General features: G+C 29.8%; 12 protein-coding genes, 2 long non-coding RNA genes, 1 other non-coding gene and 1 pseudogene across 16 annotated transcripts; 11 read left to right on the top strand and 5 right to left on the bottom strand.

The window, feature by feature from the left end:
- The first annotated feature begins 11,394 nt into the window (after nt 1-11,394).
- Nucleotides 11,395-15,444, top strand: LOC101254610 (probable beta-1,3-galactosyltransferase 2). The gene is made up of 11 exons (XM_004243425.5): nt 11,395-11,860; nt 12,422-12,521; nt 12,629-12,702; nt 13,013-13,224; nt 13,331-13,394; nt 13,532-13,604; nt 13,829-13,949; nt 14,175-14,262; nt 14,339-14,464; nt 14,581-14,690; nt 14,838-15,444. The coding sequence occupies exons 1-11, from the start codon at nt 11,751-11,753 to the stop codon at nt 14,984-14,986; spliced, it is 1,227 nt and encodes a 408-aa protein (XP_004243473.1). The 5' UTR covers nt 11,395-11,750; the 3' UTR covers nt 14,987-15,444.
- A 16,052-nt stretch (nt 15,445-31,496) lies between these two features.
- Nucleotides 31,497-36,840, bottom strand: LOC101254917 (transcription factor MYB101). Its single transcript, XM_004243426.5, has 4 exons — nt 35,307-36,840; nt 34,742-35,059; nt 33,255-34,122; nt 31,497-32,219 (listed from the first exon to the last, which is right to left on the bottom strand). The coding sequence occupies exons 2-4, from the start codon at nt 35,042-35,044 to the stop codon at nt 31,930-31,932; spliced, it is 1,461 nt and encodes a 486-aa protein (XP_004243474.1). The 5' UTR covers nt 35,045-35,059; nt 35,307-36,840; the 3' UTR covers nt 31,497-31,929.
- Nucleotides 36,841-48,257: 11,417 nt separating this feature from the next.
- Nucleotides 48,258-50,410, bottom strand: LOC101255215 (probable membrane metalloprotease ARASP2, chloroplastic). Its single transcript, XM_004243427.5, has one exon. It carries the CDS (start codon nt 50,205-50,207, stop codon nt 48,873-48,875), a length of 1,335 nt encoding a protein of 444 aa, XP_004243475.1. The 5' UTR covers nt 50,208-50,410; the 3' UTR covers nt 48,258-48,872.
- A 10,349-nt stretch (nt 50,411-60,759) lies between these two features.
- Nucleotides 60,760-65,116, top strand: LOC101249837 (11-beta-hydroxysteroid dehydrogenase A-like). Its single transcript, XM_010325530.4, has 6 exons — nt 60,760-61,012; nt 63,731-63,923; nt 64,017-64,102; nt 64,184-64,315; nt 64,404-64,568; nt 64,702-65,116. Exons 1-6 carry the CDS (start codon nt 60,818-60,820, stop codon nt 64,990-64,992), a joined length of 1,062 nt encoding a protein of 353 aa, XP_010323832.1. The 5' UTR covers nt 60,760-60,817; the 3' UTR covers nt 64,993-65,116.
- A 2,292-nt stretch (nt 65,117-67,408) lies between these two features.
- Nucleotides 67,409-67,515, bottom strand: MIR171e (microRNA MIR171e). Its single transcript, NR_130104.1, has one exon. It is a non-coding gene; the product is annotated as a microRNA MIR171e (primary transcript).
- Nucleotides 67,516-75,594: 8,079 nt separating this feature from the next.
- On the top strand, nt 75,595-76,201 carry LOC104648400 (uncharacterized). The gene is made up of 2 exons (XR_742401.4): nt 75,595-75,789; nt 75,891-76,201. It is a non-coding gene; the product is annotated as an uncharacterized lncRNA (long non-coding RNA).
- Nucleotides 76,202-92,672: 16,471 nt separating this feature from the next.
- Nucleotides 92,673-94,104, top strand: LOC101255808 (uncharacterized). The gene is made up of 2 exons (XR_182944.5): nt 92,673-92,827; nt 93,632-94,104. It is a non-coding gene; the product is annotated as an uncharacterized lncRNA (long non-coding RNA).
- Nucleotides 94,105-100,591: 6,487 nt separating this feature from the next.
- LOC101256015 (L-ascorbate oxidase homolog) lies at nt 100,592-104,197 on the top strand. 2 transcript variants are annotated; one of them, XM_069287033.1, is made up of 9 exons: nt 100,592-100,690; nt 100,846-101,018; nt 101,107-101,216; nt 102,003-102,273; nt 102,356-102,458; nt 102,567-102,912; nt 102,995-103,360; nt 103,583-103,661; nt 103,739-104,197. In XM_069287033.1, exons 2-9 carry the CDS (start codon nt 100,875-100,877, stop codon nt 103,949-103,951), a joined length of 1,632 nt encoding a protein of 543 aa, XP_069143134.1. In that variant the 5' UTR covers nt 100,592-100,690; nt 100,846-100,874; the 3' UTR covers nt 103,952-104,197. The 2 variants fall into 2 exon arrangements, with proteins under 2 accessions (XP_069143134.1, XP_069143133.1); XM_069287032.1 differs by having other exon boundaries at nt 100,619-100,755.
- Nucleotides 104,198-104,913: 716 nt separating this feature from the next.
- On the top strand, nt 104,914-107,847 carry LOC101256306 (L-ascorbate oxidase homolog). The gene is made up of 8 exons (XM_004243429.5): nt 104,914-105,262; nt 105,472-105,581; nt 105,800-106,070; nt 106,194-106,296; nt 106,392-106,737; nt 106,820-107,185; nt 107,276-107,354; nt 107,455-107,847. The coding sequence occupies exons 1-8, from the start codon at nt 105,113-105,115 to the stop codon at nt 107,641-107,643; spliced, it is 1,614 nt and encodes a 537-aa protein (XP_004243477.1). The 5' UTR covers nt 104,914-105,112; the 3' UTR covers nt 107,644-107,847.
- A 1,869-nt stretch (nt 107,848-109,716) lies between these two features.
- LOC138337553 (secreted RxLR effector protein 161-like) lies at nt 109,717-110,082 on the top strand. The gene has a single exon (XM_069287475.1). It carries the CDS (start codon nt 109,717-109,719, stop codon nt 110,080-110,082), a length of 366 nt encoding a protein of 121 aa, XP_069143576.1.
- Nucleotides 110,083-112,726: 2,644 nt separating this feature from the next.
- Nucleotides 112,727-113,908, top strand: LOC104648402 (glycine-rich cell wall structural protein 1-like). Its single transcript, XM_069287474.1, has 2 exons — nt 112,727-113,153; nt 113,199-113,908. The coding sequence occupies exons 1-2, from the start codon at nt 112,727-112,729 to the stop codon at nt 113,906-113,908; spliced, it is 1,137 nt and encodes a 378-aa protein (XP_069143575.1).
- Nucleotides 113,909-118,246: 4,338 nt separating this feature from the next.
- LOC101250135 (glycine-rich cell wall structural protein 1-like) lies at nt 118,247-119,747 on the top strand. Its single transcript, XM_069287030.1, has one exon. It carries the CDS (start codon nt 118,426-118,428, stop codon nt 119,557-119,559), a length of 1,134 nt encoding a protein of 377 aa, XP_069143131.1. The 5' UTR covers nt 118,247-118,425; the 3' UTR covers nt 119,560-119,747.
- Nucleotides 119,484-120,858, bottom strand: LOC101250425 (uncharacterized). The gene has a single exon (XM_004243793.5). The coding sequence runs from the start codon at nt 120,856-120,858 to the stop codon at nt 120,268-120,270; it is 591 nt and encodes a 196-aa protein (XP_004243841.1). The 3' UTR covers nt 119,484-120,267.
- A 495-nt stretch (nt 120,859-121,353) lies between these two features.
- On the top strand, nt 121,354-122,503 carry LOC101250710 (uncharacterized; annotated as a pseudogene).
- Nucleotides 122,504-131,440: 8,937 nt separating this feature from the next.
- Nucleotides 131,441-132,013, top strand: LOC104648481 (glycine-rich cell wall structural protein 1-like). Its single transcript, XM_010325793.2, has one exon. It carries the CDS (start codon nt 131,441-131,443, stop codon nt 132,011-132,013), a length of 573 nt encoding a protein of 190 aa, XP_010324095.2.
- A 762-nt stretch (nt 132,014-132,775) lies between these two features.
- On the bottom strand, nt 132,776-133,213 carry LOC101251008 (dirigent protein 1-like). The gene has a single exon (XM_004243794.5). It carries the CDS (start codon nt 133,211-133,213, stop codon nt 132,776-132,778), a length of 438 nt encoding a protein of 145 aa, XP_004243842.3.
- Between the last annotated feature and the right edge of the window lie 10,966 nt (nt 133,214-144,179).

The raw sequence follows: 144,179 nt of genomic DNA, 5'->3' as shown, positions 1-144,179 counted from the left end.
TTATAGTATTGTCTAAGGAAAAATAAAATCATAAATACAAATTTGAGCCTCGAAATTTGAGAAAAATTAATAAATAACCATTTTTGAACAACTACGAGTTTTAGCCATGGTCTCAAAAATATTAAGTGTTCAATTAATTTGTATAAAATGTCCTTACTTAAAACACGAAATATCCTTATCTAAAATACGAAATATTTTTATCTAAAACGCGAAATATGCCACCCCATTGTATTTTTCATATAGTCTGTTTTTGTGTATATGGATTTTAATTGAGTAATTAATTAATTTTATTCAATTTAAGTAAAGTTGGTAAAAACTAATCTTGGAGAAGCAAAACGTTTAAGGAGAATAGCGGTGAAGTCAAAATTTAGAGTTTGTTAGTTTTGGGGATTTTAATTTTATTCATTTTTAATCATTGAGTTCTAGAATACAAGATAACTTGAATGTATTCATTAAGTATTTGTAATATAAATACATGATTAAAATTAAAAGTATTGAAATTTACAACTCGTATCCTAGCTCCACAAAATGCCAAATCTAAAAAGCATACTTATATTTCTCTTGACTCAACTAAAATTTATCAGGTAGTATATCAGTAAATTTATTCAATCATGTGAATCTACATGAACTGTTTTTAATAAACTTTTGACTTAAGTAAAATATATCAAAAACAAATTGTAAAAAATAAAAAATGAAAAACTAATAAATAAACAGTAAAACTAACAAATAATTATTTACGATCCGGAAGGATTAGATTATAGTTCCCTCCTCTTGGTCCAAATGATTTTGATTAGATTTCATGTGCTTTTTCTTATTTAAAAAACTTAGGTTACGAGGTCACATCTCATTAATAATAAGTACAAATGCTCACTCTCAAATAATTCCTTCTCACTTTTTCATACAAAAATTCACATGCATAGCATTTGTTTTTTCCCAAAATATATCATTTTAAAACATCCCTTCCAACTAAATGTACGTGAAAATGTCCTTGAGATTAGAGATCTAAGTTTGAATTAATAATATAATTAATAAGGTCAGTTATCTTAATCATAAACTATAACACTGAATATTTGAATAAACTAGAGAATTTTTTGAAATTAGAGAAAAATACAAAAAACTTTTTAACATTATAAGTACACCAGGATGAATAATTTAAGCCATGAATAATTGTAATAATTGAATTCTTTTTGCCGACACCTGAGGACTCTGTTTAGCTATTAACCGACATTTTTCGTGGTTATTGCTGGCCAATTTTATCCATTGAATTTTTTAATAATTTGTTCACAAATTTATAGAGTGGAACTCACTGCTCCATTGGTGTACGAATAAGTGCCAAGGGGTCATTGGTAGTTGGTCACAATTCGGAGTTATACATATATTAGTAATGCATATATTAACTATAAGAAAATTTACATATTATTCGGAGTTATACGTATATTAATAATGCATATATTAACTATAAGAAGATTTACATATTATTTTATATAGAGATTAATTATGCGGAGGATAGTTATTTATATAGTAGCTATTCATGTATTAATTATTTAGTTCTCTGTTATCACACATAAAATAATATCTTGATTCTCTTGGCTAATACATATATTAATTATAATAAACTAAATATGATATTAGTTTTATACATAATAAAAAAAGGGAAAAGGGTCAAATATGCCCCTAAACTATTCAAAAAGGTCTACATATACCCTCCGTTTAAAGTTTGGTTCACTGATGCCCTCGCCATCTAACTTTTGGTCCAAATATGCCCTTATGGGCGTTAGTTGCCATGTTGGACATATCCAACTCATTTTTCCTTTCTTTAAATGCCACATATTCGGACTGATAAACACCTAATTCGACCCATAAATCAACCTCCTTTTAAATAAATTATCCGATCAATTGTCAACAATTTTATTTAATTTTTATTTTTTTCAATAAATTTCAAAAATGAGTAATTGATTAATAAAATAATAGGAAAATATGAAAAAAAAGTATAAAATTAATGCCAAAAAATTATAAATAATTATAGTAACCTTAAATTCAATTTAAACACTTTTTTGAAAAAAATTATTCTTTTTTATAAATCTTGAAATGAGTAATTGCTTAATAAAAAGTATAAAAAAATATAAAATTAACGCCAAAAATTAAAAAATAAATACATTAAATTCAACAATTTCAACATTTTTTTAATTTTTTAATTTTTTCGACAAATCCCAAAAATGAGTTTATTAACAAAAAATATGAAAAAATATAGAAATTACGCAAAAAACTCACAAATAAAAAATAGGAAAATATGAAAAAAAATATAAATTATAAAATTGTTGAAATTATTGAATTGAAGTTTACTATATTTATTTGTGAATTTTGACGTATATTTTTTTATTTTGTTTTCATATTTTTCCCTTTTATTAATAAATTACTCATTTTCGAGATTTGCTGAAAAATATAAAAAAATTTAAAAAATTGTAGATTGAAATGTTACTATATTTATTTGTGAACTTTTGGCATTAATTTATATATTTTTTTCATACTTTTCATATTTTTTATTAATCAATTACTCATTTTTGAGATTTATCGAAAAATAAAAAAATTTAAAAAAATTGAAATGTTAGATTTAAGGTAACTATATTTATTTGTGAATTTTTAGCATTAATTTTATATTTTTTTTCATATTTTTCATATTTTTTATTAATCAATTACTCATATTCGGAATTTATCGCAATAATAAAAATTAAACAAAATTGTTAAAAATGGGTCAGATAATAAATTTAAAAGAAGCTGATTTATGGGTCGGATTAGGTGTTTATTAGTCCGATTATCTTTTCATTTTCATATAAATGTTATGTGGTAAGGTTAAAATGACATGACAATTCCATATGACATTTAAAGAAATGAAAAATGAGTTGGATATGTCCAACATGACAATTAACGCCCATAAGGGCATATTTGGACCAAAAGTTGGACGGCGAGGACATCAGTGAACCAAACTTTAAACGGAGGACATATGTAGACCTTTTCGAATAGCTTAGGGGCATATTTGACCCTTTTCCTATAAAAAAATAATTTCAAAAAAGATATTATCTATATAAAAGGTAAAGAGTCTGAAAAATATTTTAACTTTGATCGAAATTATTATTGTGATATCAAACTTTATGGAGGATATTTTACCCCCTAAACTATTTAATATGTTATTTTAAAGGTATATATGTGTCCACGTGGACACGTTGCTATTTATAATTATGTAATTTTTTTTATGTCCACGTGAAAATATATATACCTTTAAAATACACTATTAAATAGAGTTGAGATAAAATATTCTTTCCAAAATTTGATATTATAATAATAATTTCAATTAAAATTCAAATATATTTCAAACCTTTTTTCCTATAAAAAATTTAACATATGAATAATTTATCTCCTAATCAGCTACCTATTCACAAATATAAGTGAATTAATGAGTATTTTGTTACTACGAACATTTAAGGAGATGACTCCTAGATGCAAGTTCCCGAGGTCTTTAACTTATCCTAGGAAGATTTAATTTGATTTTAACGGTTCCTTAAGTTAAGTGGACTTAAAAGTGCTTTATTTGTTAAAATAATAATAATAATTATTTTTTAAAAGAAATCTCTTTTTTAAATATGATTTCTAAAATCGACTTAAGTGATGTTATAACGAGAATTCCTCTTATTGTATATGCTTTCACAAACCTTCATAAACAGTGAAGTTATATTCATAAAGCGATGCACATTTGGAGCTTTTTACTTAATCTCTATTTAGTTGTCTACTTTAGAAAAGACACACATAGTGAAGTTATAATTTTACCCTTATTAAATATAGTTTCAAAAAGAATGAATTAAAACTTAGAAATTTTCAAGAAATTTAAATGAGGGTATAATAGAAAAAAAATTGTCCTTTCTTGATTTGTCAAAATGGACAAATAAATAGGAATATCTAAAAGAGGAAATATGAACAAGTAAATAGGAACAGAGGGAGTATGAAAATGTCAATAATTATTTTAGGCCATAAAATTTAAATAGTTTTTTAAATATTTGTAATAAGTCAAATGAATACTAATGATAGCCGGATAAGATTTGATATATGCAATACTTTTCTGATTTGAAGATAACATTTCTATATTAAGAACAAACATGAAATGTATTTTTTTTCCATTCATGTTAAACAATGACAGCATATTTATCAGAAAATTAGTGATTTTGGACAACAAGTTGATATTTGGCTCGATAATGATTGATGTCAAGTAGGGGATTGATGTCAGTTTTCTACCACTAAAGATGTGTTGGGATCAATTTTTTTTTATGTATTTGATATTATTGTAGTTCGATTACAATGTCAATTCATAAAGTGATGATAATAATTTGAGGATATACTTAAAATTACATATCAAAAAATATCATTGTATATAAATTAGTAGATAATAGTGTGAAAATTAGTAGATAAATATTACATATTTTTGACATATAAGTTCAAATATATTGAAAATGTCAAGTTATAAACAGTGATGTTATTAATTTTAAGTGGAACCTCAATAAATCAAGTCCGCAAGAAGAAATGAGAACGTACGTTATTCGTTTGGTAAGTGTCTCATAAATACGAGACATCTGGATTAATTACACACAACCCATTACACTTCATATGGTATTTTCTTTACTCGATCAATAGGTTATTTTTAATTATAAAGTTATTAATTTTACATTCTACCTTATGCTCATAACTTTTTCTTTTAACACATTCTAGTATATGTATTTTTTAGTTTTTTATTCAATATCTGGTACTCAATTTGAATTGGACTAGTTTGAAATTATGTCATGTAGGATTTCATTTAACGATGAAAGACACTTTCTACTATAAAAAGGAATCATACCTAAAATTTGACACTGAGACCTCTTGACTAGTTGCTCCTCCTATCCAAAATGCATTCTAAGGGAAGGGCACAACCTCACCTTGCAGTAGGACGGTGTACGTTGTTGGGACAGGTTCAAACTAAATTGAAGGGAAGAGAAAAAAAAAGAAGAAAATCTATCGAACCAGAAATTGAATACCTAAAAATAGTTAAGGCTTTCGAAACAAACATGAACATGGGCTATTAAAAAGGTGCAACAAAATAATCAATAGAAGGAAAAACAACATCATCCGATCCGATGCACCGCATGCACGTGGTTAAATATTTCAGATAAATTGAACGAAAATATTACTATATCACATTGAAGGCTATAAATTTTAAAATTTCGTAGCAAGTTAAACTAGGTTACGGAAATATAAGAGGAAAAGACGATATTAGGCCTCGAGAGCGCAAATAAGGCGGGGTTGGCCCGTTGCGGTTGTTGTCCACAGAATAATCATTTGAAGGCAAAGCTACTGAGGTAAGAACTACAACATAATGACACGTGTCAGGGAGCTCGTGAGGTGGGCCCAACAATCCACGTGGGACAGAATGGAAGCTGTTACCTGATTAATTAACAAGGTAAGGTCCACTGAGGTAATGTAGGCTCCAATAATTATGGGCCACGTGTCCATACTCACGTGCTAAATGCTTTTTTTAAAAATCTTTTGTGACCATTTTTTTTTGTTCAAAATATTTTCTTTTTAATTTTATCTTTGAGGATTTTATGAAGAACTTGGTACAATTGAATCCAATTATGTATAAGAAAATGAAAAACTTTTTTAAGAAAATAAGAAAAACTAATCGCCTAAATATACGCTTGAGTCTTAACCCACTAATTATATTTAAAAATAATCGATGGATATATAATTCGTATATAATAATATGGATATGATCATGTATAATTAATGTATAAATTATTTATACGGCTAGAAAAAATAAAGTGTAAATCTCCTCGGTTATTTAGATAAGGAACCTATTGAGATTGTAAACTATTTGTTTTAGATATTTTCAATAAAAGCTTAGAAATAACATATTCCCGCGTTTAAAAAAGAATAATATAGTTTGATTTGAAATTGAGTTTAAAAAAAAGTAGACTTTTAATTTTGTAGTTTAAAATTAAAGTTATGTCAAACGTATCACAATGTTCTTGTGAAAAGTTAAAGTTAAAATATTGCCAAAAAAAATGAATCATTCTTTTTGAAATAGTTGTAAAAGATTTTTTTTTTTTTAAACATTAAGATCGTTTTTAGTGTTTGACAAGTATCCACTTATTAGGAGTATTTTTTGTCATTAACTTCACATTATTGATCTTACATTGAAAACGATTTAAGTTAAGTAGTATTAGTCTACATATATAGTCAAATTATGACAAATCATAAGGGCCTAATAATGAGTAAATTGGAGGATTTTTATTTTATTTTTACTTTTTTTTAATAAAAGAAAGAAAGTTGTTGAGTTAGATTACCAAATAGAGCACCACATGTTGTCATATGAAGAAGACTTCTTTTTTTCCCCTTTTCTTTTTCCATTTTATAATGAAAAATTTGAAGTTTATTGATTATAGCTTCTTAATTCTTTTTCTTTCGAGACTCTATGTTTATATTGATAATTAATATATAGTATTATCCTTTTAAAAAAATACAAAATTTAAGTCGAAGGTACTCACTCGGTCCATAACTATTTATCATAATTTAATACAGTGTGTAATTTGACTAATATAACCCTATCAAGAATATCAAAAGTCTATCTAATTTTCCAATTGAACTACATTATTATTAAGGGTAAATTTAAAAAAAAATGAATAATTGTTTCTTAATTATTTAAATTGACAATTAATCCTTGAACATTTATTTTTAATATATTTTTCAAACAATTATGAACGAAGGGAGTATACTGTACCTTCTACTTTATTTCGCCCTTTTTTTTCCGTTGTTTATTTTCAAAGTCAATTAAAAAGTATATGTAGTAATGCAGTCATTGGAATTATTTTAAATTTTTTATAGATGAACAAACCAGCTAGCTAAACCACATGTACCAAAAATAAAAAAATCAAAATTTGGTAGACTACATTGACCTTAAAAATGTAACGCGGTATAACTTCATTGAATTTTTCAACCAAAAAGTAGATAATAATCACTTAATACTACTATATAGTATATTTTTTTTCTTACCATATTTTGGTCAAAGTGGATAATAATCACTTAATATTACTTACTATATAGTACACTTTTTTCTTAACATATTTTGGTCAAAGTGGTTTAATACATGATCAACACTCAAAATTTTTCATATATCAAATATATTTTATTTAGACACTTAAATTATAAGTCTATTATATTTAGATACTCAAATTATGATCTGTTCTAATTTAATATCTTAATTTTTAATAAAATATAAAATATTCGTTAAACACTTTCATTTCATTCTCAATAATATTTATTGCGTGTGAGTATCCTCATTAGTCTATTAGGTAGTTAAGTAACCACATAAAATATGTTATTTTCAATTAACTATACATATCACCTCAAATAAATATTAAAAAACCTAGATATTTTTCACTTAAGGTTGATGCATATAAGAAAAAAATGACATATTTTATGTACGGTTCACTTAATTATCTATTAGATGAATGAAAAATGTGAAGAAAAAATAATTCAAAATTTATATTAGAAGTATCTAATTATTGAGAACATTTTATTAGAAATCGAAGTATTCAATTAGAACAAAACTTAATTTGAGTGTCTAAATAAATTACGTTGGACTAACTATATATAAAGCCTTAATATATACGAATTTACTTTGAATGTTATGTTGTCATTACAAAACTCTCATTCAGGTAAAGGTTACGGACATGAATTTTCACATATTATCTGTACGAAATTTAATCGAGACAATTTTATATAATGAAATTCGTATTTGAAACATGTGATTAAACTATTTTGACTAAATTAAATTAAAAGGAATATAATTGATGCATGTATCTATCAACGTCATGTATATAATTTCCCTTTTTAATTTTTTCTCGTAAAATACTAGAATATTTTCTTTATTATCATAAAAAGAAAAATAATTACTTCTTCTATACGTACTCCAATTATTGTGACCAGACTCACATTCATAGCTTCATAATAAGTTTTTTCTACTAAAAGGACCACAAGTAGTCAACCTTTTAATTTCTATTTTTGAAGCATATTTGAAGAGAAGAAAAAAAAGAACTTTTTATTTTTTTTGTTGGTAAATAGGGGTTACATTGTTTAAGTAAAAATTAGGCATACTGTAAATGATAAATTACATTTTATCCCTATAATATCAATATTTACCAAAAATCCCTTATTTTTAAAAATTTCGGATATTTTATAAAATACAAATGATACTAAAATATAAATGATCGAATATTTTTTTTCTGTAACTGTTATAGCTAAATCAAGGGTAACTGATTTCCCTTCACTTGATTTAAGTTAATCTTGTATCTAATTTCACTCCTAGGAATTTGGGCAAATCAACTCCATGAAAAAAATAAAAATAGCAACAATAATAGTACATGTGAAGGGGATATATTAATAGACAATTTTTTCCGGATATATAATAACGATGCCCTTCCGGATATATAATAACGATGCCTTTTGATAAGTATTTGTCGCCGGAGCTCCGATGAGATGATATATTGTAACTAAAATTTAAGTCTCAAATTTAGATTCTGAATTTGAGTATCTTTTTATTTGTTGGACATGAAATTTAATGTATCTAAGAAACATATTTAAATTTAATTTTTCGTTTATATATAGATTCAAATAGTATTTTGTAAGTATCACGTGATAGAATGATTCTTTGTTTCTTTTTTACTTATATTTCATATATATTAAGGTATCAAATAATAGTATATGTGTATAAAAATTTAAGTATCTAATTTAAATTGTGAATTTGAGTATCTTTTCATGTGTTGGACATGAAATTTAATGTATCAAAGAAATATATTTTAAATTTAATATTTCGTTTATATATAGAGTTTCAATTAGTATTTTGTAAGTACCATGTTAACCTGTTTTTTTATATGTTAGTATAAGATGAATTGTATTAAGTATCTTTTTAATCTTATCATGATTTTTGAATATATTTGTTAGTATGTTCAATTAATTTTATTAAGTATCATTTTTTGGTGATCATGATAAAATGATTCTTTGTTTTATTTTTACTTATATTTCGTATATATTAAGGTATCAAATAATAGTATATGCATATCATACTGTCATACATCTGTTATTTAAGTATCATATTTATATGAAATATTGATAAGTATATAAAAATTTAAGTATCTAATTTAAATTGTGAATTTGAGTATCTTTTTATGTGTTGGACATGAAATTTAATGTATAAAATTTAATTAGTATCATTTGGGATGAAAAAAAGGATTTTTGTAATTTAATACATCAGTAGGGAATTAATGAAATTAAATAAATTAAAGTAGTGTATTTTAGTAATTTTTCCATTGTTTAATTAAATTTCGTTTTTTTTTTAAGCTTGAAACGGAAATCATCCCAATAAATGTATATAAAGTGCCTTTAAAATAATTTAATGACGAGAATTATACGGCAAGTCCAATTGGTAGATACAGAAAAAAAATTTATTTATTAATTAATTAAATAGTGAGTTTTATGTTGCTATCAAAGTAGGTACTTTCTGTTTCTTAAATATTTAAAATAATAATTTTTAATATAAAATAGAATAATCGCGATGACAAGGAAATCTACATTTGTTGTATATCATTCATTATTAAAAGAATGCTTTTAAAATTTATTTAAAAATATACTACACATGACCAAAAATAGACTTAAAAATAAAAATAAAAATAAAATTGGATCCTTTTTGAGAAATTAGACCATACAAGAGTATTTACTAATCTTTTATTCTAATTCTAATTTTGATATTTTCATATTAAAAGTCATACCTTCAATAAATTACAAAAAAATACATCATAATTTAATTATATTTTCCTCATACTTGTTTAATTTAAATAATTATTTTAGAAAACTAGTGGGTGGGTGGTGTGAAATAAGGCACAAGACTTTTATTTTCCACTTCAAAATAATAACTATAGCTTGTTTGAAAACAATTTATTAAATCCATATCGAAACATTCACAAAAAGAGAAGAAGAAAAAAACAAGTTAAATCAAAGTAACTATTTTTCTAGTCTGAGCACCATCAATGTTGTATTTTATAAAATTAAGTTAAAATATAATGTAATGTAATATGTTAAGAGTAATCATTTTTTTAAGAAATTAAGGTAACTAAAGTACAAAAAAGGAAGTTTACTCAAAGACCCACAAGAAAAATAAAGTTGAAACTATATAATCTTGTACCCCTTTAAGAAAAAAACAGTAGATACTCGACATAAAATTAGATAAAGTTTTAAAGAGTAATTAATTTAGACACTTCAATTTAATTTGTACTTTTTTAAATTTATTTTTATTGTTTAAAACCGCTTGAAAAAATAATTCATCGAAATGTCGTTACACATGTCAAGATATTAATATGTATTCCATTAATCTCACATATTAATCACTGTCCCTGTATTGATTCCCCTGTCTCTGAAACTAAACTGTCAAGCATATATTCACATTCAACAAAAGTTAAAAAAGGAAGGAAAGGGACCAACATAGTGTTTGAAATGTTTCACCATTAATTAGAGATATTAAATATAATTTTTGAATAAATCTAATGTATAAATATGACTTTTAACTTGACGTTAGTTAATAATTATGGTTTTTAATTTTGAGTGTGTGCAAGTAGACGTTTAAACTTGTATAAAATTGAGCAACTGGACACACTAGTCCTACACAACAATTTTGTGTCCTACATCATGTATTGTGTCATGTAGGGGACTTGTGTCTACTCGTTCAATTTTATATAAGTTTAAGTGCTTATTTGTGCACATGTTTATGTATTATGTCTTTTGAATACTATGGATATTAGACACGATGATGGTTAGAGTTCGTAAAGATATAATATTTGAATCTAGCTCTACCCTTATGCAATTTTTTGAATAATATTAATATCAAACACCGACAACAGTTTGAGTTCGTGAAAATATAATATCTGAACCTAACTCTACCCCAAAAGCTAGCTCACGAGGGGGAGATTTGCTCAAGTCCATAGAAGGAGGCTAAATTCCATCTCTCTACCGATGCAAGACTTCTTAACACTCCCCACATGCCCAGTCTTGAAGCTTGAACACTTTTAAATGGGGGTCCACATCGATGAATAACAAAAATTGAAATGAACTATCTTAAATACCATGTAAATATATGAAGCCTGGACTTAACTCAACTCCAAAAGTTAACTTATAAGAAAGATTTTCCTAGGTGCATATAACGAGATCAAATTCCTATTTCTATCGTAGTCCGAGTTTTTAACAGAGTTATTGTGAATGTGATCCCAATTTAAATAAAAATTGATGATATTAATGGTCCATATTACTGACAAGGGACCGTTTGGTAAATTTGGTGGTAATATGAAATGAACCTAGGGAGGGGGGCAGTTAGTAAGTCTTCTCTCACTTGTATTCCAAGTCCCTTGCCTGCAAAGTGTAGCACTATATATATATATATTGATTTATAGAGAGAGAAGAAAGCAAAAGATAAAAGAAAGGAACAAATTAGAAGTGAGAACAAGGCATCCTTTTTTTAACCATCTTTTCCTTATAGCTCTATAGCTATAGGTCTCAAATCTTCCTCAAAGTTTGTTCCAACAATACAAATTTTGGGATTATTGCTTCTTTTTTGCTTTCTGGGTGTTTTTGATTTGGCTCAGTTTTTGCACATGGGTTTTTGATCAAATAGGGTGTCAAGAATGACTTTCAAGAACAGAGTAGAAGGAACTTCAAGAAGTGTTGCTTCTCAAAAATGGACTCTTTTTCTTTGTATTAGTAGTTTTTGTGCTGGAATGTTCTTCACTGCCAGGTAAAATCATTGGAATTTTTTACATTCGATTCTTTGTGAATTCAACCAATTTCTTTTATTTCAAGAATGATGGTGTATAGTTTTGGTTACTATTGGAATTATGAGTTGATTTCTCGAATGGTGCTCTATTATCGAGAAGGAAAAAATGAATTTTTTGAGATAATAACTATTGGTAGTTGAGTCAACCCTGGAATTTTCTGAGATATATCCTTTTTTGTATATTGACAATTTGAAAAAAAGGAAATGGAAAAAGCAGGTATAGATCTGTATTGAGATTTTCACAGAACTGTATATTTTAGGCCTTTAATAATCTTTGATCACCAGTTGTTCTTTCCTCTCATTACAGAATTAATGAAAGCTTCAGATTTTGGACCATGTATAAAAAATAAATATGTTGAATGTGATGTGGGAATAAGATTTTAGGTACTTTTGAGAAAAAGGAACTGGACCATTACTCTTTTGGTATTGCAAAATATTATATGAAATGATCTTTGTTTGTGCATTTTAACTTTTGGAAAAAATGATACTATTCCACAATAGCTAAAGTTTTTGTTGTTGCAGAATGTGGACGATTCCTGAAGCAAAAGGCGGTATTACAAGAACAACTGGTGTAGAAGCTGAAAGACTGAACTTAGTTTCAGAAGGTTGCAATACAAAATTTGTGAGTATTTTCGGTCTAGTATTCGAAGGCAAATATCTGAGTTAAGCCTCAATCTTGTTTAGTCTCCTTAGACTCGATGTCTTAAATTCGATCTTGTGTTGTTTTAGTTGCAGCAGAAAGATGTAAAGCTCGTATCCAAAGATGTATTCGGAGAAGTTTCTAAGACACATAATGCTCTTCAGTGAGTTCTGTTCAACACTCTTTTTTTTTTCCAATTATTGTTCAGTACTCCCTTCGTTTCAATTTGGTTGTCTGGTTTTGACTTAATATGAAGTTTAAGAAAGTAAAGACGACTTTTGAATCTTGTGTTCTTAAACTAAAAATATGTATAATGAACCAAAATATTCTTTAATCTTGACATGTCATGTGGAAAGTTGAGACATACTTTTTGGAGCGGACTAAAAAGGAAAGTGAGTTTTAGTTTAACTTGCATAGAGATCCGATAATTGCAGCCCTGAATGCTCACTTAACAACTGCACATCTTATATCAGGACGTTAGACAAAACAATTTCAAGTTTGGAGATGGAATTGGCAGCTGCAAAGTCAGCTCAGGAGTCCATTCTTAGTGGTGCTCCTATTTCAGGAGACAGTGGGAAGGGTGATTCAACTAAAAAGAGAAAATATTTTATGGTGGTAGGGATAAATACCGCGTTTAGTAGTAGAAAACGAAGGGATTCAGTTCGTGCTACATGGATGCCACAAGGTATAGACTGTTTCCGTGTCATTTTTCGCTCCTAGATTAAAAACACATCTCATGGTGGCCATTACTTCTGTCTGATGTCTGACCTTGTTAAAAATATCTCGCACAGGTGAGAAAAGAAAGAAGCTGGAAGAAGAGAAAGGAATCATCATGCGTTTTGTCATTGGTCACGGGTAGGTGTTTGCGTACTCATTCCGTCTGTTGGTAATTACTTAAGAAGCTGCAAATGTTTAGTGGTTTTCTCTACAGATGTATAAACAACATGGACTTTTAATGCACTTACTAACAAAACTATAAACTTGTTTTGCAGTGCCACATTAGGAGGTATACTGGACAGAGCTATTGAAGCCGAGGACAGAAATCATGGTGATTTCTTGCGCTTGGTAATCCTCTATCTATACTTGCTCAATATGCTAAGTTGTGCGGACTCTTCACATTCGATGCCACACACATGTGAAATTCTCCAAAAATACTCTACTTTTGGGGAATCCGACAAGCACCTGTTGACTTTTTTGAAGAGTCCGAGCAATATAGCCAATATGTAGTTAGTTTATGACATTGTCTTCATAAATAAAAATTGGTCCACCACTCTACTGCCTTTAAACAGGATCACGTCGAGGGTTATCTAGAATTGTCCGCCAAGACAAAGACTTACTTTGCTACTGCTGTTAAGCTATGGGATGCAGAGTATTATGTCAAAGTTGATGATGATGTCCATGTAAATATAGGTAACAGAACTTTTGCCAATTTCTTTCCACGTTGGGCGTTGACAATACTGTACTCATCTCATAGTATATCTTACTTTCCCCTAATAAAATTAGCAGATAATTTTGTATGGCATAAAATTTGTCAAAATTTACTAACTCGTTAGTGCATATAAAAGTGGAACTAGAGTCTCCTGACTAGTTTGTTTTGTTTGCTATATCAAACTCATTTGGTATTCCTATTGTCAGGTACACTGGCAGAAACACTGACAAGGCACCGTAAGAAGTCTCGTGTGTACATAGGGTGCATGAAATCTGGTCCTGTTTTAGCTCAGAAGTAAGCAGTTTATTTTCTCAGTGAATTGAATTGTAATTTACATTACTTTAGCATCTTATTCTATTCTACTGAACAGGGGAGTAAGATACCATGAACCAGAATACTGGAAATTCGGAGAGACGGGAAACAAGTACTTCCGTCACGCTACTGGCCAAATATATGCCATTTCAAAGGACCTGGCTTCCTACATATCAGTAAACCAGTTCAGTATTTTGTTCTTTACTTTTTTTCCAATTATATGGACTGAAGACATCCAAATAGAGTTATTCATCCCCTTATATTTTGAAATTCTGATCACAATATTTTCGATGCTTGCAGGCATGTACTACACAAGTATGCCAATGAGGATGTGTCACTCGGAGCTTGGTTCATCGGACTTGACGTGCAGCACATAGATGATCGCCGATTATGTTGTGGAACTCCACCAGGTAAAACATTTTTCCTTTTCTTGAGTTCTAATTATGTCGATTGTGATTGTGCACATATCTGACTTAGTTAATTCCAGCATCGTAAAGACATTCAGTTTTGTCCCCCTATTATCAAATTTTATGTAAGGCATTATACTATTGCTGCAGATTGTGAATGGAAGGCTCAGGCAGGCAATGTCTGTGTTGCTTCGTTTGACTGGACCTGCAGCGGTATATGCAGGTCCGTTGACAGGTTAAAGGAGGTACACAAGCGGTGTGGGGAGGGGGAGAAGGCTTTATGGAAAGCCGCAATCTGAACACATGCATTGACTTCTTCCAAACTCAGGAAAGAAATTGCATCAATGCCTTAAGTCAAACTTTCTCATTTTAATGCTAGTGAGTATAGATATACATATGATATACACGAAGGGAGAAGTGGATTTCGAGCAATACATAGCAGGGAAGAGAGGGAAGGAAAACACTAAAGAAAGAGTAACGAGGGCTAGCTGGGAAACGTTCTCCGTTTTTGTAGAGAAGAACGACTTCCAAACCGCTTGCATAAGAAGCAAGCAATGGCTCTCTCACCACTCTTTCTTGTGTTACCACTAGGCTAAAATGTAAGTCAATAGTTCATCATTGGATTATGAAATTTCTTAATAAATGCTAGTCATTTTTTTTGGTGGACCTGCTTGCCCTTCCACCAACTTATGTACTCTCTTTAATAGCTGAAATGTGATTTCACTCCAATAATGAAATTGAGAAATGGTTACTACCACTTAGAGATCGCCGTTTTAGTATTCATAATCTTTTAAAGTTCAAATCTTGAATCCGCTCCTGTTGTTGTCATTGTTGCTACTTGGTAAAGCATATTTTTATTTAGTAGTTGAACAAGATACATTAAGGAATGATATTTGCCAATAGTTCACTCAAAGTATATGTGGTAAAGGATCCATTTATTAAATAGTAGACAATATTAGGTGATATCTCAACTACTAACAAGTATTAGGTGATGTTACAACTAATAGTTCAGAAGAGTCTTTTTTTTTATTTTGCAGGTTTCTCTTAAATGTATTATTTGACACATTGTCAAATCAATGAGAATGATGTCTAAATTCTTTAACAATGGCATTAATTGCTTTCATATTATAGCTAGAATGGAAGTAGGGGAATTAGTGGCACCAATGAGAGGGAAATTTTTCTGATTTCTTCAAGAACACTATGGATATTCAAATAAAATCTCAAGGTCAAATCAAATCGATGCGTTGAGTCAACTCGATTTAATATGATAATATTTGGATCGAGTTTCTTATTAAAAAAAAGAAAAGTCAAACCAAGCGGATAAATATACACATCTATAAATTATAATTCTCAAATTGTAGATGTTTTAAGATCATAATTCATGTGTATTCCTACAACATAATATTTGGACATGCCTTCCATTAGAAAAATGTTGAAGCAAAATTAGAGCAAATAATTGACTAAAGCAAAACCAACCAACTTATTTTTAAAAATGAAAAATGAAAAAAAAATAATATAAAAATTGCATATCCTATGGGAAGAAAAAAACAGAATTTTTCCCAATCATTGACATGGTTTTACTCTTTCTATAGTTACACGAAAACTACCACAATAAGAAATTTATGAACAAAAGTTATATGGACATATAAAGCAGAACAAATCTTCCTGTTTATATGTTATTTTGGTTAGGGCAAAAGAAGAGAAACAACAATAGTATAACCGCTCAAAAATCTATCAAGGTTGTCGTGAGATAGATAAAATTTCTCCGTCTTTAATTAGAAGTTTCGAGTTTAAATTCTGAAAAATGAGAAAGATTTTGTTGGGAGTGCTACCTCTAAAAGTGGGTTTGACACTTAATCCAACTCTAATACAAATATCCAACACGTAGTAAAAAACATATAAAGCTCATTACCCCTGCATTTTATATATATCCACCAATTTGATATTTCCTCCGTCCATTATTAATTGTCATGTTACGCTTTTCGAAAGTCAATTTGTTCCGAAATTAGATTATATTAATTCGATATTTTAAACAAAAAAAAAATTAGATATTCAAAAACTATACAAAAAATACTATAAATTGTAAATTTTTTTCATATTAATACAATAATAAAATAAATAAAATATTAGTCAAAGTACTTATCGTTGACTCTAAAAATAAAAACCATGACAATTAAAAGTTAACGGAGGTAGTACATACATACTCCCAAAATAAGTGTGCTTTTTTAGAGTGAATTTGACAAATTTTAAAATTAATATTAGATTAATCTAAATATTCAAAAAACATATTATAAATTAAAAATAAAATTTAAAAATATTAATCAAAGCTCACAATTTGTATATCGAAGAGCCAAACAACATAATAATGGGACCAAGGGAGTATAAGAAAATGTTTATATGCGAGGTTTTAATGAGTAAACAGTAAAATTAACTACTCTATATAAGCACATCAACACCACATTCTAATGAACTCAAGGTTGCTAAAAAAAGAACTTTTTATTTAACTTTGTACCTATACTATTTTAATTTATTTGTCTTTTTTTTCTTTATAATTCGTATCAAAAGAATATATCTTTCCTTTATTTATAACTCTTTAATTTTAATTTCTTACGTGACATATTTAAGATAATAAAAGCAAAAGACATTTTGATATATTATCTTACTTTTAACATGACTACAAAACTCAAATATTTACTTTACTTTCTTTTCTTAAATTGTATGTCAAGTCAAAACAAGAAAAACAAATAAGAAATAACTATTATAATTGAAGTTAAAAAAAATACTCACATATAATATTTACATTAAATCAATAAATACAATATAATATGTCTAGCATGTATACATTGGTCATTTAACCATGATTATTATATGTATTCAATCTTAAGATTAAAAAGAAAGATATGTGCTTGTATCTACAGAAACATACATATCATTCAAAACAATATAACATCAGGCTACTGACTCAACCATAAATTTTGAATCCAACAACATCAAGATTTGAGGTTTATAAATAACGTTTCAATCTAATATATGATACCGAACTAAGAAATGAGCATTGAATATTTAGAAGTTATTGGATTCGTCTGATATTCCATGTGTCTATGTAGCTCCGCTCCTGCAACCCATTATTTTAGAAGCTCTTGCTAGATAAGGCAACCAAATAAAAGACTCTTTACTAGCTTTTAATTTTAACCAGACAGAAGTGGTACTAAGAAATAAAATATTGTCCTAAACAATATTCATTTTCTCCCTCTTTCATCAAAAGACGTGGTATATGAAAAAATATTCTTGTAGTTTAATTTTTAATAAACAGAATTCATAAACTATGCAAAGAATCTTAATATTAAAAAGTAACCAAAAGAAAATCAGGTTAATCACATGAGTTTCAAACAGAAATTTGAATAATAATATGTTCATTTAGTTTTACCATTTTTTCTAGTAAAAATAACAAAAAAAGGTCTCAACGCCCTTATAGGATAATAATGTTATAAATAATAGAAACAATGAACTAATGAAATAAAGATAATAATAATATCATAGGTAAAATAACAAAAATATTTTCCAACGCCTTTATGAGGTAATAATATTATGAACAATAGAAAAAACAAACTAATGCAATAACTAAATAATAATAATAATAATAACAACAACATCGGAGGCGAAAATGCCAACCTACCAAAAGAAAAATACTTAGACAAGGCAACATTATACAGCAACTAAAGGAAAGCTAAAAGGTATTGACTTCCTTCACTCTACGTTTTTATTATACATACAAAAAAAAAAAAGGAAGAGAATTTACAGAATAGTGACACGTGATATTGGCACGGCTCAATCAAAAAGTAGGGTCAAAAACTTATTCAACAACTTCTTTCTCATTGAACCGCACCAACATCTCGTATGATATACCTTTGCAACTTCAAACATATCCTTTTTGACTTCAAATTTCATTAGTAATTACTATACTAAAGATTTTTGAAATATAAAAGAGAAAGAGAAAGGGGGGGGGGGGAAATTGTGAAAATAATGAGGGGGAAGAATTGAACTTAAGGAGAAAAGAGGGGGAAATGGTAATGGTAGTAGCATTAAATTGGAGTTGGCATTAAATAGAGCCAACTACTCAACTAGAAAAGAAGTTGGAAAATTAAGTAAAGGAGGTGAAAGAATTGTAAAAAGAGGACTCAAATAGGAGACAAATCTGAAAATAGTTAATGCCATTTCATTTAATGAGCATGGACTAGTAGGCCAGAGGATGTTTGGTTCTGTTTCAATTTTTTCTTTTTTAAAAAAACTTTGCATTCAAAATCATCTTTTTTTATTCACGCTTATCTCCGTTTATTTTACTTGATCCATATTGACTTAGTATTTATAATTTCTAATAAAGATTTTAGTAAATATTTATTTTACTAAATTAATTTTACTACTGATGTTTTGAAGTTCTAACATTAGGATAGTATGATGAAATTATCTTGATTTATTGAATGGATAGGTAAAGAGAGAAAAAAGAAATAATCTATTTTTACTCTTTTAGTAGAGGGATCAAATATTCGCTCCGTTTTTTTTTACTTATCTATTATTTCAAAAATGAACATTTATTTTTACTTGGACTTTTAACATATAAAACAGATCCCTTCATCATGTTTTACACTTAATGTTAATTATTTATTCCTTTAACAATTTTTTAAAGCTTAATACTAAATATCAATATTAGTGTGATAAAATAGTTATATCAATCATTATTTTTTAAACGAATGTGTTAAGTCTAAATTTAGCAAGTACAAGTGAACAAATGAAGTAGATAGTACTTGAAATCCATATGTATTATGTTTTTATAATAAATGTATCCGAATCGCCTTGAGCGTATTGACTAATTTTTGGAATACTTGTTACATCCATAACATATAAATATTGGATAATTTTGTCTTTCAAAGCTTGAATGTGAATATATAAGAATCAATTAATTAAAATTTTAAACATGAAATCTGATAGTTTTCGATGAATTTTATTGATCATTATGATGGATGCAAATCCATGTGTACTATGTTGTGGTGGGGAATTCTTGTCCAACCAAAGACTAGACATACAAAATCTCTTTATTTTTTTTTTCAAGGGCAGAAAAAATCATGACAATTTTAAGCACGCCTTCTTTTGGTTTTTGCTCAGGAGAATGGTGAGTTTGAAGTAAATGCAGCTCAACAATTTGGTGTTCAAGTAAAGGACAAAATTATCAAATGATACCTCATTAAAGCCTTATTTGTCTAGCTTTCTACTAACAAAATACCCAACTCAAGTGTTCATTATATCTATCTTCAACAACATCAAAATTTTAAGAGCTGTTAAATTATATTATTACCAACATAATAAATGTATAGTGATTTTGTCATGTTGATTTAATTTACCGACAAACACTTCAAGTGTAGGGACTAAGGAGTGAGACAAGCTGGCTTGGACACAATAATATGGGCTGGACCAGTTACATTCTAAGGTGTAAGGGTACAAATAGTCGATTTCGAGACTAACTCTATTTAAGACATATTTGAAGTTTATGAATTTTTGTAAGTTTAGCTAAGTCGAGATCAAATTAAGAGATACACGTTTGAAACTTGGCTTGGTAATCTAGAATATTATAGTCATATATCTATTATTTGAACTATCAAACCTAACTTTAGACCCAAATTTTACATGAAAAAGCATTTACACGTACCTGAAAAAACCCTTTGTTTAACTGAGAAAGGTTTTATTTCAAAGTTTGTCAATACTGATTAAAAATTAAATAATTTCAAAAATAGATATAACTTAAATAATATGGTGAAAATTGGCTAGAAATTAAATAATTTCAAAAATAGATATAACTTAAATAATATGGTGAAAATTGGCTATAAGTGCAATTCTTTACCTTCCCAACCAAGTCAAGCCCACAAACCCAAAGGAAACAAAAAGTTTGTGCTTGAATAATTTGATGGTAAATTTCATTTAGATATTTGAGTTACGATTTAATTAAATATTTAAACATATGATAAATATTTTGGTTCAGTTTTAAAATACTCTTTTTGGATGTATTCTCAAAACTCAATAGATAAAAAACAACTAAAAATATGTGAAATCGTTTTTTTTTTTCAAAATTCGAATTGGGTCTAATCGAATCACTTTGTTATATGTTCAAATAATCAATTGAAATGAATAATAAAAATGCTAATAATTATTGATACGTTAAGCCAAACAAGTAAATAAAAAAGAATAACAATTGTGCAGAAAGAAATGCATTAAAATTGAAACCCATAAACGAAAATGAGTACAAATAATAAATAATGTCCTAATTTAAACAAATTATTTAGCTGAACTCCTCTTCTGCCATTTCTCCTTAATCCACTTAAATCCAGTAGTGGTACCACTCTTCACCTTGCTAGCACCGACCACAGCCGCCGCCTTAGCTTTCACTGCTCCGACAGCCGCCGCCGCCTTTGCCTTATCGTACCCCGCCGACGCTACCGCCGTCACTTTCTCCATCTTTTTGTTACCATTCTTGTTGCCCCATTTATCAGTCCAACTAATTTGATTTTCGTTCTTCATCGTAGGAGGAGGAGATAAGAGTGTAGCAGAGAAAAAGGATGACAGGAACTTTAGGGTGTTCAAGAGGTTATGGACCCAATAAAAGGCCCAATTGCAAATTAATAAGAACTCGGCCTGCTAATTTAGGCCCATTTCTTTTAAGAGTTTTGTTATCTGAAATATTAAATGTTGGTGTTTTCTATATAAATTATTTATCAAAACATGCCTCCATTAGAATATAGTAGTGTGTGGTGGTGTTAACATTCTTTCTTTGTTTAAAGATTCTGTCAAATATCAATGATTTTTTTGTGTGAATATCCCACCTAAACTGTTATGTTTGTTGTTTGTATATTTTTTATTTGAACTACCACTAATTATTTTTTAAATACGGTTTAAAATTAATAAATCATCAATCAAAGGGATGAAATTATTATGAGCATATTAAGTAGTGAGGCTGTTTTGGCGATTATATTCAAATATTTGGTGTAAACGATTCAAAAGTGTATTTTAATAAATAGTCAAATGGTAGTAAAGATGGAAATCACGAAAAACACATAATAATCCATGTATACTGACAATAAAGTGATATTTTCTAATACAATATCAAAATACATTAATTCAAAGTATAATACTAAAAATAATATATTTAGATGCCAAAATGATATCAATAGATATACCCTAAACCCAAAGTTCTCTTCTCCCTCTCTCACAATCAAAACAATGTTAGACGATTACTCTTGGGGAATCGAATGTTATCCTTAATTCCTCAAGCTGAAGGGTTTTCATGAATAAAAATTTACTTTTTCCTATCAAAAACGCTATAATTCATCTGATCGTGAATCCAATGATGCGTAATTTGCGCAACGAGAATAAAAAGAGAATGAAGTTGTTGAAAATTCAAGTACGAGGCAAGGTGATAAGCATACTCCTGAGAAACTTCACGATGCTAAAATCTGATGCTCAACTTGAGAATTTGACAATTGATGGACAAAAAAAAAATCAAAGGATCAAAATGTGGTGATTTGCAACCTTAGGAACATATCGATAAACACGTTTGAATTTCTGATCGTGATGAGAATGCAACTGGAAATAACAACAAAATTGCACAAAAAACATCAATTTTTATGTGTATTGGTTTCTTGGCAAGTTAAAGTAAATCTCAACGTCTTGAAAATAAGCAAATGCTATTCAGCGATCAAGTCACCCATGGTCACATCGAATACCTCAGCTCATGAGGTCTTGAAAGAAAATTAAAGAGAGATAATTACTCCTAGGTGGGCTGCTTTGGTTGATGAAGAACAACATGTTTCACCTCCTCTTTTGAATAGAAAATTAAGTCCACAAACTTTGAAATTTGTACCAAAGGATCGTTTGGTTACTGTATAAAAGACATCTTATTCATGTATAAAAAATTGTATTGACTTTACGATGTTTGGTAGAAGTTTTGAATTAGGTATACACGTCAACATAACATATGCCATGTTTGATTGCATTTTTGTACTCCTACATAATTAATACTAGCATTACTTATGAGGTAATCTATGTATAAAGTTATGTAGGGTAAAAAGTGGAATAGGTTATGTGATATTAGTTATACATGTATTAAAATGATAAATTACATATTTATTCTATTAATTTATTTTATTTTATTTTATTTTAATTGGAAACTTTATTGTTTTCCTATATGTACATTTGTTGTTTTTATTTCTTTTTATATATAGACCATTTTTTTTTCAATTGGAAACTTTACTGTTTTCTATATATCGACATTGTTATTTTTGTCTAGATCATTTTCATTTCTTTTTATATACTTACAGTTTTCATTGATTATGCAAATATAAATATTTTTTTAATATTAGAAATTGACTGTATATTTTTTAACGATACATATGCTAATCAAATATTAGCATTATATATTATTTAATATATTCCACATTTTATTAGCATGCATTATTATTTTGTAAATAATATATATTAATAATTGACAACAAGTTTAATATTCAATACTAGTTAATATTCATCTATTGTAACTAAATAATACCTACATAACAAATAATCACATAGCTAATACCCGCATAACTAAACCTTGCATAATTAATTCCTGTATAACTAATACCAACATAATTAAACCCTGCATAAATAGTACATGCATAAGTAATACTTGCAAAACTAAACCCTGCATAACTCTAACCAGTAACTTCAACGACCCCTAAAAGTATAATTGCAAAGAAGAATGAACAAGAGGCCTTATCATTAGAATTTAATCCAAAGTATTCTCATTTGTAATATCATCATAGATCAGAGTGTATTGCAAATTGTGTGATAATCATAGATAGCTAGTTTCCTCTAGCTCTTATTTTTTTCATGCTTGTTAATTAGTAGAGGTTCGTTGTCTCATTAGGATTGACAAGGTAAGACCTAACTCCCCTTGCTTATACTTATTTCTATTAATAATTTTTATTTTAATAAAAAATACTGATAGACACTCTATCTAGTGGTATAAATTAAAAAAAAATATTATCAATAGAAATAATAATTATATGAAATTTAACTTTCTTTTAGGGATCCTAATTCTTCCTTTGGTGATATTGAACTGATATATAATATATTATATATCACATATAATTTCGATGAACATAAAGTTGAGCTATATTTTATTTTTTAAATAAAATAGGTCTATCTAGGGCCTATGGGCACTAAGGGAGTAATATTTTGGGTAAGACAACGTCCTTAAAATAATAAATAAAGTAAATTCATACGTCCATTGACACGATAAAATGTATATACGTATTAAGTGTAAAAAATACACAAATTGTATGTGAACATTTGCTTTATCCCTTGCTAGTTGCAAAGGATATCATCAACTATTAAAAGGAAATATCTTTTGGTCCCAAAATAAATATTATCTTAATAAAATAATCAAAATGTATAATTTATTAAACTATTCGTATTCAATAAATGTCTTTTTAAAATTGAACACTATAAAAAAATGGCATAATACATATATTAGGTCCTAAACTTAGTTTTAAATTTTAACTTTAACCTTCAATTTTCATGGTACACAAACAGACACTTTAACTATCCAACCTTTTAATAAATAAATACGCGAGTCCTACGTGGCAAAATGCATGATATGCACGTATTTTGCGCGAGTTAGGAGTAATTTTTGAGGCCCACAACCGAAAAAAATGTTGAAATGACAACTCTACCCTTAACGAATCCCTTTTTTATATATATTTTTTATATTTTCAAATCAAAATCTCAATTTAATTATTTTTTTAATTCTAAAATGCACGTGTAAAATATTTAATAGTTGACAATCATTGAGTAGCTCACTAATACACGTGGAAGCTTTTGTATTTCACTCTCTTGGGCTTCAAACATCGCGTGTTTATTTATTTAAAGGTAGGATAATTAAAGTGCATGTTTGTGCACTATAAAAATTGGAGATCAAAATTAAAATTTAAAGCCAAATTTAAAATCCATTATGCCTAAAAAAATAGAATACATAAATATAGTTAAAAAAACCATACTTGTATTATTTCTTGTCTTGAGTTTCTACCATAACACCTATTTCTGATATCTTTTATTGCTAAAATAACACTTATTTTGAGATTGAGATGATTGTATCCAAAGGCGCCATCATTGTATTTTCAGACTTTCTAAATTTTTTTCCAGGTATATATGAGGTAATCTTCAGATTCTAAATTTAGTAAAAGTTGCATCACTGTATTTTGTGCGTGATCTTGGATAAATTATTTATTGGAAATTTCAGACTATTTGTTCAAATGTAATTAAAAGTAACGTACTATGATAAATATCGCATAAAGCTTAGAAACTAAAGGAACAAAAACCGCAAAGAACCAAGAATCTGAAGCAACTTATTTCTTTCTTATTTGGGCAACTTTCATATATAATAAACATAAAATTCATATTTGTATGCTATAATAAAATTTGCATAATTGAGCTTCATAGTAAATATATATATCTATAATTCGCTATACATATACAATTGAAGCGAATTGTATAAAACGAAGTGTATAACACGAGAAAGAGAAAGAAACTTGGACAGAGAATTGTATAAAACGAATTGTATAATTATAAGTGTATAGGACGATAACATACAATTTGAATTTATATAAAATGAGAAAGCGAGAAACGCAAAAGAGACTTTGGCAGGGGAGTACTTTTATTCAGGGGCGGACCCACATGGTGTCCGCCGGGTGCTCGAGCACCCATTAACTTCGTTACAAAAAATATATATCTATATAGAAATCGATAGATATTTGTATAAAATTAACATAGAGCACCCAATGAATAAATTATATAGTTGGCCCAATGGTTTTAGGATGGGTACTTAAAACTCTTTTAGTGTTTGTTGTACCAAGATTCGAATCTCATTGTTAACACATAGTTTGCATGTCTTTATATAGTTTTCTCTCGTTTTATACAATTAGAAACACAATTTATACAATTCTACTATATTTATTTTATATTATTAATTTGTCATTCTATACAATTATCCCTTCTTATTTTAAGTTGGGAAAAAAAGGCCCAAATATATTTTTACACTATACCATTTAGATCTAATACTTCTATTCGTATTTTTATCATCAAACGTATCGTTTAATTGCTCAATTATATTTCTTAAGTCCAATTCATATATTATAGAAAATAAGTGTTGTTGGTAGCGCTATTTCTGAATAGTCCCAGCAATGCATGATCTGAATTTTATTGAGGCTCCAATATAGACTTCGAACGAGAAAAAAAATTGGATGAAGAATTCCTAATTAGAAGTACAACAGGAGGAAATTAAGCAAGTCATCACTGCATGAGTTGCATGGCCTGTTTAATTTTATTTTTTAAAATTAATAAAATTGTTGCGTATGGAGCAATATAATTTCAACATAGCTTTATTTGAAAGAATTCGGCACATTTTTGAAGCTGCGTGATGATAATTAATTCATATCGCCCATGATTTCTCGATTTAATTTATATCGACTTAATCGTGCTTTTCAAATGACGCACACAAAGTCAAAAAATTAAGGTCTATGTTCCGAAGATAATGAATTAAATTAATATCGTCAATATATCCTATGGGATTATGGGCATAACGTTAACAAAACTTTGACGTATGGTACACTTATCCCCTAAACCCTAAAAAGCATATATCATATATATAACATCAAAGTTGTATTGGTAAAGTTTCAATTTAAAATTACGAAAACATATTGACATCGAACATCAAATATGACAATTTCCGTCAACAAGTTGTTAAATTATTTTTCTTGATTTTATAAGGTTGGCTAATTGACTTTATTTGAAAAAATAAAATAAAGGAGAAATAAAAGTGACCTATGGCTTAAGAATTGATGGTATGTATAAACATTTATTAATAGGGGAATGAAATGATAAAAACAGAGACGTCTTTTTATTTTATGGAAAATGACAAATATACTCCTAAATTATAATAGTAAATGGTATGCGGATATTCTTTATCATACTTTTCGGATATTGCTGCAACACTGTTCAAAATCTAGAGCATATATAGTTATATACCCTTTTTGCGACGGACATACATGTATAGTAGTCTTATCCACTGACTCGACATTTATTAAATATCGAATCGACAAATAAGATTGTGCCTCGTATCCCTATATAGTCTTCCATTAAAGTGAGGAGTATATATGTTCTAGTTTTTGAATAACAGTGGCACTAGGGGTGTACAAAATTGAATCGATAACCGAAACAAACCACAAATCGAGTCAAACAGAAAAAAGACCGACTAGTGGTTTGGTGTTGGAAAAAAACCCGACTACATTTGGGTTGGTTTGGTTTCAACTAAAAGAAAAACAATCCAAGACCAAACCAACCTAACATTATATATATAATTTTAAAATTTTATTTTATACGTAAAATATTTATTTTGATATAATTTTTAAATAGCTCTTATACTTTTTCATACTTTTTATCTTTCAATATAATTATTTCATATTCGGAAGTTAGAATTCTTAATGATCTAATAAGATTATAGTATATACATGGTAATTATAATAAAGTTTGAATAAAAATCAAATTAATATTAATGCAAAAAGAAATCAATTCAACACTAAGAATGATAATAATATTGAATATTTGTTTTTTAGTTTTATATATATTTAGACAATTAAAATACATGATCTAATTTTACTTTCTCTTAATATTTAGTCATGTAACTAATACTTAATAAACTTATTTTAGCATGATTTAATACTTTAAATTATGATCAATTTCATTATGACTTATTAATTTGCAATATTTGTTTTACATGATTTTATTACTATTGTTTGGATATTTTAGTGTCATTAATTATATCATATTTTTTGTTATTTTCTTGAGAAATAACTTAGATAGTAGCATTTTGGTAGGACTAGAGAAATATTTGAAGAAAAAGTATATGTTTTTATGAATACTTTATCGAAAAAACTCAATAATTCAAAAAATCCAAAGTTGAAAACCCCAAGTTTTATGGTTTGGTTTGGTTTATATATTCAAAAATCCGACACAAATGATTTGGTTTGATATATGAAAAACCTGAACCAATCCGCTCATATACACCCCTAAGTAGCACCAATTACCCGAAATTATGACAGATGATCTCTGCATACAATTTATAATAGTGTGGAGATATATTTATCTTTTTTCCCTATTATTTATTTTGTTCGTACATTGTAATTTCACTAAAAGTAATTAGTGATATAAAAAATATCAGAAATGAATAAATAAAAATAAACGGAAAAAAAATATTCCCTCTGTCTCTATTTAGTTGTCCACTTTAGAATTGAAATACATATTAAGGTACTAATTATTAGGTTAGTTACAATTTTATCCATAACTTAAAAGACTATGCAACTCACCAAATATAATAAATGTATTTTCTGGTTCCAAACGCATGCATTACAACTTAGTAGTACTAGAAATTTTCTAGAATTAAATAAGGGCATATTAGAAAAAAAAAATATCATCCTTTCTTGATTTATTAAAATGGACAAGTAAAAAGAAACAAATATAAAAGAAAATATAGACAAATAAATAGAGGCAGAGGGAGTACTTAATGGGAAATTTTTTAAAATGTCAATATTATAACAGAGGGCTTATTAACAATACTTTCAATATTTACTAAAAATATCAAAATTTTAATTTGCTATTTATCTTATTTATGTTTTTATTATTTATTTTTATTAAAGAATAAAATTATTTAATAACAAAAGGGAGAAAATCAAGGGAGATAATATTTTTAAAAAAAAAAAGTAAATATCACTTAATTTTCTCATTAGTTACATTTTCAAATAAAACTCAAATTTTTTTCTTTTTTTTTCTCCGTAATCTTAATCTTTTTTTTATTAGTCATTCCAATAGTTATGTTAAATAAATTTATAGTTATTTAAGAAACATATTTGTATAATTGTATTCATATATTTTTTCATGTGTATTTATTTGTTTCTTCGAAAATTTTGTTATTCGTATTTATTTCAATATGTATTTTATTCGTATTTCTATTTATCCTAGTTTTTATTTAGAATATTGTATAATCATATATAAAATACAAAAAAGTAGTATGATGAAAGTGAAATAATAGTTTTTAGAGAAGGAACATATCACTGAAAATTCTCATCATTAACAATTTAAAGAAAAAACTCATTTTTCATTCTATTAGATCAACTTTCCTTTGTTATGTTTTCATTTTAATTGTATATCAATATTTTTTATATTTTATGTGCTCACTTTACCATTCAAATTAAAATTAATTTTTTTATTTCAAACTACGAATTGTATTCCGGTGATCAAAAATTGTATTACTTGATTACCGCGCGCGCGCGCGCGCGCACACACACTCACGTATCTCAATATGTATGAATATGATTTATGAAAGGGTAGAAGATTTTTGCGGAAAAATAGCATACTTGGTGGAAATAATAAATTTGTTGAGGAAGGATATAATATTCTAAAAAATAAATACAAATTGACTATGAAAGAAATAAGAATACAAGATTTTGGAAAACATATAACATACATAGTAAAATAATATAATCAATATACAATATTCTAAAAAAATATAAATTAACTGTTGAAAAACAGGATACATATATGTTTAAGAAATACAAATTCATATGAGATAGCATGCATAGTGAAAATGATATAATCAGAATACAATATTCTAAAAAAATATAAATTGACTGTTAAAAAATAGGATACATTTATGCTTAAGAAATACAAATTCAAATAAGATATGTATTTGAATGACTACAAATAAAAAATAAATACAATATTCTTCATAAAAATACAAATGATGAGTAAAAGAAAAATATTTGACAAATAAAAATTAATATAAAAATTATTCTGATACGAATACAATTTCGCAACCTTCTTCTTTGACTCTGTCTTTCTTCTTCGTTTGCTATGTTTCTTTTTTCAAATTCTTTTCACCAAATTCAAATCTGAATCTGTGTTTATTTGTGAATTAATAACCCTATAAACAAAATTCGAAATTATTAAATATGAATATATATAAAAAAATCAAACAATATATTATGTGTATGATGCTTATATGACTTACTACAAATTACAATCTACTAAACTTCAAATATGAAAATAAAATCAAAAAAATAGTGTTTCAAATACTAAAATTCTGAAATGCATAAATATTTGATGAGTATGTTAACAAACTCATATAAAAATAAAAAAAATGACGAAAAAATTGTAATACATACAATCCAAAATTCAACATAATTTTTATTTCAAAAATAAAATCTTATGAAATCTCGCAAAATAAAAGATGATTACGAAAATACCTTTATGTATTGAGAGATTTCTTGAATTAATCGATAATTCTGAACAAATTGATATGAACTTAAATAATTAGTTCTTCTTCGACAATGAGAGACAATAATGGTGAAAATGGTAAAAGAGAAAAAAAATTGAAAATCTTAAAGATGGAAATAAATTAAATGGTATTAAACTCAAAAAGAAGTCTTAATGGATAGTTAATATATTTAATGTTGGACTGTTTTGAAAAATAAAAGGAAATATAAATAATAGTATTTACAAATTATTTTTAAAATATTGACATTTTGACATTTTGACTAAATATTTTAAAATATAAATAATTTTACTCATTAAATTAGGAATTATGAATACTTTACTAATTTTTCCGTACTTATTGAAGCAATTGACATTTGATAATGGGCTTCTTAATTATGACTTATGGCATCATTAAAATTTCTAAATTTAGTAAAGACATACATCACCATATTTTTGCGAGATTCCGGAAAAGGATGTGATCCAAGTCTAGCTCTCTTATTGGGCTATAATGGATAATAAAAATAACGTTGCATTTATTTTTATTAGTTCATGTAAATATAATTATTTTATTTTAGAATAATGGTTATTTGTATTTTTCTAGTTTGAACGACCACTGTTTCATATGTAATAATTAGTCTCTTCATTTACTTTGTGTCTATCATATTAAATATAGTTTTTTAATTTTTATTTTTATCGGTAATTTTAAGAATATATAGAGAAAATACATGATTTTTTCATTTATTTTCTACATAAATTACTTATTTTCAAAATCATTTATCAAGATATAAGACAATTAAACATCAATTAAGATTGGGTATTATGAAAAAATAATTATGTTAATTAATGTTATTTAAAGAACGAGCAAAATTTAAAGTGAACTTGTAAAAATTTACTGAGCAAGTATGATAAAATATGTACCCCATTTATTGTTTTCTTAAAGTAAGCATAAAGTCTATAATGAAAAACTAACCGTAAAATTGAGGAAATATTTAAAAAAGAGTTGAATTTATTTCTCCATTCTTTTCGTTTTAATTGACCTTTATAAAATAAATAATTTTTCTCTTACTTGTCCAATTTATGTATTAAAAGACGATATATCAAATTAATACGAGTCAAGTAAAATGAAGCGGTAAAGTAGTAAAAAGTACTTGTAGTTAACCACATGTTACAACTAATTAGTTAATGAATGGACAATACTTAATTACTTGTAACAATTATACGATTACTTTAATTTGTGAGAGTGAGATAAATTTTATTTGGAATGAGAGGCGCGATAAATAAGTGAGTTAAATGGATCGAAATTGATCTAAAAAATATTTTTCGCCATACCATACACATATTTCAAAGTGTGACATCCAACTCTTTGACACTAGATCGTGCAAAAAAGATAAATCAACAATTTTAGTCTCAAATAGACATAAATAACTTTCAATTTCCCAGAGACCTAGTTTATAACACACCAATATATAAAACAAGCTTAACAAGATAAATCTTGATTGTCGTTCATATAGAACAACTGCTTAGACTGACTTCACTAAAACCTATATTGCTCGGGTCTCCAAAACTATCACCAAACTATGTGCGAGAACCTCCAACAGGCACTCGACAACATTTCTAAAAAATTCGAGCAAACATACCCTAGAAACCAACAACATACCCTAAAACTAGACAACTCTAACTCAACGAAAACAGCAAATAATCTAGGACAATCCCAAATGATCGATCATCAATCAAACATACCTAAAAATATATCTCAACCAAAGGTTTTCTAAAAAAAAGGAAAGAGAGGTATCCCTCAATCTTTTCCAATTTTTTTAACCTAATCATCAATGTTCTTTTTGCCTTCCAATTTACTCTAACAAAAAGGAGGCATGTTATTCCAACAACACCCTCCAAGTTCCCAATCATGCTGTTTTAGCCCTGATGTTGTTGTTATTGCCACTTGTGACTTGGAAGAATCTTCACCCAAACTTTCAGCTTTGTGATCATCAGCACCAATTTCAGAATTCATTTTTTTGTCATCAGTTTCATCATACCAATTTGGAACTGGTTCTTGATCTAGAGGAAAATTATTGAGAAGACTCATTATATGCTCATCCACTTGATTAATTCCTTGTAATGAACCTTCCTTCCTCAAGAATATCCCTATAACAAGCAAAAAAATTCAAAAGTTGCTTCAAAATACAACATAAGAAAGAAAAAAACATGTATTTTTGTTGTAGAGTTTGTCTATGGTATGAGCTGGAATTAGCGACGAACAACTTCTATTGATAAACGACAAAAACGATTGTAAAAATCTTATTTACCAAAGGATTTTATGAATCATGTTGGTGACGGACTTCAAAAAGATATACATTCTGAATATAAAAAAATAAGATGAATTGAGACAATATCTTGTAAATATATATTCTCTCCATTCAGTTTTACTTATTCATATTGTATTTAACATTTTCCTTTTTTTTTTTAAAAAAAAGGTATTTTTACAATTATACTCATGAATAATAGCATTTCAAAAAATCTTGGGAAATGATTTTAAAAAAATATTAATAAGTGCTAGGGGTACGATCGTAAAAATATAAAAATTGTCGAACATATAATATGGAATTATCAACAAATAGTTTTTGTCGATAAATGACAAAAACGGTTGTTAATCATATTTTAAAGATTGGATGGTAAGAATTCTATTAATTATTTATTTCCAAATCATATCACATCCTGAATCTAATGAAATAAGATAAAAATGAGGCAATATTTGGTAAATATTCCATTTGCTCACTTTTATTTATTTGTCAGTAATATACTTTGCACTTTCTTTTAAAGAAAATAATTAAATAAATAAAATATTTTTACGAAAATACCCATGACTATTAGCATTTCAAAAGAATCTTTGTAAAATTATTTGTGAAATTAATATCTAATAACAAGGATAAACCAGGAAAATCAAATTATTTAACATTATGATATATTAAAAAAGACGAGTAAAAGTAAAAATCAATTTTAACATGACAGACAACTAAACTAAAAGAGAAAAATCTGAAGGAGTATATAATTACCTTAGAATATATTAACTAGTTCATATATTTCATTTATTTTCTAATCATTTAAAAGGAATAAAAGAGAAAAACCAAAAATTTCCTAGATAATTTCTAATATTTCGTAAATCGTAATTTAAATATTTACCTGAAGATGCATTGGGATCAGTGCTTGAGCTTTCAGAGGAGTTGTTCAAGTTGACATCACCACCATGAGCAAAGCTGTAAACTGATTCTTCAGTTAAAAAGGCTTCATCTTGATGATCTCTTGCCTCTTCTCCCACTAAACCATAGTCTTGCCACAATGATTTTCCTTTTCCATTTAAATCAAGACTATTATTCTCTTCAATATTCGTAGATCGAGGAAAATTCTGAGTCCCCTTCAGTAAATCTTCTAATAATCCACTATTCCCTTGCGATAATTCAACATGTGCATAATTGTTAGCATCACTAGAACCAAAGTCACTACATGAAGACGCAGTCATTACCGATGGCCCTGAAGGGTAATTAATAGAACTAAGACCCATACCGGACATTAATTCATTTTGGTTCGAAGGAATCCCCATAAAAGGCCTTGTTGTGAAGCTAAAATTCGGATAATTTTGTTGAAATGATGACACCGGCATTAAATTGGACAAGGTAGGACCAAAATTGTTGTTAGGCATAGATGCGGACCCTGAAAAGAGAGGTGAATTTCTCAAAGTAGATGGTAATGTCAAGGGAAGGCCTTTAGGAGGATCGCGGAAAATGGCGTTACTACTGAGAGGGAATTGATGTGTAATGGAGGGTCTCATGGTTGAAGGATTGAAAACATTCAGAAGGGAAAGAGGGGGAGGATTGTTGTAAGTTGCTCTTTGGGGATCAAATGGTGAAGAGATAAGGCTTTGGGGTTGATTGTTTTCTTGTTGGTTTTGTGATTGTAGTTCTTGAGGGTATATAGGCAAACCAGCTCTTTGTCTTCTCTTTAGCCTCGTATTCCAGTAATTTTTGATCTCATTATCAGTCCTTCCAGGTAGCTGCAATCAATGAAATGAATATCATAAAAAAAAATAGACAATTTATCATTCATTAGATCAATCACAAAAAAAAAAAAACTTATAATTTCATGAGGTCAATAACCAGATTAAATTGAAGTTAAGATTCAACAGAGAAATTATAATGATAACGAGATAACCATTTATAAAACAAATTAAACCAGAACTCCACGCGCATGGCAATAAAATATGAATCTAACAAAAATCAAAACCAACAAAACTAATTGAATCAACAAGATAAATAAATGAGGTCCATATCCAAATTGAAGTTAAGATTCAATAGAGGAATAACCATCTATAACAAATCAGACCCAAAACTACACAAGCATGGCGATAAAATATGAATCGACTAAAAAACAAGATGAAAATTAAAAAGAAACTAATAAAACTAAATGAATCAAGAAGAAAATCAAAAACTCTCTGATCGAGAGATCCTTTTATGGAAAATGATTTGTTTGGTTTGTAAAATTAATTAAAGGCTAGAAAATAGAAATAACAAGATCCTATATATATGCAGAAAGGACATAGATGTAAGAACACCAATTATTTTGTTTTTTCGACATGAATGAAAAGACAGAGAAAAATAGAAATGAGATTTAACCTGAGCGGCCATGCGAGCCCATTTGTTGCCAAGTTTAGCATGAAGGTCGATAATAATCCTTTCTTCCTCTGGAGTAAACGCGCCTTTCTTAAGATGAGGTCTAAGATGATTAGCCCATCTTAACCTACAACTTTTTCCACACCTCATCAATCCTGAATTCCTTTGAACTGCGTTCCAATTCCCTTCTCCATGTTTCTTCACATAATCCATCAAAATTGCGTCCTCTCCTGCTGTCCATGGCCCTTTCTTAAGCGCTTGTCTTGTTCCTCCCCCGTTCCTTGTTCCTCTATCATCGGGGGCCATCAACCTTTCCTTTCTCTACAAAAAAAAAACACGATATAAGATATAAACACACATTTAGAACTCTTTTTTTTTCTGTGTATAAGGGTGATGCTAAAAATGAATTTTCCTAGAACAAAACCTTGAAAAAGAAGAAAACATTTAGAACTCATTTTTTTTTTGTGTATAAGGGTGATGCTAAAAATGAATTTTCCTAGTACAAAACCTTGAAAAGAAGAAAACATTTAGAACTCTTTTTTTTTTTTTGTTAATTTGGATTACTTACAATTCTATATGGAAGGAGGATATATCAAACAAGCTTCTTTTTCTCTTGCTTTTTTTTTTTTAATTTTATTTTATTCTACTTCTTTTTGTTGTTGATTTGTTGTTAAGATAAAGAAGTGAAGAAAAAATTAGATGAGAAAGAACAAATGACTAGAGAGGGTATGATATCTAAGTTCAAGAAGAGAAAATAAAAATATTCTTGGGTGATGAAAGAAACTAAATGGAGGTGAGGTAGGGGGTAATAGAGGTGGAGGTGGGGTATAAGAGAAAAACATACATGAAAAATAGTAGAGAATGAAGTGTTGTTTTTGTTGTGTGTGTGTGTGAAGACTAGTGAGAGGTGGTGATTATTTATAGGAGGTACTTCCCGGCTTGCAAGCTCTATGCTACAACATTTTGCTCTACCTTTTTGATCCATAATTTTATTTTATTACTTGCCTTCAAGGATATCTAAAAATATAACAATTTGCATTTTTAATCTTGCAAAATAATTATTTGATGGAAACTAATTTCGAATTATGGCAAGTATGGTATATCTTTTCCTCTACTTTTTTTTTCCTTTTTTTTTTTGGATGCGAGTTTTTTTCCTTTTTTCAGAGGCGAGATTAGCCGAGGGATGGATATGATATTATATTGAAAAATTTTATTTTGATATTTTTTGATATTTTAATATAATTTTGTCTTATATGGACTCTTACAATTGACAAATATAATATTGGCGTTTTTAAAAAAAATGCCTTATTATATCATATTATCACACTACATATAGAAATTTACAAAGGAAATTACAAATAATTTACTTTGTTAATTAAATAGATGAAAATGTCATTTGAATCAAAATAAAGTAGTCTAAACAATTAGTTTTGTACTCATACTAGTTTATATTATGATATTAATTTACTAATAATTGTATATATAATTATATAGTCAAATATTTCAGTTTTGTTATTTTATAAATATGAATATATATTTAACATCAAAATTGTAAAGCACATACCAACAACAAAAATATACCCAACATATATATAGTAGCACAAGTGGATGGACTACCATACGAGTTATTTTTATTTTCTTATTTTAATCCTTGATCCTACTTGAAATATATTTATTGTTTCATATTAAACTAAGAACAGGAATTGAGAGATATAATGTAAAACATAAAGAGTAAGATCACTCTTCATTAAAATGAAAGATAACTTTATCTCAACTTTTGTGCATAAAAAGTTTATTTTCAATAGATAATAACAAAATAAATTCATGATTTATAAAAATGCAAAAGTAATCAAATTATTATTTTTTTACTTTAATTTTTTGACACGAAAATTGTGGTAACAAAAAGATCAATTACTGATCAAATTGTGGTGGATTAATAAGATCCCTCCATTAGGGACGCTCAATACAGGTTGTTAATTCAATATTAACAAAAATCAATTACAGTTGTTAATTCAATATTTAATTTTAAATATATTTTAATCTCATAATTTTATTTTTTTTAAAAAGTGTAGTTGATTAAAATTTAATAATTAATTTTTTCTTTTCAATTGAGAGAATAGCACTTGTAATATTTTGTAAGATCATAATAAACATATATAAATTATTGTACTTTAAGTAATAATACAAATATTTAAATCTCTCTTATTGATAATAGATTCGAAAACTTTTTCAATAGAATCAATTGTTACATAAATTATCAAAATTATTTTAAAAATAAAATTAAGGTTTCACTTAATTGAATCTATATATCAGTTAGAATATGATTTTTACTAATATAATATTTCATAATATTTTTAATTACAAAATTCAATATCATATTAATTAAAATTAAGATAATATCTTTAAAATTTAATTATTTGATAATCTTATTACTTCTAAATTGAAATGTTTAATAAAACATCTCAAAAAATTGTAAAAAAATCTTAGAATGTGGAGTTGTTATTGATATTATATATGTTTGGTATATGCATGTTTATGATGTTGTAATTACTTGCTTAATTATGTTTTGCACTTCATGGAATAAGCGTGTGATCATACCAGTACACTATAACTATGTAATTTTAAGCTAGAATCTATAAACTTCACTCATACATATTTTCTCTAAAGTTTAATTTTGTGAAGCTTATCATAAAATATTGTATATCTGAAGTTGGGAATATGGACCCCAAAATACTTTTTAAGAATATGTATTGATTAAATAATTGGATCAAAATAGGTTGTCCTGTAATTATTATTTTTACGTAATACGTTTGTAATCGAAGTAAAAAAAAAGGTCTTTAAATACGGACATGAACCAGGACAACTTGCCCTAAAGAGAAGAGAAATCGCCATCGCTTTGCTTATTAACATAAAGTCGTACATTTTATATAATATTACTAGTATAATTGGATAACTATTTCTCATGTTTGGTTATTATTCAATTAAAAAAGATTGATCATTTGAGAATATTTCAATATCTTCAATTTTAGTAAAATATTTTGAAGATAAGGCTTTATTATATGATTAGAATTTGATTTCAATGTTTTCGATCTTCGTATTTATGATTGTCTAATTTGTGTTATCGACTTCAACTTCATATGTCAATCCCAATTATGTTATGTATATGTTTACATATATAATAACAATATCACAATATATCTAATTATCCTCAAGTATCATCAATCATGTATTTCTTTGTATGAAAAGTTGTGCGCACTGTGCACAATATACCCAACATACTTTTAAGGCAATGTAATATAGGAGAATGTGAGAAATCACGTACTTTTAAGGTAAAATTATCATTTGTTCCTTATGAGTTTATAATTAAGAAAATTTCTCAAACTGATATAATAATATAAGTGTTGATACATTAATCGTTAAATAAGATACATTACATTTTATACCTGATACACTAATTTGGTGTACATTTTATATATGATACATTACTCTGATGCGTGAGATACATTAATTTGATGTGAGAAATTCATTAATCTGATACGATCATACATTAATCTAATGCACAAAAATGAGAAATTTGAAAATTTATAAAACTAATAAGGGACAATGGTAATAACAGAACTTAAATGTGATATTTATGTCATTTATCTTTTTTTTAAATCTAATCATTTTCCTTTGAAATAAATCCATATAATTTGCAGTCTAAGTATATTAAAACTAATTTTAACCACAATCACTCACACATGTTCATCTAATAGAGAAGTATGAGCAGTAGTGTACGCAAGATTTTTTTAAAATAGTGTCGATATTTAAAAAATAAATAAATATTAAATAATTGATATAAAAATATCATATTAATATAAAAATAATTAAAAAAACTATTAATAAAATATAAATCAAGTAAACTACAATAATTCTCCTTAACAAATTTTCATATTTTGAAATATATTCATAATAGCCTTATTGAAGAAGGTAACTTAATATATCTTTCTCCATATATGACACCAAACAACCTCTCATCCATTCGATTTGGTAAATCAATCTTGACTTTGAAAGATTTAAAAATACTTTAGAATAATATCTATCCAATGAATTGATCTGAATTTAAATTTAAATAAATTAGGTAACTCTAAATAAATTCAAGAAATTAAATCTATAAAAAGTTCATGAATATTCGAGAAATTTCAACTAAAACTATAAAAGTGAAAGATAAAGGAAGTGAACTTAAAATTAAGAGAAAATCATATTATAACAAGTAATAAAATTTCCTTAATCGATAATAAGTTGTATTCTAGTTCAATTGGTTTATTTTAGCCTAATTTAAATAGGAACTAGGGGATTGGAGGTTCGAATCATTTTGATAAACTTTTCTAAAATCGCCATAAAATAAAAATAAGAGCCACTACCTACTGGGGATCGAACTTGTGCATTGGAACTGCAACAACAATTTTGCTCACGGTGCAATCCATCGAGCCAAGAAGTTGCCTTGCCCAAGGAATGTTATTAATAATTTTTGTATGCCTTTTAATATTTTTTCAGATTTTTGTATATATTTATATACTAAAAAATTTCAACAAAGCTGTGTCGGGTGAACCCTTGTTATAAGATGGGTCTGCGGTTGAGTATGAGAAGAAAAAAGGAGGAGGAGGTTGAAATTTGTTTAAATTTTCAAATTTGGATTCGATCTTGAATCGAATGATGACTTTGTTTGATAGTCTTTCAAAGGAAAAAAAACAGTACCATCTTAACTATTACAAAAAAAGAATGAGATGTAGGGAAATTTTATATGATCTATCCTTTGGAGTAAATTTTATATGATTTATCGTTCAGAGTTATTTGTATGAAGGATAAAAATAAAATAAACGTGAAATAAAAATAATAATGAAGTGTTATAAAATCAAACTCATAATAGAATAAGTAAGGAAGAAAATAAGAGAAGTAGATGTAGGAGAAGACTTTCTTTTTATTCAAATGTGTGTAAGTCCATATGTATATAATACAATAGTGAATGAATGTAACGACCTGTTTAGTCGTTTTGAGCATCAGATTTCAATTCTGGAAAAACTGGCAGAAGCGACGGACCCCACGACGGACCGTCATGGGCACGACGGACCGTCGCAGGGTCTCGTTTCAAAACACTTAGAAAATCTGAAATTGGGTACTGAAAATCGACTCTCTGAACTTCGTGACGGACTGGCAGGACGGACCGTCACAGACTCTTCAGAGAAATTGAGTCTCTGAACTCTGTGACGGGCAGCAGGACGGACCGTCGCAGACGCGACGGGCCGTCACAGACGCGACGGGCCGTCACAGACGCGACGGGCCGTCACAGACGCGACGGGCCGTCACAGACGCGACGGGCCGTCACAGACTGCGTAATCCCAGTCTGGGTCGGATTTCTTTCTACGTTTTAAGGGGCGTTTTTGACTATTCCTGCTTTAATTATAAAGTTAGTGGGTTAATGTTAATAAGTCTAATTACTTGGGGGTTAAAAGAGGTAACCTTAAATTAATTAGTGGGTTATTATTGCCATCTTTTATTCTTAATTATATACTAATTAGGGTAAAAGAAAGAGAGTTTGAATAAAGAAAATAGAAAGAACAAGAGAAAGAGAGAGAAAGTTGAACGAGAGAGAGGATCGAACGAGAGGAAAAACACAAAGCTTGGGAAATTGCTTGCTTGATCACGAATCTTCGGTGGAGGTAGGTTATGGTTTTCATGCTATTCGTAGTAAACTCTTAATAGCGAATGATATGTGTTAGTAGTATTGTGAACCTTCTATATGCTTAATTGTATGCTTGCATGAATGATGTGATTATGTAATTATGAATAAATAAGCATGATGAAGCTATTGAATCCCAAATCTTGAAAAGAAACCCTAATCTACTTTGTTAATGATGATGCCTTGATATAAAAGAAGGCTTGATGAATGAAAGTAGTGAGATTAGGGGATCGGGTGCCACGTTCCAGTACCAGGATAGTATATGAGGATCGGAGTGTCACGTTCCGACACCAGGATAGAATATGGATCGGGTGCCACGTTCCGGTATCAGGATAGAATATGGATCGGGTGTCACGTTCCGACACCAGGATAGAATATGGATCGGGTGCCACGTTCCGGTACCAGGATAGTATATGAGGATCGCAGTGTCACGTTCCGACACCAGGATAGAATATGGATCGGGTGCCACGTTCCGGTACCAGGATAAAATATGGATCGGGTGCCACGTTCCGGTACCAGGATAGTATATGAGGATCGGAGTGTCACGTACCGACACGAGGGGAATAAAGATAAAGAATCTTGAAAGATGTTAATATATTCAATCTAATGAACCTAATTCCCAAATGAGTATGATGAGGAGGCGTGAGTCCTCATTGATGAGCTTGGTGTTGTAACCAAGGGCTATGGTAATTGTAAATGCTGCATGCTAAGGATATTAGTTGATTTTATGATATTATCTAATATATACTGTTTTCTATTTTGAGTTGGCCGATGATATCTACTCAGTACCCGTGTTTTGTACTGACCCCTACTTTTATGTTTTCTTCTTGTTTATTTGTGGAGTGCAGCAAACGTGCCGTCGCCTTCGACTCAACAGTAATTCAAGCCAGTCTTACTACACCGGAAATTCAGGGTGAGCTAATGCTTATAGCTTGGACTGGATCTTCTTCTTCAAGTCTTGATGCCTTGAACTTCCGGCATGGACTAGCTTCTTATGTATTTTTAGCTTTTAGAATACTCTTAGTTTAGTCATTTGATCGTAGATGTTCTTGTGGTGATGACTTCCAGATTTTGGGGATAATAATAGTTATTGATTTTATTAATGAGTTTAAGTCTTCCGCATTACTTTATGTTTATATTATATTGAAATGTTAAGGTTTAGATTGGTTGGTTTGCTCACATAGGAGGGTAAGTGTGGGTGCCAGTCGCGGCTCGAATTTGGGTGGTGACAATGAATAACCCTATTTATAAGTTGAGAAATCACTCCTAAAGTCACCATATTAAGTATCATAATAATAGATAAATTCTTATCGAAAAAGGTTCATGAAACCTAGTGAATATGGATAGTGTTCATGTACTAACTTTATAAACTATCCACTCATTCAATAGATTTATAACACTCCCTCTTGGATGTTTATAGATATTGTGTCTCGTTAAAACCTTACTTGAAAAAATTCTGTATGAAAAATTTTCTTGTGAAGGAAAAAGAGTACACATATATTTTGATATGCAGTATTTGTTTCCACATTAAAAACCTTGCCAAGAAAACCAGTGGGACAAAACCTCGATCAAGAAAAAAAGAGTGCAACGCGTATTATACTCTCCCTGATTAAAACATCACTTAATTTCTTGCGATGATGTCTCCAATCTTCGTACATTGTGATTGGTATGTTCTTTTTCAAAGAAAAACCACACATTTTCTGAACATGGTATGACATTTATCTCAACCAGACGCACTCTCAACTTGCTTCATGGATGACTTTTATTTCCGCATATCAAGATTTGCTCCATTGATCTCCAGAATATTATTATGCCTCCATATACAAACAAATAGCATGTTTGAGATTGTGCTTTATGCGGATCAAATAAATATTCTGCATGTGCGTAACCAATCAGCTCTTACTTGAATTCTTCGAAATAGAGTGAACTCATATTTATGGTCCTTCAAAGATATTAAAGTATATACATAACACCATTTCAATGTCCTTTTTTTGGGGAGGAATCGAATCTTGCCAGTAAATTTACTATAAAACAGATATCTGGTCGAGTATTGTTAGCAAGATGCATTAATACCCTGATTGCACTAAGATATGGAGTTTCATCACCAAGAATCTCTTCATCCCTCTCTTGAGATCAAAATGAATCATCATTTATTTCAAGGGACCTCATTGGGGTACTCAATGAATGTGATTTATCCATATAAAAACGCATCAAAACATATTTGTGTATGTACACTGATAGACAAATATTTCATTTGTCAAATTATCAATCTGTAGGTCAAGATAAAATTATGTCTTACCAAGACCTTTTCATAACATACAAGGATAATTAGGGTCATTCTTTTGTACCATTTTCTTCCTTGACTATTACAAACCATATAAGGATTCTTGAAGCTTTATTGAAAAAGTTTCTTTCAAACTTTTATATGCTTCAGGCACCTCGATTACTTCAAGCATTTTTATACAACCTTCATTATATGTCCCAAGGCACAAATTGTAATTGACATATTACGATTATGCCATTACATAATAATTTATTGTACCCCATTGACATTATACCTTGATTTATGGACTATCAGTCCAAAACGTCACTTTTCTAAGTGAAACAAAATATACTTGAATTGTGCATTTTACTTGGCCAATCATTTATCTGTCCCACTCTATGATAAATTTGAATTCAAGATCCTCGTCAGAATTTATATCATTGAGTGATACCTCATATAAAAGACACCGTCGACGGTTGTTTGATATCGATTCCAACATGACATAACTTATCGAGATCTTTTCATTTTTCATTATTTTTCAGGAAACCTGAACCTTTTCCAAGGTTTTATGAAGTGTTATGTCAGTGTGCTCTTTTCACTTGCCTCATTATCATGACCATTGTGATCATTTGCTCCTTCATTCTTCAAGAAATTTTATATTTGGAACCGATTGGTCTATTACGCTTCCGGCGTATCATAGACTCCGTCCTTTAAAGACTTCATATTGGAGCATTTGCAGCTGAATTATATCATAGGATCAGGACATTTATCTGTCAATTAATTTGCAACATTATGCAAAAGAATTATCCGTTGAACTTTTAAGTTCACATATATATTTAATGAGGATCCAGATAATTTATAATTAACCTCACACATAATTTTCAGCTGTCAATCATCTCCCCCCTAATGTTAGCAAATTTAACATTCATCCCAACCTTATTTGGGAATTCATCTTTGTGTGTAGTGGAGCAATTAGACCATAACCGCACATTCAATCTTTTAGATGAAAATTATTTGGTTCTTGACCCTGAACCAATTTTAATGGGGAAACTTTGTTGGCTTGATGCATACATGTGTTGATGCATGTTACTTATCTCATACCAAATCTCATTTGGGAGTTCTGTTCTCATAACCGTGATTTAGCTATAATTGGAGGCATATAAATTCAGTTAAATCAACCAGCATTATTAATATAATTTCATAGTTTGAAACTGTGCTCTCAATTTTAACAATTCGAGCAAACAACCTTAAAAAAATCAATTGTAAGTTGACAACAAAAAAACATGTGACCATCGCATAGATGCATCGATCATATAGTTGCAAATGATCCACATGGCAGATGAACGGGCGGCCTATATTCACCTTTTTATATGTTCCAAAAATTTTAGGGGATTAAATCCCAACCTTAGTTGGTACGATGATCATTTTATCAAGAGAACAAGCAACACAGGAATTCTTGAAGAATCTTTATGTCTTCATCATATAAGTCACCTGAATTCTCAATTACGTTCGCATCACATTTAATAGAAATTGTCAACCAGTCATGCCAACTGATCTTTATTTTAATACACTTATAATTTATTTTTACATGTGATTGCATCAGCATGTACATGTTTGTATGCAACAAACAAGAGAAAAAAAATGGGTAATCTTTTACATAAATATTTATAACCCGCTTCGGTTGCAGTAATTTAAAGATATTAAATCTTCTCATAATTTATAGTCTTAATATTTCTTTTTAATTCATCCGAAACTTAAAAATTTTCTTTTGAGACTTACTACAACCCCATTATTATTTCTCTGGTAATAACACAACTCGTTAGAGCTTGCTATTAATTTTGTGTACTATCAAATATTGCATGACACCGTCCCTATGGTAAGTATTTCCTTCAAGGAGGAAATTATATTATTATTGTCATGGTCAAAATCATTACGAGCAAGACATGTTTCTTGCTTTACTTTTGTTATACCATAGGTACACAACCAACGACAATTTTGTATTGCCACACAATAATGACCACAACCCTTATAGGCAAGATCTATTTCTTTCTTTTGCCCTTTCGGTAGTTCACAATAAACATACCATAGTGACGTACAGTACGATTAATCATTTCTGTCAAATAAAATTTATTTCCTCTCAAAACTTTCCGTAGAGGTGATTTTTGGCTTATATCATTTTTTCCTCAAACCTCCCATAAGGTGAGTTGTGGCATATATTCAACCCATAATGATTTATCACATCTTTACCCATTCTCTTATAGAATGGTCGAGCATTCACGATACTCTTCATAAGTCACATTCTCTTCAAGGAATGGACTAATCATTTAAATGTACTTCATAAATTTGCATTACAAGTACATTTTCATGGTTTTAAAATTCGTCATATTCCATGACACACCTCAATATCACTTTAAAAGATCAAGTGTACCATCACTTTATCTTCTTGTCTCTTGATGGAGGATTTATAAACTTGTCAAATTATTGGGTTGACAATATTCACAAGTCCAATTTGATACCATTTTGATAATAAAAATTGTCTCCACATTTTGAAGGATTATTTGAAGAACCCATAGTGTTCTTCTTTTTATAATTACCACAACGATAAATTTTATAAAGCCGTCATTTCATGCTCTTTTTCATATCTTTAATCATTTGTCATCTTTTAGACTAATTATTTACTGCTACTACATTCATACGATAGAATGAAGCAAGTCAACATCGAATTTCAAAGTTATCATATATTGCTACCACATTCTTTTCAAGGAATGGAGCAAATTTAATAGGAAAAATTTCAAGGCTTTTCATCAAAGCCTTAGTCATCATTATATCATCACTATGGTGCATTGACTCAAACTCAATGTCTTATCCATATAAGGCGTGTTAGGCCAAATTCTATGGGACTTGAACACAATCCTTATCATCATGGTGCATCAAAACTCAAATTGATGTCTTACCCTCTTCGATAGAACTTGAATCTATTATCTTATCCTTAAATATTTTTTCATTATGTGCATCCGGACTTTAACCAAATGTCTTACCCTTTTGGTGCGAAGGGACTTGAATCCATCGTCTTACCCTCTAGCAACTATAAATATTAATAAGTTCCTCATAATTACCACTTAGAAAATCGACATGAAAATTTACTTCTCTATCCTTCAGTTCTTTTCTGTTCCTGCTCACAAGTGTTTCAACTAAAACATTTTTGCGAAGTGCTACAATCTTTAGAGCATACTCGTGCTGATAACGTGTTAGAAAATCAAACTCATAATAGAATAAGTATAAAGGAAGAAGATAAGAGAAGTAGATGTAGGAGAAGACTTTCTTCTTATTCAAGTGTGTGCAAGTCTCATATGTATATCACACAATAGTGAATAAACAACCCTATTTATAGGTTGAGAAATCACTTCAAAAGTCACCATATTAAGTATCATAATAAATAGATAAATTCTTATCCAAAAAGGTTTATGAAATCTAGTGAATATGGATAGTTGTTCATGTACTAACTTCATGGACTATCCACTCATTCAATGGATTTATAACATGAAGAGATTAAACTTTTGTATCTTTTCTCAAATTTGAAATAACTTATTCCACCATTTATACCTAATGAAATAAGTTATCCCATATACACGTAATCCACAATAATTAATTTTAAGATGACTTGTTCCCACCAAATGCCCCTTAAGGATAAAATTTATTTATTTAAAAAGGTTTATAGAAATGCAGAGTAACTTAGTTACTATTTATACTGCTAACATTTTTATAGAAAAATTGTGGTATCAAAAAATCTAATTATAATATGATTATTCGGTACCATATGTCTATCCATAGACAGGAGAATGATAGAGTGGTTCATAGTAAAAATTGATCATAACGGTGGTAGTGGCTCATGGTAGTAGTAGAAGTGGCAATGGTGATAGTAATGAATGAAGAATGTATGATGTTAGTTGATGACGATGCTAGTTGTGATGACACTAGTAGGAACTGACAGTACTGAGCAGTGGTGGAGGTGGTAAAGGCTACAAATGGATGACATAGATATCCATAATGATGAAGGAAGGAGGTAAGTGTGATAATTCTTTCTATTTGTCCCAACTTTGGTAGATCCATCGAAAAACTACGAGCGAAGAATATCACAATCAAGGGACACCAAAATTCAAACCCAAATATACATAGGCGTAGAAATTCGAAAATTTGAAAATAAAATAATGTTAGGTTATTAGCATTTTAATATTAATATTTAACATATTAAATTGCTTTATTTTGGAGTTATAAGAATGACCATTGGTAGGCATTTGTGTTTTAAATTACCAATTTAATCATGCTATTCATCTTTGACTTGGTAGCCATGTAATGCCATCACTTTATTTCATTCTTAATTCCTCCATTACTCTTTGTAACCTATGTAATTCCTATTGTAACTTATGTAACTTATGTAACTCCTATTGTAACCTATGTAACTCCTATTATAACTTATGTAACTCCTAAGACCATTATCTACACTATTTACTACCTCCATTATCTTCCTATTCATTGCTAGGAAGACTTCTTGTAGTATAAATAGTGGTGGTCTTTCATTTGGTTTATATACACAAAACACAAGAGAAAACAAAGAGTGAAAGAGTTAGTCTAAAAGAGAGTTCTTATTAGTTGAAGGGAGGTGTTCTTTTTTGTGGAGCTTTGGACTCAACTCTTGTCCAGAGTTGTTGAGTTATACTTTGTGAAGGTTGTTGTATCCTGGAAGGGACAAGTCAAAGAGGACTACTGCTGGACCGGTGAAAACATTTGTTGTAGTAAGCTTGAATCTCCTTAAAGAGAGCGAGATATCCGCGCCTTAGCCTAAAGAGATTAATTTCTTCATTTTATTTTCAATTGTAATCTTGCAATTTTATTATCTTGTAAGTTTTTCACTAACAAATAATGATATGATTTAAACATATATACTTATATTTTATAATAATATACTGCCACATATAAAATAACATAGAGATTTCCTGTATATACTGTGAAGCTATTAGTTATGCAGAATTCTATACCCAAAATCATACTCCTATACCATTTAAATTGCAAAAAAAGCACAAAACTCTATAGAGTAAAGATTTACCCAGTTATTGTGTGCTTGTTTTGTACACGAGCACAAAAGGGAGCTGAAGCTGCTTGACATAATAACTTTATGATGGATACCAGACCCAACAACCCCCTCTTAGCATAAGAACTATCCTAATATATGTTTCTGATCCGAATTAACAGCATCTTAAGCACAATAATTCTATCCAACTAACCTCGAAATTTAAAAAATAAACTCTATACTCAATCCTTCCCATCCTTAGTTCATGGTGACAACTTATATGTGTGTCGTTTGGTTGTGAGCCCCTGTATACAACTCCTTAGTTGTTTCCGAACTATGAGATGAACATGGCTGAACTTCAGTAACAACGTTGATTCCAGCTAACAACAATCAAACTTGACCATTAACGGAGAAAAAGACTCGTCATGCATCATCAGAATGTAGAAAGTACAGTAAAGAATACACAAACTACAAGAAAAGACAACATTTTTTCACAAAATGGACCTGCTTACATAATGACCAAGACCAATAGCACAGGAAGAAGCCAAATCTGTATCATCTATGATATTTTAGACATGAACACAATGCTGCAATACACAATTTAAGGAAGTAAAAACAGGAGAAGCCAAGTTCAACTTCGTGTTAAAATACGTTCTTTAGACAAAAGGAAACCTATAACCAGATTTAATCACTAATTTGCCAAGTTCTAGAACAGTTCCTTCTCTTGTTTTCTCAGCTTCTACGGCAACAGTAAGAATATGAAAGTAAAGCATTGTGCTTGTATAAACATTCATATACATGTAAGCAATGAAACGAGCAAAGGGTTTCTCTTTTAGGCCAGTGGTACCAACCCAACAGAAGACAATGTGGCAGTATTCAGGAATATCCATGTATGTGAAATGAATTGAAATCATGGAGAAGCCAGTACCTTGCAAACTGCAAAGTGTGTCTTGAATTAAGACCTATATGTTCAATGATCATCGGTGAATAATCTCCTTGAACCAATAGCTGCTTACTGTTCTTAATAGATGTCCGTAAAATTCTCTAATCAATTCGTCCGAATTATGAACTTATAGACAACTGTTTATAACAAATCCCTGATAAAATCAAGGTTCAAAGTATCACGGACAAGAAGGAACAGTCCAACAATTATCACAAACATGATTCCAGATGACATTATCCCTTGCTCTACTTCTAAAGGAAGTTTTTTTCCACCTCTAGCTGCTTCTACGAGAATCAATGCCAAAGTGCCCCCATCCAAAGCTGGCAAAGGAAGGAGATTTATCACAGCAAGGTTGATATTCAGAACAGCAGCAAATTGATAAAGACCATCAACGTTTGATTTCGCAACTTCTGCACCAACAGCTATGATGGCAACAGGACCTGATACCTTACTAGCCGTTTGTGAGAAGTTCATAAATGTCTGTTTCAAGCTGTCCAAAACACTATATGTGAGACCCCAAAACTCTCTCCCTGAGAAGCTAAATGCCTCAAGTATATTCTTTGGCTGAACTTTCGAAATCTTGAAATTCGGTGACAGTTGAACTCCAATCCTACCCGTACCATCCGAATTCTCATCAGGTGTAACTCTAACATCAACATTCCCTCCTCCTCTCCCTATCTTCAGCAAAACATTTCTCTTGGGACTTCTCTTGATGACATCAACAACCTCAGTAACCAAACTAGGCCCATTTTTCCCAAAATCAATTCCATTAACACCTAAAATTACATCACCAGGAAGCAATCCATCTCTAGATGCAGCTGAAAAAGGTCTAACATCAGGCACAAGAACCCCAGGGAAGGATTCTTGCACAGGCAATCCAACTAATAAGACTTGTGTAAATATTATCACATAAGCAAAGATTATATTAGCTATTACCCCAGCTGAAATAACAATAACCCTATCAAAAATAGGCCTATTTTTAAGCAAATTCTTGTCATCAGGAGGAATATCACTATCAGGATCATTATCAGGAAAACCCACAAACCCACCAAGAGGAAATGCTCTAAGTGAATACTCAACATTTTTAGCATTAAATTTAGCTAAAATTGGACCAAACCCAACAGCAAATTTACTTACATGAATACCCTGAAGATAAGCAGCAAGAAAATGACCACTTTCATGAACTACAATAATAGCTGTTAAAACACCAACTGCTTCCAAAACTGATTGTGTACTCTCAAAATTACTACCAAAATCAAATCCAGGAATTACCCAACTCCTAAAATCTCTCCTTCTACCAAATGGGTATCTGTTCTTTTCATGTAAAAACTGATTCTTGGAATGAAAAGTTGAAGAGGAAGAGGAAGAGAATGATTTTGAGAAGTGAGTTTTGGTCAATCTTGAAATATGTGATTTGGAATTAATGAATCTTGCGAGGGAGAGTGAACAAGAAGAAGGAGAAAGATTTATAATCATTTTGTTTTTGTGATGATTTCGGTGAGATTTGAAAGAGATTAATATGTAGTTTGAGGGGTTTTGGTTAATAAGGGGATAAAGAAGAAGATAGGGGGAAATGTGAGAATGGATAATTCACAAATTTGGATTTGTGGAGGGGAAGTGTGTGATATGCTTACACCACAATTTTATTTTCTTTGTTTTCTTCTTCTTGGGCACAAATTCTCATCTCAAAATAGACAAGGTTAAACGAATTTATAGTATTTAATTAATTATTATAGCTATAGTTTACTTATAATTATTACTCACGACTAATATTATACATTAATAATATAGATTGATTTTGAGTTTGTATAATTAACTATATTTATATATGTATAATTCGTCGAAATATATAAAAACATATGTATAATATACAATTATCTAATCAATATATATACATATATAATTCATCTTTCTCCCACTCTCTGTCCTCTATCGCTCGCCTCTCTCCTCTCTCTCCTAATCTCACTTGCTTTTTATACGAATGCATATGTATATAATGTACAATTATCTAACCAATATACATATACAATTCACCTCTCTCACACTCACTTCCCTCTCTCGCTCGCCTCTCTCCTCTCTCTCCCAATCTTTCTCGCCTCTCTCCTCTCTCCCAATCTTTCTCGCCTCTCTCCTCTCTCCCCCAATCTTTCTCGCCTCTCTCCTCCCTCTCTCAATCTCGCTCTCCTCTCTCACCCAATCTCACTTGTCATATATACAAATACATATGTATAATATACAATTTTCTAACCAATATACATATACAATCCACCTTTCTCCCACTTTTTGCCCTCTCTCTCCCAATCTCGCTCGTCTCTATCCTCCCTATAATATATAGCTACGAATTGTAATTATCAAACTATAGTTATCGAGAATAATTAGGCTATTTTTTAATGGATATATGTGAAAGTATCTCTTTTTAATTTGCTAAAAGCTTATAATACCAAGTCGCAAATAATTAATCATATTTGTGCCTAACTATTTTCGGTAGAGGCGTTCATCGTCGATTTAGATCGGCTATTATATAAGACAAAATCAAATCGATTTCAATCGGGTTTTAAATTTCTAAAACCAAATCAAACAAATTAAAAAAAAATAACCATTGGTTTGGTTAGGTTTTTTTCAAGTTTTTTTTGTTCGAAATAATAAGTTTATTGAGAACATATGTATCTCAATAGACACAAACACTTAATATATGAATAATTACAAATAAGCTATTACATGAACAAAGTGATTCATCCTATGTACCAAGTTTCAGAAACTAAAAAATCTCATTGTCAATACTCAATAGCATAAAGTTGATTTATTATTCTGGAGATCTTAACATCTTATCAATAGATTTTTCAATAAAATTACACCTTAAAATATTGAGGAATTACTTCTAAAAAGAAGTATTTCATAGTCAAAATTAATAAAATGTCATCTTCTTTAGTTTGAGCTTTAAATTATTCAATGCTACGTTAGAAAATTTAATAAAGAACAGAGAAAGTGTTATCTTTAAAGTAAATGAATATTGATGGATCTAGACTTAAGGTTTTAATAATTGAGCTAAAATTAAGAGGTAGCTCAAAGGAATGAGGATTGACCAAGCCTTATAAGAAATTCACCCATCTCATTAATCATCACTGATGTGGGACTTTTGTCATACTTTAACACCCCACCTCACGCCCAGTACTTAGCATCTGGTGCGTGGGCAATTTTGATTTGGGGGTCCCAACATCGGGTGAGACTGGCCCTACTCTGATTCAATGTGAAATTAGGTCTTAGGCCTAATTTTTATTTTTTTTAAGCCACAACATATGCATATTATTTCCCAATATTTCTATCATGCAAAGTAATATATATATATAGAGAGAGAGAGAGTTGCAATATATATATATATACACACACAGAATTGCAATAGCACTACAAATTATAATAGCTGAAATCTATGGACTCAAACTATGATGGACACGTTCTAATATAGAAAATAGTAAAATTAAAGACTTGAGTTAATTAAAATTTAATTAAATATTTTTATATATATTATATATATGTGTGTGTATATATATATATATATATATATATATATATATATTCTTAGTTCGGTTTGATTATTTTTACAGTTAAAATTTAGTAAAATCAAAATCAAATCAAATAATATTGGTTTTTCAAAATTTAAAATCAGATATAGGTCATTATTCAACTAAATATCAATTCTTTTAATCAATTTGATTTGAATTGCGATTCGATTAATTTTATAACCATAACCATGAACAACCCTATTTTTCAAAATGTGAATTCAGACATTTTTTATTTAAGATTTAAAATATTTATTCATTTAAAGAGTAACATACTTTTTTTACTACAGATTCATGTTTATTTATTGTTGGAGCGAATTTAATTAAACTACACCCATAGAATGTAATTAAGTAAATTATATGGAATGACAAACATTCCTAAGTAATTATACAATAGGGGTATAGTTTAATTAATTTACTTTCAATAATTATAATTTTTTTTGCTATAAATAATGGGGTCCACCACCTATTATATAACCAATAGTATAAAATACTTTTTTTTAATTTTGTATATAATTTTACAAAACGATATTCTATCTCCTATTCATATTCAAATTTTTTCTCCTACAATTAATTCTCCTATCCGATTTGAATTTCAAATTGTCCAAAATTCAATTACTCCCTCCCGAAGTTGAATTCAATTTTCGTAAGTACTCCTAATTTTTAGTCGTTTTCCTTTTTTTTTTTCCTTATTCAGTATTTGTATATGTATTGTGTTTCTTATGTTTTCCATATTTTTTTGATGAAATAATCGATTGTTTGTTCATATTAGATCTCAAATTGGTCACACAATGAATGAATCATCTTCATCTATGAGGATTACCAAAGGTATTCCATTGCATGTCAATTTTGTTGACAATACACCATCGTTTTCAATGGGTTTAACTCAAGATTGTAGGGTTGATGTAGGGTCTATGGTAAAATCAAAACAAGTTCAACATGAACAAACAATAGAAGAATTGAGATAAAAAAAAAGACCTTACGCCAGTTCAAGAAATTAATAACAATGCCGAAGCTAGAGGCATTAAAATTGTACAAGGAGGAAGAAAGAGGAAAGCTGTAAACATTGATTCAGAGGAAAATGCATCTGAAGTTGACGGATCTGAAGAACATCATAATCATGAGGTAGTGGCTTAAAACACAAATATAAATACAATTTTTTTTACCTAGATGTCAATATACGAAAAATTATTTGTTTAAGTATTGTATATAGTACGTTGCATGTTTAGAACACACATGTTTTAGTTATATATTTGTATATTTGTTTAATTATTATAGGTTTGTGTTTGTGGATTTGATTAATTTATGCATACTTTAAGTTATGCATAATGAATAATATAATGTCTTAATAGTGGTAGTAGCAGATTGTATATTAAAGGCTCATTATTATTTTTGTTTTTTGTAGATATATATACAAAAAGTATATGACTTAGTTATACAGATGGGAAAATTTCATATATGATTATAATTTGTATATTTTATTAGTTATATACAAATTATTGAAGTTAGTATATATTAAGTTTATATACATATACAAAAATTGATTTGTCCATGACTGTTTTCAAAATGGGAAAATTGACTATTTTTGTATACATATGTACTAAGTTTTAATAGTGGTAGTAGCGGATTCTATATTAAATGCTTATTATTATTTTTTATACATATATACACAAAGTAATTAGATTTAGTTATAAAGATGGAAATTTTTTATATATGATTGTAATTTTTATATTTTAGTAGTTATATACAAATTATTGAAGTTAGTATATATTAAATTTATATATTATTAGAGTATATAAAAAGTCATTTAGACACTTTTATATAATGTCATGTTTAACAAATATATTCATGTACACATATCAATGTACAAAAAAAGGAAAGTTTATATACATATACAAAAATTAATCTGTACATGACTTCTTTAAATTGATTTTGTTTGTATATATATTCCATGTTTATTTCATACCATATTTTGTTTTAAGGAAATCAGATTTATTTGCAAAAAACCGTGAAAAAAGGACAATTCACATACAATGTTATACGCAAATCAATACATTCAATGAGCTTCAGTATAAACTGCCTACAAAATCAATATAATCGTATATGTACATCATCGTGTTTTGTACAGATAACAACTAAGAGACGATGTCACGTGCAAGCACAATTGTTTAGATGCTTTATGTTGAGGGAGTTGGAAGGTCGTTCTGTCAATGAGCTACTTTTTTTTATATATATAAATGGCACAAAACTTCGATTCACAATAAGGAGTTTGCAATTATTTCTGGTTTGAATTGTTCTGATAATGGTGCTGACTTCTACTTTGATACTGATCAACCCAATAGAATCATCGCTGAGTATTTTTCAGGAAATTCTCCTGTCACTAAAGCTCGATTGGCTGAAGCTTTTAAAGCAAAGGTATGGGGTGACTATCAGGAAGATGCATACAAGTTTGGGATTCTATATTATATGCATGAATTTTTCATGTCCGCAGAACCTACTACAACAACAATAGATAGGTTGGACTTTGATCTGGTTGAAACAGATATATTTATGGATTATCCGTGGGGTTGGAAGACTTTTAATGAACTTGCCAAATCCATCAATAACAAGATAAAGCCAACTCGACAGTACTACAGAATTCAGGGCTTTCCCCTTCCAATGCAAGTTTTGTTCTATGAATGTTGCTCGTATGTTGATGACAAGATTGTTATCAAGGTTTCTAGTCACATTCCTCGGATTATCAATTGGGTGACTAAGAACGACCATCCTCGATTTGATTATTTCATGAAACAATCTTTAAAGATGCAGATAATCCGGTATGCATTTTCTTACTACAATTTGTATATTACATTTTAATTATATTGACTTATAATTTTTAATGATTAAGCAGGTTAAGTTCAGAAATATTGAACCAATAGCGATGGAAATTAAAATCCTCCAACTTCCACCATTGACTGACCAATCAATTCCTCAAGCCCCGCAAATTGAATGTTCTGATCACAATAAAGTTACAAATCCGGATGATGATTTCCTAAACCCGCCTGTTATAACAAGCAGAAAAGGAAAAGAAAAAGTTATTGAATGTTCTTCTCCGATTAGGAAAAAGGAAGAACAATCTGTTACAGTTATCTCGATCAATAAATCTTCAACAAAGGCAATTAAGACATATACACGAAGATTCCTAAGTAATTATACAATAGGGGTATAGTTTAATTAATTTACTTTCAATAATAATAGTTCTTTTTTTGGCTACAAATAATGGGGTCCACCACCTATTATATAACCAATAGTATAAAAACTTTTTTTTTTAATTTTGTATATAATTTTATAAAACAATACTCTCACCTATTCATATTCTACTTTTTTCTCCTACAATTAATACTCCTATCCGGTTTGAATTTCAAATTGTCAAAAATTCAATTACTCCCTCCCGAAGTTGAATTCAATTTTCGTACGTACTCCTAATTTTTAGTCGTTTCCCTTTTTTTTTTCTTATTCAACATTTGTATATATATTGTGTTTCTTATGTTTTTTCATATTTTTTTTGATGAAATAATCGATTGTTTGTTCATATTAGATCTCAAATTGGTCACACAATGAATGAATCATCTTCATCTATGAGGATTTCGAGAGGTATTCCATTGCATGTCAATTTTGTTGACAATACACCATCGTTTTCAATGGGTTTAACTCAAGATTTTGGGGTTGATGTAGGGTCTATGGTAAAACCAAAACAAGTTCAACATGAACAAACAATGGAAGAATTGAGATCAAAGAAAAAAAAAATCCTACGGCAGTTTAAGAAGTTATTAACAATGTCAAAGCTAGAGGCACTAAAATTGTACAAGGAGGAAGAAAGAGGAAAGCCGTAAACATTGATTCAGAGAAAAATGCATCTGAAGTTGACGGATCTGAAGAACATCATAATCATGAGGTAGTGGCTTAAAACATAAATTTAGATCCAATTTTTTTTTTACTTAGATGTCAATATACAAAAAATTATTTGTTTAACTATTGTATATAGTATATTGCATGTTTAGTACACACATGTTTTAGTTATAAATTTGTATATTTGTTTAAATATTATAGGTATGTGTTTGTGGATTTGATTAATTTATACATACTTTAAGTTATGTATAATGAATAATATAATAAGTCTTAATAATGGTAATAGCAGATTGTATATTAAAGGCTCATTATTATTTTTATTTTTTGTATATATATACAATACAAAAAGTAATATGACTTAGTTATACAGATTAGAAAATTTTATATATGATTATAATTTGTATATTTTATTAGTTATATACAAATTATTGAAGTTAGTATATATTAAGTTTATATACATATACAAAAATTGACCTGTCCATGACTGTTTTCAAAATGGGAAAATTGACTGTTTTTGAATACATATATACTAAGTTTTAATAGTGGTAGTAGCGGATTCTATATTAAATGCTTATTATTATTTTTTATACATATATACACAAAGTAATTAGATTTAGTTATAAAGATGGAAAATTTTTATATATGATTGTAATTTGTATATTTTAGTAGTTATATACAAATTATTGAAGTTAGTATATATTAAGTTTATATATTATTAGAGTATATAAAAAGTCATTTAGACACTTTTATATAATGCCATGTTTAACAAATATATTCATGTACACATATCAATGTACAAAAAAAGGAAAGTTTATATACATATACAAAAATTAATCTGCACATGACTTCTTTAAATTGATTTTGTTTGTATATATATTCCATGTTTATTTCATACCATATTTTGTTTTAAGGAAATCAGATTTATTTGCAAAAAATCGTGAAAAAAGGACAATTCACATACAATGTTATACGCAAATCAATACATTCAATGAGCTTCAGTATAAACTGCCTACAAAATCAATATAATCGTATATGTACATCATCGTGTTTTGTACAGTTAACAACTAAGAGACGATGTCACGTGCAAGCACAATTGTTTAGATGCTTTATGTTGAGGGAGTTGGAAGGTCGTTCTGTTAATGAGCTACTTTTTTTATATATATAAATGGCACAAAACTTCGATTCACAATAAGGAGTTTGCAATTATTTCTGGTTTGAATTGTTCTGATAATGGTGCTGACTTCTACTTTGATACTGATCAACCCAATAGAATCATCGCTGAGTATTTTTCAGGAAATTCTCCTGTCACTAAAGCTCGATTGGCTGAAGCTTTTAAAGCAAAGGTATGGGGTGACAATCAGGAAGATGCATACAAGTTTGGGATTCTATACTATATACATGAATTTTTCATGTCCGTAGAACCTACTACAACAACAATAGATAGGTTGGACTTTGATCTGGTTGAAACATATATATTTATGGATTATCCGTGGGATCGGAAGGCTTTTAATGAACTTGCCAATTCATCAAGAACAAGATAAAGCCAACTCGACAGTACTATAGAATTCAGGGCTTTCCCCTTCCAATGCAAGTTTGGTTCTATGAATGTTACTCGTATGTTGATGACAAGATTGTTGTCAAGGTTTCAGGTTACATTCCTTGGAATATCAATTAGGTGACTAAGAACGACCATCCTCGGTTTGATTCTTTCATGAAAACAATCTTTAAAGATGCAGATAATCCGATATGCATTTTCTTACTACAATCTGTATATTACATTTTAATTATATTGACTTATAATTTTAATGATTAAGCAGGTTAAGTTCAGAAATATTGAACCAACAGCGATGGAAATTAAAATCCTCCAACTTCCACCATCGACTGACCAATCAATTTCTCAGGCCCCGCAGATTGAGTGTTCTGATCACAATAAAGTTACAGATCCGGATGATGATTTCCTAAACCCGCCTATTATAACAAGCAGAAAAGGAAAAGAAAAACTTATTGAATGTTCTTCTCCGATTAGGAAAAAGAAAGAACAATCTGTTACAGTTATCTCCATCAATAAATCTTCAACAAAGGCAATTAAGACATATACACGAAGATTCCTAAGTAATTATACAATAGGGGTATAGTTTAATTAATTTACTTTCAATAATAATAGTTCTTTTTTTGCTACAAATAATGGGGTCCACCACCTATTATATAACCAATAGTATAAAAACTTTTTTTTTAATTTTGTATATAATTTTATAAAACAATACTCTCTCCTATTCATATTCTACCTTTTTCTCCTACAATGAATACTCCTATCCGATTTGAATTTCAAATTGTCAAAAATTCAATTACTCCCTCCCGAAGTTGAATTCAATTTTCGTAAGTACTCCTAATTTTTAGTCGTTTTCCTTTTTTTTTTCTTATTCAACATTTGTATATGTATTGTGTTTCTTATGTTTTTTCATATTTTTTTTGATGAAATAATCGATTGTTTGTTCATATTAGATCTCAAATTGGTCACACAATAAATGAATCATCTTCATCTATGAGGATTACCAAATGTATTCCATTGCATGTCAATTTTGTTGACAATACACCATCGTTTTCAATGGGTTTAACTCAAGATTTTGGGGTTGATGTAGGGTATATGGTAAAATCAAAACAAGTTCAACATGATCAAACAATGAAAGAATTGAGATCAAAGAAAAAAAATGACCCTCAGCAGTTTAAGAAGTTATTAACAATGTCAAAGCTAGAGGCATTAAAACTATACAAGAAGGAAGAAAGAGGAAAGTTGTAAACATTGATTCAGAGGAAAATGCATCTGAAGTTGACGGATTTGAAGAACATCATAATAATGAGGTAGTGGCTTAAAATACAAATTTAGATACAATTTTTTTTTACTTAGATGTTAATATACAAAAAATTATTTGTTTAAGTATTGTATATAGTATATTGCATGTTTAGTACACACATGTTTTAGTTATAAATTTGTATATTTGTTTAATTATTATAGGTATATGTTTGTGGATTTGATTAATTTATACATACTTTAAGTTATGTATAATGAATAATATAATAAGTCTTAATAGTGGTAATAGCATATTGTATATTAAAGGCTCATTATTATTTTTGTTTTTTGTATATATATATACAAAAAGTAATATGACTTAGTTATACAGATTAGAAAATTTCATATATGATTATAATTTGTATATTTTATTATATACAAATTATTGAAGTTAGTATGTATTAAGTTTATATACATATACGAAAATTGATTTGTCCATGACTGTTTTTTCAAAATGGGAAAATTGACTGTTTTTGTATACATATATACTAAGTTTTTATAGTGGTAGTAGCGGATTGTATATTAAATGCTCATTATTTTTTTCCGTATACATATATACACAAAGTAATTAGATTTAGTTATAAAGATGGGAAAATTTCATATATGATTGTAATTTGTATATTTTAGTAGTTATATACAAATTATTGAAGTTAGTATATATTAAGTTTATATATTATTAGAGTATATAAAAAATCATTTAGACACTTGTATATAATGTCATGTTTAACTAATATATTCATGTACATATATCAATGTACAAAAAAGGGAAGTTTATATACATATACAAAAATTAATCTGTACATGACTTCTTTAAATTAATTTTATTTGTATATATATACCCTGTTTATTTTATATCATATATATATTTTTTAGAAAATTAAATTTATTCGCGAGAACCCTGGAAAAAAGACAAGTCGCATGCAATGTTATACGCAAATCAATACATTAAATGAGCTTTAAAATAAACTGCCTCCAAATTAGGTTGAGGGCTACCTCTTTTTTCCCTCACTCTTTTTTTTTCTCTAATAATAATAATATGAATCTTGACAAATTGTTTTAACTTAACCGGAATATTATCCGATCCATTTTAAGCCTTAGTCACTACAATTCTTTCAAAAAATCTTTATATTATTAAAGATATTTCAAAAAAGCTTGTCAACTTTTTTAGCTATCAACATAAAAATTTTGTTCACGCAATACTTAAAACAAAGGTAGAACATGTTTCATGAGGGTTTGGGGAGCCTTTTCTGAGGAAAAAATCCAATAAAGACTCGTTATATTGTATATATGTAAGGTTCATTGATAATCATTTAAAAAGAAGAATGATATTTTTTCTTGTCTCATTTTATGTGAATTTTATATAATGTATTTTTAGTTAGTTTTAAAAAGGATAATGTGTTTTCATTTTATGTAATAATTTTAATTTTAAAATATTTTTTTAATAAAATAATTTAAAATAATATAAAGATCTATCGATATTTATTTCAGATCACAAATTTTCTTAGAAAAATCTGTTATAATTTTATATCAAGATATAAATGAGACGGATGAAATATTTTATAGGTAAACATAATTAATTTTTTTAATTTCATTTTGAGAACATGATTTTTGAATTTTGTTTTATGTAATGCTAAAAAGGAGGGTACGTGTCAGTTTCATTTCATGCAATGTTACCTATTTTTTCCTGCCACGTTCTATCCCCTTCTGAGCACCGTATCACGATATATGTCCTCCTTCCTACTCTTTACAAATTAAAATAAACAACCCTAAGCTTACTCTAATATTCTCTAGCCATGGAGTTTATCTTGAATTTAGTTCACAAATTATTAAATTCTTATTTACCACATATTGCAACAACAGCACTCATCCATTTCATGCCTCTATATCTCTTTATCAAGTTTCTTTACTTCATTTTCCGTTCTATATTTATCGAAAACGTTGCTGGTAAAGTTGTTGTCATCACAGGTGCCTCTTCCGGTATTGGTGAGGTTAGTAACCCAACATTAATTTCTACACTTCTTCTAAATGAGTTTTAAGATATATGCAAATTTTAGTTAGGTGACTAAAATAGTCCCATAAATAATTTTTTAAAAAAAATAGATCGGTTCTACCGTCCAAAATTATTATTTAATCAGTTTATTTTTGATTGTTTAGCCATCTTGACTCCAGTCCATTTCAATTCAAGTACTCTAATAATATTTGAATTGGTTAACTCAGTTTATTTTGACCCGACCCAATTTTTGTCCAATTCATTCATTTGACACTTCTCAAGTCTGATCTAGCTATATATATATTATTTATATAGAAGATCGAGTCTGATCTAGCTATATATATTATTTATATAGAAGATCGAAAGAGGAGGACGATCAGGGGCAAATTTGTAAATAAATAAAATTTACAGCTTAATAGCAATTGTACATGGTGCATAGGAAGTACTGAAATTCCAGAAAAACCACTCAAATTCTAACATATTCTTATGGCGGTAGGGCCCATTATTGGCTTCAAAGTTATCACTGTAGTTTTCTTATATTTTTTTAATATACTAATAAGTTAATAACATTAAAAAATTAAAGTACTTTTTTTTTTCTTTTTCTTAAAGTAGTGTAATATTCAATCTACTCAATTGTTGTATTTTGTTATTCCTTCTTAGATTCACAAAAAAAATATTTTCATCGTAGTTATGAAAAACAACTAATTTCACATAAAAGGTTATTATTATATATCTAAATATACACCCTACACATAACATTCTGTATTAGCCAAAACATAAATGGTTAATTATTACGATTCACAATATTATTTATGTCATATATGATATAAATAAAATTTGGAGAGTTGATTAATTTTTAATTGTTTCAAATATTAAAAGTTGTTAATTATTTTATTATATATATTTTGAATTTTTAAATTTGTTAATTATTATAACTTACATTATTATTTACTTCAATTGCAAATAATGTATGTTACTTCATTTATCCTATTTATGTGACACTGATTGAAATTTTACTTACAAATACAAATATAATCATTAAAATTTCATTAGTTAATTGATTGTTCAGTGTAATTTTTATTTCGTATAGAATTAATTGAAACTAATTAAATACATCAAAATAATGGGTTAAAAGGAAAAGATTAATGGACAGTGCCTTAGTTTTAAAAATCAATATTCATTCCATACACTATTTTATTTAGCCTAGAATAATATAATAAATTTTCAAAAATAGAATCCAAAACTAAAAAGGTTCACATTTCCTTTTCACATTTAAACTCCAAATCATTTTTATTTTTTTGGCATTTCTCCGAAATGTTAAATAAATAAACAAATTATAATTTCATTAAAAGTCAATCAAATTTATTTTATATTATAAAAGTATCTTAAAGTGTTAATTATTGTGATTTATAATATTTTTATATCATTTCAAATAATATATGTTATTTTGCATGTCTTCGTTTACGTGTCATTAATAAAATTTTGAGAGTCAACCTAATTTTTTTATATGTCATGTAACTATTATAAATTTCTAATTATTATAATTACATATTTTACATAATTTATAAATATATAAAGTATTTTTTAAAAAAATAAGAAAAACTAATTAAGACGAAGAAAATATAATTTTGATATGAATTTAGAAAAGAAAAATATTAACGCAATATATCATTCTACATGAGAAACAGAATATAAAGAAAATAGTGTGTTATATTAATTACTAATCATTTTTCTCTTATTATTTAAGATATATTCCACGTTGAGCTTCATGTAATAATGAGATGCACTTCTTAATTCTAATTTTTACTTGTGAAAAAATAAATTAAAGTAAAGATATTTAAGAAAATTACACATAACAATTTAATATAAAAATAAATTATTTTAAAATCTTTAAATTTATATCAGTATGCAATAGTAAAAAGAAAACTTAAATTCTAAATCATGAGTATTACCAAGCGTGAAATTTGTTTTTGAATTAATCTACATTATTATATTACTTTATTTACCCAAAAAGTTTGATTGGGGAAAAGAATGTTGATCAAATTTGATTTCATGTTTTTGTTAAAAAAATTATTATTTAAAAATAATAAAAAATAAAAGTAAACACTTAAAATTTCTCTATGAAAAATTGATACTAAATTTGTAGGTAATTATATTGGGCCCGTATACGGGCCTTCGGTTATCTAGTTTTATATATAGGGGTGATAATTGGTTGGGGTAATTTGAGCGGGTCAAAATGGGTCAAGACCCAATCTTATCCAAATTTCTTTTGGTCAAGATGAATTAGTGAACATGTTAGTAACACGTCATAACCTAATCTGTTCAATTTAACTAGGTTTTGATAGTTTTATTTGTTATTTTATAAATATTAAGTACTTAACTAAAAAAACATCTTTATTATAGTTTTATATAATATATAAAATAATTTCTTGGAAAAAATATTTTGACAAAGATTTCTCGAAAATCGATTCAGGTTACATGTCAACCCATTAAAATGGGTTGAAATAAATTGAACTATGAAATGGACAGTCAATAACCAACTCAAACCTAAACCTAAATGGGTTGGGTCGGGTTAGGCCGATTTGGGTTTGATTTTGCCACGCCTAGGTATATATAACTTAATTCTTTGCTAGATTAATCATCAATATGTCCTTTTCAGAAAAAACTTATTTGCAAGGATTTTTTTGATTAATTTGAGTTTGTTATGTAATTGAAGCATTTAGCCTATGAATATGCTAAAAAAGGTGCACGTTTAGTTCTTGCGGCACGAAGGCACAAGAGTCTTGAACAAGTAGCTGATATGGCCTATTGGCTTGGATCTCCACATGTTATCTCTGTACATGCTGATGTATCCAAAGTTGAAGATTGCAAGCGATTAATCAACGAAACCATAACCAATTTTGGTAGATGTAAGTATAGAAAACGAATAAATTAAACCTCCAACAATTTTATCGAGTCAATTATGTTTCAAGTGAAAATGATCATTGCTAATTTTTGTGTAGTGGATCATCTGGTGAGTAATGCTGCTGTGACGCCTCTATACATGTTTGAGGACCTTGTAGATGTCACAAATGCTGCACCTGCAATGGTATAATTGTATATGTGTCTCCAAGTTTGTTTGATTTATGAACATTTTGGATAACAGAACAGGATTAGTTATACGTTTCAGGACATAAATTTCTGGGGTGCAGTTTATACTATGCATTTTGCAATTCCCTATTTGAAGGAAACCAAGGGCAAAATCGTAGCGATCACTTCGTCAGCTGGTTATTTACCTGCAGCCAGAATCAGCTTCTATAATGTATATTGATTTTGCTATGACTGATCAGTTTCATTTTTTTTTTATGCCAAGTTGATTTTCATCGATGTTAATATTGGTGTTGCTTTAGGCAAGTAAAGCTGCATTGATTAGTTTCTTCGAGACGTTGAGGGTAGAACTTGGGGCGCGAATTGGGATTACGATTGTTAATCCAGGACTAACCGAATCCGAGATGACTAAAGGCAAATTTCTCACAACCGAAGGCAAGTTGGAAGTAGACCAAGTAATGAGAGATGTAAGTTGCTGCTTCTTTTGGTTTGTATATTATGGATGTCATTGTGTCTGGGTTGTGTGATCACCTCATCTACCGTTTATGGTATGAGTGAGGCGTGTACTTTTACGATTGTTGTGATTGTGATTGTTGCCAGGTTGAAATGAGCGTGACTCCAATATTGCCAGTGGAGAAGAGTGCAAGGTCAATAGTGAATAGTGCATGTCGTGGAGACAAGTACCTAATGGAGCCACCGTGGTTCAAGGCATTTTTCGTGTACGTACTTTTTTTTCCCGAGGTTGTAGATTGGTTCCAACATTGGTTCTTGATCCCGGGGCCAGGGAAACCAGCAACCGAGTCCCCTAGTAAGATACTTTTGGATGTAACTGGATTACAGAAATATGTTTATCCAGAATCTCTCCTATCTCCACATATAAAAGTGGATTAATTGAGGATCAGACTTAATCCTATGGAGCTTTGGTGGGTTCAGGTGAATTCAAAATATATATATTAAATCTCGTGTTTGTACTAGAGTAAATTAAGTAAATGTATTATGCATATTAACTTGTGAATTCTACTAGATATGACTAGTAGATAAAGAGCTGTTCAGTTCAACGGAATTGAAAGTAGCTCCTACCCTTTATGCTTTTTTTGGGACTCGAACCCTCAACAAGTGAGGATATATTGTTTACCCTAGCAACTCTCTCTTGTACAATTTTGTGTTAGAGATGTGCTATGCAAAATAAAATCAATATTTGATGAACAAAGATTATATCTTAAAAGGACGTGTACAATTGCTAGACATCACTTCTAATTAGTAATACTTTTCTGAAAGGACGTATGTATGATAATTATTTTGAAACGAAGGAAAAGGAAATAATAAATCTTGTTTTGAAACGGAGGAAGTATGTATTAAGGAAAAAAAAATCTTGGTGGAAGTAAGATACTATTATGGTCTATATCCATGTAAAAAGAAATCTCGAAAAGGAAATATAAAATGGTGAATACTGAATACTAACAAAAATAGATATGTCTCCATATCCAGACGTATTTCTCAAAAGTGGGACTTGTGATTTTGAAGTTTTTGTCATCTGTCAAAAATTATTTAATTGGATTTAATAAAACACGTAGGTACATATTTTAATCATTCCAATTATGGATTTAATAAAACACGTAGATACATATTTTTATCATTCCAATTAAACCCAAAGTTATTTCATGGCAAAACATGATGCGTCGATGATGCTTCATTAACGTCATAGCCCTTCACGTAATTATTATTCAATTATATTCTCTTCATTTAATTTATCTGGCGCATCATTTAAATTTTGAATATGTGAATTTTATTTTAACGATATATCTATTACCTACCAACCATAATTTCACGCTAATTAGAAAAGTGAATATGAACCTATTGACCATCATAGTTGAAATCATCAAGTCTCTAGCCATCCACCTGTCCTACTACTTCCCAAAAAAATGAAAACGAAAAATTTAACTTATTTCCATTAAAATATGTTTATGTCAATAATTTTATGCTTGATTTAATTGTGTTTTTTTATTAACCTCAGGATAACCCACAATCGCTATAATCTTTGACCTAGCATCTATCTTTTGGGTGAGCATTTTGTGTGCACATGCTCGACTCAAAAGTATTGAGACGATCGATTCCAGATTATTCGTGTGATAATCACCCTCCAAATAAACTAAGTCATCTCAAAAACTGATTTAGTTGTGTTTTCAAATATGAAGTTGTGTTTCTTTAAGTAGACTGAAAAAATAACAATATTGTATATAGAAATACAAAGAAATTGAAGGACCAGGGTGAAGCTAGAGTATAGATTATAGACTTGATAGATGTACTAGCTTTAGTCACATTTTTATAGTATTATTTATCATAAAAAGCATATTGAATACTCCAAATAATTAGCTAAAATCGTGAATACATAAACATTAAGTCTTTGATTATTTTTAATGATAAGTGTTGACTTGACACTTGGCCGGTGTAACTAGGGATAATATGACCCAAAAAGGAAAGGTTAAAACTGAGATATGTCTCAATATTAACGGGATTAAGAAAATGATTGATTGACCGTATTCACGGGATGCTGAACCAATTTGAGAATTTGAGTTAGATTATTGGTATGATTACTCAACTTATGAGTACTTAGTACCCCTTCGTTTCATTTTACGTGAGATAGTTTGACTTGATACGGAGTTTAAGAAAGAATAGAAGACTTTTGAAATTTGTGATCCAAAATGAATGGTCGAAATTTGTGTGACTGTAAATTATTTCATTAAGGATAAACTAAATATTTTATAGTTATATTATTACTTAATATAAAAATGTGTCATTCATTTTGAAATTGACTAAAAAACAAAATAAATCACATAAATTGAGACAAAGACAATATTATTTTAGAAAGACGCTTTTTTATGAAAGAAAATTGAAATCAGGAAGAAAGGTAATTATTTGAGGTAGTGAAAATACCTCGAAATTCAAATAATAAAAGAAAATATATAAGCAAAAGTAGGTTGCAATTACCTTAAGAAGCAAAAAATAATACAAAAAAAAAATCATTCAACACAATCATTAATTTCCATGCTAGCTCTTGATCGATTCATTCATGTATTAATTATGATTAACTATCTAATTCAAAAACGTCTATCAACGAACGGCAACGAATGAAATTAATGGTGTCAAAGATGAAATTAAGAAGAAATTTAAAAACTAATTAAAAACCAGAAAATTAGTGGAAAAAAAAACATTAAAGATGCATGGCCAAGAGGAAAACATGAAACAAGACAAGTATTACCAACGAGTAATTAAATAAAGTTCAAGTTACTTATAAACTAATTGAAAATAGGAAGAGAGATATTGACGCGGCTCAATCCAAAATTACAAGGCTAATTACATATCTAACCATGTCTTTCAGATTGAACCGCATCAATATCTATATATATCTTCCTAAACATATTATAAAGTACGTACCTTCAATATTTCCCAACTTCATCTTTGAATTAGCTAGCTATCCATCAATTTGCAGAATAATTTTCAATACGAAAAATCAAAACTATTATATCTTTCAAGTTTCAACTATGTATCTTCATCATGTTGTGACCAAAGATCTTTCATTTCTTGATGTGATTCCGAAAAAACAAAAAATAGCCTAATGTATCTTGCTAATACTTGCTCTAAAGTAATGTACATCAAAATATTGAAACAAACATTAATTTGGTGTTTTTTATTTTTATTTTAGAGAAGTTGGATTCCTTTGGCTGTAATATAATATTTTATGAGTAGTATAATCCACTTACCTAACTAATTAATGTGGACAGGTACGTTTTTTCTTGGAATATTGTACAATTTTTCCACACACGAATGGGTCCATATTACACTATTCATGCCCTCAAAGACAAGTCAAACAGGTGGTAGTTTACCTGTCATTAGCTTGACCCCATAAAGTTCATGGTCAAACGGTTAGGTGGTGGAGTCTGATTAATATATATAACTATTTATGTGATTTAATCTCTGCGTTGAGGTTGTCAGGGCGCCCCCCATCCGAAGGAGGGGAACGAGGCAGCGCTCTGACCTAAATTTTAGGTGTTACTATTTATTCTCTGTAACCAAAAATACTCTGATTTATTAATATAAATATACCCTCCGCCATAAAAGTTTACTCACGGGCTGTTACCACGAAATATTGGGTTTTTTCTTTCTCTCTAGAACTCTCATCTCTTTCTCTTGAAAATTCTTGTGTTCTTTATTCATCAAGTGTGTGTACGTGAATACGATCCTAACACAAACTATACACCTAGATCTTCAATAGTATATGGAAAATTTTAAATGTCATTCCACCCCCAACACATTTATTTACTTTGGAGGGCCGGTAAAGGGATGGTAGTACGATGAAGAGTCTATTTTGATCGACTTTTGATTATTAACTAATTAATTAATTAGAAATTAGAAATTTTAATGTTTGATTTTTGGTTAATTATAAATTAAAAGTTACTTATGGTTTCTGACTAGTTATAAACATAAAGTCATCGGTAGATATTAAAATTTTGTAGGATTCAACAATACAAATCTTGTTTCAGTTATTGTTCTTGGAATGTGTTCTTACCTTAAATTTTAATTTGTGTCTATTTAAAGGGATGATGTATTTTCTTAAAGAGGTATCAAGAATATTTTGCGAATTCATGGAATATTCATAATATCATTATATCACAAAAAATTTGAGAAAGTCTAGTTCATTCTTATTCGAGAAAAACTTCACTGTAGATACATAAATTGTGTTGGGTTAAATTCATATGAAATTTGAATTAGATTCATGTTCATTTGGGCTGAATTATTAATTTGGATTTTACAAATAAATAAGTCTACTTTATTAAGAGAAAATTGTTATTAAATCAAGCCTATAAGAATATAATCATAAAGAGAAGAAGACAAGAGAAGTAGATAGAAAAAGGGAAATTTTCTTCTTATTCAAGTGTATGTCAGTCTCATATGTATATCATACAATAGTGAATGACAACCCTATTTATAGGTTGAGAAATCACTCAAAAAGTTATCATATTAAGTACCACAATAAATAGATACATTCTTATTTTAAAAATGTTCATAAACCTAGTGAACATGCATGGTTGTTCATGTACCAACTTTATGGACTATCCACTCATTCAATGAATTTATAACACTCCCCCTTGGATGTCCATAGATAATGTACCTCGTTAAAGCCTTACTAAAAAAAACCCTGTGGGAAAAAATTCTAATGAAGAAAAAAGAGTACACATATCTTTTGATACGCACTATTTGTTGCCTCATTAAAAACCTTGCCAGGAAAACCCATTGGGAAAAAACCTCGGTCAAGGGAAAAAGAGTGCAATGCGTATTATACTCCCCTGATTAAAACATTACTTAATTTCTTGTGATAATGTCTCCAATCTTCGTACATTGTGGTTGGTATATTCTTTTTCAAAGAAAAACCACATATTTCTTGAATATGGTGTGTCATTTATCTTAATCAGACGCACTTTCGACTTGCTTCATGGAGGACTTTTATTTCTGCATAACAACATTTGCTTCATTGGTCGCCAGGATATTATTGTGCCTCCACATGCAAATACATAGCGTGCTTGAGATAAAGCTTTATACGGATCAGATAAATATTCTGCATCTGCGTAACCAATCAATTTTTTCTCGGATTCCTCGGAGTAGAATAAACTCATAACTATGGTCCTTCGAGGATATTCAATCATGTGTTCAACACCATTTCAATGTCCTTTTATCGGGGAGAAACTGAATCTTGCCAGTAAATTTACTGCAAAACAAATATCTGGTCAAATATTGTTAGTAAGATGCACTAGTACCGTGATTACACAAAGATAGAGTTTCATCACCAAGATCAAACTGAATCATCATTTATGTCAAATAATCTCATAATCATTGGGGTACTCAATGAATGCGATTTATCCATATAAAATTGCATCAAAACTTTTCAGTGTATGTGCACTGTTAGACAAATATTTCATTTGTCAAATTATCAATCTGTAGGTCAAGACAAAATTTTGTCTTACCAAGACCTTTTCACAAAAATACAAGGACAATTGGGGTCATTCTTTTGTACCCTTTTTCTTCCTTGACTATTTCAATCCATATAAGGATTCTTGAAGCTTTATTGAAAAAGTTTCTTTCAAACTCTTATATGCTTCAAACATCTTAATTATTTCAAGGATTTCATATAACCTTCATTGTCTAGCTAGACATTATAATTATTGATCACATGCATTCAAGTTTTTCATACTTTGTCAGATCAAAACAAACTTCATTGCATCCACCAAAGGAGAAAACATCTCCAATAATGTCAGGATTTTTGCGATAAATCTTTATGCTCCAAGGCACAAACCGTATTCGATATCTTACGGTTATACTATCGCATAATAATTTATTTGTACTCTACTGACATTATACTTTGATTTATGGACTACCAGTCCAAAATATCACTTTTCTAAGTAAAACAAAATATACTTGAATTGTGCATTTTACTTGCCAACCATTTATCTGTCCACATTATAGGTATTAACTCCTATTTTATGGAACAACCAATTTGGTATGTTCCTATTGTTACTTAATTTCTTTTTTCAATTATATATTTACATAATATTTCAAAATATTATTTTACCCTGTAGCTTAATTATTTGAATCTTATCAAGCCTCTTCCCCTATAATAATTAGGATATTTTAGTAAATTTATAAATTATAATACAGTACAATACGATCAATCCAAACAATTAAAATAATGTTATTAAACAACAACAAACAATACAGTCTAGCTAAACATTGTATCAACCATACAATATAGCACAATAGAGTATAATACAAACAATGGGTAACAATGATCCAAACAAAGTGTAAAACGTCTTTTTTTTTACTATGATTTCCAAAATTTGTGGGAAATTTTTTTACCATATCCACGTTGTTTTTTCTTTTCCTTTAAAACTGAATTCATTTATTATTTAATAATATTATATGTAATTAATTTAGAGTCTTAAAATACTTATTATAAAAAAAAAAGTGTCCAAAACTTCATTTTAACCATGTTTTTCAATATATATATATATATATATATATATATATATATATATATATATATATATTATATCTTCAATCCCTTAAAAAAAGAATGAATTTGACCATTATACAAATAAAAAGAAAAAAATTTAATTGAAATACATATTAAACTACTTAATCATATATTACATATACCTTTTATATTACATATACCTTTTCAAACTTGTGATCTCTATACTCTTTGACACTACATCATTGCATATTGCAGAGCCAACAAAGCCGCTACCTCCAATTATATGGTTACAATCTGTTGAAACAAAGAAAAACAAAAATAGATAAAAGAGGAGTCTAACATGAAACAAAATAAATAAATTAAAATAAACATGATATATAAAACAAAAATCAAACACGGAAGAAAACATGATCATCCGCCGTAAACTTTTTTAGAATTTCTCCATTTTTTTATCGTTAATTTTTTTTTTCGTTCAATCATAATCAAATAATTGAGAAAGAAAAATTATATACTCACAATATACTATGATACGTCCTCTAAATATGTTTTTATGATCTTTGTAAGTGTCATTGGATTTTTCTTTACACATGTTGGAGTCATATTTTGAAGAGTTGATTTAAGAAGATGTGGATGATGTAGTTATTTTCCAAAGATATGAGTTATGATGTTTAGATGTTTTATTTAGGGATAAGGTTAGTTATTATTTGAAATTCAAATTTTAAATTAATTATTTAAAATCTTATCCTGGCTAATTTAAGTTTTTTCCTTAAACAACGTGGCTTCTTTGTCTTTTTTTTTTTTTATGAGGATTCAAATTTCTATTATTAAATAAAAATAAGTCATGTTATCTTGATATAATTTAATAATATTTTTTTTAAATGGAAAGATAGTTAAAAATATTTTCTACAAAGTTGAGTTAATTACTTTTATTTTGGGATTTTAGATTTCTTTAATTAATTATTATTATTATTTTATTATTATATTCTTTAAATTAGGAGAACGTGGAAAGAAGATTTAAATTTACAAATATTTTTCCAAAAAAAAAAAGAACACATACATTATTTATAGAGTTTTTAAGGAAAAATAATAAATAGAGATTTACTGGTACACCCTATTTTCATGGACTAATTTAAAATTATCTTTTAAAATAATTTTAACTATTTAAAAAGTAAAATTTTTATGACGCTGACAAAGCAATTTCACCTTTCCTATCAAAATAAACATGTAAAAAAAAAAATCATACAAGTAATTAAAGAGTGGCATACCATAATAAATAGGGAAAAGTGAAGATTTGATACGAATGAATGATCACTAAATCAAAAACTCACACAATAAATATACAAGTAATATTAATTTTCCATAAATATTCCCATAACTCTACTATAAATGAAGAGCAAGAAGTGTTAATAAGTCACTATTTCATAACCTCACAATATTAAAAAAAAAAATGAAAAAGTTCAGCGTCTCAAAATTTCTTTATGCCATTCTTTCCATTGCATTCCTTATCTCAGGTATTTTGCAATTCCTCACTTTTAATATAAGTGTCTCAATTTTATTTTATTTTTAAAATAATTTGTTTTTATTTCCTCATTTTAATTTGGAATGTGTTCTTGAGACGAAGGTTTATCATATACAACTTCTTTATCTCTATCATGATCAACAAATATGTTTACACTTTACTCTCTCAATACCTTACTTTATGGAATTCATCGAATGTGTTGTTGTTATTTTTAAAAAATAATACTCCTGTCCATATTTTTCTATATATGGTATTAAAACTTGACATGTGATCAAATTAAGTCATTTAAATTTAGACGAGATGTTAACGAAATTTTGTTGATGTGTTATAGGAATTGAGGCAAAAGAATGTAGCGAAGGGCTGCCGTGGGTGACAATAGACTGCGAGGGAAGCGAGCCTGGGGTGCAATGCTGGAACGAATGTCAAAATCACATGGTTTAAGTGTCAAAGCTCTCTGCTGGAGTGACTCATCTTTACCTACTCAATTTTGCCGATGTGTCTGGTCTTGTTAGTCCATTTCGAGAGCATGCTTTACCCTAGTAGGACGCGTACAGTTTCTCAGAGAAGGCGAGCGCCATCTATATATATATATATAAGAAAAATATATCATAGTTGTCTAGTTTAATACTAAAAGGTCTATGTTTTGTTTAATTTTTCATTTATAAGCAACAATATATGTGTTGGGGTTTTTGTTTTTGTTCAAGTAATATATATGGAGAAAATTGATTAGCAATTAATTAGTATATGATGTTTATCTGTTTGTTTAATTTGTTTGTTTGATTTTTACTTGTAATGAAATTTTTTGAAAATTCAAAAGATTTTTAAATTTTATAGAGTTAAACTAAAAGATATGTCATACATAACGAATTGATTTTTAATATCTGTGATCTAAGAACATATCATATGGAAATTGAAATGAAAGGATTATCGAGGAAAGGACCTTTTTTAAAATTGTGATGAAGTACTATCGCAATTTACATTCTCTATTGGAAAAATCACGTCGTATTATACAACATTTGTGTTGATCACATATCTTTGCTACATTCTCTGTTTTTGTTGATTTCAATATTAATATTATACAATATTAAATTAATTAAGGTATTGATATTATTGTGTTGATAACCAGATAAACAAAAATGTTAGCTTAATAATAACGACAAAATTTATTTGAACTCACAATTTTTTGTGTGTTCTTAAAGAAATTTAGCTCTTTCATAATTGCCAAGATATACGAATTTATTTCACTCAAGATAAAATTTAAAACTATTATGCAAACGTTGACAATTTAATTTATAAAACTTCAACAAACACAAATAAACGAAGCAAATGAGACGATTTTACTATTTTTTTAATTTTATTTTGATAACAAATAGAGAACAATTTAGAGAGACTTTGAAGAGTTACATAACAAATTGAGGAAAGAGTATAGAAAATTTGTGAAATGTTCTGCAGATTTGCTATAATGAGAAAGATCGTGTACAATAAACACTTATTTTATCCATATTTACTTGTCTAGATTTGAATGACATATCTTTTTAAGAAATAATAAATGAAATAATAATTTAATAAATTCGCCCTCAATTATTATGAATTATCTAAATATTGAAAAATAAATAATACTAAATAATAAGGATAAAATAGGTATACAAATTCTTTTCCATTAATATTTCAAACAAAAAAAATTTGATGATAAAAATCAATTCAGAGTATTAGAACTACTAAAAATAATTTTTCATAAACATTTCAAACATCAAAATATTGATAAATAAAAATCAATTCAGAGTATTAGAACTAAAAAAAAATTCCATCAACATTTCAAACATCAAAATATTGACAAACAAAAATCAATTCAGAGTATTAGAACTAAAAATAATTTTCCATAAACATTTCAAACATCAAAATATTGACAAATAAAAATCAATTCTGAGTATTAGATCTAAAAATAATTTTCCAGAAATATTTCAAACATCAAATTATTGACAAATAAAAATCAATTCTGAATATTAGATCTAAAAATAATTTTCCATAAATATTTCAAACATTAAATTATTGACAAATAAAAATCAATTCTGAGTATTAGATCTAATAATAATTTTCCATAAATATTTCAAACATCAAAATATTAACAAATAAAAATCAATTCTGAGTATTAGATAAAAAACTAATTTTCCATAAACATTTCAAACAAAAAATAATGATAAATAAAATTCAATTCTGAGTATTAGAACTAAAACTAATTTTCTATAAATATTTCAAACAAAAAATAATGATAAATAAAAATCAATTCTGATTATTAGATCTAAAAATAATTTTCCATAATTATTTCAAACATCAAAATATTGACAAATAAAAATCAATTCTGAGTATCTAAAAATAATTTTTCGTAAATATTTCAAACATCAAAATATTGACAAATAAAATTCAATTCAAAGTACTAGAGCAAAAAATAATTTTCGATAAATATTTCAAACTTTCAAAATATTGACAAATAAAAATCAATTCTGAGTATTAGAACTAAATATAATTTTCCTTAAATATTTCAAACAACAAAATATTGACAAATAAAAACCAATTCAAAGTATTAGAACTTCAAAATAATTTTCCATAAGTATTTCAAACATCAAAATATTGATAAGTAAAAATCAACTCAGAGTATGAGAACAAAAAATATTATTTCATAAATATTTTAAACATCAAAATATTGACAAATAAAAATCAACTCATAGTATTAGAACTAAAACTAATTTTCCATAAACGTTTCAAACATCAAAATATTGAGCGTAACCCATGAATAGGCAATTATGGATAATTCATTAGGCTCTTTAATTCCCATTTGTCCATTTATGGGCAATTATGGTTATGGTTAAATTCATTCACGGACAATTATGCTTAATTTGGTCATTAATTTTAGTTGAAATTTGAATTTTTGAATACTAAAATTTGTAATTTTTAATATTTGGATTGCGTTAATTAAAGATAAAGATGAAAAAAAATCTTTAGCATTATGGAGTATAAACACTGCCTATATATAAATGAAGCGAAAGAAGCTTAAACAGACACATTTTCACAATCTCAAATATTAGATCAATGGCAAAGCTTTGCATCACAAAATCTCTTTGTGCTATCGTGTTTCTTCTCTCAGGTATTTAATTTTTCATCAATGTTAATTATAATTGATCGACTAGATCAATATTAGTTTAAGTTTTGAAGGTAAATTAAATTATTTTTTCTACGATGACATAGTTTATGTAATCGAGGGCAAAGACTGTAACGAAGGGCTGCCGTGGGTGACAACGCATTGCCGAGGCGAGGTGGCGCAGGGCAACTGCTGGGTAGCGTGTCAACAAAGGCACGGTATGGATGTCAAAGCCAGCTGTAGAGACATTATTGGTATACCCACTCAGATTTGTTGGTGTACTTGGCCCTGTTAAAATTAATGATTAAGATTTAATATATCGAAATTCGATATCGATTGCACAGAAATGTGAGTTTTATGTAGATGGTGTGATTGTACGTTTCTTGAGTTTTATTTGAAATAATGATTTGAGCCTTGATGATGGTTTGAATTTGGGGATAAAAATATTATTATTTATTTATCAGTTCTCGTTACATCAAGGACATCATAAAAAAAAAAAAATTAAACATACCTATCTACTTAATCTAATAAAATCATTAATTTATTTTTAGTTTATTGATTATTTGTAGTATTTCTATTTGATAATTTCGTCTTGATAGTTTCAAAATTCACATATCCTTTACCCACTCAATTTTGGCGGTGTGGTTGTCCTTGTTAATCCCTAAAATACTAAAGTACTACTACAATACTTTTATGTTTATATGTGGTACTAGGGGTGTATCAAATTCAATTGAAAAATTGAAATAAATCATAGATCAACTCAAATATAAAAAATAATTAATGATTTAGTTTAACTTGATTTGGTATTGAAAAAACAAAACTGACTATAATTAAATTGATTTGCTTTTAATTAAAAAAGTCAATTTGAGACTAAATCAACCCAACATTATATACATAATTTTTTTGCGAGGTTATAGATTGGTTCTTGATCCCGGGTCCAGGGAAACAACAACCGAGACCCCTAGTAAGATACTTTTGGACGTGACCGGATTACAATCATCATTAGTGCCAAACACTTGGAATATTCGTACGGATATCTAAAATAAGAATGAAATAATTCAAATATTATCTGCGCAATAAGCTAATTTTCGGTACATAATAGAAGAAAGAAAAAGGAAAATTAAACACTATCTTTTATAGACAAGGATTTAATTATGAGAAAGAAATCTATACGCAATAATTACAATTTCTATTACGCTCGTAAACGAATATTATATAAAAACAAAAACGAATATCTCATCGATCAAACTAAATTTAGTCAATGAAAATAAAAAGTAAAAATAAAAAACTTAGAAAAGAATAGAATTTTTGATTTGGGACTTTATTTATCTTTTTGTTAACTAAATTTAGTCAATGGAAATAAAAAAGAAAAATAAAACACTTAGAAAAGAATAGATTTTTTGATTTGGGACTTTATTTATCTTTTTGTTTAATGAGAATTGATTTAATTTTTTTTTAAAAATATTTTGGACCACAAGCCATAATCTAGCCCCTTCGAGTGTGTTGGGGTAATCAAAAATGCTTTCATGGAGATTTTTTTTCCTAAAAGAGTATGTGATTGATTTTCTTACTCGTTTTATTTATATTTTTGGTAAATAAATAAAAGATATTATTTTAAAAATATTTATATATAATTTAAGAAGACTATTAACATTTGCATGGGAGGTTGTGGGGTAGTGGAGTGGGGGTTCTCTGAGGGAGGAGAGGGGGGAGGGGTTTATACCAAAGGTGGATATAGATAATTAATATAAACTATAATTTATATAAGAATTTATTTTCCTAAAATTTTCTAAATTTATTTTCAATCGAACACAAAAAAAGATTATCAATCATACCAAACTAACTCTAAATTATTTCATATAGCGAAACCTATTGAGATGATCCATGGTCGAAACCAAGTGGGTACTATATGTAGGATAAATATTTTCCTATCTCAAAAACAGTAAATCAATAATATATGATATTCACATTTAATGTATAACATCTCCAAATATATGTTACTTTATTCAATCCTTTCAATTTTGATTTTTTATCGGGAAAAGATTCAAATATGTCATTGTAGATTGTACTTTCAGAAAAAGGTTTATTTATGTCATCAGTTAAAAGTTTAGCTCATTTATACTATTATCGTTAAAGAAAAGGCTCATTCATGCCATTATTTTTTAACGGTGATTTTGTAAAACCATTTTTGACATGTGGCCAATTATAATTCGGCCACGTCTTCAATTTTTTTAATAAAAAAAATCACAATTTTGGAAAAAAAAAATTGAATTAATTATTTTTTATTAAATAAATTGATGAGTTGGCCGAATTATCACTGGCCACGTCATCAATTTTTTAAATAAAAAAATAAAAATTCTAAATAAAAATTGAATTATTTTTTTAAATTAATAATATGACATGACCGAATTATAATTGGAAACGTGTCAAAAATGGTTTTGCAAAACCACCATAAATATAATGGCATGAATGAGCCTTTTCTTTAACAGTAATGACATAAATGAGCCAAACTTTTAACTGATGACATAAATAATCCTTTTCTAAAAGTTCGATGACATATTTGAGTCTTTTTCCTTTTTTATTTATAATTTTTGATAACTTATAAAACATAATATCTTTTACCTATCATATCCTTAATTTATTTAGAAAGTTAAATTTTTTTCAAGAAGGTAAAACCTCTTTTATGAATATATTCATTATTTTTTTTTTGATTTAAGTAAAAATGTGAAATGATATAATTATACTCAATTTTCAAGACTAAAAGAAGCAGAAATAACAATAGGTGATATTAAAAAAATCATTTTGGCAAGAAAAATTAATCAAAATGGTATTTTACCTATATTATTTTACTTTTTTAAATATTTTATTCTTATAACTTTAATACATTTTAATTAAAAAAAAAAAGAAATCACTTTATTTTTAAAAAATATTATAATTTTTTTAAAAATTTCTAGCTAAATTCTGACCAAACTTTCTGGTTATTTAGCATTTATCTTCCAAAGATTATCAAATGATCTGCTTAAGTAAATGGCATACCCTAATAAATAGGGAAAAGTGAAGATTTGATACGAATGAATGATCACTAAATCAAAAACTCACAAAATAAATATACAAGTAATATTAATTTTCCATATATATTCCCATAACTCTACTATAAATGAAGAGAAAGAAGTGTTAATAAGACACAATTTCATAACCTCACAATATTTTTTTTTTAAAAAAAAAAATGAGAAAGTTCAGCGTCTCAAAATATCTTTATGCCATTCTTTTCATTGCATTCCTTCTCTCAGGTATTTTGCAATTCCTCACTTTTAATATAAGTGTCTCAATTTTATTTTATTTAAAAAATAATTTGTTTTTATTTCCTCATTTTAATTTGGAATTTGTTATTGAGACGAAAGTTTATCATAAACAATTTCTTTATCGCTAACATGGTCAACAAATATGTTTACACTTTACTCTCTCGATATCTTACTTTATGAAATTCATTGAATATGTTGTTATTTTTAAAAAATAATACTCCGGTCCATATTTTTCTATATATGGTATTAAAACTTGACATGTGATCAAATTATGTCATTTAAATTTAGACGAGATGTTAACGAAATTTTGTTGATGTGTTATAGGGATTGAGGCTAAAGAATGTAGCGAAGGGCTGCCGTGGGTGACAATAGACTGCGAAGGAAGCGAGCCTGGGGTGCAATGCTGGAACGAATGTCAAAATCGACACGGTTTAAGTGTCAAAGCTCTCTGTTGGAGTGACCCATCTTTACCTACTCAATTTTGTCGATGTATCTGGTCTTGTTAATCCTTTTCGAGAGCATGCTTTACTCTAATAGGACGCGTAGAGTTTTTAAGGAAAGGCGAGTGCAACTATTTATAAAATATCATAGTTGTCTAGTTTAATACTCAAAGGTCTGTGTTTTATTTAATTTCATTTATAAGAAACAATATTTGTTGGGGGATTTTGTTTTTGTTCAAGTAATATGGAGAAGGTTGACTTGCAAGTAGCTAGCAATTTATTATATGATATTTGTCTGTTTGGTATAATCGGAAAAGCATTAAATCTGCAAATAAATTATGAATATAATAGATGAAATTAATAATGATCTATTTTTCGATTTATCAAAAATGATAAATAAAAAGTTAAGATTGGACAAGGAAGAAGGAAAAGAGGGAGTACCTTTGATGCATTTTCTGTTTATGTTGATTCCGATATTAATATGATAAGCTATTGATATAATTGGGTTTATAACCAGAAATAACAAAAATGATAGCATAATAATATCATAAATAAACGAAAACATTATTTTGAATTTACAACTTTTTTCTGTGTGTCCTAATGAAATTCAACTCTTTCATAATTGCCTAAGATATATAGATTTAACCGATCAAGATAAAATAAAAAAATCTATTGTAAAAATAAATAAACATAAAAATAAATAAACAAAGCAAATGAGATGATTTTATTATTTTATTTATTTATTTTGGAAACTAATAGAATTTAAATAACATTTGGTACAATATTTGTGTGCTTTGATCGTTGCAAGGAATAAAATTTACAAATCGAAAGATTTGTTCTAAAACCTTATTTGCATCAGTAGGAAATAAAAACAGTGTTTCACAAACTAAATATTTTTTTTAATCTAAGAAGATTTATTATTCTCTTTTTGAGTTTTTACTGTTCTTCATCCTGTTCATTTTAAGAGCGAAAAACATCTATTTGAAATAAGGATTTATTTACGTTGGAACAGTTACATTATTGTTTTATCCCTTATTTTAAATTAATACTTATCTCTTTACAGATCACAAGTTGGGGTTCTTGTCAGTCCATATGGGCGATCAACAACCCAAAACTTACATCTCTCACTTCGCACATGGTGGACAAGCCAGCACAACGTGAACTAGACATACAATTCATATGAAAAATAGTTCGTACCATATTTAAGCATCAAGAGCTTATTCTTAAGGTTTTACAAGCACCACATAGGAATTCAATCACACGTGGAATGAATTCACTACTTATATAAGAATATTATTACTCACAACATCCCAGACTTTGTTCACTACTTCATTAGTTACTTATTTGATCACTCATTCTCTTAAAGAGGTTAGCTTGAGTTTATGTTTAACTTTATACACATAATTACACTCAATATAAATACGATTAGTGCAATAACAGGCTTGTATATACAACAAGTTTATTATTCAACTAATTGTCTTTCAATTCCTTTCTGCTCGAATCTATCTGTTCCTATTCAACTGCATTGTCTAATCTTTCATGGCTATAAGTAACATACTAAAATAGCAATATAGATTGAGGCATTAAGAAACAACAAAAGGTCAAAGAGTATTTCATTGAAAAGTCATTTTAACTTTTTGGGGCCTCACACAATGAAGAAGAGAGAAATATTCTTTCATTGACTCGTTGATCGCTTGATACACGTGGTATGAAACACGTGCTACAATTTTCTCACCTTATACCGGTGTATATGTCTCATTCTTTTGATTATCTAATATTGTACAGACTTTGGTCTAAACACCTCCAAGTGTTTAACCCAACTTTCTCTCTTTAATGATCCTAAAATACATTTTATCTTAGAGAAATTTTTGTCCGGCTCATAAAACAAGTCATAATATGATGGTGAAACTCATCTCTTTACATTTTTCGATGTATGAGGTAATTGCTCGTGTGAGAGAGCCAATCACAAAATGTGATCGACATACTTTATTTCTTATAAATCATCACATGAATATTATATTGAATATAAATCCAATAGTATTATATTGAAGAGACTATTATAACAATCAAGTTATTTTATAATACTAAAATATCATCATATTCTATGTAAACTTAGAACCTTAACATGTTTTCCAAAGAAGCATCTAGAAATGGCCTTCGTAAAAGGATTAGCTATCACTTTACATGTATGGATGTATTGTAAAGTTATTTCTCAATCTGTCACTACATCTTTTACAAGGTTATACTTGATGCCAATGTAATCGGTCTGTTGTGATATTTGGGATCCTTCGTAATCGGTCTGTCGCTTGACTATTAAAATATAGAATCAAAGGGACCCTTAGAATTCTTTGCAATACTCAAATGTTCGAAAAATCTCTTTAGCCAAACATCGTCTTGTACTGCAGACACATAAGTCACGAATTTAGATCCATAGTTGAAAGAGTTGTGCAAGTTTGTTTCTTACTTTTTCATGAAATAGCACTATCATTTAGTATAAAAGCATAATCAAATGTTGATTTTCTATCATTCTTGTCACTAGCCCAATCAACATTGATATAACCTCTTATGAATAAATTAGATCCACTATAACAAAGTGTATAATCTGCTGCGCTGTTTTCGAATGATCACTTCCAAGATTGATATCTTCTAACTAGATTCACAAATAAAAAATGTTGGGGAGAGTACACATCATAACATTCATCAAACTCCTGACAACACTAGAATAAGGAACCCGTGACATGTCTTCCTTTTCTTTATATAAGTTTCTTGAGATAAACTCAAAAATTTCTTGGAGCGATCTCTTTGAATCTTAACAGCCAATATATAGTATGTTTCACCTATATCTTTCATATCAAATGATTTTGAAAGTCATGACTTGACAGTTTTAACATACTTTAAATTATTTCTAGCTAATAAAATATCATTTATGTAAAGTGAAAGAATTACAAAATTTTAATTGGACTTTTTCACATAGATGCAACGGTCTTCATCGGTTATGGTGAAATAAAATGACATCACCTCCTTATGAAATCTTAGGTACCTCTGCCTTGAAGATTTCTTTAGGTCATAAATTGATCTTTTCAATTTACAAACTTTCTTTTATTGACTTTTAACAGGGAAACCTACTATCCATGTAGATTTTACTCGTTTAATTCTCCATTGAAAAAAGCAGTCTTCACTTCCATTTGATGTAATTCTACATCTAAATGTGCAAAAATAGCTAAGAGTAATCGTACGCAAGTAAACTTCACAATCGGTGAAAATATTTCCTCATAGTCTAGTCTAATTTCTTGAGTAAATCATTGTACCATCTATCATGCTTTGTGTATTTCTATTGATCTATTATATTTGCGATTAACTTTGTGCATCCATTTATTCTCTATAGTTTTACGTTTCTTAGGAAAATCAACTAAATTCAAAACTTTATTGATTTTCAAGGACTCTAAATCATTTTTAACCATTCATCTCTATTAGGGCTCGATAAGGTCTAAGTCTCAGAATTAGGTTCATCCAATTCTGTAGGAGATATCGATAAAACATAATCCTCAATCTCATAAGATTATTTAAGTACATCTTTTCTTGTACTCTTACGTATTTGAAGTTAATATTCCTCTATAGAATTTTGGGATTTATAAATCCAACTTCGACCAAATATCATTTTTTGATCCATTGAATTATCAAGTATATCTGATGCATCTGAATTCACATTTTGTAGAGAGGCTCAACTTTATCTATTTCACCCTTTTTGGTAAAATTATTTTTCAAGATCTGTCATCTCGTGATACAATTTCAATGATACTTTCACTCTCTAGTTCGTTGATGAACACATACCCTTTGGAGTGTTCACAATACCTTATAAAGACACATTTCTTTTCTTTTAGACTTAGTTTATATAACTTACTAAAGCGATTTTTTATATATGTTGCACAACCCCACGGTCGTAGATCATTCAGATTTGTTTTGTGACCAGTTCAAAATTCATAAGGAGTGGAAGAAACTGATTTATAAGGCACTTTGTTCAATATGTAAGTCGAAATCAATCATTTAGCTAGAAAGAGATAGACAAATTCGTCTTTGCCATCATTAATCTTGTCATGTCCAATAATGTCATGTTCCTTCTTTTACTTGCACCATTTCACTGAGGTGTATAAGGAGTAGTTCATTGTTTGATAATACCTTTTTCAACACATACTTCTTCAAATTATTTTTACAAATATTTATGTCATCAGTTAGTTTTTAAAGCCTTTATTCTTTTATCTAATTAATTTTCAACTTCGTTCATATATCTTTTAAAGCACTCGCATGCTTCAGATTTATGATAAACCAAATAGACATAATCAAAACGAATGAAATCACCAATAAATGTAATGAAGTATATAGCACCAGACCTTGCTTTCAGATTCATTGGACCACAAATATCTAAAGAATTAATTGAAGCAGAGACTTAATTTTTTTATTAGCCTTCTCAAATAGTTTATGCGTAATCTTTCTAGCAAAATAATTTTCACAACTTGACATATCAATTTTTATGAAAAAACCTAAGTGTTCTTTTTTTGCCAACCTATCTTACCTTATGTGACCTAATCTTGCATGTCATGTAATTACATTATCATTGTTACTTGAACAACATGTCATTACACAACATTCAATATAATAGTCATATGTTGAAGGATTACAATCTAAAATAATAAAGTGATCACAAAAAGTTCAAAACTATACAAAATATTATCTAGAGTAATTATAATACCACTGCGACTAAAAAATAATCAAAACCAACTTATAAAAGAACAGACACATATATTAAGTTTTGTAGAATCTCTGGAGCATATAGGACGTCAACATCAAGGAACGACCACCACTCTAGTATATTTTGCAAGTGTCTATCCCTTCGTCTTCTAGTTTCGCATATGTTGATCCACCTTGATTTAAATGAAACTCGACGAAACCCACATATGTTTCTCGATTTCAACTTACATGATCGAAAGATTCTGAGTCTACAATCCACTTTGAATAAGATTTAGTTAGTAAAGAAGTGTTAGAAACATATGATGTGCTCAGATATGAATTTAGAAATGCTGATTTTTTCGGGTTAGTTGATTCACTAGCAAAATGCCCCCAACACTTGGCAATTATAACAATTTATTTTGCCATTGTTTTTCTTCTTGAAAAATCTTTTTTCTTTCTTAGAATTTAGCTTCTTATTTTTTCTTAGATTGTCCTTCTCTAGTATTCTTGTCTTTCTCATTTATTTTTCAAATTTTGTTGTGCTTGAAGCCTGAAGATTTTGTACTGCTTGACTCTGTTACAAAGAAATTAAAAGTAGTTTTAGCAGCACCAAGACGCTCAACATCATAAAATATTTTGATGCTATCATTATGGGTGAAGTTAACCTTCAAATGAACCCAATTATTAGGAATAGATAGAATCATTGTCCGAACTTGTTGCTCGTCTAAAAGAAGATGACCAAAACTCTCAAGTTGAGCTATCATATTTGGCATCACCTTAAGGTGTTGTTTGGTATCGAATCATGACACTTTTGTTAGTGTCATATTTGATAGTCAACTGTCGGATGCGGGTTACAAACATATCCTCATATGTTCCTCGCAGATATACCCACATAACATGATCAGTAGGACATTCCATTCATTCATGTAGAGGTCATCAACCACGGAACTAACTATTATTCCAAGTGCAATATAATTAATTTTTGTCCAAGTTTGTAAGCTTAAAGATCCATTTTGTGTTGTGTAGAATTACTTTCTTCTGGTTGATTCAAAACATGTTTTATATCTTCCGGGGCAGTTTTCTCTTCCAATTCATATCGTATTTTATGAGTCTAGGTGTCGTAATCGTCACCGTCAAATTTTCTCACTTTTGTTTAAATCAACAATGATACTTTTTGATGTCATTTATTGTTATTGAGATATGATAAGACAAGATTTTTTTAATCAATTATACATGCGACATACATATTTATTTGAATTATTGATATATATTGGATTTTAGATTCCTTGATTCACCCGCTTAGGAGGTTAAGTGTGGGTGCCACTCACGACTCGTTTTGAATCGTGAGTCATGACAACTATTCTCATAGTCCATATTATATTTCATTTATTTTTATAAAGCAACTATTTAGTGGAGGAATTAAGATTAAATTTTTGAGTATCTACAAAATATATGGAAAAATATGAACATTTTAGATCTCTTCTATGAGTAGCTAGTAACTTATTTTACTATATAGATACAAAAGTTAGGGTAAGTCCCGGCCCAATATGTACTACTTTATTTGTTTTAATTCAAGTGACATAAATATACTTACTAAAATTAATTGATTTTAAATATTTTTATTGTACTATAATATATGTGATATTGTGATGTTTTGAGAGTTAAATAAATTTTAATATTTGTTTAAATACTTTAAATTGTTTATTATTGTGATTTATGTTACTTTTAATATAATGTTCAAATAATATATATTAACATATAATGCTCTAGCTTCACAAATCAATAAGTTTATCCAGATCAAGCTAACAACCCTCTTTTTTAATAAGCTACAAAAATCTTAATTCAGTCCTATGAAATTAGGAATTTGGCAAATTTATTTAGAAAGGTGTAATTAATTAATTTATTGAAATATTGATGATGATGATCTATTTCATCTATTTTGGTCTAAATGTAAAAGGAAAAGTGCATATTTTTATGGTCAAAAGAATATTTAAAAAGAAACTTGTAAAATTCACTTTCAAAATTTATGATCAGTAATCGAAGAAAAATAATTAATTTTCCATAAATATTCCGAACCTTACCTAGCTAGCTATATCAGATTTGACAAAAAACTGTTAATTAGACACAATTTCACAACCTCAAAAATAATAAATAAATGGCAAAGTTCAACTTCTCAAAATTCTTTTATGGCGTTTTACTCTTTGTTTTTCTTCTCTCGGGTATTTAGTTCTTCAATCCTTTACACTAAAATTAATTAGATCAATAGCTTAAGTTTTGAAGGAACATTTAAAACACTTTCTTAAATATATTTTGAGTATTTTTCGTCTTCTATTTTACTAAAAATTAAATGTTCCACTTAGTGAATTCTTTTTAAGCCAAACCATTTTGATCCTATCCTCAAACATAAAGGATGTTTTTGTTTCTTGCCACATCTTAAGTAGTAGCATATTTACCAAATTCTATAAATGTAACTTAAACTTAAATAATTTTTTTTAAAATAACAGAAATTCCATCTTTATGTTCTTTTATTACCATTATCCCTTATTAGTTTTACAAATTTTTAAAAATTTTCATTTTCGCGTATCAGATTAATGTATCAACGTATTAGATCAATGTTCTCGTGCATCAAATTAGTGTATCATGTATAAAATGTAATTATATCTTACTTAACGATTCATGTATCTCGCGCATCAAATTGATGTATCAACGCTTATATTATTGTATGAATTTGAAGAATTTCAGTAATTATAAACTTATGAGAGACAAATTATTATCTTAAAAGTATATGATTTGTCCATATTTTTTATGTAACAACCAAATATAGACTATTATTAAATTTTGAATAAAAAACATAAAGTTTGATGACCTCTAATGAAATTGTTGATACAGTTGATGGGATTGAGGCTAAAGAATGTCAACAAAAAGCACGGTTTTGATGTAAAAGCCAGCTGTAGAGACAATGTTGTTTCTCCCACTCAGTTTTGTTGGTGCACTTTGGCTCCGTTAAAATTAATAATTAAGATTTAATTAATGAATTAAAATTTTGAATAAATAAATATATTATTATTAATTTATAAATTATTTATCCTTTTCTTCGCCAGATTGTTTGACTTAAATAATTTCTAAAAATGGCCTTTTAATGCATAAATAAACGTGGAAAAATGATACGAGTTGTAACGACCTGTTTAGTCGTTTTGAGCAGCAGATTTTATTTCTAGAAAAACAGGCTGAGACGACGAAACCCACGACGGAACGTCATGGGCACGACGGACCGTCGAGGGTGTCTCGTCCCAAAACACTTAGAAATTCTGAAATTTGGGTGCTGAAATCGACTCTCTGAACTCTGTGACGGACCTGCACGACGGGCCGTCACAGACTCCTTAAGGAAATCGAGTCTCTGACGAACCTGCATGACGAACCGTCGCGGGCGCGACGGGCCGTCACAAGTTGCGTAATCCCAGTCAGAGTCGGATTTCTGGTTAAGTTTTAAAAGGGGCGTTTTGGACTATTCCTGCTATAATTATATATTTCGTGGGTTTATATTAATAACTAAATTTCTTGGGGGTTAAAAGAGGTAACCTTAAGTTAATTAGGGGGTTATTATTGCCACCTTTTATTCTTAATTATATGCTAATTAGGGTAAAAGAAAGAGGGTTTGAATAAGAAAATTTGAAAGCACAAGAGAGGGAGAAAACGAACGAACAGGGAGAGAAGAAGAACAAAGCTTTGGGAATTTGCTTGCTCGATCACTAGTCTTCGGTGGAGTTAGGTTATGGTTTCTCTTACGATATTCGTAGTAAACTCTTAATAGCGAATGATATGTATTGATAATATTGTAAACCCTGCTATGTGCTTAATTGTATGCTTGCATGAATGTAATTATATGATTGTGATTATATAAGCATGATGAAGTTATTGAATCCCAAATCTTGAAAACCCCTTGTTAATGATGATGCCTTGGTATAAAAGAAGGCTTGATGAACTAAAGTAATGAGATGATGATGCCTTGGTATAAAAGAAGGCTTGATGAACTAAAGTAATGAGATGATGATGCCTTGGTATAAGAGACGGCTAGATGAATTAATAGAATGAGATTAGTGGATCGGGTGTCACGAACCGACACGTAGAATTAGGGGATCGGGTGTCACGAACCGACACGTAGAATTAGGGGATCGGGTGTCATGAACCGACACGTAGAACTAGGGGATCGGAGTGTCACGTTCCGACACATGGTAGTAGGGGAGCGGAGTGTCACGTACCGACACAAGAATAAAGGTGATGAATCTTGAAAGATGCTAATATACTCAATCTAATGAACCTAATTCCCAAATGAGTATGATATTGAGGCTTGAGTTCTCATGTGTGAACTTGACGGTAATTGTTAATAATATAGTACTTGCTGTTGCTACATGTTGAGTATCATAGTTGCTTTCATGATAGTACTTGATATATATTGATTTCTATTTTGAGTTGGCCGATGATATCTACTCAGTACCCGTGTTTTGTACTGACCTCTACTTTTATGTTTCCTTCTTGTTTAATTGTGGAGTGCAGCAAACGTGCCATCATCTTCGACTCAACAGTAACTCTAGCCAGTCTTCATTACTCCAGATATCAGGGTGAGCTAATGCTTCTAGCTTGGACTGGATCTTCCTCTTCATGTCTTGATGCCTTGAAGTTCCGGCATGGACTAGCTTTTATGTATTTTTAGCTTCTTAGAAACTCTTAGATTTAGTAATTTGAAGTAGATGTTCTTGTGATGATGACTTTCAGATTTTGGGAAATAATAGTTATTGAATTGGTTTTTATTAATGAGTTTAAGTCTTCCGCATTACTTTATGTTGATAGTACATTGAAATGTTAAGGTTTAGATTTGGTTGGTTCGCTCACACAGGAGGGTAAGTGTGGGTGCCAATCGCGGCCCGATTTGGGTCGTGACACGAGTATACGTGGTTATAAAAAAAAGGGAAAATTATATGGAATGGCAAACATTTCTAAGTAATTATATAATAGGGATATAGTTTAATTTATTTACTTTCTATAATTATAGTTTTTTTTTTGCTATAATTAATGGGGTCCACCACCTATTATATAACCAATAGTATAATTTTTTTTTTAATTTTGTAAATAATTTTACACAAAGCAATATTATCTCTCCTATTCATATTCCACCTTTTCCTCCTACAATTAATACTTCTATCCGATTTGAATTTCAAATTGTCCAAAATTCAATTACTCCCTCCCGAAGTTGAATTCAATTTTCATAGTACTCCTAAATTTTAGTGGTTTTCCTTTTTTTTTTTTCTTATTCAACAATTGTATATGTATTGTGTTTCTTATGTTTTTTCATATTTTTTTGATGAAATAATCGATTGTTTGTTCTTATTAGATCTCAAATTAGTCACAGTATGAATGAACCATCTTCATCTATGGGGATTATCAGAGATATTCCATTGCATGTCAATTGTTGACAATTTACCATCGTTTTCAATGGGTTTAACTCAAGATTTTGGGGTTGATGTAGGGTCTATGGTAAAATCAAAATAAGTTCAACAGGAACAAACAATGGAAGAATTGAGATCAAAGAAAAAATATGACCCTACGGCAGTTCAAGAAGTTATTAACAATGCTAAAGCTGGAGGCATTAAAATTGTACAAGGAGGAAGAAAGAGGATAGCAGTAAACAAAATGCATGTGAAGTTGACGGATATGAAGAACATCATAATTATGAGGTAGTGGCTTAAAACACAAATTTAGATACAATTTTTTTGTTACTTAGATGTCAATATACAAAAATTTATTGTTTAAGTAAATTTGTATTCACGTAATTGTGTATAGTATATTGCATGTTTAGTACACACATGTTTTAGTTATATATTTGTATATGTGTCTGTGTATTTGATTACTTTATACATACTTTAAGTTATGTATAATGAATAATATACTAAGTCTTAATAGTGGTAGTAGCAGATTGTATATTAAACGCTCCTTATTATTTTTGTTTTTGTATATATATACAAAAAGTAATTGGACTTAGTTATACACATGGGAAAATTTCATATATGATATAATTTGAATATTTTATTAGTTATATACAAATTATTGAAGTTAGTATATATTAAGTTTATATACATATACAAAAATTGATCTGTCCATGGCTGTTTTCAAAATTGACTGTTTTTATATACATATATACTAAGTTTTAATAGTGGTAGTAGCGGATTGTATATTAACGGCTCATTATTATTTTTATTTTTGTATACATATATACACAAAGTAATTGGATTTAGTTATACAAATGGGAAAATTTCATACATGATTGTAATTTGTATATTTTAGTAGTTACATACAAATTATTGAAGTTAGTATATATTAAGTTTATATATTATTGGAGTATATACAAAGTCATTTAGACAGTTGTATATATTGTCATGTTTAACTACTATATTCATGTACACATATTAACCAGAATGCATAACTAAAATAGCCAATGAAGCCATTATCTATAAAATTATTTTAAAAAAAAATATTTCAAATCATTCAAAGAGATCATATATACAATTAATACAACACCATTATACAATCAAATTACTGAATTGATTTTACACTGATATTCTTTTTAATATACACATATTACAAAAAAAGTATATAATTGTATCAAAAGCAAAACATTTACTTTATGGCTATATACAATTATCACCAACGATTACTTGTATTCGCTTACACTGATCTTCTTTATAATATACAAATACTACATCAACAAAAAGTATATAATTGTATAGTACGAAATTTCTGCTTAAAATAATCATATTTTGAAATCAGTTTTCAAAAAAAAATAAATTACGACACCACAATAACAAACGCACATAAATCAAAATTTATAAATCCAATAGAACATTGTATAATTATTGCAATAATAAACATGAATTTTCATCCAATGAACACTTACCTGAATTCGATTATAAAGAAAAAATAAAAAAAATTGATGAACTGCTGTTTCATAAACAGCAAAAATAAGTTTATCTTTTGTTTCAATTGTTTTATAATTCTTATTTTTTTTTAAAAGAAATATGAATTTGAACGTTTACCTTAAAAAAGGGGCGTTTACCTTAAATTATGGCATTATCTATATTTATTGTTAACATATTTAACGCTTTAGTTACAAACCACTTTTTAAAATAAAATTATATAAATAAAAAACAAAAAAAACCTTATATACAAAATTAAAGATACCTAAAATAAATAAACTATACCCATGAAATGTAATTAGGTAAACTATACCCATATAATGTTATTTAATCAAATAAATTTGCCATCATGCAAGGGCAAATTTCAGGAAGAACAAATATGGATCATTTTAATGGTGCAAGCAAGTTTAACTTTCCTATCTTATAAACAAAAGACTATTTTTGGATATTTTTAGTAAATAAGGATATTTTCTGATCAATTTTGTAATGGTTAAGATACATTTAATAGTAAATATTCATATAATAAATGAGATTGTTCATTTCCCTTTTTTTTTTTTTTTTCTCATCCTCGTAAATTATCACCCAATAACGGTAACAAGTTGTGCAATGGTTACAAATTTATAAAAATTCTTTTATTATTTATATAAGAAATTGTACCATTAACAACTCTTTTTCTTCTATTAATAACTATAGAGGTATATTTGAACTCAAATTATAATAAAGAATATATTTGAATTTGATTCTTTTCGTTATTTTTAATGATACAATTTATAAACAATGTGATCTGGCTATCACTCAATATTGATTAAGATGAATATTTTAATAGTGATGGAGATTATATCTTTATATATATTTTACACAACGAATAAACTAAATGTAGCAAAATATTAATTTTTTTTCTTTCTTTTTCTTTTTTTGTCTCTTTTTTTAAGAGCCTTTTTGCTTGTAATTAGCTTATTTTTGTCTAATCCTATCTTTACTAATATTTTCCTACTCAAAATATAACTTAGTAAGTAACTTGTTATGGCACTAATTATGGAGAAAATGCACTCTCATTTTTGCATTAGAAAACTAAAAGTTATGTTTTAATGAAGCTAAATAAATTATTAATTAGGTAAAGAATCTTTCTGAAAATAACAATTAGGTCATGCACTTTAGCCCTATATGACTCACCATTCATTTTTTTAATGTGAAAAAAATATAAAAAAGTTGAGCGCTTGCCATTCTAGCGTTGATAATACGTTGCGTTATTTATTGAGATATTTTTTGATTACTATAATAAAATTAATATTATTATAAAAATTATATAATATAACATGATGTCAAAACCAATTATAAAGTTTTATTGTTTTAATTAATGAGATGTCGTTATAAAATGTAACTGTTATTGTATTAGATATTTCGACTATATTTATTTAAGTGGAAAAGAGGATGACCAGGTTCAATGAACCTATAAAAGGAATCCATTGAAATAATAGCCCTTCCATACCATTTGCAACTTGAGAATTTCTATAAAGAAGATGTGATTGGTGAAATGAAAATATGAAATTCAAAAAAAAAAAAGATGTAATTGTTTCATTATTATTTCTTCTTCTATGAGTTGGTTCAGGTATTTTAATTTATCCAGTTTTTTTTTATTATAATTAACTTCTTTATTTTTTCAGCTAGGACTAATCTTTTCTGATCTCTAATTTTGCAATTCAGCAAATAACTAATCTTTTACTTTTTCTATTTCAATTTATATGTTTTATTAATTAATTCCTTTTATAAGTTATTTCAAACATAATGCCACTCTTTTAGATTCAATAATTAGTTAGTTTCAATATTTTCATTTAATAGGTTATAGTAATGATATGCCATGTTTAAAATCGTTTTCAAAGGATATTATTGGTGTAACTCAAATTAAGTTACATAAAATAATTCAAATTTAATTTAATTGCCATCAAATTGATTGATAGTTGTTGTCATATTTGGCATTTACTACCTACTAGATGATAAAAACATTTTCTACATACATAAAAAAGTTTTATTATAATCCATCCTTTATTAGTTTTTTTTTTTTTTTAACAATTTCCCATCTTATTAATCTGAATTGAAACATATTTTGATTAGAGTTCATCTTTTAGTTGGTGATCATTGATTTTACATATATAGTATTAAAATAGGATTGATTCCTCTTATCAACATCATAATTATCATTTAAAATAGTAATTTGTTTTTCTCAATTTAACAAAGAAAACAAATTTTCGAGATAATAAGTATTAATTAAGTGATCAACTGAAAAATCGACTCTATTAAAATTTGTTTACCCTCATCCCAGTTTCATTAAGTGGAAGGAACAAAAATAAAAGTATCAAAATATTATTTATCGAGAAAAATACTAAATCATGAAATATTGTTTTTCTTTATTCAGGCAGCTGATCAGTCTTTAGCCACGACGAGAATTACGTACACTACATTTTCTACGATAACGCAAGCAATTAGATACCGATCACGTATATGAAATAATTGAGGTGTGCACAAGTTAATATGGATACTATACGTGCAGTTATCACTATAATTAAAACAAAAAGGCGTTCTAATCAATCATACAACAAGTGATGGAGACAAAAATTTTATCAACGAGTTAGCTAGGCTTATCCTCTACTATATATACATATAAATATGATTTTATATATGTATTCTAATTTTTCGATGAATGAAAATTCGGATGAACCCCTTAGTTCTTCTAGCTTGGCCTATAGACTTGATGAGTTCCCCCTGCAAACTTCATTGTTATTGTCTCAAATACTTAATCATTTCCTCTTTAATTTCCTCGTTGAATAAAAGGATATTCTCGTTTTTTTTAGTTAACAATTAATGAAAAATCACGGTACCTTGTAATAAGTCCTTATTGATTTGCTTTTGCTTATTATAACTCTTTTATGATTTAGTGTTTTTTTGTTAATGCACCTCCATTAAGGTGAATAATAAATTACTTTAGAAGTAAACTAGGTTCAATGTTATTTTTGACATTTGAGAAATAATTTTAGTTAGTATACATAACAAAGTTAATCTACTTTAAATGCTTATCTAATTTTATATTCTCTTTCCAATTCCAAAACTCTCAAAACATAGTTATACTATACTAGGGGTGTTTACAATTTGGTTTGGATTGATTGTATTTTTTTTTTGGGTAAAATTAAAATCAAATCATAATCAATTTAAAAAATATAAAATCAAACCAAGTTAAATATATTAAATATTGAATGATTTTGTTATTATTCATTTTAATTTGATTTGATTATTCAATTTTCAAATATGTATAATAAAGTAATTAGTATACAATAAATATAGTCATATTTCTATTTAAGTTAAAAATAGCCAAAAGTTAGGAAGTATATTATGTTACTTTCAAAAAGTTGAATATAAATTACCTATACACTGTTATATATTATGATACATTCAAAATCTGAATTTAGCTTAACTATACGTAAAGTATATATTAACTATGCCTAAAGAATATATTGATAATTCAATTTCTACCAACTCAAAATTTCTGTTAAGCAGTTTTAAATTTTTAAATATGAAATTTTCTTGATATTTCAAAGTCTTTTGATATATAATTCAATCAATTGGATTCATGTCTAACTTTATTAAATTGAGTAATTTTTGAAACTCTAATGATTGACCAATCATGGAAGAAGAAGGAAGAAAAGGCCATTAATGACTTAAGGAGTTAATCAGGAAAAGCAAATTCGACCGATTTGGATAATTAATTAGTAAACTTACGTAAATAACTAATATGTCATGTAGCAAAAAATTTATCAGTCGCATGTCTCCCTGAAACTCTCGCTCATCACTGCCTCTCTTGCTTGCTCCCTATGTCGCTTGTCTCTCTCGCTTTATGCAATTATAAAAATATACATTGCGTTTCTATTTGTATAAAGCGAGATTGTATATGCACATGAATATATATATATATATATATATATATATATATATATATATATATATATATATATATATATATATATATATATTTTCGTCCTATACGCTTATAATTATACAACACAAAATATTCCCCTGCTCAAATCTATTTTGTCTTTCTCTTTCTCTTTTTATACAAAAACAAATTATATAAAATATAATGTATAGTTTATGTTTGTATAAAGCGAGAGAGAGAGAGTGATATTTGATATACAAACATTTTATTTCAATTCCATTGTATACAAATTCAAATTTTATACAGATATACAAACACATAAAATTGATTTGAGAGTCTATCAACGATTTATACAAACAAGAGGCTGGCAAAATTTATACAAATGTTCTGCCAACGAAATTATTGAAATATGTAAAGGAGCCAGTGAATTATACAATTGCTTCTTTTGTATATATGTATAGTGAAATAACTTAGTTTTTTTTTGTATATATATGTAGCGAAAATAATCTTAATATACTCACTATGAAGTACAATTATACAAATTATAAATATAACATAACAATATAAATTTTCTGATTACTATATGTGAAAGTTGCTCGTAATTTTTCCTATATTTTACCATGAATCAAAGGACGAAAGTGGCACTTTGCTCAATTATCCCCAAGACCTCACGTAAAAGGGCTTTTGGTCGGGCCCAAGCCCAATCGATGTGGGCCTACGATCTATTTCCTTTCATTTCTCTTCTTTTTCTTTTTAGAAAGATGTATGTATTGCTATCTCTCCCTTTTCTTTTTCCTTCATACATGGATAATTTTTAAATTTATCAATAAATTTTATTATAATTTCTTAAATAAGCCAGTAATTTTCTTGTGATATTCAAACGATGGTATCTCTAATTAAATATTTAAATATATGATAAAGTATTTTTATAAAATAATATTTTCATCTAAAAAAATTTCAAGTATTTTCAAAGGTCCATTGCATACCGGAGCGTATACAAAAGGGGATAACATGATTCACATGAACCCATAATTTCCTTTCGAAATCATGTCTAGTAGTGTTATATATTTTAAATATGGATATGTAAATTCACACTTGAAGTATCATATAATATGGTATGATAATGATTGAGAGGTGAGGTTAAATTTGAATCTTTTATCTCTTTTGTTTTAATTTACTTTCTAAAAATTTGTAACTGGTCTGTCCAGATAAAATTTAAATTTGGGCTTACAATTTTAATATTTAAATATTTTTCGATAAAAAATAATAATTAAATTTATGTCTTAAATTCATCTTCTTGTAATAGTGCATCAATTATCTATAAATCCTCCTGGATATACCTATAATTACATAGTTATATAAATATGTTACACTTCTAATTATATTATATGCATTAGTATCAATTGGTAAAACCTCAATTTTTATGACTTATTAAGCTAAATACCAACAATTATAGACGGTAATATAATTTAAATGCTTAATTCATTTATATAATTAACTTTTGACACACGTAAATCAACATTTGACTTGTTATAAATTTATTAAATGAATGGATAGTCTATAAAGTTAGTACATGAACAACTTTCCATATTCACTAGGGTTCATGAACCTTTTTGGATAAGAATATATCTGTTTATTATGATATTTAATATGATGACTTTTGAAGTGATTTCTCAATCTATAAATATAATTTTTCATTTATTATTGTATGATATACAAAATGAGACTTACATACACTTGAATAAGAAGAAAATTCTTCTTCTATTTACTTATCTTGCCTTCTTCTCTTTATAATTATATCCTTATGAGTTTGATTTATAACATGATTATATTTTATTGTTATAATTTTTTTTTTCAAAATATAATTAAGAGAAGACGTTTGTCCTACTTGAAGTAAGATCCATAATCTTACTTTGCGGAAATTGGATTAACTTGTCCTACAAAAGAAATAAATGTTTATTGATCAAAAATTTAATTTACACTGCTCCCCATTGTATTATTACATTTTCTGACATTCTGACTTCATTATTTTTTTCATTTTTTAAAAAACTATTTTTGTTTTGTTTAAGTGAACTAGGACAGATATTTTTAAAAAATGCAACATCCGACCAACTTCAACTGACCTAGTCAACTTGACAATTTTTATATTACCACATAATATATTTTAAAGTGAGTGTTTTAGATCGATATATATTATATGATAATAAGTTTTAAATATATTATATGAAAAATTAAAATTATAAATTGTGATTAGAATTTTTTTCCATTTTGCGTGATATTTTTTAAATTATGAGATTCAAATAAATTTATATTTGATAATAAGTTTTTTTTTATAGATTTTGTAAATATTTTGAATTATCAATTATCGCGATTTACCGTACTTTTTAATTAGTTTACAAATATATAAATTTTATTTCAAAAAATTTAAAGATTCTATGTGTAAAATGTCTATCAAACTTAAAAAATATTCGACTTTCGAAAAATTAAAAATGCTTCATCAATTGAGATAAAAAAAAGTATTTCATCCGTCCACAATTAATTGTCATGATTTCCTTTAGAGTCAAACTATAAGAATTTTGACCACATTTGCAAAAAGTTACTCCCTCCGTTTCACAAAGAATGATCTAGTTTAACTTGGCGCGACGTTTAAGAAAATAAAGACTTTTGATCATTTGGTCCTAAATTAAAATTATGTCAAATATACAAAATTGCTCTTTAATTTATGACCTTAAATATGTCACGTAGAAAATTGTTACAAAAAAAAAGAAAGAGCTCATTTTTTTAAATAGACTAAAAAGGAAAGAATGTCATTCTTTTTTAAACGGAGAGAGTACCATTTACAATACCTTTCTTATGGTTTTTTGAATGTCTATTTTTTAAAATTATATCGAATTAAAATCTAATTTAACTTTAAAAATTAATCAAATTAACTTTCAAAAAATATAATATAACAAATAAAAATAAATAAATAGAATATTTTTTAATCGACTAAAAAAGAAAAGAAAATAAATAAATTGAAATAGGGAGTATAATATACCAAATGTTTAACAGAAGAAAAAGTAATATTTTGAACCGAGTTGTATAGAAAAATCAGTTTAAAAGATTTTAATATTAGCACCGACAGAAGTATTAAAATTATAGTACTAAGTAGCAAGTAGTGGTTTTAAATAAAATAAAATGAAATTAGAGATACTTTAAGTATGTATGAGTGGTGGTGTCACGTTGAATGTTTTTGATCCATGCAGAGGGAACATGGACTATCATATATCGCACGTGTTCTTGTTCTGTTCTTTTTTTTCTTTTCCCGTATTTATATTGAATTTGATTAAATCTAAATTTATGTTAAAAAATAAAAAATAATTTTATATCAAAAAAATTTATTCAAATTTTTAAATTAAAATTAAAACAATACTTAGTACTTCACCATGGAACATTTATTGTTAGTCATGTTTTTGTGAAATCCTCCCACAACAACCAATCTCTCTTTATTTTTTTTAATAGATGATGTGTTTGAAGTTACGATGAATTAATACAAAATTCAAACATAATAAAATTTTTGTATCTTATTATCTCAAACTAAAAATAAATGGCAAAATATTAATTAATCTTGTAATTTTTAAATATATTGATTTGGTTCTTCTCTTTCTTTTTTACAAGTTGTTGCTCGAATTGGTGACTAAGATTTAGTTGATCTACGTAAGTCCTAACCATGATTTGGAACTTCAGATAACAAACACATGACATAGTTTCGGTCAATTACTTAATCATCAAATTTCCTCGAAAGAATTGGAGGAAAATGGAGTGAAGGTATAGGTACTGGCGGTGCCTTAACGATAAGAGAAGGCGATATCGAAGAGAATAACTCAAGTACACTGGCTATTTCATCAACTCAATTTCATTGCGTAAGTGAGGATGTCAGTCATCATAGTCTAAACTTGAAACCTTGGTAGGCTCATGTCATTGATTGACATTTCGATCTTAGTCACTTATAGATAATCGATGGCTTATTTACTGACTACTACTTTCTATGACTTGAAATATCCCGCTTTAGTTGGTTAACTACTAATATTAGTCTTATTACTTGAAACGTGAAAAGTTAAAATCAATAAGTTGTTATAAAATATCCTTTCATAAATAGATTATATATAAATAAGACAAACACATTAAAAAGGGCTCGAATAACGTTTTTCATTACTTTGGATTCTCTCATATATTTTTCCGCAATTGTTAAAGACTTATAAGATTACGCTATCGGTACAATAGAAAGACAATCAGTACACTTCAATTATTTTATTTTTTCAAAAAAATTATACTGCATGAATATATATATATATATTCTTACGTTTTAAAAAGGATGACCTAATTTGATTTGGAACGGAATTTAAGAAAAAAAAGAAGACTTTTTAATTTTGTGATTCTAAATTAAAGTTATGTCAAATATACCAAATTACTCTTTAATCTTGTAATTTTAAATACGTCGCGTGAAAAATTAAAGTTAAATTATTACAAAAATTAAAATAAATCATTTTTTTTAAACAAACTAAAAAAAATAGTGACAGCCTTCTTAAAATGGACTGGATTATAATTTTCTCACCCAGACAAGTAGCCCTATCTTATACTCTTGGGGCACAAACTCTCTTTTTTTTAGAAAAAATAAAAAGGAAGACCTAGTGGTACAAGGAGTCATAAAGTCTATATTTAATTTTTCGGTACTGTCAAGAGTGTTGTTAGTTGAATACTCTATTTTCCAGTATAAGAAAAGAAATTAATTACTTTGTAAGTTTGGATTTTGTTTACTTGAATAAAGCAACAAACAATATTTTCAATGTAACTAATTAATTGAATATAATTACCTTACTACAAAGTAGTCACTTTAATCCAGATCCTTTAACATTTACTCCACTTTCTTATTATTTATGTGATACTTTCCTCTCCTTATTTATTTTTTCGAATAATTTTTTTTATTATATTCTCATTTAAACTTTTAAAAAAAATTTAAGTTATCATTTTTGAAATCATAATTAATAAAGGTAAAATTATAATTTTACTATGCTAACTATTGCTATCATAATATGTTTGTCATTTCTAAAATGGACAACTAAATAAGTGCAGATGAAGCATTATTTAAATTTTGTCAGTGACAATAAAAAAAATTTTAATCGTAATTTATCACATATCGTTTAAATAATTAATTTTCGTATTATAATTTTTAAGTATGTAAATTATTTTTTTAAAATAAAAAAATTTAACTCTCAAAATTCGAAACATGTCATAAAAATCAAACAAGAAAGAAATAAGTTAAATGGAGAATCTTCGTACCTCAATAGGTTGATTAGTTAAACTTTTAATTTATTGATGATGCTTCAACTCCCAGTAATCTCATCCCTCTTCCCCCAATTTTTAAAAATAAAATAAATATGTTTCTTATTGGAGAAAAAAAACTATAATTCTTTCATTTTAAATTTCAGCCTAAGCAAGTCTCAGTTTTGAAAAAAAAGTGTCACTATCTTGTCTGTACATAAAAGCAGAGCAGAAGACAGCTCACTTGTAAGGCAATTTCAACATCTTCTGATCTCTTCATTTAGATTAGTCTAAAGTGAAAAAAAAAAAAGGTGAAAGAAAGAAGAGTTTCCACTAATAGAAAAATAAAAAATAACTTAATTTGTTAGATCTGTTATTTCATCTACATTTTCTTATTTTAGTGTTACAGTTAGAGCAAACAGAGTTGAAGATGAGGAGCTTGTGGTGGTCTTTATTGGTAGTACAAATCTTATTCTTATTATTATTGGGTTTTTCCAATGGGGAAAGTCCATATAGATGGTATAATTGGAATATTACTTATGGTGATATTTATCCTCTTGGTGTTAAACAACAGGTACTATCAACAAATGCTTTGGATTTGAAGTATGTGTGTTTTTTTACTTTTTTTTTTTTTAATGTGAGGAAGTTTGTGTATTTTTCAGGGTATATTGATAAATGGGCAATTTCCAGGACCTCCAATTGATAGTGTTACTAATGATAACTTGATTATCAATGTTTTCAACAGTTTGGATGAACCTTTTTTGTTGTCATGGTTAGTACTATTTCTCTCCCAATGAATATTTGAATGAGCATTTTATTTTGCTACGCATATTCAAAGTCGGAGGGCACATAGATATTAGTGGAAATAAAGTTAAAACACATATTCATGTACTGTATCTTTTACTTTTGTGTAAAAGTACTTTATATGTGGATTTTGTAACCTTCAATTTTGAGAGTATACATTTAAATATTTTAACTTGGTTTCAATTGACAATTAAATACTTCAACTTGTCTATTTTGTGTGCTGTGGACATCTGATGCTGACGTAACACATAAATTTTGGAGGTGTCTAGATAATTATTTTGTATGTAAGAATGTTTAATTGACACAATATGGACGAGTTGAGGTGTCTATACGTGCATTTGATATGTTAACTTGTCAGGGGAGGCAAGTTTGAGTGTAAACTAGGACAATTATTTGATATTTAAGTGTCTGAGTTGCTGTCTTAATGTAGCTGTTATATTAGATATGTTCTTACCTTTATTTCATATTATAATGTAGTCTTGACCAATTTTCAATTCTCTGCATAAGGTATAACTTAATTATGAAGAAGTGACTTTCACTTTAAGGAATAACAACCAGATCTGGAACTCGTCGAAGTCTTGAATATTATATTTATCGGTTGAGATTCTGTAATGTGTAGTAAAGACTACGCGATTTATGGAACAATTTGATTGTTTTTCAATTGGTATTTATGCCTCTATGCATTGAAAGTTTGTTATTTGCCTGAAATTCTGGCCTATAGCTAAAAATAATACGATAATCGACTGTTGGACAGGAATGGAATTCAACAGAGGAGGAACTCATGGCAAGATGGAGTATATGGGACTAACTGTCCGATTCCACCAGGCCAAAACTTCACATATGTTCTACAAGTTAAGGATCAGATTGGAAGTTTCTTTTATTTCCCTTCATTGGCTATGCACAAAGCCGCTGGAGGCTATGGTGGCATTATAATACGTAGTCGTCCACTGATTCCTGTTCCTTTTCCTCCACCTGCTGGAGATTACACCATTTTGGTTGGTGACTGGTTCAAGCTAAATCACACTGTGAGTTAGTGTATAAAAACATATTCTTGAGACATTTTGTGGATTTGTCAACTGACTGTGAGTCTTATTGCACGTATCGCAGGATCTCAAGGCAATTTTAGATGGAGGAAATGATCTTCCCTTCCCTGATGGTCTTCTTGTGAACGGTCGTGGATCAAATGGTTTAACTTTCACAGTTGATCAAGGTGATAAAACTGTTTATTTGTAGCAACGTGAGGTTACAAAGTAGTCAATGCATTTCTTGCTTATATGTGATACTGACGATGAACTCTTCCGATAAATTTTGTTTCCAGGTAGGACTTACAGATTCAGGATTTCCAATGTTGGCCTCACAACAGCTATAAATTTTAGAATCCAGGGGCATAAGATGGTCTTAGTTGAAGCGGAAGGGACTCACACACTGCAGAATACCTACGAGTCACTTGATATCCATTTGGGTCAGTCCTATTCTGTGTTGGTCACAATGGACCAACCAGGGCAGGACTATTACATTGTCGCCTCAACGCGTTTCACTTCACCAGTGCTAACAGCAACATCAATTCTTCACTACAGCAACTCAGCGGGAGGTGTTTCTGGTCCTCCCCCAGGTGGACCAACAATTGAGATTGATTGGTCTCTCAATCAGGCTCGATCTATTAGGTACATTTTGCGAGTCTTTTTTCTGAAATGAAGGTCAGAAACTGCTTGCATTCTTGTTATTATAAGCTGTTTCTACGTGCAGGCAAAATTTGACAGCAAGTGGTCCAAGGCCTAATCCACAAGGTTCTTATCATTATGGGTTGGTTAACACCACGCGGACAATTAGATTGGCAAATTCTGCTCCGATGATTAATGGTAAAAAGAGGTATGCAGTCAACAGTGTGTCATTCATTCCAGCAGACACACCACTCAAACTAGCAGACTACTTCAAGATTCCAGGGGTATTCAACCTTGGTAGCATCCAAGACTACCCCACTGGAGGTGGTGGTTATCTCCAGACCTCTGTCATGGCTGCTGATTTCAGAGCCTACGTTGAAGTTGTGTTCGAGAATCCAGAAGATACTGTCCAGTCATGGCACATTGATGGCCATATCTTCTTTGTCGTAGGGTAAGTTTTGTTCATTTCAACTCAATTCATCCAATTTCATCAGAGTCGGGACGTAGAAAGGAAAAGAAACAAAAATCAAAGGAGTAGTCTTTGAAAGTTATCTCTCTGAGTTCAACTTTCATACAATGACATCAGGTCGCATAAAAGACAACTACATAAGTGAGATTAGTAACATGAAATTCTGTGCGTTTATTAGTTTATTAACGCTGATTTGATGAACAGGATGGATGGTGGACAATGGTCAGCTGCAAGCAGATTAAACTACAACTTAAGAGATGGTATTTCGCGTTGTACAATTCAGGTATTTACGACTACAACATTGATTATCTTCCTTTTATACATGTTTGTTTAACATTTCATTCATTTGGTGATGAACAGGTATATCCAAGATCATGGACAGCTTTATACATGCCATTAGACAATGTGGGAATGTGGAACATTAGATCAGAGAATTGGGCTCGGCAGTACTTAGGCCAGCAGTTCTACCTTCGCGTTTATTCACCTGTCAATTCATGGAGAGATGAGTATCCAATTCCAATTGGTGCTCTTCTCTGTGGACGTGCATCTGGACGCAAGACTCGCCCACTCTAAGGAACGAATTACATCAGCTTAACCAGTCACGAAAGGGTGACTGATCGATCTTCAAAGAGTTATGGCAAACAATTTTAAAGGGGAAGTAGCAGAAAACTGCTCTTACTCTGATCAGCATTTCTCTTTTTTTTGTTTATCATTTCATTTTAGGATTACTTATGAGATTATTGGTTGCAGCGTGAGAAGAAAAGTAATATCTATTCATTTTATAAAACTCAATTCATGAAGAAGTTGCTTTCATTTGTTCATCCATTCTTGATTATCAGCTGATTCTTGTATAAGGCTCTGAAATATGCTCAATTCAATCTTTGTTTAGTATGACACTTAAAAGACAATTATACAATAGAAAAATAGGAAAAAAAGCAAATATACCCGAATTATGGTAAATCATATGCAGTTACGAGCGTCATACTTTTAAAATATTCGTACCTCTGTCGTTCGAAAACTAGAGCATTACACTTCACTCTAAAATGACACAATTTTATTTATCTATTCGATATATAATAAATATAGGATAGGTGGATAAAACTATGACATGTGTATATTCATTAGTATAAATGGTACATATGTTCTAGCTTTTAGACTATAGGGACATAAATGTCTTAACGGAGATTTACCATAGTTCAAAAATATATTTATTCATTTTTTTAATAAAAAAATAATTTATTTTGTTTTATCCTTTCATATTTTTTTTAATTACTACATTATAGAGTATAAATTTCACAAATTATGAAGAGAAATATGCGACATTAGCAAAGGAAGAAATCTTTAAAAACAAATACTACGACTTTCGAATTTAGTTCCATCTTAGTTTCGTTTTCAACATGACATTAGAGTATACATGTAAAATTTGAATAGTTATAATAAAGTCGGTAGCTTTAGTGAAAATGAGCTAAGCATTAAGCATTGCAAGAGAGGTGTTCATAGAAAAGGGTGACACATTGTATTTCACTATACGCTATTCAAATTTCAAGGCAATTAATAATATATGAACCATCAATCATAGTTTCACCGACAATACTACCAAAAAAAGACTGCAAATAGTAAAGTGGGGAGCGCCCTGGTTCTCTCTTCATACTTCCTTCTTAAGTTAACTCTACTCATACAAAAAGTACTACTCTCTTCGCAAATCATTCACACACAAACAAAAGAAAAAAAAATATGGTAAAAGAATGGAGTACTTGGTTGCCTTTAATGGCTATGGTGATGATGTTTCTTCATGTAAATTTTATTCATGGAGAAGACCCTTATAGGTTCTACGCTTGGAATGTTACTTATGGTGATATTTACCCTCTTGGTGTCAAACAACAGGTACCCTCTTTTCCTGTTTTGCTCGTATTTTTCAAAAATGTTATCTGTATGTCCCCAAGAGGATTCGACATGTAGCTATAGTTGTATGACAATGATTTTAGTGAGCTATGTGAAGTTGATTGATTGTGTCTCTCTGTTTTACTCTGTTCCAAAACAGAGGAGGAATATGAGATCTTTATTGAGGAATATTTGTTGTTTGAAAATGGCAGGGGATTTTGATAAATGGGCAATTTCCAGGACCACCTATTCAGTGTGTGACCAATGATAACTTGATTATCAATGTTTTCAACAATTTGGATGAACCCTTTCTCATTTCCTGGTAATTTCTCTTGCTTTTTCTTCTTATATATATATATATTTCTTTGATTTCACTAATTTATTGGTTCCTCCTTGCTTAATATGATTTTTTCTTTATGTGCACTTTTATGTATGCAATAAGCTAATTAATATATACATACTTGGGATGATCCTGATAGTTTTGCATTATATTGGCTTGTGCTACGAGTATGTTATGTTGAATTAATGATGCCAATTCAGGAACGGTGTCGAGCAGAGGAGAAATTCATGGCAGGATGGAGTCTATGGCACTAATTGTCCCATTCCACCAGGCAAAAACTTCACTTATGTTCTCCAAGTCAAAGATCAGATTGGTAGTTTCTACTACTTTCCTTCCCTTGCTTTCCACAAGGCAGCAGGAGGATTTGGTAGCATAAATATCGCCAGTCGCTCTGTTATTCCTGTTCCTTTTCCTTCTCCTGCTGGAGAGTTCTCCATACTGACTGGAGATTGGTTCAAACAAAACCACAGTGTGAGTTTCTCCCCTTCCAAGTTATTGTTTGCGTCTTATCGATAAGTTTAAGTCCCTTAGTTAACAATTTGCACCCAACAACTTCATTTTCTGATTATCAATGTGCTGATTTGCATTTTATAGGACCTTAAAGCAATTTTGGATGGTGGACATGATCTTCCCTTCCCTGACGGGCTTCTTATCAATGGTCATGGATCAAATGGTTATACGTTCACCGTTGATCAAGGTCACCCTTTAATAATTGCATAGTGCTTGACAATTTTTTTGGTGTGTACTATTTGTTTTGTTAGTCTGATATATGTACATTTTTGGGGGTTCCAGGCAAGACTTACAGATTCAGGATATCAAACGTTGGTCTCACAACTTCCGTTAATTTTAGAATCCAAGGGCATAAGATGACTGTAGTTGAAGTAGAAGGGACTCACACTGTGCAAAATGCATATGATTCTCTTGATATCCATTTGGGACAGTCCTATTCTGTGTTGTTAACTGCGGATCAACCTGCACAAGATTACTATATTGTTGTCTCCACTCGTTTCACATCTCAGGTGCTTACAGCTACGTCTACTCTTCGTTATAGTAATTCAGCAGGAAGTGTTTCTGGCCCTCCTCCTGGTGGACCAACAATTGAAATTGATTGGTCTTTCAATCAGGCCCGATCTCTCAGGTGCATTTCTGTTTTTTGTGAAAACTACAATAACAGCGATTCTTGCTATGAGTGAGACGTTTAACTGTTTGAATGATAACAGGCGTAATCTAACAGCTAGTGGACCGAGACCTAACCCTCAGGGCTCCTACCACTACGGACTTATTAACACCACACGCACAATTAGACTTGCGAATTCAGCTCCAATCATCAATGGGAAGCAAAGATATGCTATCAACAGCGTGTCCTTTATTCCAGCAGATACACCACTTAAACTTGCTGATCACTTCAATATTCCCGGGGTCTTTACCCTTGGAAGCATTCCAGATAGCCCTACTGGATCCGGTGCTTACCTTCAGACATCCGTTATGTCTGCTGATTTTCGAGCTTATACTGAAGTTGTATTTGAGAATTTAGAAGACAGTGTGCAGTCTTACCACATCGATGGACACCATTTCTTCGTTGTGGGGTGAGTTTCTAAAGTTGCAAGACACTAGCCGTGAAAATCTCAAATAGAGTTCTTATAAGTTAATACTTAATGTCAAATTCTTTATAACAGAATGGGTCGCGGAGAGTGGACTCCTGCAAGCAGATTAACATACAACTTAAGGGACACGATTTCTCGTTCAACAGTTCAGGTAACTAACTCTATTAACTTCAAAGTTCAAATAACATCTTTCAGACTAATTTATGTAATGAAACACTTCGTTGGCTTGCAATTTCGATCTATTTTGATAGGTGTACCCAAAGTCCTGGACTGCACTATACATGCCATTAGATAATGTGGGAATGTGGAACATAAGGTCTCAGAATTGGGCTCGTCAATACTTAGGACAACAATTTTATCTGCGAGTTTACTCGCCCGTAAATTCGTGGAGAGATGAATCTCCGGTTCCCAGCAATGTTCTACATTGTGGAAGAGCATGAAGTAGAGGAACTTTGCACCAGTAATTGGAAGGTGGGCAGCATCATATCACATTTAAATAGGGAGTTTCTGCATATTATATATGCAGATGTACTCTGAAATAATCCAATTCTTTATTTCATTCAGTTATATTTGGCTCAAGTTATACTATTTACTTGTTATTTTTGTTGTAAACACTGTAATTTCCTTTAATTTTTTTCTTCAAATGTTTGGCTGGACTGATTGGAATTTTGCTTAAGCTTAGCTAGTACTAGATGTTCCACAACATTTCTGTGTTAATAGTTATACCTTACCATTGTTGTCTTCTCTGGAACAGGCGATCAACAATATTAATATATTCAGTGTAATTTCATTAGTCCAGTTTAGATTAATCAATGCTTTAAGAGGGCAAGATGTTTTACCAGCACGGGGTGAGAAATAAACCCTGAAACACAGAGATAAGTTTCATGTATATATTCAATCTTATAATTTTTTTATTACTAAGAGAATGAACAAAAGTAAAAATAAATTCGACAACTCTGCAAATAAATTGAAAGAAATCTCCAGTAATATAGAAAAATTAATTATAATTTTTATAGAGAAAATTAACACACAGAAATGATAATAACTTAGATAACCTTTAAAATGAAATCATAATCTACTTATTCATCGATCTCCGCATCTACAAATTATTGTTGATGTATTTCAATGGACTAGGATAAAGAGTGTAAATCAATGACAAAAGGAAATAAAGTTGCCACAAAAATATATTACTACGTCTTTTATTTACCTCCCAAAGCACATTTATTTATCCGCCTAAAACACATTTGAAAACACTGAATATTGCCCGACCTTTAATTCTATTAAGATATTATCAAGCCACTACTTACTAATATAGATCATCTTAAATCCACTACTCCTAAAGGATATTTATGTACCCTACTCAATAAATTCTCCTTTATCTTATATTCGACGTCCCAAAAGGACCATCTACAAGTGTCATAGCTTCTGAATCACAAATACGCCTGAAGCGTGTTAGACCATTGGGTTCAAAAGATAAGAATCCTAGTTTAAGAAGTACAAAAAATGACACTACAAAAGAATTTCACGAAGAAATTCAAGATCTGATTAATCCTGATATTCCTGAAGAAATCAGTGAACCCGAGACTCAAGTAAATGAAGAACTCTCAATAAGTTCTTCTACAGGTGATGGGATAAGTTTAGATCGATCAAAACTCATAGTGGATAATGTTTTCGCATATGATGTTGCACTTAACATCATGCAAGTAAATGAGGATCTTGAACCTCTATCCGTCGAAGAATGTCGACAAAGACGTGATTGGCTAAAATGGCAAGAAGCAATTCAATCAGAATTGAATTCACTTGCTAAGCGTGAGGTTTTTGGACCAGTAGTCCAAACGCCTAGTGATGTTAAACCAATTGGCTATAAATGGGTCTTTGTACGAAAAAGAAATGAGAGAAATGAGATTGTAAGATACAAGGCACGCCTTGTTGCACAAGGATTCTCACAACGACTTGGTGTCGACTATGAAGAAACATATTCACCTGTTATGGATGCAATAACTTTTCGATATCTCATCAGTTTAGCTCTACATGAAAATCTTGAAATTCATCTAATGGATGTGGTTACAACTTATCTTTACGGTTCACTTGATAATGAAATTTATATGAAAGTTCCAGAAGGACTTAAAATGCCTGAAGCATGTAGTTCAAAATCTCGGGAAATATATTCAATCAGATTACAAAAGTCATTATATGGCTTAAAACAATCAGGACGCATGTGGTATAATCGCCTCAGTGAGTACTTGGTAAAACAAGGTTATATAAACGATGTCATTTGTCCTTGTATATTTATTAAGAAAACAACATTGGGGTTTGTTATTCTTGCTGTTTATGCCGATGACATTAATCTCATTGGAACTCCAGAAGAGGTTCAAAGGCAATTGAATATCTAAAGAAAGAATTTAAGATGAAAGACCTTGGTAAGACAAAAATTTGTCTTGGACTATAGATAGAATATTTAGTAGACGGGGTCTTCATCCATCAATCTACTGAAAATCTTGAAACAATTTTACATGGACAAAGCACATCCATTAAGTACTCCAATGGTTGTCCGATCACTTGAAGTGAGTAAGGATCCATTCCGACCTCAAGAAGAGAATGAGGAACCTCTTGGTCCAGAAGTACCTTATCTTAGTGCAATTGGGGCACTTATGTATCTTGCTAATGCTACGAGACCTGACATAGCATTTTCTGTTAATTTGTTAGCAAGATATAGTTCTTCCCCTACACGAAGATATTGGAATGGAGTTAAACATATATTGCGATATCTAAGGGGAACTAGTGATATGGGTCTATTTTATACTAACAAAGATAGTGCAGATCTTGTTGGTCATGCAGATGCAGGTTATTTATTTGACCCACATAAAGCTCGATCATAAACAAGTTATTTGTTCACATACGGAGGTACTGCTATATCATGGCGATCTACGAAGCAGTCTATTGTCGCTACTTCTTCAAATCATGCTGAGATAATAGCCATTCATGAAGCAAGTAGAGAATGTGTATGGTTAAGATCAGTAATACATTCTATCAAAGAAAAATGTGGTTTGAAGTGTGATGTCAAGATACCCACAATAATCTTTGAAGACAATGATGCATGCATAGCTCAATTTAAAAGAGGCTTTATAAAATGAGATAGAACGAAACACATTTCACCAAAATTATTCTTCACACATGATCTCTAGAAGAATGGTGATATTGATGTGCGACAAATTCGTTCGACTGATAATCCATCAGATTTATTTACCAAATATTTACCGGCCTTAACTCTTGAGAAGATGGTTCACAAAATTGAAATGCGGAAACTTAACCATCTGAATCGTGGTTTTTATCAGGGGGAGCAAAATACACACTGTACTCTTTTTTCCTTAATCTAGGTCTTGTCCCATTGAGTTTTCCTAGAAAGGTTTTTAATGAGATAGCAAATAATGCGTATCAAAAGATATTGTACTCTTTTTCCTTCACTGGAATTTTTTCCCACAATTTTTTTTTCTTCTAGTAAGGTTTTAACGAGGCACAATATCTATGGACATCCAAGGGGGAGTGTTATAAATCCATTAAATAAGTGGATAGTCCATAAAGTTAGTACATGAACTGTTGTGCGGAATTTGAGATAATACGAGAAAATATAAACGCGAAAAATAAGACAACAGATTTACGTGGTTCACCAATAAATTGGCTACGTCCACGGGAAGAGAGGGAGCAGTTTTATTATGGAGAGACAAAAACAGAATTACAGAATAGGGTTTCCCATAGCGTCTATATATAGTGCTAAGCTACGCCCTAACAGGCTTGGGCCCAACATACAGAATCAACAGAAAATTAAGGGCCCAATACAACAACATTGTATACCGTCGGGCCGGGGGCCCGGACCCCCAGGCCAGGGGGCGCGTCGCCCCCCTGGACCCCCCGACTCGCTGACCGGGCAGCGAGACCCCCGTCCTTTCTGTTTGTAGCGGGTCCGATTCAAGGCATTCAACATGAACAACCATTCATATTCACTAAGTTACATGAACCTTTTTGGATAAGAATGAATCTATTTATTATGATACTTAATATGGTGACATTTGGAGTGATTTCTCACTCTATAAATAGGGTTGTTCATTCACTATTGTAATATATACATATGAAACTTATATATACTTAAACAAGAAGAAAGTCTTCTCCTACATCTACTTTTCTTGTCTTCTTCTTATAATCTTGATTTTACAACATTACGTTATTTCTCTTAATTATTATAGTGTAATTATAAAAAGTAATGTCTAATTAATAAAATAACATAAAATATATTACAGATTAAAATTAATCTGATAATACTTATAAGTAGTAATATATATAAAAAAAAAATTACATCTAAAAGCTGTAATATTAAGCCTTAAATAGATGTGTGGAGTAATTTTTCCCTTAAATAAAAGTCCATGATTTTATTGAAAATAATATAAGTTGGTTCAATTCGATTATTTCTAAATGATTCCACATGAATGTTATTAATTAAAGAGGCGCCCCTTGTTGTAATTATAACAAAAAATTGCTTGTTATGGATCATAGCCACAACATTCTAATGTATAGATCATCTTTATGTTAATCTCGTCTATCTATATTTACAAATTACAACCAGTACATACATAAAAGATTGATAATCTAAACATTCTATGCAAGAATAGACATAAAAATATAGAGTAATAATTAATACGATGGACCATTTGCGATTTGCCATGAATGGCAACATTAATATTGGTTGGAGTCGGTAGTAGCTAACGTTGACGAAGTTTCGATCTAATTAAGAAATATAGACTTTAGAGATAGTCGTCTATAATTTATGGGAGCGTCTGAAAATGAAAATTCTGAGTATTTGAAAAAATAATTTTTATTTTTAATGTGAAAAAGTTACTTTGAAAAATGAAGTGTATTCGACAATTAACTGAAAATAACCTTTTGGTGTTTTTCAAATTTTCTAGAAGTTCTGAAATTTAACTTAAAACTGAATTTCAAAATGTTTTAAGGAATTCAACTTCAACAATTTTTCTTTAAAAAAAATCATGTCAAAATGCCCTTTTATATTTACAGTCATTTTTTTAAATTTATGTGGTATATATAATGTGTCTTTTTTTTTTTTTTACCATGACTTTATGAATATTTTGAATTGTCAAATATCATGACTTAATATTTTTGACAAAAATTTTAAATATATAATCTTATTTTAAAATTTTAAAGATCTTCATGTCAAAATTTACAATACAAAAAAAAGTACGGTACCAAATAAATTACGTAAATACTGTAGTTGTTTTGACTGATTCTATTGGTTCATTTAATGGTCCCCAACGGTTCAAACGCGTGAAATAGGCATGCATGCAGCTATTCACATTGTAGACATTAATGGCTTCAATTGACTAGTGAGTTGGGACTGATAATAATATACAAAAGTTGTCTACTTGGCTGATAGAGAAAGCCTATATAAGCTCATATATTTTTGAGTAAAGAAAAGCACAAGTAACCTGATAACCTAGCTTTGTGATCATAATCATGGGTTCTTCTTCTCAAAAGAAGGTTGTAGGGTTACTTCTTGTCTTGAGTATTTTCTTGGAATTGAGTGCCATCACTTTTGGTGATGATAAGTTTGAAGAGTCGAGGTGGGGTAATGATTATGGTTGTGGACGATTTGGTAGAAGGGGATGTGGTGGACGCGATCCAGGTGGTGGTAGAGGTGTTGGAGGAGGGTTTGGAGGCGGAGCTGGTGGAGGAGGAGGTCTCGGGGGAGGAGAAGGAGGTGGAGTAGGTGGTGGGGGAGGTTTTGGTGGAGGACTAGGTGGAGGTGCAGGAGGCGGAGGTGGACTAGGAGGAGGAGAAGGAGGTGGAGTAGGTAGCGGAGGAGGTCTTGGGGGAGGAGCAGGTGGTGGAGGTGGCCTAGGTGGTGGAGGAGGAGGTCTAGGTGGAGGGGCAGGAGGCGGAGGTGGACTAGGTTGAGGAGGAGGAGGAGGTCTCGGTGGAGGGACAGGAGGTGGAGGTGGACTAGGTGGAGGAGCGGGAGGTGGAGTAGGTGGAGGGGAAGGAGGTGGACTAGGTGGAGGAGCAGGAGGTGGAGTAGGTGGTGGAGGAGGTGTAGGAGGAGGAGCAGGTGGTGGAGGAGGACTAGGGGGAGGAGAAGGTGGTGGTGTTGGTGGAGGAGGAGGTGTAGGTGGAGGGTCAGGTCATGGTGGTGGATTTGGAGTCGGAGGAGGTGTAGGAGGTGGTGAAGGAGGAGGTCTTGGTGGTGGAGCTGGTGGAGGTGGAGGTAGTGGTGGTGGAGGAGGTATCGGAGGTGGTTTTGGACATGGTGGAGGTTTTGGAGCTGGAGGTGGTGTAGGTGGTGGCGTTGGAGAAGGTGCTGGAGGTGGAGGAGGAGGCGGTGGTGGTGGTCTTGGAGGAGGGTCAGGCCATGGTGGTGGATTTGGTGAAGGTGGCGGAGTTGGAGGTGGAACTGGTGGAGGAGTAGGAGGAGGAGGAGGAGGAGGAGGTGGTGGCGGAGGTGGAGGAGGAGAAGGATCAGGTCATGGTGGTGGTTTTGGTGCGGGTGGAGGTGTAGGTGGTGGGTCAGGGGGAGGATTAGGAGGAGGAGGTGGACATGGTGGAGGAATCGGGGTTGGTATCGGAGTAGGTGTTGGTGGTGGAGCTGGCAAAGGTGTTGGAGTAGGGAGTGGTTCCGGTAGTGATGGTAATGGCCGATGATAAATATTTCGTAGTCTTAAAGCTACACTTGAGCGCAGTACCAAGATACATAATGTTACTTTAGACTTTAAAGTTGTTAATGCTACAAATATAATTAAACTAATGAACTTGTATGATTTGGCTTTCATATGTATTATATTTTCCTTAATTTCCAATGTATCATCCTCACATTATTTATGAAAACATACTACATATGTGAATCTTGTTAAACTACTCATTTTGATTCATTTACTTATTATAACTCTGCTTCTTTAAATCATCGTAAACAAGACATAATTAGCTGATTCTTTTCCAATATAGAAATAAAAAATAAAGATTTTTGTTCGACAGAAATAAAAATCTATGTATTGATTAATTAAAGCACAAATTGCTTGGTATGTACCATAGTCACTACTTTTTTAACGAGTCCCGAGCTTAAAAGGTAAAAAAATTGACAAATTTTTTTAAAAGGTATATGATAAAACTTTTAAATCAAAGCAGTACAATCGCTGGTGATGTAGCGATTTAGGTGGGTGGCATTAAGGAAAATCACTACAGTAGCAACTATTTGTAAAATTTTCAAATCGCTGCCTTGTAAATGAATTTATTTTTAAATTGTAAATCGCTGCATGTGCAGCGATTTTACTTAATCTTTTTTAATTTTGAAGTAAATCGCTGCCTTGGTAGCGATTTTGGTTTATATTTTTTTTTTAAAAATTTGAAATAAATTAACATGTCAAATTTGTACAAAAAAAATTCACATGCATGTTAATATTTATGTCTGGATGTGAAATGTGAATTTGAAAGTTTGACAATGTGAATTTTTTTTGGCTAATAATAATTTATTTACGACAAAAAATTAAAAATTAAATAGGTTAAATCGCTGCCTTTACTTCAAAATTAAAAAAATTTAAGTAAAATCGCTGCATAGGTAGTGATTTACAATTTTTTTTTTTTAAAAAAAATCATTTACAAATCGCTGCCTTTAAAAAAAATATTTTTTTTTTTACAAATCGTTGCTACTGCAGCAATTTTCCTTAACGCCACCCACCTAAATCGCTACATCACCAGCGATTTTACCGTTTTGAGTTAAAAGTTTTTTCACATTACCTTTTGAAATTTTTATCAATATTTTTTATCCTTTAGGCTTGGGACTCACTTTTTAATATATATCATCATAAATCCACTACTTCGATAGGATATTTTATGTACCCTACTCAATAAATTCTCCTTCATCTTATTGTCAAAAAAGTATGCTAGGACCTAACTTTATCTAAAAAAATTAATATGCAACTCCTTCAACAGATCAACTTTATATTTGCATTTAATTTCCTTACTCTCATTTGCACGACGTACAAATCATTTCAATGTATGTCTTTTAGTTTTGATCTAACATAAAGTTTTTTTAAAGTGAATGAATGGAATTTTCGGATTTTAAAATCTAAGTGTAACAATGTACTAAACTGGCCTTGAATGTTGTGGTCTAAAATGACATGTAGGGTGTTTGAGCTAAAGAGTTAACTCTATCAGTGCAATGTGTTTGTCTTAGTAACTATTTGGACAGTCTAAGTGTTTTTTTCTATCATAATTTTTTGAAATGTCTTCTAAATATTTTGAATTGATAACTATCGTAACTTATTATACTTTCTATATAGTTTATAAATATTTAAATTTTATTTCAAACAATTGAAGATTGTATATTCGACTTCACATAGAATATTAGTCAATTTCACTCTCGTATTTTTCAAACCAAACCAAACAAATTGAAACACAAAAGCACGTAATATAAACAATATTGAAATTATGTTTTAAACATATAAATAAAAAAAGGTGAAACACATCGAAATAAAATAAGAGAAGTAATGAAATGGATATCGACACTTATATACCTTAATATTCCCTCCGACCAGATTATTGACGCTATTGAACACTCAAATTTGATGGAAGGAGTAATTTTAAGTGAAGCTTCGTAGGCCCTGTTGAAGGGAAAAAAGAAGGAGAATTTATATGAATTCCACTAGTTTAGGAGCTAATTACTTAGATATACGTTAGTTTGAGCTAATTACTTAGATATACGTTAGTTTGAAATATTACGTATCTTATCATATTCTGATTCTAGAGTTAACTAGATACATGTATCTTGAATACATGATGTCAAATTTTGATGTAATTTATTCTAGATACGTAGTATCTAAGTGGATTCGCATGTATATGGAATATATAGCAAATCTCACTTGCCTCCCTTCCAGTCTCGCTCATCTCTCCCTCCCTAATTTTGTGTATCTGATAACAAAAATATACATGTATGCAAGTGTGAAATACGTAGAAAATTCTTGAGTAGTAGTAAGATACGTTTTAAATATAGATAAAAGTAGTGTAAATGATAGCGAAGTATATCAAATAGTAACATTGTAACTTAGGCCTCATTTTTTTGTACTTAATGGTGGTCTGATTCTTAATTATTCAAATTCAGCCCATTGAGTGCGTTTGATTTTTAGGTTTGAATCTGAGTGATTCAAATTCAAACCATTAAGTCCATCTGTTTCTTTTTTCAAAAAGTCTCTTAATAGATTTGAAAAGGTCTAAACGGATCAAGTCTGTAGGAGAGTTTTAACAACATTTACACTTATTTAATAAGTTATACGATAATACTGTGTTGCCTCTATCAATCTTTGCATAACTTTTGCTCTCACAGCTACAACTTTCTTCCTCTCTTTTCTCAATCGAACACTAATCTTCTGCTCTTGAACTGATAAGTTTTTATAATCTTTACAAGTAATTTTTTTATATTAATAATTTTCTTAGAGTGTATTGATGTTTGTTGAGAACACTTATTGCAATAATATTTTCGTGTATTAATGTTGATCAAGGTTTTTGAATGAAAAAATACTACTCACAATTAAAAATAAGAACCATGTATACATATTTGAGGTCTCTCATTAAAATAATTGTCTTAGGGCCAATAATTTTATTGAGACTCTTTGATAATCAAGCCTATTTGTGAGATAACACTAATATATTTTTCTTCTTGAACTAGTTGGTGATAGAAATAATGTAGTTTATAATAATTCTTCATCCCGATCTTCACCATCCCAATCTTCAATTTCAGTTGGAAAAAAAAAGTTTTGGGGAAGATAAGAATAACTTATTCGTCTCAACTGGAAATTGATGAGAAATAATTTACTCTTTTGGAATCCTTGATTAAAAAAATAGTGCACCCACATTTGAAGAATATATGGAAAAAAAAATAGTTGTGCTTGAATGGGAAGAGTCATTATACAATACATGTGTTATGGGAAAGTGACACCTACAAAAAAAAATATGAATAGCGTTAGAGGTTTTCAAGTTAGAGAACTAGATTAAAGTTATTTAAAAAAAAAAGGATAGGAATTCTTTAGTTTTGCTAATTAGCTAAAAATAGAATTGGATTAAGGTTATTGAGAAAAATAAATAAGAATTCATTAGTTTTTCTAATTAGCTAAGTATCTATCATACTTATTGACATGTTTGATATCATATTGTGCCTATAAAATACTTTTTATTCGCGAGTTTTTTATGTTATGTTGGATAATTATGATTTTTTTAATTAAAAAGTAATTTTTTTTGTTGAAATGAAATTTTTATAACATTTTATTTATATAATATTTGATGTCATATGTACATTCACATATTGAAAATAAGTAATCTTAATCATTCACAGTTCAAATTTAATTTAATGACCATCTTAATATTCAGATCTCTACACTTAAATCTTAATATATAAATATGTATGTAGATCCAGACCTCTTAATTCTAATAAAAACAAATAAAGCTTAATCTCATCTAAATATATTTACCAATTACAACCACTGTATAATCCAAACATTCTATGGAAGAATAGACATAATTATTATATAGTAATAAAGACGATGGCCCATTTGCCATGCCATTATACAATGTCAACATTAATATTGGTTGGTGTTGGTAGTAGCTAGCGCTAACGAAGTTTCGATCTAAAGAAATAAAGACTAGAGATAGCCGCCTATAATTATATGGTACATTTGGCCATAAAAATAGTGAATATTGAATAATAATTGTTTCAAAATAAAAAGATCAGATTTGAAAAAATTGAATTCAGAAGATTTATGACAAACGTGTTTTCTGAAGTTAATTTACAAGAAAAAAAGGTTAAAATAATTCATGGGCGAAATTTGGAGACCATTCCTTTGTGCAATTGTTTTATTATATGTAAATTATAAAGATTTTAGTACTATACCAAATATATTAGTAGCAATATCTTGACTTATTCCATTGGTTCATTTAATGTTCCCGCCAGTTCCCCAACGGTTCAAACGCGTGAATTTAGCATGCATGCAGCTTTACACATTATAGGCATTAATGGCTTCAACTGACAAGCGAGTTGGGATTACTAATAATATCAAAAAGTTGTCAACTTGGGTGATCGAGTAAGCCTATATAAGTGTTCACAAACTCTGAGTAAGGAAGAGCACAAGTAATCTTATATATCTGAGAAGTTTTGTGATAATAGCTAGCTAGTCATGGGTTCTTCTTCTCAAAAGAGGGTTGTAGTGTTACTTCTTGTCTTGAGCATTTTCTTGGAATTGAGTGCCATCACTTTTGGTGATGATAAGCTTGAAGAGTTGAGGTGGGGTAATGATAATGGTTGTGGTCGATTTGGTAGGAGAGGTTGTGGTGGACGTGGAGGATGGGGCGGACGCGGAGGACGTGGTGGATGGGGAGGGCGTGGTGGACGTGGAGGAGGTGCTGGAGGAGGTTTTGGAGGCGGAGCTGGAGGTGGAGTGGGTGGTGGGGGAGGTCTTGGTGGAGGAGCAGGTGGTGGTGGTGGACTAGGTGGGGGAGGAGGAGGAGGTCTCGGGGGAGGAGCGGGAGGTGGACTAGGTGGAGGAGGAGGTCTCGGAGGTGGAGGTGGACTAGGTGGAGGAGCGGGAGGTGGAGTAGGTGGCGGAGGAGGTCTTGGGGGAGGAGCAGGTGGTGGAGGTGGAGGAGGACTAGGGGGAGGAGCAGGTGGTGGAGCTGGTGGTGGTGTAGGTGGCGGTGCTGGAGGAGGTGTTGGTGGAGGTGGTGGATTTGGTGGTGGTGGAGGAGGAGGTGTAAGTGGAGGTTCAGGTCATGGTGGTGGATTTGGAGCAGGAGGAGGTGTAGGTGGTGGTGCAGGAGGAGGGCTTGGTGGTGGAGCTGGTGGAGGTGGAGGTAGTGGTGGTGGAGGAGGTATCGGAGGTGGTTCTGGACATGGTGGAGGTTTTGGTGCCGGAGGTGGTGTTGGAGGAGGTGCTGGAGGCGGAGGTGGAGGAGGAGGCGGTGGTGGTGGAGGAGGAGGTGGCGGTCTTGGAGGTGGTTCAGGCCACGGTGGTGGATTTGGTGCAGGTGGTGGAGTTGGAGGCGGAGCTGGTGGAGGAGTAGGAGGTGGAGGAGGATTTGGAGGTGGTGGCGGAGGTGGGGTAGGAGGAGGATCAGGTCATGGTGGTGGTTTTGGTGCGGGTGGAGGCTTAGGTGGTGGGTCAGGGGGAGGATTAGGAGGAGGAGGTGGACATGGTGGAGGTATCGGAGTTGGAATTGGAATTGGTATTGGAGTTGGTGTTGGTGCTGGAGCTGGCAAAGGTGTTGGAGTAGGGAGTGGGTCAGGTAGTGGTGGTGGTGGTAATGGTCGATGATAAATCTCTCGTAGCCTAATAGCTACTCTTCGGCACTGCCAAGATACACAATGTTGTTTTACACAACTACTAATTAAACAAATGAATTTGTATGATTTGGATTTTATATGTATTGTATTTTCCTTAATTTCCAATGTATCATCCCCCAATTATGAATAGAAACTATAAATATGAATCTTGTTAAACTACTCCACTTGCTTCCTAAATCCAGTCACAAGTGTTTCTTTTCCCTTTCATTCTTTAAATGTAGTGTTTCCCCACTCAAACTTTCAATTACTCTGGAGCTACTTTTAGTATTCTGTTTAGAGATTTCTCCACAATGTTTAATTGTTAATTAAGTTAGCCAGCAGTTTAGAGGTTTTTGTAGAGTATTTAATTATAAAAATTGAGTTAATGGATGGATAATTTTGTTTGGAAAATGGGGAAGGAATTACTTTCACATCAACAAGGTCAAAGTTCAAGTAGTCAATCGACTAAACTAGTAAGATTTCTTGTAATTATAGATCTCGCTTAACCATTTATTGATTTTTGTAGAATTTGATTAATGAAGTTGTGAATAAACTATGGGCAGACATTTAAAATTTACTGAATAAATTTAAAAACATTCAATCAAAAGATCTTCTATCTATACTATTTTTATTATTACTATTATTTTGGAAAAATACTGAAGATTCTGCTGAGTTCTTATAGAACGCTTCTGTTATTGGATCAGTCAGGCAAAGCAGTTCCTCTCTCAAGGCTATTCTTGATCTCCAAGGTGTATTTTCCAAAGGCACGCTCAATCTTTTTATTGAAGTGCTCGTTACGATCATTAATAGAGTCAATATCTTTCTCTTCATGAAACTTTCTCCTCCGACTAAATGATTGACGCTTCTCATACCTGTCCTTTAGCTCCTTCACCATCCTCTCTATCTTGTCGTCTGATGATTTTGGCGCCTTCCCATACTTGGACATTCCTCTACACTCTGCAGTTGGAGCTTCTGTTTTTTTCTTCTCTACTACCATTGCAGATTGATTAGCTTTTCTTGCCTCGTTCATTTTTAACCTCAATTCAAATAACTTCCTCTTCCTCCCTCTTATCAGATTCCCCGACTCTTCTCTCGTACTATCCTCTCCATCATCACTGTGACTTTCAACACCATCTCTTTCATCAACAGTATTCGCTTGCAACACACGTGTTTCAGCTTTGATCATTTGCTTCTTTATTTCCGCTATTATTTTGAAGCAATATTTGCTGCATTCATGATAAGGGTTCGAGCCATTCCCACAATTTGGGTGAACTCTTCTTTTGTCGCTCATGTTCTCAGATCAATTTCGGTGTAAAAGCAATAGAAGAATAAACGTTGCTGCGCTTAATACAATCACTCTCGTATCTCACAATATATGAAAATATGTAATAAGTCACCCCTATTTATAATACTAACAAACAAAATTTAACTGGAAAATCTATTCCTATATGAATTAGGACAAACAAATCCTAACTATTTAGTATTCCTATTTATTAGTTTATTTCCTAAAAAGCTTTGGCAATATCTTTTCTCTATATAGTTAGTTAGCTTAAGAGTTTAGGAATCTTCTTCTTATAGTTTTCCCATATATTTTAGGAGTGTATATAATTCTCCTATTTTTTTCACAGGAAAAGGAAACTACATTACTTATTTCATATTCTTACCCCGTACCTTTTTTTCATAAGTCGTATTATTTCTTTCCAATTCTATTCCTAGACGGATTTGACTTTGTTTCTTTCTTTTAAGTAAACTGAAAACTAGCAAAGCAAATTCACAAATCAAAACAATGGAGGAACTGAAACAAATAACAGAGAAGCTAAAGAACAATCGAGTCCAATATGTGGGTGGACGGAAATTCTTCAATAGATTAGAGAGTAAGAAACGTGAAGAAGAAAAACGTCAAGTTGAAGCGAAATCCCAGCAGCATCATAATCATAAACCTTACTTGTCAACCGACAATAGCAAACCAGAATCTTCTTCATCAGTCTCCCTTCTTCCGCAACAAGAAGTTGTTCGCCGGCTTAGGTTTTTGAAACATCCGGTTACTTTATTCGGAGAAGATGTAGAGGCAAGGTTTGATAGGTTGAATCTTGTGTTGAAAGCTGGATTGTTTGAAGTTGATGAAACTGAAGGGCAAACGAATGACTTTTTGAGAGATATTTTGGAGTTGAAGAAGACACGGAGGTTGAAGCGGAAGGCGACAGATCAGGATAAAGATCGTGATGATGAAGATTCGAAGAGGATGAAAACTAATTTTGAAGATTTGTGTGATGAGGATAAGATTTTGGTGTTTTACAAAAAGTTGTTGAATGAGTGGAATCAGGAGCTGGATAAGATAAGTCATGAGGCTAAAAACCAGACAGTGGTGGCTACTTTTATGCAGTGTGCTAGGGATTTGAATCCGTTATTTGATTTATGCAGGAAAAGGTTACTTAATCATGATATTCGGAAAGCATTAGTTGTGATGGTTGAATGTTGTATGAATAGAGAATATATTGAAGCAATGGATCAATATCTTAATAAGATAGCCATTGGTAATGCACCTTGGCCTATTGGTGTTACTATGGTTGGTATTCATGAACGATCAGCACGTGAGAAGATTCATACAAATAGTGTTGCTCATGTCATGAATGATGAGACAACAAGGAAGCTTCTGTATTCAGTTAAAAGACTGGTGACATTCTGCCAACGACGCCATCCAAATGTGTGGAGTTCAATAGCCTTGCGAATGGCAGTGACTTACACTCTCTTCGTGCACAAGAGTCAACTCCTCAAACCTCAGAAGAAAGGCTTACGATAATGCTTGTGCCTGCACAAGGGGCGTTTCTAGTTTAATTTGCTCTGTTTATTCTGTATGTTGATTTTTCACAGACTAAATTGGTTTTACTTTTTCTCTATGAAGTTGAAACTATGCCTATTCCAAGTTCTTATATCAATTTCTTATCGTTTTCCTAATGAAACAAATTAATATAAAAGACCTGCAAAGTCCATTGGTGAAGGTAACATGAAAAAGTTTCTCACTTAACCTTAACTGTGTTAAAATTTGTGTTAGTTTTCCATTTATAGCCACAGAATCTCAGCCCTACACAGGTGATCTCTTTTTTGTGTTTCAAAAGAGGATTAAACTGCTAAAGCTTATATTCGACTACTCATGTAGTTCCATCATCCACACAAACAAACTCAATTATTAATGCTATCGGGAAATCATGTCTCTCCTCATTAGTCAACTTGCCTATCTTCACGTTCTCAGTGTTGAATTGTGTGAGCATCTCATCTAAAAACTTAAGTTGTTAGAGAGAACACGCTTTTATTATTTAATTTTATTTTCAAACACTGAGAAGCTGAAATATTTTTATCTCTCGCATACTACTCATCAGGAACTCCCAAAGTTAACAAGTACTTTGTCAACCAAGAAATAAATCAAACATACATTAAGCTCGTGTAACCTCGATCAAGTGCTCTCCCAGTATGATACATCATACAAGCTTGAAAGAACAATTACCAGACTCGGGCTGGCTTCCGAAAGTCACTCCTCAACATCTCAAGGTGCTCCCAACATCTATCCCGGCTACACAAGGTTATGGATCTCTCCCCACATAGAGTATGATGAATATCCTTATAAAGCAGGAACAAATATATATCACACAATCATAAAGTCACAACCATCATCTACATTGGTTCCTCGTGGCACACCTCATGCAACCTTAATTCCACCATACTCAACCCTAATTCATCGTCTAAGGCTTTAAATCATGAATCATTCAGTGCACGAAGGCCTACGCAAAATCCTACCATTATTGATTCACATATATTACGTAGTAAGCATAAATTTAAACTACTCAATTCATAAAACCTAGCCTACCTATGCGCCAAACAGTTGTACAGAGTTATTGACTTTGATTTCTGTATTTCCGGCTTCGTGACGGTGAATTCGGCTAAGAATCCACAAGATATCGACATACTCACACTAGAAATACCCTTCTTCCTTCCCAGAATAGAGCAATTTTTCTAAGGTTGTAAGGCTGTTTTACGACTTATTTAGGTATTTTAGGAGGATGGAGAAAATAGGATTTCTCGAAATTTAGGTCTGTCTCGCTGATCCTGCTCTGGCACCTCCGCCCTAGCGGCAATAGGCCCGCCATGGCGGGACAGTGGCCCATAATTTTCACGAATTTTTGTTCTTCCTAAATAACGATAGTTCGGATCGTTACACTGTTAATGTATTTGAAAAATGTAGTTAAACTCACTATATCTATTATTATTTTCTTAATATGTGTTTAGAGTTAAAATCTGACAAGTAAAAAGGGACGGAGCCACGGATGGAGTAATTTTTATTTTTCTGTTTAGATATGCCTTTTGATTATTTTTGGAAAAAAAAAACCCCCGAAAAAATGGCAATAAGGGATAGGGGAAGGGGAAGGGGAAAGGGATTATATTAGAGTACGAAAAATTAAACCAAGAATTCAAATTGTCAATCAATTACGTTAATTTTACTATTTTCTTACTAAGTTTTTTCATTCGTCAAATTTAATATTTTTATAGGTCTGTTTGTGATTTGATTTGTATCAAATTTTTATCAAAATATAAAATATAATGATAAAAGTTGAGCAAAAAAAAAAATACTGGAGAATGATACGAGAAAAAAAAGGTAAAAAAAGAAGAGAAAAGACATAAATGAAATGGGTAAATTATGAAACTTACGAGGATAACTGTCAATTAAAGAATCCCTAACACAACTGACACTAATTGTGCCTCTTATCAAAAAAGTTTTTCTATGAAGATGAAAGGTAAGTTTGTTCCCAAAAACTGAATTATATGCTTTTGTAATACCTATCTTCAACATAGATGAAAGTTGACATTTATATTTTACAACTAATGAACTCAATTCAGATGATGTAAAAATAATATAACTTTGAGATTTTTCATTTTAATTACCTCGATGAAAAACTTTCATAGAGACATCAACATTACCATTTCTGTTTTACGAAAAAATATATTGTAAAAGGAAAATGAGTACGTTTCGGAAAATTGATTAATCTTATTGATTTAAGAGAAATCAATTTTCCGAATTAACAGAGTCGCCACTTGATTTTTAGCAAAAATTAAGAAAACTTAAAATTATTTTCCAAAAGATTTAAAACAGATTAAAATCGATTGAAAAGGATTTGAAGTTTAAATATACATTCCAAAAAGGTATTAGGCCCTCGACATACCTGCTAACTCGCGGTTGACCAGCGATTTGACCAAATGACATTTTAAAATAATCTATTTTTTAGATATTGACTAAATAAAGTAAATTTAATTTTTTTTAATCTATTTATTTATCAATATTACTATTCTATTTTAATTGACTAATTTAAAGGGAAATGAATTTAGAAAGAATCTTCTAAAAGGGTCTAATAGTGAAAATAAAGTTAAATATAGAATATCAAAATAAGTACTTTTTATTTAAACATAAAAAGAGAAATGACTAACATTGGGGAAATTAAAGTCAAACCAAAATTTAACAAATGAAATGTAAGTTAATACAATAGTAAAATAAATAAAGAGGAGAAGGGAGAAAATTTGAATTTGGGCCCTTTGCCCAAATTCAGCAAAATGGACCTCTAGGCCCAATTTTTCCAAAATCTTGCAGCAATTTTGGATGAGATTTTGGCTCATTTCTATCTTGAAAATCTGGTATACGTTTTGATGTATACAGATGTATAGGGCTTGTATACAATACGTTTTCGTGTATACAGAATGTATGCTGCCCCATATAAAATTTCCAGCACCTGTTTAATTTTTTCTACCTGTATATCGTATGCTCCAACTGTATATTAGCCCCTTTTTAAGCTTTGGAGACCTGCAACTTTAATTTTCAGCAATCATATTGCTGGTTTCACCTTGTGCACCATTTTTTAGAGGGCTGACCAACTCGGATATGGTAGTGTGAGCCTTTACGGCTCAACGAGATGAAGTAAAATCCGTAAGGACCCGAAAGGAATTTTTTACATGCAATAAAAATAGAAATGGGTTAGCATATGAAATGATATAATAAACAAGATATATCTTGAACGAAAACAAGTTTTACTAAAAAAAGAAAAAAGAAAAGTTACTTAAGGAATTTGAATTAGACCGGAATACATGACTCCAAAACAAACGAAGTGAATCAAAATAACACAAAAAATTTCATAAGCACTATACAGTAGCATACATATCATATGTATATATTGCTAAACGTATCCTATTCATGGGAATACACATTTAGTGATCAACAATTAGACTCAAACAAGGTCAAGGAAAGCATGCTTCATATGTATGTATCTAATAGAAACGGTTCATGCACATGGTCAAAACAATTCCCCGTAGTGAAGTATTATGGTATCAAGTCTAATCACTTTAAGGAGACCACAACACACCCAAACCATTTCTATAGCTAACTTACTCACAAGTGTCATGGAAAACATGCAATAAGGTGCAGACAACTAATGGATTAATAACGACACACGACCTTCGATGAAAAGAAGCAAATCTTGTGAAAGTGGAAACGAGACAATAAGCTACTCAGCCACAAGATTCAAGGTAAGATAGACAAAGATCTACATATTAGACTAAATAACAAGGAAACATATCCGAACCTCAAAACTAAAGTAAGATTCACAGCCGGCATCACAAGATTAACAACGTGTAATGACCCTTCTTGTCATTTTTAGTGTTTTATCTTATGTGCATCGTTTAGAGCGTTCCTATAGCGATCACAAGTCATTTATGACTTGTTGAGACTGACAGATCGGTCACCTGCTCATTCGTTTGGTTATTGTGTGAGCTTTAGTATTTTTGGAGCTTATGAACCTTGAACGATCATTTTCGATCAAAAGTTCAAGAAGATGACATCAGAATCGAATTCTAACGATTCCATCAGTTCTGGAAGGGTCATTTTAGGCTAGTAGCATTGTCGACATGACTCCCAAAGTTTTCAGTGTGAGTTGGTGTTATTAGGCGTTTTAACTTTAAGTTAAAGGCTAAGTTTGACTTTAGTTAACATTTTGAGTAAACGCGCTCAGATGAGAATTTCGTCAGTGCGGTTAGTTCCGGAATGTCGAGTTTGGTATAGTTTGATACTTCTTTCGGGTTTTCAGATTTTTGATATTTTTCTGAGCTCTTTTGTGGTTTTTGACTTAAAATGGCCAATGGAAGTGAGACCCACATTTTATCGAGATGACCTCTGATGGAAATTTCGACTGCGCCATTGAGTTCGGAATGTCAACTTTGGTAGGGTAGCATATCTGTTTTATTTTTATCAGGTTCCGAATGGATTCCAAGCACCCGTCGGAGACTTTAAAGAAAGTAGGCAAAGCTGAAATCTGGTGCAGTCCTTTAGTCACCAGAAATTGGGGTTTTAACGACCAGATTTTTGGGTTTATTAGCGACCAGCTTCGTTCTTATAAAAACCCAATCTTCAGCCTTTGTGTCTTACTTTAAAATTTCGATATTTTGAGCTATAGAACTCCAAATTGGGTGATTCAAAAGGCTAAGTTGTGAGATTTTTCGAGGGCAACACATTGGTGAGCTTGGAATATGATTTGGAGACTCGATTTGAGGTAAATTTTGTGTTTTAACTGCTGTCATAGCTCATTTTCGAGCTCAACTTTTGGGAAACTTTTAGAAGGTGATTTCTTGGCTATTTTAGGTCTGAATCTAGTAATTCAAGAGCCTATATTGTGGGGTTTTTTGTGAGGATCGTCGTGGTGTGATTGATTTTGGCTGTTGGACCTTCATTTTTGGTAAATTCTTGTAAGTATCTGCTGCCATTGTTGCTGATTTTTAGCGTAGAATTTGGGTTTTTTGTTGCATGTTCATGTTGGGACTGTCTTGAGTCCTGAATTGTGTTCCATTTTGGTACACAAGTTTCGAGAGTTATTTAGGACTTATTTGGGGTTAATTCTAAATTTCTCAACGTGGATACCACTTTTTCCATTTTGACCGCGAAATTGACCCGTCTCCGTTTCTTGCGATTTTAGTGTTTAAATGACCGTAATAACGTTGTGACTCTATTTTTGATAGTGTATCAACGTTTCGAGGCCTTTTAGAAAGTAAAAGATTCGGGAAAGTGAATTTTGGAGCGCGCGTGATCTGCGTTCAGGTAGGCTACGATTTCTCTTCTTAGATTAAACTCGAACATATGAATGCATGTTGATTAGTTGGGATTTGGGTTGGGTAGTTATTGGATCATGCATACGTGTTACAAGAATTTACCGAAAATGAAGGTCCAACAGCCAAAACCAATCACACCACGACGATCCTCACGAAAAAAACTCACAATATAGACTCTTGAATCACTAGATTCGGACCTAAAATGGCCAAGAAATCACCTTCTAAAAGTTTCCCAAAAGTTGAGCTCGAAAATGAGCTATGACAGTAGTTAAAACACAAAATTTACCTCAAATCGGGTCCCCAAATCAGATTCCAAGCTCACCAATGCGTTGTCGTCATAAAATCTGACAACTTAGCCTTTTGAATCGCCAAATTTGAAGTTCTATAACTCAATATATAGCAATTTTAAAAGTAAAACATAAATGCTGAAAATTGGGCTTTTATAAAGACGAAGCAGGTCGCTAATAAACCCAAAAATGTGATCGTTAAAACCCCAAATTCTGGTCGTTAAAGGGCTGCACCAGATTCAACTTTGTCTAATTTCTTTAAAGTCTTCGACGGGTGCTCGGAATTCGTTTGGAACTTGATAAAAATAAAACAGATATGCTACCCTACCAAAGTCGACATTCCGGACTCAATGGCGCAGTCGAAATTTACATCAGAGGTCATCTCGATAAAATGTGGGTCCCACTTCCATTGGCCATTTTAAGTCAAAAAACATAAAAGGGCTCGGAAAAATATCAAAAACCTCAGAACACGAAAGAAGGGTCAAACTAGACCAAACTCGACATTCCGGAGCTAGCCGCGCTGACGGAATTCTCATCCGAGCGCGTTTACTCAGAATGTTGACTAAAGTCAAACTTAGCCTTTAACTTAAAGTTAAAACGCCTAATAACACCAACTCACACTGAAAACTTCAGGAGTCATGTCGACAATGCAACTAGCCTAAAATGACCCTTCCGGAACTGTTGGAATTGTTAAAATTGGATTCTGATGTCATCTTTCTTGAACTTTTGATCGAAAATGATCGTTCAAGGTTCATAAGCTCCAAAAATACTAAAGCTCACACAATAACTAAACGAACGACCAGATGACCGATCTGTCAGTCCCAGCAAGTCATAAAAGACTTGGAATCGCTATAGGAACGCTCTAAACGATGCACAGAAGATAAAACACTAAAAATGACAAGAAGGGTCATTACATTAGTGAAAGCTTGAAACATAAAAATAATTTCATTTGAAGCATAATTACACCCCCCCCCCCTCCCCTTTTTTTTTACTTTGTTCGTTCACTTTATATTTAAATTAAACATAAATATTATTATATTTGTTTATAAAAAAATTGGAAAATCTATTCGTAAAAAAGAAATATTAAAAAAAAGTCCTTTTATCCTTAACAAAATGAGATTCAACCATATTAATATATAAGAATTGTTTTAGACCATAAGTTGTAATAAACCATTTTAAAATATTATGTCAAATAAAAAACAAACACTTTAAATAAAACAGGGGAACTTTCACGAATAGTCACTATAATAAACTTAATTATGCTCCATAATTATAGTTTGCATATTTATGTGTTGTAGTTACATTTAAAGCAACCTCATTTGTATAATCTGCGGATTTGTATTATTCGCATGTTTGTATAATTCGTGGGTATATTTGTATAATTCAGTTATGTTTGTATAAATTCGAAATTTATACAATTAGAAATATCTGAAATATAAACAGTTTTACAAATTATATTATACAAATTCCGAATTATATAAAAGTTATACAAATTACAAATTATACCAACGTGCGAATTATACAAAACAAAAAAGTTAAATCGCGTAATTATAGCTAAAAGTTGATTGTAAATTGTAATTAAGGTAAACTACAGCAATACTAACTAATTAATTAATATATATTTGCTTATACGCATAATTTTTTAATAAAACAAAAAAAAAGTATTATAGAACAGGAAGATCCATAGGGTAAACAGTTGTGGAAATAATATTACATGGTCCATTACAGTTGTTCAGAGTAAATGTCTTTAATTTAATTTTGGAAATTTGGACCCTTAGTTTTTTCTATAATAAGATACAATAAATTGATTTTTTAGTTGTTCCATTCTAACAAATTTGGTTGCTCATAAAAGTACAATTGAAATAAGGCAGTTAGCTGTCAGCAATGTTGTACGAATTACTGAATGGGTAGGGTGAGCAAGAATTTTGTGAAATAATAATAATAACATATTTAATACAGTTATGTGAGTGAAATTTAAGTTTAATTTATTTTTATCTTTAAAAGTAGAAAAACAATATATTTATGAGAAATCCTAGATTTAAAAAATAATTTTCATAAACAAATTTGAAAAAAATAATAAAAGCGGGATAAAATATATGATTAAAAAAAAATACTACGGTAAATAGTAGAGATAACAATATAAAAAGAAACAAAAACTATACTAATAAAATTGAAGATTAAGATAATCGATAGAGGTATATATAGGTGCTCTAGACTAGAAATTTAATCTACCACAAGAAAAAGAGATAATTTTTGACTAACTACTAACTATTTATCTTAATTTTTTAACATATGATATCCTATTTAATTAGGATCAGGTCCCAAGTGAATTTCTTTTAAAATCAATTTTATAATAATCCCTAGACGAATTCTCTCTGGCTCTTATATATATTCTTTATATTTGTTGATTAGTAAAAATTTGTTACTTGATTAGAATTGGTAAATTAATCTCTAATTCTTTTTTCTTATATTTATCCGTAAATTTTTACATCTTTTAATAAAAAGTTGCTAGACACTCTTATCTAAGGTACAAATTAGATTTTTTTAAAAATGTAATCCCTGGCTAAGTGTTGTATTAATCCTAAAAATCAACACCAATCATATAAAGGGGGGTGGATTGTCATATATGATTGCTAGACACTCTTATCTAAGCTTCTCTTTTCATATTATGTCTAATTACCTGTCTCAATTCTTTTTCAATCAACTTTTACCACGCCTCTAACTTATCACCGCCTCTTGCTAGTCCTCATTATGACGTCTATATCTCTTGTCTTCCGTATATGCTTAAATCATCTCATTTTTGCTTCAAGCATCTTCTCTAGCCGAACTGTTCGTATATCTTCATTATTCCTTATTTTGTTACTCCTAGACAGTCTACACATCCATTTAAACATCCTTATCTATGATGCCTTCATTTAGTAAACGTCTTGACTGACTAACACTTCACCTATACATGATAGTCGATCTAACAAGCGCTTTATAAATCTCAAGACAAGCATTACTTATACTTGATTATCAAGAAGTAATATACTTAATGTTATAATTTCCCAACACAAAGAACCTAATATTTTCTTTAAAAGAAATCTATTGATAGAAAAACCAATGGTGGTTAAAACTGCAACCTAAATCATAGATTCAGTAGCTTCACATTGTAACCTAGCCAGCAATGTAATTATCCTTTTGACACAAATGATTGGTTCATTTAATGTCCCCAACTGCTCAAATGTCATAACCATGCATACAGCCTAGCACGTTTTGAACATAAATGGCTTCAACTGATGAGTGATTACGCCTATATATACCTTCATAAACTCTGAGTGAGGAAGTGCACAAGTAACCTGACATACTTCCATAAACTCTGAGTGAGATTCTTTTGTGATCATAGTCATGGGTTCTTCTTCTTACAATTGGGTTGTAGGGTTACTTCTTTTCTTGATCATTTTCTTGGAAATGAGTTCTATCACTTTTGCTGATGATCATAAGCTTGAAGAGTCGAAGGTTGGTAATAATAATGGTTGTAGATATGGTAGAAGAGGTTGTGCTGGACGCGGTGGATTGGGAGGAAGGGGTGTACATAGTTCAAGGAGAGGTCGAGGAGGAGGAGGAGGTGGTGGTGGTGGTGGTGGTGGTGGTAGAGGAGGGTCAGGTTATGGTAGTGGATTCGGAGCAGGATTTGGAACAGAAGGTGGTGGTGGAGGTGGTGGTGGTGGGGGAGGTAATGGAAATGGTTATGGATATGGTGGAGGATTCGGAGCTGGAGGTGGTCCAGGAGGAGGCGGTGGTGGTGGTGGTGGAGGAGGAGGAGGAGCAGGAGGAGGGTCAGGCTATGGTAGTGGTTTTGGTGGGGGTGGAGGGTTAGGAGGATTGGGAGGTGGAATGGAAGGTGCGCGTGCTGGAGGAATGGGAGGCGGATTTGGTATGGGCATTGGTATAGGAGTTGGAACCGGAGGTGGAGGTGGTCAAGGTGTTGGAGTAGGGACCGGGTTTGGTAATGGTGGTGGTGGTAATAATGGTCGAACATAAAATCTCTAGTAGCCTCATTGCTACACATCGGGAGTATCAAAAATATTATGTTACGTTATTTTAGTAATTAAGCAAATAAGTTTGAATTTACTAGCTTCTGCATGCATTATGTTTTCCTTAATTCCCATTATCATATCATCCTCATATTGAGATAATAAATTACTTCATTGTTTTTCATCTTAGTGTGTATGTTTAATTTCTACTTTATGGTTTGATGAAGAATAATCAACGCTACGTACGTCTTGTCGATCCTACATATGACAAGTATTTCCTTTAATTCCCATCATCATTATATATGTAAGCTAGCTAGCTCAAGGTTATTCCTTCTGTTGGTATTATAAATGTATAAGTCAAATCCACATTGCAAGTCTCGTTTTTTTTTTTTTTCATAAAGAAGTATGAGAGCCAAAAAATTTACAAATAAGTTAATGTATATACATAAAAAAAATGACCTGTAAAAGAATTGACCCAATGAATGAATCTCACCCAACCGTTTACAGATTTTGGTAGAATTTTATAATTAACAAGAAATAAATTATTTTGGTAGGCATTCTTAAAATGTAGATGTGAAAAATATCTGGCCAAAAGATTATACTTATTAATATAAAAATCAGCAATTATTTAGAAAGTTCAAGCTAGCCTTTCTCTACCTCCACGACTTTTTCTTTTTCGTATTCTTACAGTGTTATTCTAGATAGCCTTTACATCGACAAATTAAAAGGGAAACAAATTAAACCACACTACAATTTGTTAATTCCCAAATTAGTAATGTAAAATGGTAACATTACACTGAATAACAACGTAATGAATTGCCAAATCAAAGTGAATAGTCTCAAATGTGGCATATCCACTAGCAAGTCTAAATTTTCCAGTACCACCAACAATTGCCACTTCTCTTACTCTTTCAAATTGAGGACTAGCACCTTGTATTTCCAAAGTACTACCTTTACAGTCATCATTGGTGAAAATAATTGATATTAATACATGAGAAATTTTGCCATCCAATGCAGACGTAACATATATGCCCTGTGCTCTAGCGATTTCCGCAGAGTTTTCATCGAAGGCTTGTGTTATTGGATCGTCAGTAACAAAAACAGAACCAAATTTGGCAAAACTTAGAAGACCATGATCTTGATGGCCTGTTATTTGTAGCACAGTAGCATTTGGACCACCAGACCAATCTTGAAAATATAGTGTCATGTTTGTTTCTTTAATTTGGTCATGTAATATGGCCTTTGAGGTTATGAAAATTGTTAGAAGAAAAATGAGTGATAGCTTGATTGAATTTGAAGCCATATGGGGTGTGTTACTTTTGATTCTTGTGTTTTGATTTTGGTAAAATTGAATAGGTATTTATGCAACTCGGTTGGGTTGGGTGGGGGATTGTATTGTTTCAGGAAAAACGAATTTGGAGTATTTTATGTTCTATCTGTTTCAACTTACGTGAATATATTTCTTGTTTAGTTTATTTAAAATAAAATAAATAAGATGATTTAAAGTATTCATTTTACCTTTGTAAAAGTTCAAATACTTTTATTCTTTCACAAAATTCAATATCAAATTAAAATAAGTTCACAAAAATTGAAATGAACGGAATATTTTATTAACTCTGAAAAGGTTGTGTGAGAATATGATTCGTTTATAAGAATCTTATTAATTTAAAGATTATTGTGTCAACATCCCAATGATAATAACTAAGAAAAGCTAAACTAGTGTTAAATATAGAATGGTATAGTTCGATACTCTTTTTTATCTTTTAGTGGGAATTCTTATTTTAGGTAGAATTTCTTTCTTGCTTTTTTCACAAATATATACCCTCCCATTTGGTTTTAGTAATTTATGTTTTGGTCGAATCATTTAATTGAATGGTACCATTTTAGAAATGCATTTAAATTGTTAGGTGTAAACCTACTACAGTTTGATTATAATTTATAGTAATTTCTGTACTCGTAATTGAACACTAAGGCACAAAAAGCTGTGGGAATAGTTTTAGATGGTACATAACAGTTGGTCAGAGTAAATGGCTTTGATTTTGGAAGATTGGCCCTTGATCTTACATAGTTTCCTTTTCAATTACACACTATAATTTTACGAATATTTTATCATTCTCTGAATATATTATTTGTCTATTTTTTATACACTTGAGTGCTCCCCAATTCACATAAACATGTTTGCACGCGCCGGTTCCTGCCCACTTCAACCCTCAATTCTTGTTTTTTTTCCATTTCCCTTCTAAAAACATAAGAAATCCTAGAAGAGAAGCTTTTTTTCATCTCCTTTTTTTCATTTGAATCGAAGCATTTCTGGTGATGATCGAAACATTTTTGTGTGTATTCATCAATACAAAGCTTATTCAAATTTTCAATTGTCATTTTTAACGAATTTCAACAAAAATCAAAATTTAAACTAGAGACCATAAATAAGAAATTGGAGTAGATTACAAATCATAACTTCAAGAATTAAAGTAGAAATGACCATAAACAATTAAAACCTACCCTAAATTGAAAAAAGAAAAGAGTGAAAATTTTAAAAATGGACAAGGGTTAATAGTGGGGAAGAAGGAAAAATGATTTATTTAACTTGGGGAAGATGACCATTGGAGAAGTACACTTTTTTTGTCAATTTAAGGCTATTACCTCTTCTCACGCGCCTAGAGGTGGTGTTCACACCTCCTATGACCGGTCAACACTCAAATGTGTAGTAAATAAACAAATGAAATATTTAAGCAGTAATAAAACATTCGTGAAATTGAAATATGTAGTTGAATTTCGAATATAGATTGAAGGGGAAGAGGGGAGGGGGGAGGGGGGAGGGAGTGGCTTAAAACCATTTTCTCTATAAGATAAGATGATATTAATCAATTAATAAATAATAACGTGAGAGAAAATAATAATAATAATAATAATACGGAACTATTAAGATAAGATAATAATAGGGGAATTTTTCATAAATAGTCATTATAATAAATTTAATTATGCTTCATAGCTATAGTTTGCATATATACGGGTTATGACTACAATTTAAGTTACCTTGTTTATTAATTCGCAGGTTTGTATAATTTGCGGGTTAATATAATACACAGAGGAGTTTGTTCTAATTCGAGGATACATTTGTGTAATTGAGCTATTTTTGTATAACTTGAAATGACGAATTTACACAAATTCAAACATCAAAAGTATAAAAATTATACAAATTATATATATTATACACATTTCAAATTATATAAATGTGCGAAATATACAAATTAAAAACCCCATCCCATATAATTATCACGGAATGTTGGCTGTAAGTGGTTAGTAATTAACTAAAATTATAACTATGACTAATTAACAAGTATATATTTGCTTAATCAGACCCCGGAGCCTAAAGGATGAGAAATGTTTAAAAATTTCAAAACGGTATATGAAATTTCTTTTTAACAAAACGGCAAAATCGCTCAAAGCAAAATCATTGTTATAGCAGCAATTTGATAAATTTGATTTTTTTTATAGAGAAAAAATTAAAACAAAATCGCTCCCAAAGGGAGAGATTTTCAAAATAATATTATGTCGCTGCTGAGGCAGCGACTTAAGTTTTTTAAAAAAATTAATTAATTTTTTGCTTCTTTTTTTTTACAAAAAATTAAATCAATTTTTTTTATAAATCAAATCGTTGTCAAGGTAGCGATTTTTAATTTTTTTTTTTAAAATCAAATCGCTAAAAATAATTTTGATTTAAAATCGCTCCTTGATTTTTTTAAAAAAAGTTTTAATTAAAAATCGTTGTCATGACAACGATTTGATTTAAAAAAATAAAAAAAAATGATTTAAACTTTTTTTTAAAAAAAAAGAAGCAAAAAATAATAATGATAAAAAATTTATTTTGAAAATCTCGTTTAATTTTTTTATAAAAAAATCAAATTTAACAAATCACTACTATAGCAGCGATTTTACTTTTTCCGACGTGAGCAATTTTGCTGTTTTAGTTTTAAAAAAATTATATGCCGTTTTAAAATTTTTATTAACATTTTTCACCCTTTAGATTCCGGACTTTGCTAACCATATAATTTTCTCAGAATATATTTAGTCATAGAAATCAGAAATTTGAATATTTGAGTATATCGTTCAATATATCTCAAATATTCATACTCAAAACAACACATTATTAAATACAATAATGAAGGATGAAAGGAAAAAAGCAAATTAAAGAACAAGGAAACAGATTGACGCGACTAAGACTTAAAGAGCCCAATAATCAAATACTGATTGTAATAACTTATATCAAAAAAATAATAATTTATGGTTCTCACGTCATTAAATAGTTATCAAAAATAATATTTAAAAAAAATTACCATAAAAATCAAATACTGATTATAAGATCTTTTAGAATTTCATTTTAACCTCTCACATATCATATATGATTATACTACCTTATATAAAGGTTAAATTTAAAAAATACGTCATTTATCGTTTCTAGTATGACTCTTCTGTTCTGTATAATAGAAAAAAATATTTTTTTAATTGGGCTTAGCTCAGAGAAAACAAGAATTTGACAATTCAAATTAATGTTTTGCTGGAATTAAATGATTGTACTTTTTATAGTGATATATCGTAAAGAAAACAAAGTACTATATATTAAGACTAGCAGTTTGTTACATAAGGGTTACATATTGGAGGGATACAAACGAGTGCATCTATGTGGAGAAAGAACGATAAAAGGATCTCAATATAAAGGTATTTTTTTTCGGTATAAAAACAAGCTTTGAAAGATGAATTCCAAAAGTTAAAGAACGATAAAAGGATCTCAATATAAAGGTATTTTTTTTGGGTATAAAAACAAGCTTTGAAAGATGAATTCCAAAAGTTACTTACTTAGCATAGCTTAAATATTCAACTCGAGTCATTAGAGTTTAAACTTTATACGTTAAATGTTCAAACCTCGAGTGAAAATACTTAACACGACTCATGCTAAATCATTTAATATATCCCAAGCAAATAATCTTTGGTATTCACCTTTTAGATCTTGTTTTCGTACCAAAAGACACATTTATCTTAAGATTGCTTATTGATCTTTCTCCTATAGACGCACTCGTTTGAATCCTTCCAATTTGCATTATGAATTATCTAGATCATCGTTAAATTGACAACATTCCCCTAATAATGGCTTGATAGATTTTGATTGCCTCCATTGCATATGATTTATATTTGTAGTAGCTTGAGCTCCTTTTAGCAAATCCCAATTGGATGAATCGTACAATGAAGAGTGAGTGTAGTGCAACATATTCATTGATACGTATACGTACAAGCCAAGTTAGCTTGTAATATTCTAGGGCAACGCCGCCAACGCGATACATCACATAAGTAGTTGCAATTAACACCTGCATCTAAAATGTAGATTTATTGGAGTAAGAAACTTTTTGGTATATAAGAAGTTAAATTTGTTTCTATAATTTCTCCCCAGACCACATTTTTCATATGTGCTATGGAATTTACCATATTATAATTGGAATAAGAAGCAAAGAAGAGTCTGGGATTAAAGAAGTTAGTAACTTGGATTTTCTCTTTATACTTTAATAGAGAATTAATTGTTACATAGATGCTTTTCTCAATTACTGAAATGAAAATCTATGTTTAATTTGATATTGATTTGTTCGGTACGCGGAATAAGGTCTAATATCTCAGGATTAAGATAAATTTATAATGTTAGTTAAATACTATATATATTTGATCTCAAATTTAATTCTGAATACGATCAAATCTTATCTCACCAAACTTTGAATTATAATTGAATAATATTATTTTTTTAGTAGTGTTACTTAACAATAAAGGACAATATTAAAACAAAGTAATAAACTTCTTTTGTTTGACTAAAGAGAACAAATAAAAGAAAATCTGTTTATAATATAAAGGAGCAAATAAAATGAAAAACATATAAAATATATATATTTGGTTAATAAGAATTAATACCTCAAAATTCAAAATAGGCCATCTTTTAGCCTTAGGAAGGCTTGGTGTTCCTCTTGAGTCTTGAGAGTATATTTTCACTTCTTAATTTCAGAAAATAATAGTGCATTTATATGCACCATGTGTGGGGCCCAGTGCCCATCCTCCTCTCCTATCTTCATCCACTTTATTAATAATTTATTTATTATCTCTCTGTAATTGTACGATTCACTTTTTAAAATTAATCTTAAAAGAGGATAATCTATTGTATATTTAATTTTAAAATAATAAAATTATTTATAATCGTATAAATATTTATGATTTATTTTAAATTATTAATTTTAAAAGCTTTTTTTTTAGATTTTATGTCAAATTAAATAATATCATATAAATTATGATAAAAAAAGATAATTGATATTTCCGTTTTTAAATTTGATTCTAAATTTAATTCTTAAGTATCATAACATACTGTTTTAGTTCCTCTTAATTTTTAAAAATAAGCAAATTCCTTAATGTAAATACTACATGCTTAAGTTTAGAACATTACTAATTTGAAGTTTGAAAAAATAGATCGCGATTGTTATATTTTAATCAATAAAAAATAATAGCTTCGTTTTCCACTTCTTTAGCAATTGCTTACGAAAAGGTTTAGATTAAACTCAATAATTTATTTATTTATGACAAATTAGATCGTAACAAACATACATGAATAGATTAAATATTTCTTATTAACAAAATAGCTTTGAAAAATATATAGTATGGTATTTTAGCTACTAGAAACAAAAGACTTGTCTAATGGTACTATTTGCAAGTGCTAAAAATTTCCACATCATGTAACTTGTAAGTGACATAAAATGTAAATGAAGACTATAAAGTAGAGGCGGCTTGAGTTCTTTTTTTTGATTTAAAATTTAAGTTTTAATAAGAGACTTTGAACTATAAACAAATAATATTATTAGAGAATAAAGATTAGCGATGGATAAAATGTTTATAACTGAACAAGATAAATTTTATGTTAATCTTATTTGGCTATAAATTATAAGTAAATCCAATCAGTTAGAAACGTTTTAGCAATGAATTAGCTAGGAATTGCTAACAAATTTATAGCTAATTTCTTATTTTAAGTTATTTTAAGTTATAAAGTTATTAATCAGACACATATTTTCTAGTTGACGGAATAAAACTTCAAACAAATAAGTTAAATGGAAAATTACGCCGATAAGTAAACTTATACTATTTAATTATTCATTATAGCTATAGTTTGCTATAATTATCACTCACGACTAACATTATACATTAATTATGTGGACGGACTTCGAGTTTGTATAATTAGTCATGTTTGTATATGTATAATTCGCCAGGATATACAAATACATATGTACAATTTTTTAGTCTATATACATATACAATTCACATCTCTCCCACTCTCTGCCCTCTCTCGCTCGCCTCTCTCCTCCCTCTCTCAATCTCGCTCATCTCTCTCCTCCCTCTCTCAATCTCGCTCACCTCTCTCCTCCCTTTCCAGATCTCACTTGCTATTTATACAAATGTATATGTATAATATATAGTTATATACAACTATATACATACAATTCATCTCTCTCCCACTCTCTGGCCTCTCTCGCTCGCCTCTCTCGATCTCGCTCGCCTCTCTACTCTCTCTCCCAGCCTCGCTCGCCTCTCTCCTCCCTTTCTCAATCTCTCTTGTCATATATACAATTACATATGTATAATATACAACTACTTAAGCAATATACATATACAATTCACCTTTCTCCCACTTTTCCCCCTCTCTCTCTCCCAGTCTCACTCGCCTCTCTCCACCAAATAACATATAACTACAAATTGTAATTATCAAATTATAGCTACAGAAAGTATAATTATTTTGAAGTGACTATACGTGAAAGTTTCCTTAATTTAAAACCTATCAATACAGCCAAATAACAAAAAGTAGCAAATACTATAATACTTAAAAGTTAAAATGATATTATCTAATTCTATAAATTTAAAGAATTGATTTCAAAATATTTTTTGGGATACTTCGAAGAATTTATTTATCAGAATTTGAAATATGAATTATGTACTTTTCAACTATATTTTCTTCTAGAATAGTAAGATTATAAGCTCGACTGCTTTGAATTGCAATATGAAAGCTCTTGTGGAAAAAACTATGGATTCTTTTGGAAAAAAAACTATGAATTATTGTGAATTCTGCTCCACCAATTTCCTTTTCTGCATCCCCTCCCCCCCCTCCCCCCCTCGGTTGGATTAGAGATATATATCATAATTTAAAACAGATAATTGATATTTAAATAATTAAAGTATATTTGTGATCATGTGATTAAAATAAGTGAAATTTATGTAAATATACTATAATAAAAAATATTTATGATTTATAGTAATAATATTTTTTTCACTTTATTATTTCTAGTTCATTTATAATACAAGTTTAATATATATTACAAAGAACAATTTATTATTCACATATAATACAAATTTTAATGATGAATAATACAATTATCACATATTTTAGTACACTTATAATATAATACTTTACAATGTGACAATTTTTTTACCAAATTAAAATAATATATTTCAAAAAACAATTATAATTCATATATATTGCTTACATAATTTACTTTTAATGCATATTACATATTTAAAAAAGTATTGCTACAAATGATAAAAAAATAAAAAATATCGCTAAAACCAGTAATTATTTTTTAAAATATATTAATTTATATAATTTTTCCTTAAAATAATTAATTAATTTCACATTGTTGCTTCTAAAATATTATTACATCCCCATAATTGTAGATTTATATTATACCATAACTTTATATTATTTCTAAAATATATTAATAACTTTTCTTTCTTACCTTAAGTATTAGAAAAATGAGAAGTAAACTTCAACTCATAATTATAATTACATGCGTATAATATACAATTATCTAACCAATAAACATGTAGAATTCACCTTTTTCACACTCTTTTTCTCCTCTCTCTCGCCTCTCTCCTCTCTCTCCCAGTCTCGCTCGCCTTTCTCCTCCATATAACATGTAGCTACAAATTATAATTACTAAATTATAGCTATTAAGAATAATTAATTATTTTTAAATGGATATATATGAAGTTTCTTCTATAATTATAATGTTCTAAACTTCTGACAATAAAGACTAGAGAAAATCACACCATATATATTAACTAAAACATATCAAAAGTTTTAACAGGTTTTCTTAAACTATTTTAAAATTGCACACCATTTTTCACTCTTACCATTTTTGTTATTTTTAAACTATATATATATATATATATATATATATATATATATATATATTCAAAATAAAATTATAAATATGAGCAATTTATTCTTTTAAAATTATCAAAAAATGTAAATGAGAGGTGAAAATAAATAAAATTTCCAACAACTCTTTTAAACATTGTATAATATATTCACTTATTTTAAATTATAAAAAAAATAATCAATAATTCGCTTAATATCGATAGAATATTTATGAGATAAGATATATACTGTAACATCTCGCAACTAAAAGAGACTATAAGAAGGTTTAGAATTTGGAAATAACTATTTTTGGAAATAAATTAAAAATCTCGAAATTTGTAAGTAAGTTAAAGGAAGTTTTGGTCAACTTCAAACGGTCATAACTTCTAACTCAAGATGAGTTCGTCGTAATTTCAGATATGATTGAAAAGACCTTGGAACAATCTCTCCAACGCCTCCGAATTTACAGATTTTCGAGTTTGGATGAGTGAGTTATTCCCTTTGGAAGTTAGACTAAGAAAATGTCCAATCCATGAATTAAAAGGGTAAATTAGACTTTTTCTTACTCAATTAAATTAATTCGTTTTAGTGACTTGAATGTGGTAAAAATCAGACTTAGTTCAGTTTAGAAAGATTGAGAATTCACGTTAGGGCTTTTGGAGAAAGAACACAAGGCAAAGGAGAAGAGGAAAATTAAGAATTTCCAAGAACGATCGTTTTGCTTGTGGATTTCTTCAGGGTGATCCCTAAAAAAGTATATTGAATCTCTCATAGCAATTGAGTTCGTTCACCCACGCGCCAAACGTGTTTAATTCAGTGGTATCTGTCCTATAAACTATTGAAAGTTGATGTTCTTGACTTTTGTTCTTGAATTTAAATGTGTTCTTGAATTGGGTTGAATGTTGCAGTTTTGAGACCTTTAATGTTGAGTTTTAGAGTTACTTTGTGTTAGGTTCATGAGTATTAATGTAGGGTATCGAGATTGAAAATGATATTGAGAAAGATATTCGAGTTTTGGTAAATTGGAGTTGAAAAACGAAAAAGGAAAAAGTTGGACTTGCTGCGTCAAACAAGTCCGCCAAAAAATCACTCCGGGTTACGAACATGACGCGGACTCCACTCTCTCAAAATTTAATTTCGTAAATAATTCTTTTGGAGCATCTCCGCGTCGTGGACTTGTTCCAAGACGGTGATTTCGTAACTTTTCTCAAGTTTAGCAATTTGGATTCATTCTTACATCATGAAGTCTTTCCAAACACAAATCATAATCTTTGAATCCATAATTCAATTCAAGGATCATTTATGAGTCAATTCAAGTAAGAGTTGAGATCAAAGTCAAGAGTTAAGTAAGAGAAGTTCATTTCAAGTTTTCATAAGTCTTTTACAAACATTTTAACTTGTATCTAAAACTTAAGAGTCGAGTTCAATAAAGAGTAAAGTTGAAGTTTTTCTTCAAAGAACTATATGTGGACTATGTATTCCCAAAGGATTTCAAAGAAATGTTTGCACATTTAAACAAGAACTAAAGCTGAGATTTCCAAAGAGCCTTTGGATAGTTTTCAGAAAAGAGTATAACTTTCTAAAATGAAGCAAGCAGGGAAATTGAGATTTCCAAGATAGCCTTGAGCTAAGTTTTGAACACTAATATCAAATTACAGAAGAAGTGAGCCAATATATTTTAGGAGTAGTATTGAGCACCAAATTGAGGACGAGCAGAGTTTAGATAATTCACGTCTCCATAAAACCATGTAGCCATGGGTAAAAAAAGGTCATACTTTTTAGATAAACCCTCTTCACAATAAACTAGAGGATCCATTAGGCAGTTCAAGTCTTATACCTTTAGTCGGGTAGAGGATGTGCTGGCAGCGTGAGATAGATGTTGTATCATCACTATAGCTCTTATGTGATGATTGTCGGTTAGAGAAACTCCCACAGAAGTTATTGTATTTTTATATACATTAGTTTAGTTGAATTTTTACATATATCTCAAATCCATTAATACATACGGAGTTTACTACATGTTTTTAAACAACTTTTCTTTATATTGCACTTGTTTTAAATTGTTTTATATTAAAATGAGTCAATTATTATGAGCTGAGTAGAGTCAAGACAAGTATTCCTTTTTACTCTTTTCAAGATTAAGTTGTTTAGTATTCCAACTCGCATACTCGTACATTCAATATACAGATACCAGTTGGCCTGTGTATATTGATGCAGAGTAGGTAACGAGGATCGGCATCCAGCACATGTTGATCCAGTTGAGCACTCCAAAATCAGTTGGTGAGCCTCCTTGTATTCCGAAGGACTCCTTTTATTGCCTTCGGTATTGTTCATTATTAGGGTGTTGTGGGGTCTGTCCCAACATCCATCTCAGTTTAAATGCTTCATAAATAGAAATCAGATGTTAGTCCTTTAGTCTTTTCATTTCTTTCTATTTGTTAAGACATGGGTAGCCACTTTTGGCCAGTTGACTGTTTTAATATTTACAACATTCTCAGTTAGTATGCTTTATTAGTTTAGTTGAGTTTTAATCACTACAGATATGTGCATTGTCTTCAGCTGACTTTAGTAAGCTAGATCAGGAGTTCGCTCGAGGCCAACAATGGTCTCCAAGTGCCAGCCACATCGAGTGTATAAGCTTAGGGCATGACATATACACTCAATATATATATATATATATATATATATATATATATATATATATATATATATATATATATATTTCATGAACAAATAATGGGCCTAGGTCAGTAGAGTCGCATTATTTCTAATTATTTTTTTTCAAAGTATGAGTATCCTTTCGAATATTTGCTCTTCATTCTTAGAGTCTATTTGATTTGTTTTTTGATTCTTAAATTTTGATTTATTTTTATTATTTTAGCTTAATATCAAATGTTTATAAGAACTTGTTAGATTTATCCAAACACTCTAAAAGTATTTCAAAATTATTATAATAAGTAAT

Source organism: Solanum lycopersicum, chromosome 7 (assembly GCF_036512215.1).
Source record: "Solanum lycopersicum chromosome 7, SLM_r2.1".
In the NCBI taxonomy this organism is placed as follows: domain Eukaryota; kingdom Viridiplantae; phylum Streptophyta; class Magnoliopsida; order Solanales; family Solanaceae; genus Solanum; species Solanum lycopersicum.
The sequence above is the reverse complement of the archived record's forward strand: the minus strand, read 5'-3'. Positions and strand labels throughout refer to the sequence as shown.

What these genes read in the sequence shown, in the direction of transcription:
- LOC104648402 (XM_069287474.1), top strand. Translation starts at nt 112,727, where the DNA reads ATGGGTTCTTCTTCTCAAAAGAAGGTTGTAGGGTTACTTCTTGTCTTG. An exon ending in TGGAGGGGCAGGAGGCGGAG is followed by an intron (nt 113,154 to 113,198) that starts GTGGACTAGGTT and finishes GTGGAGGGACAG; the next exon opens with GAGGTGGAGGTGGACTAGGT.
- LOC138337553 (XM_069287475.1), top strand. Translation starts at nt 109,717, where the DNA reads ATGGACAAAGCACATCCATTAAGTACTCCAATGGTTGTCCGATCACTT.
- LOC101250425 (XM_004243793.5), bottom strand. Translation starts at nt 120,858, where the DNA reads ATGAGCGACAAAAGAAGAGTTCACCCAAATTGTGGGAATGGCTCGAAC.
- LOC101254610 (XM_004243425.5), top strand. Translation starts at nt 11,751, where the DNA reads ATGACTTTCAAGAACAGAGTAGAAGGAACTTCAAGAAGTGTTGCTTCT. An exon ending in AAGACACATAATGCTCTTCA is followed by an intron (nt 12,703 to 13,012) that starts GTGAGTTCTGTT and finishes ATCTTATATCAG; the next exon opens with GACGTTAGACAAAACAATTT. An exon ending in CGTTTTGTCATTGGTCACGG is followed by an intron (nt 13,395 to 13,531) that starts GTAGGTGTTTGC and finishes CTTGTTTTGCAG; the next exon opens with TGCCACATTAGGAGGTATAC.
- LOC101255215 (XM_004243427.5), bottom strand. Translation starts at nt 50,207, where the DNA reads ATGATTATAAATCTTTCTCCTTCTTCTTGTTCACTCTCCCTCGCAAGA.
- LOC104648481 (XM_010325793.2), top strand. Translation starts at nt 131,441, where the DNA reads ATGAGTTCTATCACTTTTGCTGATGATCATAAGCTTGAAGAGTCGAAG.
- LOC101250135 (XM_069287030.1), top strand. Translation starts at nt 118,426, where the DNA reads ATGGGTTCTTCTTCTCAAAAGAGGGTTGTAGTGTTACTTCTTGTCTTG.
- LOC101254917 (XM_004243426.5), bottom strand. Translation starts at nt 35,044, where the DNA reads ATGGCCCCCGATGATAGAGGAACAAGGAACGGGGGAGGAACAAGACAA. An exon ending in GGGCTCGCATGGCCGCTCAG is followed by an intron (nt 34,123 to 34,741) that starts GTTAAATCTCAT and finishes CATTGATTGCAG; the next exon opens with CTACCTGGAAGGACTGATAA. An exon ending in TGATCCCAATGCATCTTCAG is followed by an intron (nt 32,220 to 33,254) that starts GTAAATATTTAA and finishes TGCTTGTTATAG; the next exon opens with GGATATTCTTGAGGAAGGAA.
- LOC101251008 (XM_004243794.5), bottom strand. Translation starts at nt 133,213, where the DNA reads ATGACACTATATTTTCAAGATTGGTCTGGTGGTCCAAATGCTACTGTG.
- LOC101256015 (XM_069287033.1), top strand. Translation starts at nt 100,875, where the DNA reads ATGAGGAGCTTGTGGTGGTCTTTATTGGTAGTACAAATCTTATTCTTA. An exon ending in AACTTTCACAGTTGATCAAG is followed by an intron (nt 102,459 to 102,566) that starts GTGATAAAACTG and finishes TTTTGTTTCCAG; the next exon opens with GTAGGACTTACAGATTCAGG. An exon ending in TTTCGCGTTGTACAATTCAG is followed by an intron (nt 103,662 to 103,738) that starts GTATTTACGACT and finishes GGTGATGAACAG; the next exon opens with GTATATCCAAGATCATGGAC.
- LOC101256306 (XM_004243429.5), top strand. Translation starts at nt 105,113, where the DNA reads ATGGTAAAAGAATGGAGTACTTGGTTGCCTTTAATGGCTATGGTGATG. An exon ending in CTCTTGGTGTCAAACAACAG is followed by an intron (nt 105,263 to 105,471) that starts GTACCCTCTTTT and finishes TGAAAATGGCAG; the next exon opens with GGGATTTTGATAAATGGGCA. An exon ending in GGTTCAAACAAAACCACAGT is followed by an intron (nt 106,071 to 106,193) that starts GTGAGTTTCTCC and finishes TGCATTTTATAG; the next exon opens with GACCTTAAAGCAATTTTGGA.
- LOC101249837 (XM_010325530.4), top strand. Translation starts at nt 60,818, where the DNA reads ATGGAGTTTATCTTGAATTTAGTTCACAAATTATTAAATTCTTATTTA. An exon ending in CCTCTTCCGGTATTGGTGAG is followed by an intron (nt 61,013 to 63,730) that starts GTTAGTAACCCA and finishes ATGTAATTGAAG; the next exon opens with CATTTAGCCTATGAATATGC. An exon ending in TAGACCAAGTAATGAGAGAT is followed by an intron (nt 64,569 to 64,701) that starts GTAAGTTGCTGC and finishes GATTGTTGCCAG; the next exon opens with GTTGAAATGAGCGTGACTCC.